The 133,499-nt window shown below is 32.6% G+C and overlaps 2 protein-coding genes and 1 long non-coding RNA gene across 5 annotated transcripts; 1 reads left to right on the top strand and 2 right to left on the bottom strand.

Annotated features, from left to right (window-relative positions):
• Window positions 1–2,193: 2,193 nt before the first annotated feature.
• On the bottom strand, window positions 2,194–2,723 carry LOC148180892 (uncharacterized). Its single transcript, XM_088048035.1, has 3 exons — window positions 2,510–2,723; window positions 2,419–2,458; window positions 2,194–2,369 (listed from the first exon to the last, which is right to left on the bottom strand). Exons 1-3 carry the CDS (start codon window positions 2,714–2,716, stop codon window positions 2,194–2,196), a joined length of 423 nt encoding a protein of 140 aa, XP_087904161.1. The 5' UTR covers window positions 2,717–2,723.
• A 29,818-nt stretch (window positions 2,724–32,541) lies between these two features.
• On the top strand, window positions 32,542–79,817 carry LOC148180891 (homeotic protein distal-less-like). Its single transcript, XM_088035556.1, has 5 exons — window positions 32,542–33,347; window positions 42,724–42,905; window positions 70,486–70,660; window positions 72,406–72,640; window positions 79,003–79,817. The coding sequence occupies exons 1-5, from the start codon at window positions 33,038–33,040 to the stop codon at window positions 79,019–79,021; spliced, it is 921 nt and encodes a 306-aa protein (XP_087891682.1). The 5' UTR covers window positions 32,542–33,037; the 3' UTR covers window positions 79,022–79,817.
• A 5,374-nt stretch (window positions 79,818–85,191) lies between these two features.
• Window positions 85,192–85,991, bottom strand: LOC148180890 (uncharacterized). 3 transcript variants are annotated; one of them, XR_015770851.1, is made up of 4 exons: window positions 85,861–85,991; window positions 85,731–85,801; window positions 85,456–85,656; window positions 85,194–85,302 (listed from the first exon to the last, which is right to left on the bottom strand). It is a non-coding gene; the product is annotated as an uncharacterized LOC148180890 (long non-coding RNA). The 3 variants fall into 3 exon arrangements; XR_015770852.1 differs by having other exon boundaries at window positions 85,192–85,302; window positions 85,456–85,822; XR_015770850.1 differs by having other exon boundaries at window positions 85,193–85,302; window positions 85,456–85,801.
• Between the last annotated feature and the right edge of the window lie 47,508 nt (window positions 85,992–133,499).

Here is a 133,499-nt window from a genome sequence, read left to right as displayed (position 1 = left end):
GTGCATTATTTGGGGCTTGTTAATTTATTTGATTTAGTTAATTAATATGTGTCTTCTCTGCAATAATAATATACTGCGTTGAATAATGCAATAAAAAGAATACTGTAAGAGTGATTAGTTATGCAACACATTATACACACACAAAAGAACTCAACATTTTGTTTAGTTTTCTTATGTCGTCTTATGTTTATTTAATTATTATTAGTAGTTGTTTCGCATTGTTACTTTGATTTTTCAACAAAACTAAACGCTATTTATTTTGAACGTGAAGTCCAAAGTTCAACATGTGTCCAAATTTTGAGTATGAATTATGAAGAAATTATGTATTGGGTTGTACAATTTCGTCCAAAAATAATGCACCATCCTATTGCTTATTTCCAAACAGCATCGGAAAACATTTTGAGGGCCTCGCTGGGGCAGGTATAAGTCCCAGCACATCTGGGTAGTCATAAAAAGGTAATTTTTCAATGTTTGCAAAAACCCTGTTCTAAAATTATTTAGATCTTATTTTGCTGTGCTGTGATGGTAAAAGAAACGTATAAATACTGTGGAGCGTTTATGACTTTAACTTTTTAAACAGTTTCCTCCAAACTTACCGCAAGATCCTATAAACGTAATCACCCTCAAGTGGTGGGTCTTGTCTGATGACCAGATTTGATCCCCAATAAATTACAGCCTTTTCGTTGATTCAAATTTACTGGAATTGGGGAAAAAATATTTGGAAGTAAAGTTTCAGGACATTCAGACAAATTTACTAAACGTGTGAAGTTGAGTTTTGTTTTAATCTAATGTGGACTTGTAATAATAGAGTTGAAGAATGATTAAAATTTAGATTAGCTTAAAAGTGCAGTATGAAATTTTTCAAATTTCGCTTAAATTAAATAAAAATATAATTGTCAAATTTGACATGTCAAATCACTTGCTCTCATTGTTTTGTAACTTTTTCACTTACTAGTTAGTAGAAACATAAGTTAATTACTAGTGACAAAAATGAAGAAAATTTGAGTTTCTTAGGTCTCAAACAATGACAGAAAATGTATTTTTATGTCAAAGTTGAAAAAACAATACTTTTTAGCTAGAGACAAATAATTAAAAAAATTATACACCCGGTTTACAGAAACAAAATTAAATCCTTAATTTTAATCAAAGATTTTTACGAAACCAAATAACGTTATTGGGGTTTATACATCAGAAAAATTAAAACTCGAGAAAATGTATAAATTGATGCTTCAAAAATTATAAATGCTAGTTAGCTATAACTAGTAAAACATGTAAACAACTTGTCAAAATCAAGAGATTGCGAAAAGACGCATTTACCAACACTAGTATTGTTGCCAAATTTTTAACAGCACTAGAATTGTTAAATGTGTCTTTATACAATCTACTGCTAAAGTGATACTGTAACTCTAACAATTTAGAATGAAATGAAATATTCAACATTATGTTAAAGTGACATAAGTAAGTTGCAAGTTTAATTTAATTTCAATTAAATTATTGCGTTAAGCCGACCTATACTTAGTTACTTACTATTGATCACAATTAAAAATCGATTGTTCTAAAATTTACTTTTTTAGCAATGAAAGTGAATTGTATGAAGAAAAATGAACGTTAGAACAATCAATAACTCAGCAATCAAACTTAATTAAATGCGTGATTAATTTAATTGCAATCAACTTATAGTGGCATCGAGGTCATTGATTAAGAATACAAACATTTAGATTCAAAATTTCTTTCAATGTTCTTCATACCATGTTGTTTATTCGACTCAATCTTCAAGAGTTGTCGATTAAGTTGTAAATAATATTTGGATGTCTGGCGCACCCCTGTACTAAAACTGACCGCTCAGATCTCAAGCAGACCAACCCAAAAGTTCTAGGGGTAAAATGTATTGTTGGGTGCATATTCTGTTCATACCATGGTGCATTATTTTTGGACGCAATTGTACTTCCTAGTGATATTTTTTGGTTTGTTAGGTCGGATGCATGCATGAAAGTAGATTTTTTATTTAGAATTTTCTAAAATTTTTGGGAGGAATAGCAATATCAATCATATTAATAAAAAGCAATAATAATTTGTTTTAAATTTTTATTTTATATTAGACTAATAAGCAAAGTAGAGTTAGTTTAATATAATTTGTTATCTAACAATATTTAATTAGATGATTATACATAATACTGTTTGTAATGCTATAGGTTACATTAAGTAGTGAAGCTTCTGGTGTTTTTTATAATTATCTCTTTTGGTCCTAACTTGATCCCAATCATAAGCTGAAGGGTCGTCTCCCATTTCCAACTGCTCCAAAATTTCAGGGGAAGTCATGAAGTCCGGATCATATTCAAAACGATCAGCAATATCAGCCCATATCGGTCCTAGAATAAAATTCTTAGACTTCAAATTTAAAAAACGTTTCCAACAAACCTGGATCTCTTTTTTGAACCGGTTGTCCATATTCAAGATTCTAAAATAACGTAATGAGTTAAAATACTTTTTATGATTTATTGGCATTTACCTCATTGCGACGTCCAATTCTTGGCACCGATTTCGACGCTTTCATAAAGAATTTACCCATTTCATCTATGTTACTATTTTTAGTGTTGCTCCGACCAATTCTTGGAACATTTTTGGCAGCTTTTAGGAAATAATTTCCATCGCCTAACACAATGTGCACCAAAATATTGATGAACACAATCGTTGTAATTATTTTGTAACAGCGCATCGTTGAATTGAACTACACAACTGGTTAAATCGCAGCTTCTAGACGGTTTTATATAGGGGGACCAAAATTAATTAGTATTCTGTAAAGTTTCACCCCTATGGGGTCTGCCTGTTGTTTTTTAAACGGTAAACAAACACCTGGCTTTTATTTGTACAGTGAAGATGCTCTAAATAAAGTCTATCTAAATAAAATTTTTATTCTAAATTTGATAAAGGTGATGGGCTTCAATAAAGTCTGTCGTCTTTTTAGCACAATCGCTATTTATTCATATTTTTGATATTATCAAGTTTTTATACGTTCAATTTTATAAATTTTTGTTTTGATATCGTCTAGTTTCTGTAGGGGAGAGATAATTTCCACAGCTTGGGTTTGGTAAACACAGAGATTGAAACACATTTAAATCTGGACCACTACATTTAGGTATGTTTTTTGTAAGGTGTAAACAACTTTTGTGTGTATTCATCGTCATAAAGATTTTTTCGTTTTCTGTCACAAAAACCTGGGAACACATGGAAAAACTCTAAGATTTCTTATATTTATTTTAAAGCGGTCTGGCAGGTATTTATACCTTATTTCAATTGATAGCGAGGCCCCCATTTTAGTGTCAACGGGTATACATTATGAGTGAGCAGTATACAAGATGTTTCTGAGATGCTTGGCCAAACTTTACCAGCATAATCTATCAGTCATACAAATTTAAAAAAACCAAAAATGTTAAGTTCAAAAATGTTTAATTCTCGAGTTATTAAAATCTTAAAATAGTAGAAAAAATTTCACGGAGTGCACTTTTAAATAAATGGCAAACCAAAATCAGTAACGTATAATGCATTCACGATCTTTTTAGACCGCGGCAAGCCATGGAAATCTAGTAACTTGGTTGGTAGTCAACCTTTGCGAGTTAAAGTTTCCTGAAAATGATTGACATTCGTTCTGTCGATTGGAGTTGTCACCTTTTTTTGGTTATGAATTGTGTCTGAAACCTTTCCTCTGTTGCCAGTTAGAACCGAACATTCAGAACATGAGAATTTTATTGAATTTTTATCTAAAACTTTGAAATTATTTTTCAACAAATGCAATATTAATCATAATGGAAGACATTACTGCTGGTACATTCCATTGGCAAAAAGTTTACCATTCTCAAGAAGCACTTCTGCCAAGTCTTGATTCTAGTCATAAAACCTTAAAAAAGTTTATTTGATCGAATTAGCATTTGACCCAGGGTTTTATGTTATGGAATCTTACACTAAAACCAAACTTTGGCGAATTTCGTTAACTAAAAAGTGCAGCAATTTAGAATTTAAATTGTTTTTGTTTACATAAAGTCTTGTGATCGTTCACTTCTCTGTGTTTGTAACTCATAGACTTAATAATTTTGAAAACTGTTGTTCTCCCGGCATAAAATTCTAATTGTTGCCGCTTATCAGCCAAAAGTTTTCATCTTTGGTGTCCAGAACTTTGGAAACGGTTGCTCGCCGCACCTAAAAATATTTTGAAAACAAACGTCTACGGGACTTTGTACCTTACAAAGAATATATTTGTAACACCTCAGATCATTTGTTCTAGTCTTAAATCAGGCCGATCTTTTCGAAACTGCAAGTAGCACTTTTTAAAGACAAATTTTGTTCGAAAACGAAATCACTTTACTCATTGTATTGCAATATTTTGAAGATAATGCCTTTAAACTGTTACTTCCACGATTAAAAGGAAACACACGATTTTTCCGGTATCAGAAAAGTGGCAAACTAGCATGCATGAAAGACACATGTCAGATGTGACAGTAAAAAAACTACCTCTGTCAGTCATTGTAGCCAACAAAAAGAAAAAAAAACATGGCCTACTCTGGTCTAAAAAGATCGTGAATGCATTATATGATCCCATTTTAATAAATGTTTTATTTGTCATTCACAACTGTCAATGTAACATCAAATTAATCTTACTCCTATAATACTTAAATGCTCAAAATGTCTTCTTTCAGCAACAATACATCCATTGCATCGTCTTATTATTGATTGACGAACACGTTCTAATACTTCAGGAGTGTTTCGAATTGACTGGAAAACCTGTGTGATGGGTTGCTGATGGATCTGACGAGTTGGTATTGGAGTACCATAAACAGTTTCTTTAAGATGTCCCCACAAGTAAAAATCAAGAGGATTGCAGTCTGGAGAACGTGCAGGCCATCGCACTGGTCCTCCACGGCCAATCCAGCGGTGTAATAATTAACATTTAAAAAATTGCGGACATTAATGCTAAAATGCGCAGGGGCTCCATCATGCATTAACCACAACTGTCTGCGTGTCTCCAAAGGTACATCCTGAAGGAGTACCGGCAAGTCATTTTCTAAAAATTGTCGGTATGTTACTCTATTTAATGTTGGCGAAAGAAAAAATAGTCCAATTTAAAAATCTCCAACAATACCTCCCCACACGTTGCACGAAAATTGTTGCTGATGTCGAGATTCAACAATAAAGTGAAGATTTTCGTCTGTCTAACGATGATTGTAGTGAAAATGAACTATGCGGTGTCTCGCTTTAGGACGTTCTTCGATCGCTTCTAGAACAAACTTCCAAAGTAGGTGTTCGAACAGTTCTCTGCACACCTCTATCAGCAGCAGCATAAGCAAAAGATCCTGTTTCTTGAAGTCTGCGGTGAATCTCAGTAAAGTACCTTTGGCGGGTACGTACAACTCTTACGTCGAGTGTTTCCATCAGCTTTTCCGTAAACATAGTGAATATCAGCCATTTCGTGATTTGTGTATTAATTCATTTTGTAATTCTTTTTCACACAATTACAAAATATTAATCCTTCAAAAAATTTAAATTTTTTACTAGAAATGTTGATACTTTTTATAACTAAAAACGCTCCTAGGTAACAAACTGAATCTACTATTGAAGTCATTGTTAAAAAGTACACTCCGCGTATAAACTCCTACTACTTTTAAATGTTAATAACTCAAGAACGAGACCTTTTTAAACTTGACATTATAGGTTTAATTTACTCTGTATGACTTGTAAAAGATGCTGTTAAAGTTTGGCCAAGCATTTCAGAAACACCCTGTATTGTACATTGCTAGGAAATTTTGGAAGAGTTGGTGCCACCTGGAATGTAATGAGGTAGAGGGGGATGACATTGTCAAATCCAGAAATCTGTCAGTTTGTGCGAACGGTGCGAACTTGGCGAAGGGATTTATTTACTTTAACTAGGTGGCCCTCGGAATTCTGTAGATCTCTCTTTTTTCGTGAACCTCGCTTTTCCGTGGCGTTGGATTTGAATTTGAGATTGTTTATTTGTTATACTATCAAACAAAGATGGCCTCGGAAAAATTAGGTTTACAAAAAAACCGAGTTCTAAAGAATTCCGATGGCCACCTAGTTAATTGCATTTTGTCATTTAACATTTAGCAAAGAAAGTGTTAAGATAACTTCATATTTTGTGGTTTTCGTTTTTTGAAACTCTGATAGAAATAATTACGCATGGCAAAATGTAGATTTTCCTGAAAATTTTAGAATCAAAAAAAGAGTAAAAGGTTTTAAGCTCCAACGGGCTTATTAAAAATTTAACTGTACTACGCAGAAAATTCATAAATGAGACAGGCTTCGTCTTTCGTGGTTTCTGAGTCTATTGCAAATTCTATTACTCATACAATAAAAGAAGAAAAAATATAAGACACACGGTGTTGTCTCCCATTTGGGCACCACGTCATAGCAAGAAAAAAATATACAACAGAATCTCGCAAATTTATATAAATTGGTGAGTTTCTATGAATACAGGTGATTTCTGAGTTGGTGTCCTCTAAGCCATAAAATGAGGCTGTTGTAAATCAGTAATAATCATCTCCTAATTACCCAATTGACGATTTTCTTTTGTGAATGTGATGCGGTACGACTCTCGATCTTTGTTCACAACATCTGATGACAGGGGTGGAAAAGAAAAACAACAAATCGACAATAGAGCAGCACTTACAAAACTGGTCCAAAAAAGATTATAAAGAATAACAGAGTTCGCTCTCTTACTAAATTTATATTTAATCAAGGAAATAAAAAAAATATAAATAAATAGAATATTGACGTAGCCATGATGTTAACGGGGATGATTGAAGTTACAAAATTTGTCCAATTTTTTACGGTCGCTTTTGCGTTTGAGAAGCTCTGGTACCTGTCATGGGTCCCAACCATTTTATGACTTAACAGAAATCGCCTGTAAATTCGTTAAATCGCAAATAAACATTGCATTTCAATATTCTCGATAATAAGATAATAAGAATTATTATACACTTTCGAGATTTTCGCTGTCATATTTAAAATGGACATACAGAAAAATGGTCGAGTCAAAAAACTTTAGAACATTTTGAGATGTGAGCAATAATTATAAATGGGCTACAGTAATTTATATTTTGGGATCCATTGTTTGGAAACGACCTGTTTGTTTAAGTTTATTCATTTATAAATTGGTATTGACCAGGGGTTGAGTTCATCTGATTTTGTCGCTGATTGTCTTGTGATTTTGTCTAACTTCCCCTGATTTCCGTGTGATTTCGTCTAACTTCCCCTGATTTTTTTTTATGTCGCGTCTAACTCCTGATTTTTAAGTAATATTATGTGATTTTCTATTGACATCTGATTTTATGATTTTCCCATATTGTCTGTCTGGTGATTTCTTATTGATAAGATGACTTATCAAAGGGTAATACTTGTCAAAAATGGCACACACTTAACTTCCTTTTATTTTCTCGCTAATTTCCCCTGATTTCCTTTTGATTTCGCCTAACTTCCCTGATTTCCTTGTGATTTTGTCTGACAATCCTTGGTTTCCTAATGAATGCCTCTGATGTTCTAATAATTTTCCATCGATTTCGTCTAACTTTCTTTGTTTTTTTGTATTTCGTCAAAGATTCCCTGATTTCGTAATGAATTCCTCTGATTCATAGTGATTTCCTAAGACTAACACACTGATTTTTCAGGAAGATTAATCCTAGAAGTTAATATTTTTCAAAAATGGCATACGACAAACTTCCCTTGATTTCCTTGTGTTTTCGATTAACATTCTCGGATTTTCTTGTAATTTCGTCCAAATTCCCCTGATTTTCTTGGGATTTCGTCTAATTTTCCCTGATTTCCTAGTGATTTTCTCTGATTTTCTAATGATTAGCCCCCGATGTTCTAATATTTTCTCCTGATTTTTAGTGATTTCCTCTAACTGCCCCTGATTTTCTAGTGATTCTCGAGTATTGATAAACATACCCGCTGTTTGCAAAAAAGGTTTATTTGCGCTTTTTCTTAACTCATGCAATCACACAATAGATTCTCAGTTTAAGAAGAAAAAATGCTGTTGATAATTTTTCATGAACTTCTCCAGTTACCTTTCAAAATATCTTTTTTTAGCGAAATAGGGACCTAAAAAACTCATATAGCTCACTCAAAGCAAATACTTGTATCCGAAACATGCGTGAAAAATCGTATTTTTTTGTAAATTGAGCGTACGGATCCGTAATTAATTAATGTCAGATTATGTTTTCTTCACAGCTCGGACTGATTTTAATAAGTGCCGTTTCTCTCGAGGAAAACAATATTTTATGTATTTATTAAACATTGTTTAATTATAGACGTACTTTTTGGGGTATTCAAGGTTCTGATTTTTTTTGTTAAACTACAATAAAACGACCATCATTTTATTCCTTGTGAATTTATTGTTCTCTTCGAATTCATATTTATTTATCGGTTCATTTGTAGTGAACATTAATTTATTTATCGAATCCTTATATGTTGTACCTCCTCCTTATCTCCGCTTGAACAGTTGTCGGCATGACTTTAAGACTTAATTTGAGTACTCACTACACAATAGCACCAAACTACCGAATAGCAGATTTTGTTATTGATGAAAAACATCGGCAAAATGAGCCACCCGACTATCTCTGTCTGATGGTCGTTTTTTTGCTGGTGACAAAGGGTGTGGAGTGGATGTCGATACTCATAAATACTTATAAATAACAAAACGAACTCATCAATGATGGTGTACTGTTTTTGTGTAATAAGTACCCTAATTAAGTCATACACACTTGCATTTTTAGTCTCTCTAATATCTATTATTGACTGCTTTAGAACGATTATAAGTCGGCCGAGTCGTAAATTGTACTTACGTTTTGGGGTATTTATGATGAACGGTTCGTTTTTCATTTTTTGTTAAACTACAATAAAACGACCATCAGGACTTCTTAATCCCTTGTTAATTTATTGTTTTAGTCAAATTCATAGTTGTTTATCGCGACTATCGCTGTGTGATTGTCGTTTTTTTAATTGTGTGAAAGGGGAATGGAGTGACGTCGATTTAGAACTAATAATTAAATTTTGAAGAATATTTTATTTATATCATCAGAACAGAATAAGTTAGGATTTATTTGTAGATATGTTTTTTTGTAACTTGTCCCAGTATCAAAATCACATGCTTGCAATAAAATTTCCATGGGTAACTGTTTCGATAAATATCCCAATATGCAAAAATTATTGAAAAATCATATTGTTTCGATAAGCTATTGTTGTAGTAGGTCGGGAATCGATTAAAATTTAGAAAGTCGAAATTGATAACACGTTCGTTTCTTTGATTATGCTTTAAGTAATAAAGTCTTCGTCACCCGGAAGGGGCAGTTTGTTTAGATACCACTTCAGATCCCAAGAAAAGTGGTAAAAAATACTGGTCATAACACTCGGGCAATATTTGAAGCTCCGCTGTCAAGTTACAGTTGCAGCAGGTACCAAATAGTGATTTTATGGCTTAATTGCAGTACTCACTATACAAAAGCATTAAACCGGTAAATTAGCAGATTCTTAAATTTTCTTATCTTTTACATCTTTTGTGTAATGAGTTCCCGCAATTACGCCTAACACACTTGCATTTTTTGTCTCTCTAATATCCACTGCCGCCGAACGATTGAAAATCGACCGAGTCGTAATAAAATTCGATACTCGTCGCGTCCATTTCATTTATCTGTTCTACTTTTGCATAAGTACCCCTAAAAGGAGCCTGTTAGATACTTGGTATTTATGCAAATTTTCTATACAGAGTATCAACAAATGTTTGTCCATCAAATGATGATCTGTGATTAAACAATGAATTCGCGCTGGAAAAGAGGAGTTTCAAAACATGCTTAAAGATTTTCAAGTGTAAGTTACGCATACATACCCAAAACACATTTTGATGGTCAAAGAGATCCTGTACTAAAAATAAGTCGAACTCGATTAAATAAATCAATCTCCGCTAATGTTTTCTTCGTTGCTCGGACCGATTGAAATAAGTGCCGAGACAAAAAAAAAACCGCTACCGTACATGTTGTGTGTACAAAAAAATCAGACCCTTTTGGATGTTTATGACTGAGTCTCTCGACTTAATGGTCATGGTTTTGTCCCCACGAAACCGACGTACGGCGAGGCTCCAGAAAACACAGGACTCGTACCCAGAGTTTTAAAAATTTATTTCTCGAAAACCAAACGGCCGAAGAGGACGAAAACCGGCCACTTTGTTAGTTTGGAAACTCGTCGATTTTTCTAGCGCGGCAAAAGGAGCGAAAAAAGTACGGTTCGGGAGAAGATAATTTTGAAAGTACGTACACGGTCGAACTCGAACATCTCAACTTTAGAGTGAGGGTTACCCTACACGTTTTAGTATAGAGTTAACCAATTAATTAGAATTGCTAAAGTTGCTGGTTTTTAAAAAGTGGACTGAAAACGGCTTTCATCAACGAAACAACAAATTATGACGTTGCTGTCAAAGTGATTCCAGACAAGGTCGGCAACTTTTGGTTTATAAAAAAATGTCCCTATAAAGTACACTTCTCCACACAATTTTTTGGTGCAGTCCCAAATTTCGGGCCAGGTTTGACATTTGGACCTCGCTAAGGTCTGAAATGAAGTATATATCGGATTGTACTAATTATTAATTACCCAAGCACAATAATTACAATTATTATTATGCTTATTTGTATTACACTAAAACCTCGATCATTCGGGTGCGCATTATCTGTACAAGGGTGGTTGGTTGATTCACAATGCCTCGATTATTCGTACATTTAAAGGATTTAAAGGCATTTTATATATTTTTTAGATTATTATACAGGGTGTCTAAAATTCGCGAATTTCGAGTTCATGGCATTGTAGAGAATCATTTCAGTAGTTCAAATATGAAAAAAAATAAAGATTTCGGACTTCCCCACAAAGATACATTGATCTGAATGTGCACTCTTTGAACTGCATTGTCTTTAAATGCAGGGTAAAAATTCCAGTGTTTATTAGATATTGTTTATGGTGTAGAGGATTGTGGATAATAATAATAATGTAAAACAATTATTTGAGGATTTTAATTTTACAGTTCGGAAGCAGACGACATAATATTATGACTTATGACTTGTTCTCTAGCTAGTATCTAATGCAAAAACTATTGAAATAAAAAACCGTATAAAAATTACGTTGATTTCAAATAAATAGGTATTTACATACATAAGATTTTACATTTTGTGTTTTAAAATTTTCTGTGCTCGGTTTTGTGTCAATTTCACCTAACTTATGATCAAAAGTCCGTTTGAGAAATGGAAAATTCTAACTTGGGTATATTTTTGCAAAAGGATCATAGACAATGAATCGAACTGACAATATTTTTTTTTTTAATACTTATAAATAAAACTTGTATCAATTAAGGAATAAAACATTTTAATAAAATCGTCATTATCAAACGAAAGCTCTTACGAATGCTCTAACACAGCAACAACAAACTTCATGCGTTGCCATATTAAAAGTATGGTATCAGTCTTATACAACCAATAGTAAACATGCTATTAATAATTGTAACCATGACAACTACGCTTGGTGGGAATATAAAGGCGTGGTTTTTGTGCACATGCGCTTAAATCACAATTTTTTTAGTTGATGTATAAACCAGTGGCGCTTATGTAGCCTACGATTGGTAAGTTACTTGTCTAAAGATGTGGCTACCGTCCATCAGATGTCGCAAGCTTGTCATCTCTGAATTTGAATTGTGGATCTAGTGAGCTGCATTTGTTAAAAAATTCAAAATGTTGTCCATTCATAATTTATAACTGTTTTTATTCTGATGCAATATTTATTTGTTAGGTTTAGTATTACAATAACATCTTACATGTGTAGAAAAATGCATATATGTATAGGGTTTACGCTGTGCAATTGCAATTTCATTTAGGGTATTTAAACTTCCAAAGTTTCTTCCTGTCAAGATGTAAGAAAATCTGGTTTTGAATAAATTAATGGGACATTTCGCACACCTCACTGTCCTGGTTTTCGTTTTTCAGGCTTTCAGCTCTTATTTTCTCAATTTTTTTTCGATGGCCTTTATTTTTTACTTCTAGGTAATCATTTGTGTTCTTAGAATTTTTTAAAACTATTTCTTAATATTGAAACTTTGCCTCTTCTTCTCCTTGGTGGTTTCTTTCTTGTTAGCATTCTTTTTGTGAAAAGAAAACTTTAGCAAATATTTTATTTTCAGATACATTTGTTTTTATCGGTTTTTTAAATTTTTAATCACAAAGTTATTGATCTACAATTAATCAATTATAATTGTTTTAAGTTTTTCTGTTGCATTAAGTTATTTTTTATTTTCTCAAAACAAAAATTTGTATTTTTTCTAAGCATACCACAAATGTTTTCGTTTTTAGGTCTATTATGTAACTTACTTCTTCCATTTTTTCTTTTTTGCTTTACTTAGTGTATTGGTTCATCTTATTATTCCAATGTTTGCTCTTTATCTTGATGCTCTTTCCGCCAGTCTTTGTTATTCTTTGTCTTATTAAAATAATATTTTTAGTTGCCAACTTTATTTGTCTTTTTGTTGACATTTCTTATATTTTTGTTATTACAATTTTCTTCTTTGCTTGCATCTTTCCAAATAATTTTTTCTATTGAATACCTATGTTTCGATTTTTATTTGCGTTTTGGTGTCTTTTCGTTTATTTATTTTATTGTTTCTGTGCTTTCGTAGTTATTTTATTTCATGTTGTTTCAGCGACTTTTAAGGGAAGTAAAGAGACAATGCGTTGGTCTTCAAGCACAACCAAATCTGTCATGTTATTTCATGTAATTTCGAACAATTATTTTGATACTCTTAAAAGAAAAAGAGGCTCAAAGTAGCTGAGAAATTTCAACAAACAAGATTTGGCTGAAATACCAATGTAAAAACAAAAGTGAAAAGATCTCACTTTTCAATAAAATGTTTTCTTTTCTTTCTTTGTATCTTTGCTCAGTTCAAAAACCATCGGCAGAATAGTTTCCCTCTAATAAACACCGAACTTGTAGCATTTAACATCAGTTTGCACACATCCCCATATTTCTCGAACCGTCTGATGCTCAAATTCATATAATTAGTCGAACTCCAAATCGTAAAACGAGCCGTTGTAAACCTCGTCGGTGAACCGATCCAAAGACAAAGAGAATCGAACCAAGTGGGAGGAAAATCGGCTGATGTAAATTAGAGACGTTGAAATGTCCGTTTCAGGTAAGTGTAACAAGGACGTCAGTGCCTCTGTTGAACAAATGACCCAAATACAATAACTCAAAGGAAAAGCGCAAATGCAGGGAATCCGAAAATCACCTGTTGGCTGTAAATCAATAAATCAGATTTTGTCGTCGCTTATTATATTCACATCATGAGAGACAAGTCTTAAATTGGCAATATACGTCTTTGAGTATACAATGTTATGGCTTTTGCGAAATGAGTTAGAGAGCAGCTTCGGGTCAATAGCTCGTCGTTAATTTCATCTTTGACTGTACACCCAGAAAGGCGTTGATGCCTCTAAGGATCCTGTTAAAAATGTATTATTTTTTCTTTGGGAGATGCCGACTGGCGCCGTCAAAGAACTAATTTATTAATTAAACCAACTACAAATATCACCGCTCGTATTGTTTTAAACACTCTTTATTTAGCTCGTTTGACCCCTAATTGCTCCAAGTAAAAAAGCTGAACACAAAGAAATTTAAATAAACGTCAGAGTTAATTAAACCATTTTATCTCCCGGTGTTGGAGCCACTAGCTTCCTTCCCACTGTAATTTATCAAAAAAAAAGAAAGCACCCCACATAAAAAATATCAGTTTTATGTCTAACACTTAAATAGGTAACATTCGCCTGCTTTAAATTTATTTTCCTATTTTATTTTCACATATCATTGACGACTACGTTTACTCTTGGAAACACAAGTTATAAACTTTAAAGACCTCGACTATAGCCAATAAAATGGAAATGTTTGAAAAAAATATATTACCATTTTTATGATCTCTTAATAAAGGCCTCGTTATAAAAACCCGCTTAAAAATGACGTCAGGTTCGATATAGTTATTATATAAAATAAAATATCACATTGGCAATTAAAATGTTTTAATTAAAAATTAATATTAACAGCCTCGACTAGACTATAAATTATTGCTCTTTATAGAATTTCTATCTAATGTGGCTTGGTCAATTTACAGTTTTATGTCTCTTATAAATAATTTTAAATTAATAATGGAAATCGAAAGGATCTCAGCTGTACTGCCAGCATATTCTTCCAATTCTTTCTTCTTCAACTGAAATTACTCAATATTTCGAAAAAAATTATAACAGACATTATAATAAATAACCCGCTATTTCAAACTTCAAAGCATTCAATACAATTGATCTACATTTTGAGATTAGATCAATTTAGATAAAACCAGGAGATTTGCTTATCACTATCATTAAACTAATTTAAAATGGCTTTGTTGCTTAAGACAAGTGGTAGCAAAGGTGCAAAAACATTCTCTCTTACATAATTTGGTATCACTTTCTTTTGTAAATCATTAAATTACCCAAATCATTAGTGTGATCTAATTCTAATTTATTGACATAATAATAGAGGTAGTGAGTTCGTCAGTGATTTTTTTATTGAGCGAATTAAAGGCAGAAAAAAAATTGTAATAATTGAAGAGCGGTTAATTTTAATAGAATTAAAAGTGATTGCCAAAATGGATGTATGAAACGGTGAGAATTTTATATATTTAGGTAGCTATATTTTTAAAGGTTAAATTAGAGTAGTTGGCTTTTTATGTTAAGTTTATTTTAATATTTTATTTACTGTAACTTGTCATAAAAAATATAAAAGAAGAATAAGAAAAAATTAATTATTAATACAGTGATTCAAGTTAGTCGTAATTCACCTACCAAAAATGTACGCATGTATAAAAAAGGTTATAGAATAAGTGCGGTTACAAATGCAACAATGAATGGGATATTAATGACCTGAAATAAAAAAATAACTTAGCTATGGGTACCTACCTAATTTTCTATAAAAAAGTTCTGTGTACTTTACTTACATTGATTTATTATGCATGTAGGTACTTATCCACATTTTGTATGCAAGTAGGAAATAGGTATGGGTCTAATATTCAGACAGAAACATTTTAAGTAGTTACAATTAAAATTTAAAAAAACTAGTGTCCGGAAAATCCACTAAAACAAAAAACTAAAAATTTATTGACAAAAATTCCAAGCTGAGTTAATCGAAAATTCACGGAAAAATATAAATCCATTTATTACCATTGTTGATCCGAAAAATTTACTTGATACGCAATAAAACAATTGTAACAACACTTTTAATTTACATTGCGTTTATACTTCATTTTCAGTGCAGTTGGTGGAATTTTTGTCTCTAAATAGTGTATCTATGCTAAATTATCTGTTAAAATGGTACAGTGGCGGCCAAAATAAAGTAGTACAAGTTTTGGATCAACTTTTTCAAAAATTGAGTTGTGTAAAATAGACTTTTAAAGTAGTCATAATGTAAGTTGTAAGTTTAACAATGACTTTAAGAAAACAAAACAAAACAAAATTGACATTGATGCATGCTTACAGTTGTAGAATACTTATACAGTAGTTTGCCTATTTTCTTTAATTTTTAAATGTACCCGCAGTCTAAATTTTTATGCGACTAGTCCTATTGGTAGTTCTAAAAACGTCCTATTAGTAGTGTAACAGTTTACTTTTTAGCTTGGATTACAATGTCGTTTAAGAGCTGTACCGTTTTATTTTGCCCATCACTACAAATTACACATTTCTTGAGTTTGCCGACATGCTTTTAGTTTATAGTGAAATGCACGAAAATTGTTTAGCAGCAAGCAATTCGAGGATATCATGAAAAAATTGCCAAAAGACGGATACCGCATTGCAGCGTATCTAGCATAAACTTCAAAATTTTGGAATAGTTTTAGGGTACATTGAGAACTTGTAATATACCTACACATTTTGTAAGGTTTTGGTTTATTACACTTTTTTTATATCTTCGTTGTTCTCTTTATTCTGCACTTAACAGCAACACTGATCCAATCTTTAATTGTGGCAAATTTTACTTCCAGATTTAAGAAATACTGTTATTTGTTTTATAACTTGATACATGTGTCTTTTAGTACTTTTTAACCCATCACATTGAACAAATAAAACTCTCTTTAGGAAATCTAAAAACCAGAACTCGTGACCCAGAGAAAAAAGGCTTTTAATGGCAACAATTCCGAACCAAAATTTCAAAACAAAAATTTTCTAGCTCAAAAACTAATCGAGTTAAGACAAAAAATCGGTAGCCAATTCGGAAGCTGAACAGAATTTGAAAATCGGTAACTATGGACACATACTATCATCCATTGGTCAGACTCTCGTTTCCTAGGAAATTGGGATGATCTTTTACTCCACCTCTAGAAAAAGCTTTTGGAATTGGTTGTTAATTTTTGATGCTTTGTCTTTTAAATTTAATCAATTTTTGTTTTGAAATTTATCATTTGTATTGCGGTCGGCACCCTCTCTTGCTCTCTGAGTCATGAGTTCTGAGACACCTGTAGATGACCAACTTTTTGTGAAACATTCTTTATTTAGTGCAGAGCTTTAAGTTTATCTGCGACTTATGACACAACTCTAAATTTGGATTTACAATTTTATGCATCTATGATTTGGTTTGCCATCAAATAGAAATATGTGAGTGGACAAGTCGGGAGGTCTACATCTAGAAAAAGTTGGTAAAAGAAGAAGAAGTAAAGGAAGTAGAAGAAGAATAAGAAGAAGAAAAGGAGGTGGAGGAGAAGGAGAAGGAGGAAAGGATAATGTATTTACCAAGAACTTGATAATAGGATAATAGGTCCTACTTTAACACTAATATAATTTTCAGTTGAGAAATCTCTTCAAAAATTAATTTTTTTTAAAATTATGTATTTGAAGTTTGCAAGCTTTATTTAAAACACTTCTTAGATATTACCAAAGGTTTTTTAAAGTTAAACACTGTTTTTAAATTATCCGATTTATTTGTGTCTAAATTAAAAAAACTTTTTTGATAATCTTGTACCTACATAGGGTTGACCAAGGCAAATCGGATCAATGGGGGTTATTGGCATCATAGAAAAAAACATGTTAATTTTTTGCTTATGTACTAGTCGAACCAAAACACTACCAATTGCGGGAGTTGATGGGTAGAGGGACGTAAGACGTCAGTCTCTTGCGTTCTATGTCAATGCGTTATTCAAAATATTAACATATTTCTTATTTTAATCCGATTCGCTTTGGTCTACCCCACTGTGTATTTACAGTCGACTCTCACTAATTCGAAACTCTTGGTTTTTCGAAGCAAAAGCTCAGTCCCTTGAGAATCTCTCACTAAATCGACGTTTTTCAATGCATTTTGGTACACTTGGTAATTCGAGGTTGAAACGGAGGCAAGGCTGACCGGGAACACGCAGTAATTTGAAGTTCCTCCCAAGGAACTCTCAACAATTCGAAGTCACGTGGTCAGCAAATGCATTCATTCGCACTTTTTTTCTTTGTTTGCCTTGTTTGCAGGTTTTATAATTTAATAAGGTATCGCCAGAGTTTGACACGAGCATCATGACTTCAAAAAAATACTGTGTCCAATATGTATATGAACATATTGTACTACGTTGATGTGGGTAGGCTAAATGACGTTGAAATATATTTTTCATACAAATAAATTACAAACGTATATAGCTACATATAATCACAACTCTTGGTAATTCGAATTTGTTTTTTGTTTCTAATAAGTGTTTTTAAATACAGGGTGTCCGGAAAGTAGCTCACTACCTTGAAAGGGGGTAATTGGGTGGTCCACCAGAGTATGAAAAAAATTTTCACACTCTCTGTTTTCGCAGTAGGACCAAAATTATATTAGGAAAATGGAAACATTGCTAAACTATTACCCTAATAATTTAAATTTCCGGTATTGAACGCCATAGTAGTAACGTTGCTGTTGTATTGATGGCGTTAGTCAGGTCGTTTCATAAACGAGTAATGTCACTATGGTTTCATGTGAACGATGCCACACTGATCGAGATTGTTGATTCAAAAATCTTGTTAACATTTTTCAGGCATTTCTTACAAAATTTTTCCGATTTTTATTGGACCATGCCTTTGCGCAAAATGTCCTTTAGGTAACAACTTCATTTGAATCTAAAATTATTGCACAGAAATCGTTAATTTTGACATTAAACTTTTACTCTTTAGTCCATCATATCTCGAAAAATTGAAGACATGGATTTTTCCATTTTTCTGGTGATCTATGGCATTGTTCGATAATACAGTATCAGGGTGGTGCGCGACTTTCCGGACAGTCTGTATGTATTCTTTGTCTGTAGTAGTTACATATTTTAATAATTTTAGTTATTTTGATTATTTTACCTAACAATTAATTTTAGTTTACATAATAATTAGGTATAACAATTACAGTTCTCTATTTTTGCATCAACCTAGAAAATATAAATTGCTGAACTATAAAACGTATAGCATAAATAAGAGTAATTGTAACAAATGAAATAATTGCAATGAAGAAGGTGTAAAATTGTAATGTCTATAAACTTGTTCTCTAAATTATCTTGTCACACTTCTATAAATAAGATACGAAGTTATAAATTGCTATCTGTATCAGCAATTGCATGCGTTGATAGTAATCACTTTATTACACAAAATTAGAATAAATACTTGTAATTGCAGTTATGATTGCGCTTCGAATGAAATTTTGTCTTTACAATTTATTTAAAAAATATATAAAAAGGTGAACTTTTAAGACAATCTTGATAATCGCAAAACTGCATTTGATCCCCATTTCAGTTAATAACCAATAGCGCTTAGTGGCAATTTTTCATAATAGTAGCTTAGTCCATAATTACACCCCACCTGCCTAAAAATAGTAGCACCCTTAAGTTGCGTGTGTTCCCTTATTTTTCACTAATAATGGTATATTGTTAAACTGGCGCGTTATGTGCACTGGATCGCGTCCGACGACGCCAAAAGTTCCTATCTTCAGGCCATATCCGTCTAGTTTTTGTGTGGTCTAATGTTAAAACCCATCAGGAAGACTTTGCGTCCTTCTGTTTTTAAATTTCACCGTTCTAATCAATGTCCCTATTAAACGGTAACAAAATCGTTTAGTTCCTGAATAAATTAAAAACCGGTAGCTTTGAAGTGATATTAAAACTTTGATAAATTAACTTTTTCAGATGTGTTTGCACAGAAAACTAACCTGAACTAAGTTGAGAGCCGACAGGATTATTTATGTAGAACAATATATGGTTAACGCCTACCTACCTGACTGTTTCACAATTTAATGTCTACGAGTTTACCTGAACTCGACGCAGAGGCCTTTTGAGAACTGGGGAAAAGCAATAATGTGAAGCGAGATACATAAAAGTCAACGAAAATGTATAAAAAGAGGAACACATCTAATTGTGTCTTAAATAGCCGACAAAGTCGTGTTTTACACGGACGAGGGTTGTTTGGCCGTTTAGAAGATTTAAAAGCGAAAACTAGAGCCGCTCCAGAAAAGAAACACATCATTGCTACTAATTATCCTAACACAATTCGTGTTCTCGGCGTTAAAACGCTTACTTTTGAGTAGACTCATAATTTATGGTTTTGTATTTAAGAGTAATCAAAGTGTGATAAAAATACTATAATATTATTCTGCATGCAAAAAAATTATGTTCTTTCATCAATTACATTTTTAGTTTCATGTTTGAAAATCAGTTTTTTAATAACTAAATCAGCTTCGCTTTTCTTTCTTCTTTTAATAAATTATGGTTTCAGACATTTTGGGCTTGTTCTTTGTGTTTCTAGAAATTCTTCTGGTTATCATTAGGGTTTGGAAAAGAGCTCCCCATCTCAATCTTCCTCTTCCTCAAAGGATGGCTCGAAGTTGTATCAATAAATGAACTCTTCAAAAGTGCAAAAACGAATTTATTCTCTCTGTGAATCTAGAAATTCTTCCTTCCGGCAAACCGCACAGATATTTGCTCTGTCCAGATTCCATCAGTGCAAGAATGAAAGAAAAGGCGCGTTTTCGACTACACCTGCGGATCAAAGAGGTGCCCTGAGGTGAAGGGAACGATGGAGCGACCCTTATGGCGCCACGGGCGTGCTGCTCCCTTGCTCGTCACGCGACCACAACACGCCACCCTGGCCCAACCCCGACCTCGAGCCCCACGGCACCGTTAACCACTAATAACTCCGAATTCCAAAAGACGCTGTGGTTAGAGGGCTAACCTTCGCTTCCTGCAAATGTAGGGTTCAATTCGAAAATCGAACCGAAAGAGGCGAAGGGTAATTGATTCGATCACGTGTGTTGCCGACAGTCGGAAACTTCTAAGTGTATTCATTATTTATTATTATAATAAGTGTTTTTATCATTGGATGACTACCTCTCTGAAGATTAATTACTAGGTAAAAGGTAAAAGTTTATGCAGCAACAGAGTTTGTTGAATCATAATGAATTATAGATAAAGTAAATCAATCGTAAGAATAATCTTGAAATAAAAAATGAAAGCTAAAGGAAACTGGAAGAGCAGAAGGAAGAATCCTAACATATACCTAATCTTCTTCAAATTCTATAAGCAGATAAAGCTACAAGATGGTAGATCTCTCCGATCTTCAATTTTCAGAAAGCGACAGAAGAACTACCGCTGCAAGTATAAAAAATACCACTGGTACACTGCGAAGGAAAAATGATTTAACACTGACACTCCAGTTCTGTGTTCTGCGAGTAGGAACAAAGCACTGTCGCGCCTCGTGCACTCATCCTTGTTCCCCTCATGTAAATCAGGGCCGTTTTGTTCTTTTTCTACCTGGGCCCGGTACGGCGCCACTTAAACACACCTCTGCATCTTTTAGCGGCACCGACACACGGCTCATCACCTCTTCTGACGGCTCGGTGAAGATGAGGCCGAGGGCTTCCCGATTGCTGCGTCATGGATTGACTATGCATATCCGGATGTCTATGCACAGTTCCTGTGGTTTCAACTCAAAGGTTCTGGGAATGGTAAGGTCGATCAAGGTTTTGTGTCGGTTGGGTAGACACGAAGATTTTTCGTTTTGTTGTTAGATACCTCACGACCAAGAATAATTGTTTTGGAAATAGTGCTCTATTTTCGGAATAAATTCGAGTTTTTTTTTTACATTGGTTGCAGTTAAATTTTAACAAGCTTTTCGGTTTCGTGTCCGAAACCGCATGATGTAATTACAAGTGTCCCCCAATTTGCAAAAATAAGCACGTGCATGGGGCCCTTCGAGGTGGATCCTGATGGGCCACACGCATTTTACAAATTTTCACGGTGCGTTTTGTCTGACCTGGCAGTCACAAGTTTCGGTTCTGTTAATAAGAGATTTGAAATGTTTCCATGTTGAGTTTTTGTTTTCTTTGACACCTGTCAATCTCTTCGAGTGGTAAAGTGCCGCGCCGAAAAAACCTTGATTTTTAATTGTGTTTGTATTATAAAATTTGCTTAATAAGAAAAGTTAATTAACTAATGGAAACCGTAATGGAGAATATTATTAAAAAAAGATGTAGGTTAATATAGCTATGAGTAAAAAATTGGTATGGGTGCTCTCGAAGTGTGAATTGTAAATGGGAAACGTCACGGCCCTGTGCGTTGGCGTAATTTCCATTTTAAATCGTTATTGTTAAAATGTATCTTTATTAATTTATCATAAATGTGCGATAATCTAGAATTGTTCAGAGTTTTGTAATAATTTTCGTGAACCGGGTTTTCGGAATTCATGGTTGAAAACGTTCGACAAACAGGCGGAATATTTCATCGCTGTGATCGTAAAAAAGACATTACATCTTCGATAAATCAATTGTCGGTCATGGCCTGATCCATCCTAATCGAAATCTAACCGGCTTTATCACAAATCAGTCCACGAGTCACTAATTGCCATTTAAGTATAACTTTCCGAAAATCAATTTAAATGCACAGATATCGGATAGCATGCCGTCCTTCTCGATGTTTGATAAATTATTATTTAACAAACCTAATTGCTGTATAATGGGCCATTTGTTGTTTATGATAGGCATGAAACCAACTCGACAACTACTCAAAAAAAGTAAAGTCACTCTCCGATAATTTATCAACTTTAATCCGCCACAACAGCAAGGGTGAACAAACAGCTTCTGCCACACTTTGTTGTGCTAACAGATTTATATAATGAAGACGTCACGGGAGCCGTGACTTTCATTTTTGAATATTGCTCAAATAATGAAGATGTCTTCGAGTATCAAATTGACGCTAACTTTTTATATCTATTCATATTACATTACTATTAAAGCTGTCAAATGAGTTTTTCTCTATTCAATAAAGGTTCTTTGTTTTGCTTATGTTTATCTTTGAGGATATTCAATTCAATTTTATAATTGACGTCAATTTATCAAAAAAAGTTTAATAAAAGTCTCTAGTATCTATTAAAATAAGACACTTTATTATTAGGTATTTCAATTCATTAATCAGGTTTCAGACAGTCTTATTCTTGGTTACTTCGGCGATTTTGCGCCACTAATTTGAAATAACATAATTATGAGAACTTGAATCTTATTTTTTCTTGTCCTCGCAAAACTTCAAGTAAATTTTGATTAAAAGTGGATTTTTCTTTAGCATTGTTATGTTCAAAAAATCCACATTAAAAAGCGTGAAATTTCAAACTTCCCACCCGAAATTTCGAATTCTTTGCTATGTCACTTACTTTGAATCTAAAACAAATCTTACTTTTATAGCTATTAAGACAACTAGTGTTTTATAGAGAGTTTAAAAGTTTTTTTAACTATAAAACACGAGTTGTCTTCAAGATTTTTTCTAACACTAATGTTTGTTTTATGAAAAATCTTCTTTGATTAAAAAATTCTTAGTTGTAACAAAATGTGTCAAAGTGTGGGGGGGTAAAGGGTGGGGTGGTAGGTTTCCTATAGTAACAGTAAACAAATTGTGAAAAAAACAATTTGCATCGGTTAAAATGTGCGAGAGTGTTTCTCAAAAAATTAAGGAAAAAGGTAAGGAATTACGGGGCAATTTGTTACCTGCAAAATCAAAACCCGCCTACGAAAAAGTGTGTCATTCATTTCATGACTGGAAAAATAAGAATGGCATCACGGAAGTAACGGAAGATGTCATTTTGACATTCCTGGATATGAGGGTAAGTGCGTAAATAGAAATGGAACATTTTTGAAAAACTAACACATTCACTTTTTAGTCGCAAAAGTTGTCACCAGCCTCATTGTGGCCAGAGTATTCCATGCTCTAGGCTACACTAAAAGCCAAAGACAACATACGAATTGACAAGTTTGGTGCTGTTATTCCTTTCTTAAAAAATTTAAATGTTGGTTATCGCAGTAAAAAGTCCAAGGTCTTGCCACAAGAGGAAATTAGAACATTTTTACAACAAGCGGATGAAGGGGAATATTTATTTGTCAAAGTAAGGAATAAGTTATACTTAGACATAAATTTTATGAAAATTTTCAGGTTGCACTGATCTTCGGAGTTGCTGGAGCCTGTAGAAAAGCCGAATTGGCCGCTATGGAATTCAGTGACGTACATGATTGTGGTGACACAATAAATGTCATTATTCCGGGTTCTAAAACCCACAAGGAACGACGATTCACCATTGTTAATGAAGGTTTTGGGGTTAATCCCATCGACTTATATAGACGTTATATTGTTTTGCGCCCCAGAAAATCACCTACAAGATTTTTCTTACATTACAATAAGGGAAAGTGCAGCTGCCAATGTGTGGGAATCAACACCTTTGGGGCAATTCCTAAGAAAATCGCAACATATCTTAAACTAGAAAATCCATCGAGTTACACTGGGCATTGTTTTCGCCGCATTTCGGCGACTCTTTTTGTTAATGCTGGTGAGTAGTCAGTTTATTATTCAGAACATATAATAAAATTTACAATGTAGGGGGAGATATTACGTCCTTGAAGAGACATGGATGATGGGAATCTGCGCAAAAGTAGCAGAATCTTATATTGAAGAGTCGCTGGAAGAAAGATTAAAGATAGCTAGACAAGTTTTTGGGAATGGAACATCTAATACTACCAGCGCCATTGGGAATGAAGTAGTCGAAGTAGAAGAATATGCTGGAAGAGAGTTTAAGAATGAAACGGCTATTACAAGAGCAACTGTGAATGAAATATTTGCAGAAGAAGCTGAAAACACATTAACGATGTTACGGGAGAAATGTGGTAGTTCTAACAACGTCGGTCAAAATTTCAATTACTGTACTTTTAACTTTTATGAAAAATGTAAGCAAAATGAATAACGTGAATTTTTGAATCGTATTTTATAACTCTATAAGATACGTTGCCATTGACGACGTACTTTATAAAAAAAAGCGTATTTTAAGAGCAATATAAAGGGTGAGTTCTTATGCACCATAGAAACAGTATAACATATTAGTGTTAGAAAAATTAAGATAAGTGCTAAAAGCAAACTTAAAATTGATTTTGAAGAGGATCATACTTTTCGTATTGTGACTAAAACAAGTTATTCCTTTCGAACGAGAAATTTGAAATTTTAGGTTTGTTTATTCGATTTTTTCAATAATGTCGTAATGACATTAAATCCCAAAAAAACACTTAATTATTCTATTAAAGCACAACCTAACCCAAACTTTAATTGGAGGTTTAAGAAGACAGGAAAAAATAGAATTGAAATTTTCATGTTGTTTGTCTATGTTCAGTAATCCGTGGAGCACCCGGTACGTTTGATGGAAAGCATGAGTAGGAGTTTTAATTAATTTCGCATAAAATAACTTTTTGAAAGACTTTTCAAACAAAACCTTTTATTTAAACTTTCGCAAAATTCAATATTTATAATTTTTCCCTGGGTCACAAGTTCTGGGACACCTGTATTTAAATATTCACTAAGAACCCTAACATAAATATGCTTATTTAATAATATCTTTATAGATATAAAATACACAGGGTAATTTTTTAAAATTGATTTAAAAAAAATATTAAAAATATTTATTTTATTAATTATCTATCTACATTATTAATAGTGCTATCTCGCATTTGTTTTCAATGCATTAACAAACACATCGGATGCGTTAATAGCTTCGCAACGTAGAAAAAAATTGTAAAAAAAATATTCAATATGTAAACTATGAAAAATAGCATAAAAGCTCGTTTTATGACATATCTACTACATATTTCAATGGATTTAAATCGATTTTCTCTTAGTCTTGTAATTACTGTAGGTACCTATATTGTAGTTAATTGAATTTTTTGTGAAATAACTGATTTAGTCTAAAAGAAGCAAATAAACAAAAACGTATAAAATATTCGAAACATAAATGATACAAAGTACAGAAAAAAATTATGACATTAAAAAAAATCCGAAACTTTATGTAATTTGTGTTCTTACTCTAAACAATATAATTTTTTTTTAAAAACAAATCCAAAAAAAAATCCGAAACTTTATGTAATTCATGTTCTTACTCTAAACTATATAAATTTTTTTTAGCATTCAAAGAATCAATGAATACAAACTTCTAAAATATTTATGTACCTAGAGGATCTCGAGGACATTGTTAAAAAGTAAGTAAGAATTATGAATTGCATTAGGTTTTGTGACGAAAATAATCTAAAGTTTAAAAATACACCCAAAAATAGGGGTGGTTCAAATTTAACGGAAAATTTTGTTGTAATAATTAATAATAATAAATGTTGTGGTTGATAATTTTGCGAATACGATTTAATTTTTCAGGTATTATTTTTCTAACTTTATGTAGTTTTGCCATCTATAGTTGACTACCTCTTACTTTGTCTTTACTAAAAGGTTTTTACGTAAAATTTGTATTCTCATAAATTTCAAATCAAATGCTTTTCAATTTTTTTTAGTGATCTCAAATAGAGGAAATTTAAGGATGCCAAATCTGGATTTTAAGGATGTGGAAAAGTTTTCAAGTTAATTAGGATGGAAATTTACGCTAACTATTGAACGATTCCTTTGATTTCAAAAAATGTTAGTTTAGCTTAGTCATCCTAGAGTATTAATAATTCTATTTAAAATCCTTGTATATTCTTGTAATTAACCGGTTAATCATTGAGTTGAGTTTGTGGACACCTGTATATTAGGTAAGTAGGTATAACATAATTTAACTCCGATTTATTTTTTTTAAAGATTGAATAGAACTGTAATATCTTTTTCAAAGTTTCTTCACTAAACTGTTTTCAAAATGTGGTAAAAATGTCACCCAATTTGTCGTTTTCCTTACAAGGAAATTTGACAATAACGAGTATATGTGTAACAGGTGTGATGACAATAATTATTAGGTATGTACTAAAACGAAATAATCGAAATAACTTTGATGGTGCACAGAGCTTCGAAATAAGATGCCAAAGCAACATGAAAACCAAAAATACATACATAAATGCGGATAAAATGAAGTAAAAGTGAAAAAGGGATATAAAAAGCAAAACATTTTAGTACCAAAAAAACACTTTAAAATAAGGCTTAAAATTTAATTACCACCAACTCAAATAAACGTTAATTGTTAAATAACACCCTTTCTCTTTACAGCGCACATGAATGAACCTCCACTTCAGCTTCACATCTCTTTATCGTTTTTGCAATCTCTCCACTACCCAATCATCATCTCCCAGCACCTGTACAGGCGGTGTCAAAATCTCTTCTAAAAAACTCATTCACTGTGCATCAATTCACGTGGATTATGCAGCAGAAATAAAGAGTAGAAAGGCAAAGCAGCGGTCGATCGAAATGATTAGACAGCGCGCAGATGATGAGTGATCGGCAGAGTGCCGCCGCCGCCGCCACATCCTCCGTTTCTGCATCGACCGTCTCTCAAACAGGTCTCGCTTCTTGCTGGCGTCGAATCTATTATATTAAATAGATAAGTAAAGTAGCTACCGGGCTTACTGCCGCGTCATCTTCAGATGGAGGATCATTAAACAGCATGACGTTGTACAATGTGCATGTCACCGGGTTCCACTCTGGTCTACCTGTCGACACCTCCACCACGGGAGAGAAGAACTGCTTGCTGTTTTGGCAGTGGCAGGTGATTAATGGAGAAGAAAAAGTTTAGATGGTATTGTGTGTGGTAGTTTCGCCACTTCGAAGACAAATTTGTACTAACAATTAGATCAGAAGAAATTCTTATTTATTTAAACTTGTATACGTTTATCAAATTTATCTTCACGTGCCGTGAGACGCAATAATAACGGATGGTATTAATAACAATTATCGTAAACTGGTTTTATACCTATATAAAGTCACCATTATCATAATATTGCAAATAAAACCTGGTGAACATATAAAAGCACTGACTAGGCAGGCTTTTATACCTAATTTAATAAGATATTAATTGCACTGGTTTGCAAAATTCAACTTTTTTTTATGTGCTGACTTATTGGCATATTTCACAATGTTAAATGGCTCTGAAAGTTGGTGCTTTGAACTAAAATAAAAGTCACACGTGCGATGTGAATATATCCGCACAGATTTGTCAAAACTAATTGGATATAAATTCAAGTGTATTTAGACAAGCTTTAATATGAGATAATTTCATTTTATAATCGAACTTTAATAGAGATCTGTTATTTTCACCAAAAAGAAGCCAAGTCTGGGTTTAGATAAATGGTCAGTTTATAGGTGAACTTTTATTAAGAAATGAATTGGTTGGGTCATCAATTTGGACAGGTCTGTGCAGATGTATTCATAACGCACGTGTAATTTTTAATTTCATAAATAGAAGTAGGTATGAAGGTACGGAAACATGAAACATCAATCATTTCACTGTTTGGAATATGTCACTTTCATATGAGGTCGTAAAAAAATAACATTTAGAATAAATAAAAAAATGAATTATTGTCGAGACTTCGGTATTGTTTAGATGAAAAGTCGTTCTAAAACTAGTGTAGGTACATAACATTTGGTAAGTATCCTATTTATATCGTGTGGATAGGTAATTTGCACTCGGCTGGCGCCTCTACATTCACACTTGTTTAGCACTTTTCGCACTTGTTATAAGATTTCAATAATCCGGATCAATTAAAACGGGAGTATCTGGATTATTTTCAATAAAAAACTACGTAAACACAGTAATCAACTCAAAACTAGGTAATGATAGTAATTAATACAATTTTATTGTCTGTAGGTTTAAAAATACAATTTAATATGTCAAACAGGAAGTAACTGAAAATTAATTACAATACAAGAAAGAAACTTTAGTTACTTCTAAAAAATTCTGTAATTTTAGTTTGTCTTTGCTTTTAATTTCTTAAAACAAAAACTTGTTTGCACATTTTTTTTAATTAAAATTTTTTAAAAGTTAATTCTGTTCTACAGAGCTACCATAGAGAAAGAAGTCACTCCGGATTACCGAGATATTTGGATTATTGTGGTTCAGATTGTAAAGTTTTTACTGTATCTATATCAAGCCTAAAATGTAATAATTTAATTGCTACAGCTTTTTTTGTTTTACCATTTTTGAAAATTGTTTATAGGGATGTATCAAGATTGCTTTTTGGGCTATTGTTTAGTAGTATTAAAGTTTAAAAAAATATATTATTTTACTATATTTATAACCCTCGATATACAGTATGTCTCCGGATTGAGTTCACAAGAAGAAAAAAAACGATATTTTTCATTTTACAAAAAAATTACATAGGAATAATATTTTTTGTTTAATTTAAAATAAATAAATCTTTAATTAAAACTTTAATATTATCAAGCTGTGTTCTTAAAATCGGAAAAAATAAAATATAACGAAGAACTTTTTTATTTTTAATTTTGCAAAAAATGTCAAAGGAATGAAATTTGTTCCTTAACTCAAACCAATTTCCACTATTTGATTGACCCATTACCTGTTTTAGCTCATAGTTCAATTCTAACTCGTAATTCTTTAAGACTGGACTGTTTCGAATTTGTTCAATTATTGATAAGGATGCAATTGCATTTTTTCCAATTTTTTTAATGCTTACACTTTATTGGGTAATTTTTTTTTTAATCTTTAACGCATTATTTGATATTGTGAATCCACAGCCTGCTATTATTTAAACACGATTACAAAATGTAATAAATAAAAATAATGAAAAAAATTATTTTAAGAGTAGAAACTAATAATTTTGAAATTTTAATTGCAGATTTATCTGTTTTGAAATAAGCAAAAAATGTTATTCCTTTGTCATTTTTTTGTAAAATGGAAAATTTTTTCTTTTTCCTCTTGTGAACTCAATCCGGGGACATACTGTATATTTAAAAATAAAAAAAGTTGTGTTTTAAATACAGAGTGAAATTTCATTTCAAAAGAGATGTCACATGTACTTTAGGTACCTCTGATTTTTTTAGCCTGTAGTGCCTCTAGCGACATCTATAATATTTTAATTATAACATTTATGTCAAAATGTTATATACCTATGCCTGTATGTACAAATTATACCATTTTACCTACCTTGAGATTTTTTAAAAATACAAAACTTACCATAGAAAAAACATTAGATAAAGGAGATTGTATCATTTTTGACATTTAAAAAAATCAGAATTTGGACACATAATTTAATATAAATTCGTCATATTTGATCGTAGGGTTGTTTTTTTTTATTTTATTTCCTTAAGAAATAATTTTTATTTTTTATTAAATATTTCCACCAAAGTCAGACGTGATAAATTTTGTCTGTTTTCGAATTAGAATTTCTTAAAAAAAGTTTTTGAGATGCAACTAATTTGTAAAGTACTATTATTTGAAGAGTTAGTAAACTAATTACATACCTATTTGATGTATAATGACTCATGACATTAAGATAATTTTTTTTCTTATGATAGGTAGGTAATCTATGACTTTCTTGACTATTAATGAACATAGGTACCTACCTAGGTATTAACACTACGTATAATTACAACATAAAAATTCTTTCATAATTATCTAAATGTATTTAAAATTTGAAATAATTATTTTGCTTCATTGTTAGGATCTCATTATCATTATCAATAGCAAGTGAGTCGCTTGGTTTCAATAGCGGCCATCTCCATATCAACCTGATTTTTGGAAAATGCAAAATGAGTCGTACCGCAAAAACTAATGAGATTTTTGTTGTAATTTTTTACAGTACCTACATAGAGAATTGAATGAAAGGACTAATTTCATACAAAAAATAAATTTTTGAGTAGATATTTGGCAGAAAAAGTCAAGAAGATGGCTAGATTTGAGAGTCAACTCTTTTGTGAAGCTTTTAAATCTATATGTAAAAACAAAATATATTTTTATTGATTATATTAAGAAAATCGATTTACAACACCAAACAAAAATGTCAAAAATAATAGATTTTGTTTGATAACATTTAAATTTAAATTCAAACGTTTAATTCTTCAGGTATAATTTGAGCAATTTCTTCATTCTCTATTGCTTTATAGATCAGGGCGACATACATTAGAAGCACAATAATAAGTACATATTGTGGCTTTGTTTTAAACGTTTGTAATATATAGAAAATGTCGATTTTTGCCAAAAATGGAGATGGCCTCTTTTGAAACCAAGCGACTCAAAAGTGTAAACTGTAATATATTAGGCGTACCTACATTCACTTCCGACAAACGCAAGAAAGTAGTAAGATAAAAGTGATGTTGGAATTCTATAACAGTTTTGTTATATTTACACAGATAAATAGATAGGTGAATTAATTTCTAGATAAATTTCAGATAATGAAGCATCCTATCGACATAAATCAAAAGTTCTGCAGTGTCAGTACTATCTAATAATAAATACACGTAATAAACGCAGTGAGAAGTTACCGTTAACTGTCTTCATCTTCTTTTTCTGCTTGATTTTCTTGACATTAGAAATTTACCTATATAATATTACACAACGCTAAGCTGTTTACCTCTAGGTGAAAATACCTCAGCAATGTGTTAAAAATATTTAAACATTACCTACCTCCACATACCTAACTACCATGTATACCCATTCTTGTAAAGTAGTCTTATTTCGCCACAAAAACCTTTCTTGATTGATTATCCACATGTTCCGCGTTTAATCTCATGCAAAAGAAATGTAGGTAGATGCCGTTCTAATTCCACGTTTATGCCGGATATTAATCGACTTCTTATTGTAGAAATCCAAGTTCCAACCTACCACTTTAGAGTACCATCGAGACATCCGTCATTTGAAACGGAAGACTAACGTAATCGCAAATTAGAGGAAGTTTTCATCGACAACTTATCTCGGTTATCAATTTGAATTTTTTGACGAACAACACAAATTTATGCAAAAGTTAATCATAGTCCTGAGCCGAGATCAGCATAAATTTGTTTAATAAAATTATTAAACATGCTCAAGTTTGGAAAAAAAATCGTGTAATAGGAGCAAACGTCTAACATTATTTTGTTATTCAAAACAGCTCATTTATTATGCAAGCCATAAAAATTTTTCGATAACACGAGTTTAGGAATTCTTCCTTTTTTTCACCTAGAAAATATAATGGATCTACTATACAAAAAAAGTAGATTTAAATTTTAGGCTCTAAACATGATTTAGATCTTTTTAAACCGTGTAAATTAGAGTAATTGAATATTATGAGCTAAAGAGGAATAAAGAGAAAAGTAACCGTTGTTTTTTATTTCCTTCATCATCGTTGCACTGTTAACAATAATAATAACAATGAAGAACAGATCGTTTCACTCAAGCGTCCAAGGATAATATGACGAAATTGACAGTCGTTTCATTTATTGTTACGCTCAACAAGCAACGTTTGTAACAATGTTGTTATTGTCATCTCTTGATTGCCTTATTTTAATAGAGTGCATCATGCATACAAGTTTGACATGCGAATACTAACGACTTTCCCGAAAAAATCGCTAGATCCAGCTCAGCGACGCGAACCAAACACGACTTCCCAAAATATCAATAAAACCGTATAACAGTGTGAATAAGTGATGATCTACATTTAGTCTAATTGCACTTTTATCGGCAATAATTATTTAATGTTTTAATTTTGATTAAACAAAGCCAGTGTTATTACTAATTCATCGTTTAAATGACGAAATGAATTTTTAATGGGCGCCAACAAGGTTCGTTAGCATATCGTTCACAGATAAACACCAAATTTACCCCGAAAAATGCGCCCTCCGTCAAAAATCAATAAACGTATGAACCGGTGAGAAAATAAGCATCGTTTTGGTTTAATCGTCGGAGCCCAATTTACACCGTCAAATTATAATGAATTGTCACCCAAAAGCACAATATTTAAAGAGATTGATCATAATGTGTCTGTAATAAAGCACTTGGTTGTGTTAACAACACCTCAACCTAACCTAAAATTGAAGCGCCTGGAAGTCTAGAGAGGCGGGGCGATGGCTAGCGATGACGCCCTTTTGGCGCAGCTCCGGCCAGAAACGGGTTTATACCACGCCTTGGACGGTTTCGAGGCCAATGGAGAGGCAATCGGGCGGTGTTTGGCGCGCGTAACGCTGAACGGTAGCGAAATCTGCCGGTTGAAAGGTGCAACTAAGCGGCAAAGCCGACTATTATATGATTATTCTTCATTATAGTCCCTACAGTCGTAGGAAGTAGATGGTTGGTTTAGAGAGAGCAATTTTCGACGTAAAAAAACGACATATGCGCTCAATTTCGTGTAATTTGGTTTCGGGTTAATCTTCAAATAGTTTTTACTCAATTATAGTGTGAATTACACGTATTATCGCAGTTGAGTACCGTAAATTGCCCCACCGGTTCCGATCAACGTCGTTAACCGATTAACCGGATCCAGTGGCGGTTTTCGGGGGATTTTTCGGGATTTTCGCGGTGTTTCGAGTGATAGAAACCTAGTGAGAGTGTACGTCGCTGACCCAAACTGTGCTTCCTAGTGCTCAATGTGTTTTTTCTCTTGAATCCGGCATCATAAACTGTCCAAGACGCCTCCGCTGCTCTTCAAAGTGGATAACAAACCTTTCACGACGTTGAATTTCACGGATCTGGGTTCCCCTTTTGGGGGGCCTAACGAGGATCCTCCCGGGACTCCTAACACAATGTCGGGGGAGGCACATATCGGGCCCCCGACGCCCCATGAATCCAACAATTCGACGCCGGTGTCCAAAAGCGCCTTCATCGAATTACAACAACATGGGTATGGACCTTTGAGGACTTCGTACCAACATCATTTTAATTCGCCGGCGGGAAATGCGCACACGGGACCGACGGGAACACACGACGCTGGCTTCCCAAGCCCTAGGGGGGCTTTGGGGGCCTATCCGTTCCCCCCTATGCACCAGAACTCCTATGGAGGATACCATTTAGGATCTTACGCCTCCAATTGTCCTCCTTCGCCCAAAGATGATGGTAAGTGCATGAGGGGTGCCGGTGCGGACCGACGCACAGTGTAAATACACCACAAATTTACACATTACCCCAAAAATAAACGGCAATTAAACAAACATATTTTTACAAATTTATTCCAAGACTGCACTGACAGACAATTTTTGAAAAATTTATTAATATTGTCCATGTCGTTGTGGTGACTAGTTTGATTGACCAACTATCTACTAATTGTCAGTGGGATTGATAAAGAAAGCACCTTTATTAGTTTGAATACCTAAAACACGCAAATGAAAATTTTAGCTAAACAGGCAGACCGTAATCTAAAAAGCTTCCATTAATTAAAACAGTTCAATTTTTCGATAAAATGCACGTACATGTTCAAGGAAATAAATTTGGCACGGAACTTCTGAACAATACTAAGTACACCTTTTTCATTCATTTTTATGTTATCTACCTGATAAAATTTAGCGATCATTAGACGTTTATTAAAATTGTATCTACCTGCCTAACTATCCTACAAAAGTTTCGACTAACGTCTAAAAAATATAATGTCTTTTGTAAGTCAGTGGTTTTACTAAACATGAATACAGAGAGGGCAAACTAGAATAGTTAAAAGTAATTACCTGAAGTGTGCAATGGTTTTGTTGGGCGAAATAAAACTAAACAGTAGAAATGGGAATAAAAATAAAAATTTCATTATTTTTCATGTTTGAGAAAATGTCATGAAAAGTGTCTTGATAACAAATATCCGGCAAACTTCACACATATCGATTATGATTATTAATTTTTAATTCGAAGTAGAGATACTTGCACCACGTCCCCTTTTATCATATTGCAACAAATTCTTTCTTACATATGTTGGCGTCCGTTCCTAGAACAATCTCAATCTCGACTCTTCTACCACAATTAATGGCTTCCATGAAACATTAAGATACCACAACAAGTATCTCTTCTGTAGATCAAACCGCCTCACGTTGGACCCTCTCATATCAGATTTAGCCAAAGTAGTTTTTTTCTCAATCGCTACAGGTATTTTATTAGTTCACATAATCTGGAAAAAATTTCGAAGTGTAGTTAGTTTTTTACGTCCAATATTGGAGGTGTGTTTTATATAAAAACTTAATTCAAAAGTCAAACCACTAACGCTGATTGAGGTTTTTCAAAGCTTTCTCATAGTTTGTTGGACGAGTTTTTAGCTCGAAAAATCCGAAAAAAGTGGTGATGGAGGTGTTTTCTGTTTTTCTGATTTAACATTTAATTAGGGTTAAATAATTAATATTAAATATAAGGGAGTAGTTCAGAATTTCGTTTCAAAGTTTGTGAAGTTGGAAGCAATAACACTGTTAAAAAATGTGCTAAACAAAAATTTTTTGTTTTTACTTGTAATAAATTTTGTTGGAACGCGCAGCGCACTCTCTACGACAGTTATTTCAAACGTTTGACTAAAAAAGTTATATTTTTGCAAATTTTCCCTGACACATTGTTACTCAGAATATTGATAACACTCAAAATCGTTCTAAAAATTCTAAAACTGCACACAAGACTGTTTTCAGAAATAGTAGAAACGGTTTTTATAGTTTTATGCAGAACTACATTTTTAACATATTTGTATCACATTAAAATGTTAGATTTTAGAAAACAAGGAATTTTCTTGTCCTTTGTACAATATAGTCAGAAATGTTAAAAAGTAGCAACTTTGATAAATTTAAGTGTGTTTTAAATATTAATAACATAATAACTATTTTAATATTTATAGAAATGTTATTAGAAGCGCCCCGGTTAGTACCTAATATTTTAAGTGGAAACAAAATTTGTTTTGTATTTTGATAACGTTGTGGCTGAAATTATAAGCTGTAAAACTAAAAAATCAGCAGAAATTTGAGTAGATGAAAATTTGATAGGAAAAGTTTAATCTAGTTGAGTTTTTAATTCCTAAGAAATATTTTTAGTTTTAATAGATTTTCAACTACATACTTACTCTGTAAAAGAACTTGTGGCAATTCTATAAAATTTACACAAAATTAAGAATCACAGAAAGGAACTTAGTATTACCAATTAATCGTTAAGGAATTTTTCAGATATTGAGAGCTAATTACTCATTTTTCAAGCTTTTTCAGTCTTGTTAATTTCCTCGGTTAATTTATATCGCCTGTTATCTAACAAAAATGTCTTGTCTAATAAACTACGATTTTCCCCGTTCTGTTCTTATGTAAGCACACTGTCTATTGTATAATCTTTTGTTCAAAAGCTGCGTCAAAGCATCGAGTCGAGTTCGTCGCCATTAATTGTATTTACCGGAATTAATATAGATTTACTGCAGGTCTGGCGTAAAGCAATTAACCAATTAGATAATTACAAATTGATGAATTAATTGCAGTAGTTTTTTAATTCTAGTGTGAGCTATTTGTGTCAAATTTCACATGTAATCTGCCTTGTCTGTTTCTCAAATAACATCATTTTCAGCATTCGTAGCATTTAAATCTTGTTCTAAGCGACTTGTTTTACCATAGATGTGACTGCTGTGTTAAGGAATAACAAATTGAGTTGTGCAATAATTAGCCATTTTAATCCACCGCAGGAATGAAACATTCGATTGCTTGCAAAGGAGCCGCTCGTATTTTAAATAATTAGGAGAAAAAGAAAAATGGCATTAACGTTGCGGTTGTGTCTCTGGAAACTATTGATTTACAACCACAACATTCCCACGAGAGTTATGGATTTTTAATTTTACAACAGAAAATAAAATGTGAAAGCGGGAATTTTTGATACGGACACGAAGACTTGGAATTGAAATTCTTGCATAAAATTACTCTGGATTGTGTCCTCACAGTGTCAAACTCCGATCTTTGAATCCTCGTGCGTTATTTTTTTCTAAGAAATGTGTGACATAAACTTTTCTCTTAATTAGTCCTTTGCGGTTAATTAAAGCGAATATTTTCTTACATGGAAATTTAATGATATTGGCCAATTTGAGTCGCTGTTACTTCATGTCAAATAACGATCTTTGACCGGGATTGACGCGTAATTAATAACATTTTTTACGAGCAGTAATTGCAATAAATAATTGCAAAAACAACTCCAGTTCTAGTTGCGGGTCATTAATAATAGCACTCGAAAAGTCCTTCGATGGATACTAGGTAATATGTCTTGCAGTTTTTACGACGTGATCACCGTATAACTATTAAAAAATGGTTAGTTTATTGTTACTTTCTAATTCAACACCAATTTAAAAGATAATCTGTTAAATTAACCAGGAGAAATGAAAAATTGACCAGAAAACGAAGAAGAAATCGTTGCTGTTGCAGCGCGAGTTTTTGTAAAATTTTTAAACGAAAGATTTTAATCTTTTTCCTCACGTCTCGCAATATGTTTTTTCTGACATTTTCCTACTAGGAATTATAAAGCTTCTTGCAGAAACGTGTTGAAGCATTCAAGTGTCTAAACATTTAATAAAGTTGTGTTTAACAGCGCAAATTGTCATTGCAATGACATTGCTGTTTACTTCAGTAGCATTGAAAAGTGATAAATTTATTATCAAAGTATGTGGGTATGAGTGGTTTCGTGCAAAAAACCATTTTAATGTTTTATCGGGTTAGGTTAGAAAGACTTGGCTTGTTTTCGTAGTTTAAACATTTCATATTTCTAATTGCAAGGAGTGTGACAAGTTGACGTTTTACGAAATAAACGCCAAATTATGCTAAAACTAGTGAGGGATAAACAAATTATTAAAATAAATTATTATAAAAAATAAAACAGAACCATATATTTTACATAATGTTATTGACTGTCTTTTCTCATTATATAAAAATTTAGATTACTATTGTACTGTAAACCCAGTTGACATACACCTAGTAAATTTTATGGCCACATGAGAGGACCGGGCAGTACCAATCCTTGCGGTTGGGAACAATAAATAAGCACGAAATGAGTCCGGGCCTGTTCAACCATCGGTCAACCCTCTACCTAGAAATTTTTACTAGGTACATGTAAAGATATTTGCGTGAACAAACCAATTATTACCGATATATTTATTTTATTACCTAAATTTTATATTTACGCGAATTGTATCTGAGTACATTATTTTTTTAGAATGTCATTTAACAGAAATATTCCAAAGTCCCTACAGTTGAATTTTCTTTTGTCTAAAATTAGTTTGTTGTTTTTTGACGTTTTGAAGTTAAAATAATATGCATCCTTACCTAACTTCAGTTTTAAAACTAAATATGTAGACAAATAAATGTTTATTTACAGCTGTGAAAATAGATATAATTACATTAATTATTAGTTTCTTTAAAACATTGTAAAATTTATGGTCTGTCATAATGTAGATAAAAGTGTATAAACAGCATATTTATATTAAATAAACTAATTCATTTAAATGTCTGTACAAATAATACATAAATAAGTAATTGTCTTTGAAAACTAAAAATAAAATTGTTAAATATTTAAATATGTCTGTCTTCACAACAAAGCCTCGATCAAGAAATAAATAGATAAACCTACCTCATCAAACAAAAAGATTGTTACTATATGTTTACGAACAATAATACACAACTGTTTTGATGTATTTTCACATTTATGTAATTTATTTATTAATATTTACAGCTTTATTAGCTACTTGTTTAAACTCAAAACCACATGAATGAATTTTGCTTATTTTAATTTTCGTTCTAAATAAGTAGGTATACATAGATATAATCCCAAAACTTGACATTTTAACCACAAATTCTTGCATTTGGAGAGTGTATTTAAAAAAAATTGTTAGATTTTAAATTAGAACAATTTAAAGTTAGTTAAAGGGAAATCAGTTAGAGAAAGATTGATTTGGCATTACAGACGACACTTAAATAAGTTTATTTGTTTTTATATAAATTTAAATCATTTAAAACTAATATTGTTTTATAAGGCGGCAATAACAACAGGCGTTTGTTGAAAAATAACGACTAGCAGGTCTAGTTTCCAAGAAAAAAAGGCATAAAATCAGCTAACATGTTCAAAAGCAACAAAATCATTTTCGGCTACGAACCTTGACAATTTTGGACATCTCTGACGTTTGTTTTAATCTGTCGTTTTTGAGATTTCTGATTTGAATTTAATTTGAGTATTATTTTGAGATTTGATTAGGTATGATTAATTTTAATCTCTAGAGGCTGATTCCAGCTCTATTATGGTTTGTTTTGTCAATTTTTTGGAAATAATCGCAATGCATTGACACAAACGACTAATTTTTTTACACGGAAGCTCAATGTTTTGAATGTAATTTTTTATACTTTATTTACTTACTCATCAGAAAGGCGACTGAAATTGCATTTTTAACGTTTAAGTAATGTCAAATTAAGCCTCACGTGTTCAATAATCTTCGTTTTAAATTTTGTTAAAATCTGTTCACAAATAACGAAGATATTAGGTTCGGTTTTAAATGGGCTTCCTTGTAACAAGTAATCAAAAAGTTTTCAGATTAGGGTAGGCGATGGAATGATTTTACTGGATTTTACTGGTTTAATTGTGAAACTTCATAGTTGTCAAATTAGATTAACTTTTATGAAAGTTTAGACACTGCCATTGAGTTTTAAAATTGTTAATATTATTTAACTACAGTTGGGAAATATTGTTCCATAGCCTACTCTAATCTGCAAACTCTTTGATCACCCGTTATTTGAATATTAATTTATAAAACATTTGTAATTGGTTAATTTAAATTGTTAGCAAGGTTAAAATATTTTTTTACTCTCAAATGCAAAATATGTGCTCAACGCTTTTAAACACAAAACGAATGGTTTCTAATTTGAATGTTCTTTCTTGATTATTTATAAGTGATGTGGGAGCTTTTTCTCAAGGTACCTAAACCAGATCCACAAAGAACAGGAAGATGACAATCTAAGTACTTTTTAATGTGCAGTTATTTTAAAATGTGACTGTTTATTACGCCACAAGGTAATTCACATAGAAAATAATCCGTTGTAGTTACATAAAATGGACTTGGATTTTAAGTGTTTTAGTTTCCAGCATTAAAAATTCAAAACGATAAATAAACTTCTAAAGGTTGTTGAAAATATAGACTAATTAGGTAGCCTGGCATATCTTCTTTCAACTGCTAATAAGAGCGCAGTTAATTTGTAAAAACCAGCAAATTGCAGCAGTAGAATAGTGCTTTATGAATAGCGTTTACGTCGGCCACTGATTACACATCGATGTAATGATGTAAATTAGCCATAGCGCCATATCCCGACAATTGTCACAAGATATCCATCAATAAACACCTTGTTAATGGCATCGTTCTATTATGTTTCGGTCCCATTGAGCGATCTTATCGACTTATATCATTCTATAAACTCATCGAATATTCCGACTTATAATACAATTTATTTTCGGCGGCTTATCGTCGATTTTGATTGATGTATGTTCGGTAAATTCAATTTTTACAACACATCGACTAATTCCAGCGGAACGTGTGGGAATTGTTGAATATTTTATCAAGTCGGACGTGCTGGTACAGCTCGATTTATCCATCGAGGGCTTTCAGTGCACGTCACTTCAAAACCGTATTAAAAAAAAGCAGCGATTAATAGAACAATGTCCCCACAATGACACTGGGCGGATTTATAACACACGGACACCTAAAAATAATAGAAAGAATCACAACAGAAATGACAGCATCGATCCGGCATGAATTATTTAAACAATTCGCATTAGCGTAAATTTATTTAAAAATATTTCACTAGAAAGGATAGCGCTTCGCGTGTTATTAAAATTAGCGACCATAACGGCGATATGATTGAACAAGGAGATTTTTTGCAGAAAAGTGAGTTTTGACGAGTATTTATTATTTGCGGAAACGTTGATTAATTCGCACATAAAATTTTACACCGTATTTAATCTAGAAACGGAATTGCCGCATATATTTTCGTTGAAACAAGTTTATAACGAATAGATAAAAATTTGATTTATTTTAGGAGTGGAACTGCTGTTTGTGTTCTAGATAGTTAATTGTCCATTGTGATTTACGGTCGCGAAATATGAGTTATTGGAGAAGCACGAACTTCTGAAGGAACACGCAAAATTTCGACCGGTCATATGGCTGTATTTCATTTCCTTACAGAATATTTCCAATCTTAATTAAACACTTTTGCACTAACATAAAGGGAGCATATTAATAACCCACTCAAGTCTGTTTTATAAAGTTTTTTATTCTCAGTACAAAGTTTTGTTCCAGATTTAATCACACTCGTTTAATATTTAAGAAAACGGCAGGCCCATAACGGAATTCTAAATTTGAATTTTTCCTATCGACTTTTACAAACTTGCCCGTTATTTGCTTATCCTTCATTAATTAATAACAGAACAGAATATTTCAATTGTGTCAAGATTTGATCGCTTCATTAAGTAGCAAAAAATTCTTGCAAGCGCTGACTTATTATTTGTCCTACTTTTAATTCGCCCGTTACAAGAAGGCAAGAGGCGGTGGCACCAATAAATTAATTATCATTGTTAAATTCTTTTATTGCAATTTGCATTTCTAATAAACACTTCGGCTTAAACCTCAAAAGTTATCAATAAATCAATGCTTCACAAATATTACATGATTTAGACAACATTGATTTATTTTAATGAAAAATTAATAGCTCGGTTATAAATACCTCATTGTATGAACCGTGAATCTTTTACAACATAAACGTATGAAAAAAGGAGGGCAACATAAGAAAAATTGGCTTTTCTCATAAGTTTATCGACTGTTATAAAATATTGGAATTTGTGGAATTCAGATTTGAACCAATTCTCGTATTATAATAAACAGAAAATGAAAACTATCTATATATAAAAGTTAAGGTAAAATGTTTAATAACTTAATAAAAATACATCTTTTATTAATAATAATTATCTAAATTAGTACCCACTTTAATACTTAATTTGTAATTAAAACGTGTACTTATTAATTTTACTAATAATTCCTAATAATTACATAATTAAAGTATATCATTTATATGTAAATACCGGTCTAAAGTGTTAAAACAATTTAAATTACAAGATTACCAACATCTGCCTACAATAGGGCCATAATTAACCATAAACGAATAACGTTTTAGTACCATAATGTATAATACATATTTGGTCGTTTGTTTATTTATTTTGTACATGCATCAGATGCTGTGTTATTAAATAAATTGTCATTTTGATATTTATTACATTTTCTGCAAATCCTATTTTTGTCCCTTTATATTTAATTGGTTGATATTAATTGTTATTTATTGTTAATAATTTTAGTTATAATTGATAGGTATAACTTTTTTTTATATAAAAATGCATGAAAAATTTGCGAAGGTTGTCAACTGCTCGGGGTTAGAACTACCTAAAAAATTTGTTATTTTACATAATATTGCAATCTTTTTTCAATTACAAGCAGCAATGTGTTCTTTAGTGCTTTCTATTGCGAAAATAAATACATAATTGTTAATTGAACACAAACTTATATAATTATACAAGGTGTTTTTGAAATATATCTACAAAAGGAGTGGTAATTCCTTGTCACAAGTTGACCTATTATGAGGAAAAAGTTTTAGTAAGTCTTTATTTAAATTACACAAAAATTTCAATAAATTTGCTTGTACGCCACTGATTTAAAAGTTAAGTCGATTTGCGGAAACACGGTATATTCCAGGTGCGTTTTTTGCCAGTGGTGTAGAAAGTTCGTGGACTGAGGATAATTTTACCTTGTCAGTTCTTGGTTTAAAAATTGGTTTTTTATACTTTATAAGTACATTTCTAGAACAGCGCATAACTGTTTTGTACATGCATTTTAAAAACACTTTGTATATTCAATTTTTGTTAAAAGCCGGATTCGTTTGTTTAGTTTTCAGTTTCAATTTTGCTTTTGCTCTGAACTTCACGTCGCCCTTTAAAAAAAAAAATCTAAACGAAATCCGCCAAATTTTATTATTGCGGTTCTAATTATAAATTAAAACAAATTATAAGCAAATCAGTGGTCGTAGATAAAAATTTTCTACATCCTCGAGTTTTTTTTTTGTCACACAAAATTAATCAACGCTTTGAGTCGACATTTTTTAACAATTTTCTTTTGAAAATATGCATTTGATTTGTTTGACTTTTTGTACTTAAAATGAGTAGAAAAACCAAATAATTTCGGTATTGAAGTATTGTACTACTACTAAATAATTCCAAATTTTGATTTTAATTTGTTTAACTAATGCAAAAATGTATGTTTGAATCCAGCTGCACAGCCGCACAAAACAAGCAAAAGTTCTGCGACCACAAAATTTCATTTAAATGTTGTTTAAGAGCCTCGAAAGTTCATTAAGTTCCCGATTTTAATCGCCGTGATGGGCGTAACGCGTTTTGAAACTTTTTCTTTCCACTGTTCAAACAAACAATTTTGTTGCAGAAAAGTGTTTATCGTTGGAGAGGCCGTCGGGCGGTGGTAAGGGCAAGAAGATGAGGAAACCAAGAACAATCTATTCAAGTCTTCAGCTTCAACAGTTGAATCGGCGATTTCAAAGGACGCAGTACCTGGCCTTGCCCGAAAGGGCCGAATTAGCCGCCAGTTTAGGTTTAACGCAAACACAGGTAAGTGGGCAGATTTGGAGGATATTGGTTATTATGAATTCACTAAGAAAAACGATAGTAATTGCTAAGCGCCCTGGCGTCATCGCGATGCATGCGAATGCAGCTTAATGTTCAACGGCGCTTAATTTATCTGGCTTTAATGAAGAACAAAGCTTTATAATGCGAAGTTAATATCGCTGTGAAGTTTTAATAACGTATAAAATATTTATGGGCAGTGTTCTTGAGTCGACACAATTCGTTCGCGAGTAATTTGAGCTTATTATTAATCAGATGCGCTTTCGAAAAAGCTCACGTCTTCGTTCGAAAACCTCTCTTTGACTTTCGCCGATTTTACCTGAATTTTGTCGGTAATTAGAATGACAGTAAAGATAAGTCGAATAATAAAATTGGGCCTTATCGAATTATAATTAGTAGTTTTACGACAGATAACGAATTTTACAACTACCGGTCGTACGGGAGTACATATAACGAAAAATTTCGATAAAATTAATATAGTGATAAAAATACTTTTGGCGAGATAGTGGGAGGAAGTCGTTTTGTTGAATTTTTGACAAATTACTTCTTCACTACTTAGCGTATGCTAATGGACGGAAGAAATATGCATGGCTCAGGATATGTTCAGTTTTTAAATTATACAACAGCAGTGTTTGAAAATTTTTAAAATAGAATGCTCGGGAAATAATGAGCAATAAATGTTTTTATTGGATGTTATTATTCCATGTTTGTGGGAAACGTAACTACACGCGAATTTGCTTTTTGCATGAGGTATTTTTATTACTCTGAATCAATTCTGAAGTTGATACTGAAACAATAAGGAAAGTGTTTATGTTATGACGGTGGGGCCGATTTGGCGCCTATACAGTGGTGACTAAAGCCATATCTAATTTCTGATTTCATTTGTACTACCAATAGAGCGGAAAAAATCCGTACTTACTGGTCTTTTCATTCCTTTCTTAGCTTCAGTTTTTTTCTTTTTTTGGTTCTTATTCTAAGAATGTTCTTTCTGAACAGCTGAACAGTTAACGTTCAAATTTGGTAGAAAGAGTTGATGCATTGAGAAAAACAAATGATTAGATTTTTAAGAAAATTTAACAATATTTACTTAAAAATAAATTAAAAATGCGTAATATCTTTTCGTACTCGTATACATTCAACATCCCTCCTGGGCATACTGGAAATAAGATGGTTCATTGCATTTTGAGGCATCACGTTTTAGGCTATCTGAAGATACGTAGCTCTTCCAAAGTGTTCGGTGGGTTCTGTAACCGATCCATCATGTTCCAGACATGTTCTATAGGTTTTAAATCCGGTAATATGGATACTCAAAGTAAAAGATCGGTGTCATTTACTACCATAAACCTCGAAGAAACGCAGGCAGAATGAAACCGCGCTTTATCTTGTTGGAACGTGTTCTTGGAAGGCTCTGGATCAACAGGTTTCAACACTGTCGGAATGATCAATAGAGGTTATCTTCCTCCGTGGTATATTGTTCACCACACCATTACACCCGAAGTTATACTCATATGGCAATGTTAAGCAAACTGTAAATTTTGTCTCTGACTTCTAGATCTTCTGACCCTCAGTCATAGTGCCAGAAGCAAAATTTGAATTTGGCGCTAAAGAGGATATATACTATTCCAGAGGCTACTGCTGTCTCTTTTGGCACCAGTGCAGTTTATTCGCCTATTGTTCTTTTGTGTAAAGAATGCAAAAATGAAGACGATAAGTTTGAAGTCCAAATGAAAATTTTCGGCGATAAATTGTATACATGGTTATACTGTGGTCAATTGCTTTTTCCAATTTATACCAACAGCGTGTGTTGGTTCTGATGGGCCCTCAAGTCCACTTTTTGTCATGAGGCGTTCTTTGCGATTACCAGTCACTCTAGGACGTCTACTGCCTCTACTAAAGGTTTCTAAGTTTTCCTTTTGCCAGTCTCTCCACATGAGTCTGACTGGTGCATGTGGTCAACCAACACGTCTACCAATTTTTTGGAATGTTAAACTGTCCTCGAACATGCCAATATTTCAACCTCGTTTAAAAGGCTACAAACGGTATACAAAAATCAAGTTTACAGGTGAAAATGAAGGTGAAATTTCTTTCAGAGATGACGGATTGCCTTTAAAATTTAATCATTTACTTTGCGCCGTTTGCGCCAAATTTGAACGTTTACTTCTTTAGGGTGGTTAATTTTTTTTTAACTCAGTGTTTTTGGTACCCTATCCAACATTTTAAGCACTAAAACGTGGTTTGTAACATCCATTTCACACGAGTAGGAAACAAGATTTTTTCTACAATCGCAGCAAAATAGAAAATTTAACGATAAGTACAATCGCGATAAAAAAAACTAAGACAACATGTTTCTTTTTTTGAGCGCGATAGTAGTTGAATTGACAGTTCTGGCAAGTATTTACAATTGACACTTTACTTGACAGTTTTTGCGCAGATTCAACGATTGGAATTTGAGAAATAGGCGCGAATATGCGTGAACTCCAACAAAAGTCGATAAATCATTTCTAAATGAGAGTATAAAACGATTGCTTACTTTTAATTTCAATTTGTGTCAAAGTAGCATAAGTTTTACGCACTCGCCGGATCACTTTTACGCACTATTTGTGATTTTTACGCACTTGAGTTTAAAGGAATGTCATTTCGAAATTAAAATGACAATTACATCGTCAACTTTATATAGCGATTGTAAAATTTTAAAAGCTTTGAACTTTTTTTGTTATTTTTTTCAACATTTTAACCACACTACATTTTAACTTACCTCAGTTCTTTATTTGATGTTGTACATACCTAATTGAAAATTTGATACATTTCGGAAACTTTTTATTCCCAGTACTAATTTCACCAGTGATTTATGATTTGTTTAAGTTCACATAGAATTAAAAAACCGTGAAGCTACAAAAGAACAAACTGTTGATTTGTAGTAGACATTTATATGGTTTTTACATTGCTGATTCACCACTGGCTCTATCATTTTTACCTGTAATTATACCACGTAAATATTATAAATTTTCCACAATTGTGGAAACTTGTTCGTGCTTGGAAGCAGACGACACGTCTATCAAACAATTTATTCGTTTTATCTTCATTCGACTGGCATTTTTCGATGAACAACTTCCGATTTTCAAAATCATAAAATTAAAAAATGCAGATTTTAATGCAACTTTGTCGATGTAATGACTCTAAACTTGACAAAACGGTGATAACGGTGGTAACTTATCAGAGATCTGAGTTCATTAAGCAAACTTCATAAATTAGGTACGTCAGTTTCGCCAGGTGAACTTCAAAAAATTGAATCCCTTTTGATCTCTTATCAAAATTTGCATTCCGATCTCAATCTTGCAGTTCCAGCTGAATCAAAGCCATTAATTGTCGATAAAAATGCGTACCATGACCCTTATAAATAAATAATGGGAACATGAATGGCAATATGAATATGGCGCAACATGCTGGTAGTACCTTCTAAATAGTGACGCACAGCCGCTGCAATTAATCTAACACGTAATTCTGCGTAAAAATGTTAGCAACGTTCGTCGATGATGGATGTTTGTGTACATTTCCGTTGACTCCTGGCAGGATCTAAGAAGGTACAATTAATTATCTATGATACAAAGGGAAATTGAGGCCCGGTGGAGAGATCAATCGATCGTGGAAGCCCAGTGGGAAGCAATTTTTTCCCTCCTTTGTCCAAGTCTTCTTAATAATAATAAAAAGAAAGGCCACAATAATAATATGTATCGAATTAATAATTGTAAGCATGAAATTTGAAATTGCGCTCGCTCCGTTGCCCAGGCAAATCTTCGCTATCATTAATTATTGTTTTATTTATTAAGATAATCCGAAACGCGCTTGGTCTACTGCATTTTACAGTATGCTGCCAGGTGAATTAATGATCGGAAGAACAGTAGCTGAGTTAATAAAAGAATGACTGCAGATGAATGGAATCTCAAGTCTTCATTTGATTTCAATTTCCTTTTTTTACGCTTTTGTTAGAGAACTCATTCTGAGATTCTCAAATCGGATTTTTGTTTAAATCAAGACGGTAAAACAAGACATCTTGCCCCGCATTGAGAAAATTCAGTTTAAATGTTAAATAGCATCCGGGTTTTTAGTTTAATGATCCTTCTTACATAATGACTCGGTACTCTTAGATTTTATAGCGGAGCAATTAAGATTTTTTTTATTTATTTACTGTTTATGTTAGCAAATCGTAATTAGATCCATATTTTATAAAATTAAAAGAAAAATTCCAAGTGCCGCTATCTTCCTTTAATCATCGACTTTGTATGTACAAGTGCATAATAATGTCATTATTCACTCGAGAGCTCTGTTTGCTTTATTATGCAGCGAACTCGATAGTCAAGACAACTTTTTTAAATTGTCTCAGTTAGAAATTATGCTCAAAAAATTCAATTAAATCTTCATTACGATGAGGACCGTATTGAAGTTAAGTAAACAAGACACTTTTCTGGCCCGCACGTTATTGTTAGGAAATTAGAAAACGAGAGCCAGAAAAGTCTTTTCTCTCATGGTTTATACGCTGTGGTCCGCGAGTGATAATGAGCCTGACCAAATTCAACTACTTGAAAAATTGTCAACTTTAAGTTTTCAAACACGAGCGCGACTGTCTACTTTCTATATCGATTGTAGAAAAGACAGAAGCCATTTCACATGCGATTTTAAACTATCTTGAGTAAAAAGATTTGTCGAAACTCTGACAGCTGTTTTGTTGTAAATTTAAATTTGGCAACGAAAGCTATGAAAATGTATTTTGGGTTGCAGTTTGAATTTGGTTAAAATACGCTTTTCTTTATCTACTTGCAGGAAAGAAATTTAATGTTACAGTTTGATCCAGACGACGTAATGATATGTTCTCTAGCTAGTAGTTTTTTACAAATAAATAAATAAATAAATAATAAATAAAATATAACATTAAAAAAAAATGTTTCACTTTATATTTGTGGAATTACAAAATCTGATAGACAACAATATCTGCGAAAAAATTGAATTAGGTGCACGTCGATGCAGATGGCGACTATTTATTTTATTAGTCTCATTAAACAACTTGTTGCAAAATAATAATAATTTATTTCATCTAAATCCAGTTAAATAGGTTCTTATTTCTGTATTGAAATATTAATAAGCCTAATAAAGCATTTCACCTTCTGACCACGCTAATCCGTAATCGGCATGGCAAAACACGTAATTTATTGTGATCTTGTCATGCATAGTAAAATTAGAAATCATTAAGTTCATAATTGATTTCTTTAATTACGCATTTTAACGTTGATTTAGTGAGTAAGTATTACTATTTATATGAGCACAGAGCGCTAAATAAATTATCCCCAAGTTCTTTTCGCTTAATTTATAAGTAATGAAGTATAAAAGGAAGCGGTATTTGTCCAGGAGCTAATTATATACAGTCGTAATAATCAATTCGGATAAACATACCATCATTTAATTATGCATAACTCACTAAAGGACGGATTAAAAACAGTTTAACATCAACAATGATTTAATCGTTCTGCTTCTAATCGATTATCATCAAAAGTCGATTAGTTTACGGGGAAATCGCTCGTCATTTCGATTCGGCGACGCTTTCCATAAGGAAAAAATCGTGTTAACAAGCCGCAATTAGCTTACGTAATTGAATTAATTTAAGTTGCAATTAAACTGTAATTGCTCCAGACGCGGCACCTTTTCCCCGTGTTGGTTGTCGCGCGACTTCTGCGCCAGCCTGTACTAATTAGAAACACAATTTATGAACCATGGAGCCCTAGTTGTACAGTAATGGTCAATTAGGAAAACGCTAATCTTACTTCTTTATGAACGCCACCCCGACGACGGCGTCCATAAATTATGAATGGCGACGGACATATGAGGGATAGTGTAACAGGCATTATTTTTTTTTATATTTCCATAGAGATATTTATGTCACTTTCATGACATCAACTTGGAAATTTGTCATAATTTATCAAGCTGAGTTTGAAGAAATATCAAGTGGAAAAAATAAGAAGAAATCGAGAACATTTTTAATCGATATGACTCAGGAAGTTTCATGCATTAATATGAGAGGAGAGTTATGAACGCATACAAAATTAATGGGAAATGATAGGTTTGGGCTGAGGTTTTGAAATTGGCTTGCTTGTATTTTAAAACGTTTTAAATTTATAGTGAAAGAACGTTATTTTGATGAGCACAGAAATATCCCAGTTTATATCTACGTAAAGAAAATCGGTTTGAGGTGGATAATTTTCACCAGAATTTATGCAAAGACTTTATTAAAACGTGTCAATTTTCCTATGTACACCACAGAAAAAAATTAATTTAAATCATAACATATTTCCAATAAGTATTGCCATTTGCGATTGATTGAGTTTCCAACTGGTCGACATTCGAATACTTTTGCAAAAATTCCAACCCTTCGAAACTTTTATAGAAAGTGTAAGTTCGTAGTTTGGTTGAAACCCATTAAAACTTCATCAAAAGGTTTCTTTCGAAGTCTAGTTGCATCTGATTCTATGACCCAAAATACGGTTTCGTGTAAAAATCTCAGATATTTTTTGTTGTTTGTCAGGAGAAACTAAATTTATTTATGCCAAGGCTCGCATAGTAAATTTTCCATATTGATATCGATAATTTAGATTTGTCGGTTGAAGCCTTTGAAGACCCATTTCTGGTGTGCATGTTACTGAAAATAAACATTTAAAAATAGTATTTAGTTCTTATGAGAATGTGATCTTGTTAAAGATTCATTCAAGTAATAATTTATTTAGTGAATAATTAAAAACACTTGTTCTGTTGCTTGCCTTCATTCCTTATTTATCATGAAGTGTGTATTAAAACATGTGTTACCTTTGTGTACAGAAGAAAAGTCTTAATGTGGTACAAGATTGATGAGATGGTTTTGTAGAATTGTAATTACCTAATTTTTGACATTGAATGTGATTGATATTGATGCAGTGGTTTAATTAATGTAAAAGAGATTTTGTTTCACCAGCAATGCAAAGTATGCAAATCAAAGAGGAAATCATTCGATGAAGTCGTATATTGAACGCCGGAAGATATTAATTTGTATTTCTACAGAAAATGTTTGCACTGTGTTATTTATTATACATATCTGTTATTTTTACTAAATAATGCAAATGTATAGGACTTAATAGTCACATACTATCCTAGATCGGTATGCTTAAAACTTCCGCATGCAATTGTATGTTCGCGGATTAAAATAACAGTTTTTTAGATAGAAAATCTTCAGGATATTCAACAAGTTAGATTTTGTCGTTTTCTACAGCTACTGGAATGTTAATTTAAACTGTATTTGCGAAGTATGTCATTAAAATAAAGGAACTAAGTGTCTTTAAGGTCAGAGGAATTGATGATAAAAGATACAGTTTTATCGACTGGGTACTGGGATCCTCTTTATCATTTACCCTTTCTACTGTTCGAAGTTAACAAGGTCTTTCTCTGAAACGCACATACGCACTCATAGTTAAGCAATTCTGGTAACAAAACGCCCGTCGATAGCTCGTTAGTGGATCAGGTCAGATGTCAAAGGTTTTCAGTTCCCTATAATTAGTACATCGCGTTGCCACGAGCGCCGCTGCTGAATACCCCAACCATGGGATGGTGTTGGAACCCTCCGTATGCACGTTGACTCATTTAATTGATAGCATCGTCTCTTATCCCAAAAACGCAAAAACCTTAAGGAGTTCACTGACACCGTATTCGGTTAATCACAGGTTAATCATAGACCCCTATCTCATTTTTGGATCAACTGTGACATTTTTACAATAGATAATCACTGGTTAAAGTTGAATTCGACGATGCGATATCTTTACGGCTTCCACTGACATCTGTTGTTGACTTTTTAAAATATTGTAGCTTCTAACACACAATACTTAAGTCGGAATGGCAAATGGCGTGCTTCACTTAACACAGCTTACTAATAATAGCTTTTGCGTTTGATCTGTTATGACTTTTAGAGCCACTGGCCACTGGTGTCGGTGCGAGGAATAATTATACTGCGCTAATGGTTGGTTTGTAGAAGAAATCAAAGGATCGGCACTGAAAGCTGCGACGCCATTTTCAGTTTTCAGTTTAGATGAATAAACGCTAGAAAAAAAGAAGAGGTCATTAAATATGGCAGGTGCTCTCAAATCGGAAGTAGAGCCGATGCTTTTTGGTCACGAGATGCAAAATGTTGTGCTGTCAAACATACTAAAGAAAGAAAAACGAATAATGTAATAGACCAAGACTGGTCATTTTATATTCATTTGAATTTTTTGATTAATGTCTGCTTCCAAAGCGCTTCGTTCATTAAAGTAAATTAAAATTTGCCCCTACTAACATTTCTTGCATAAAGAAATTGACCTTGTCATATGTCGGAAGCCCGGATCAAATTCAAAGCACCTGTTTGTTAAACGCATTCCCTTCAATTATTCCAAGACACGATCGACGATGTAACTGGGGCATCGACGACGAAAATTGCTTCCATATCGTGATGTCGTGAAACTTTTTGCCAAGTTTTGTCAAGCCTCAGAGGTACCTATCTACATCTTGAATCTTGATAGCCACACCAAATTGTGATAGAGAGTAAAATTTGTCACCGAATGCTTTGTTTATCTTTCATCGACTTTGTTAGAAAGTATTGTTTTGTACAAGTGGATTTTTTCCCCTGTTTTGAAAAGTGATCGATGTGAATCGTTGCGTGCTCCCTTGTAAAACCCTAATGACATCGAATTGTGTCAGTTTAACTTTAAACCCAACCCAACCTCAACTTTTAAGCAACATCCCCAAGTCATGTAAATAATTCCGGCACTAATTGAATGATTGATGACCGTATGTGTTGGGGCCGAATCGATTCAGCTTACCTGCACGAGACCACACAAAATTCTGTCTCTAAGTCAAGATTTCTTTATTAAACTTGTATTAATAGTAATAATAATAACAGAGCACGAACAGACAACATCAAGGAAATCTTAACAAGGAGCAACGCCGTTCGATAATTACAAAGACAAAAAGAACGGGGTAGATTCAGTGGAGGAAAACATAGAATTTATCATATTTTAGCTTTAAATAATTTATATTTCACGCTGCTTTCTTATGAACCGCCGTTTCGGTATCGATTAAGCTATAATTTATAAAGTATTAGGGCGAACGCATGTTTCCTTTCGATAAATATAAAATTGAAATAAATGCGTAAAGAAGGAGGAGTTGAATATATCATGCGTCTCAAGAGTATTCATTATTTAATAATTATTGCCTGCAACTCGCAATTTATTGGAAGCTCTAGCTTGGTGAAAGGGGGTGGATTTTTCTGCTTTCCACACTAGGACGACCTGATTAGTGAAGCAAAATACTCGTATTTCAAAGTAAATTCTGAAGTTACAAACAAATAACACGCATATTGTTTCTTACTTTATTATTTATTAAAGCAAAACAGAAACATAAATATATCGCAATTGTCAAAAGTAACTTAAGTTTTTTAAATAAACGACTTGGCAATTGGTAAATACATAATTTCAACGTGTTAAAAGAACGCGATAATGTTACATTGTTGCTAATACCCAATTATGCGCAGTTTATGTTTGTGTCTACTTCTACTAATTTATCTATGGTCGGTATTTTATTTTCGCAACACTTCAGACTGTTAATCGTTGATGAGTCTTGTCCTTTTTAAGCTTTCCTTCAATTTCCTGTCGCATTTTTGTTAGAACATCTTCACCTGTTCAGGCTTTCTTCAATTAGTGAATGTTACGGTTCCGCAGTCGGTAATTAAGAACACAGAATTTGAAAGAGAATGTCAGTTGTGAAGCGAAGGCGCATTGACATTTCGAATTAAAAGAATACATTTTGCTTAATTTAATTTTCAGAAAACACGATTGCTCAATTTTGAGCGAAAACTTTGCTAGCATCTGGATAGTGAAACTTGGAAAAAATGACAACAATCCAAGTAAAAGCGTTGTGAAGTGAAAGATCATGCACGTTTATGTAAGAGGGATTTGTGCTTTTTCTCCGTCAGTTACGAATCATTAAATTCTTTAACAATGCGACTAATTTTATTGGTTAATGTTTTTAGTGCAAACCATGATAGGAAAATATCGAAGTAATCGACGACTAATTGGGTGTAAACCGTGGGACTTAACTCGCTCATGGATTTTTTTTGGACGTTTTCTTTGATTAAGCTTGCGGTTAGTGTCGGCTGAAATGTAACTGATCTCTATCGAAACTAAGATGCCCTTGCTCGAACACTTTGTATCAGTAAACTTAATGAGTAGACAACGGTCCAGTTACAGGATGCTGGTAAATCCGTTACAAGAAGTTTTAGATAAAATAGTTGTTTTATTACTCCACAGATCATGCCTAAAAAAGAAAAATTCTTTTATGCCTTTTTAATTGCAACAAAACAAGTTTCCAGTCGACCAGCTGGGTCTTCGGAGCATCCTCGACCATTAATCTCCCGACCGGCTGCGATTCAAATCTGATATATCCCAGGACGAAATTACACGTTACTAAAGAAAATATAATAATAAATTCCGATAATTATCGTTATTAAACGCTGAAAATACGTTTTATTATGTTTGCTCGTAATTTTTCACGAGCAAAATATGCAATTTTCCGGTAGTCGGCACTGTCATGACGTATTAATCAATCGCCCGATTGATTCCACAACAAAAAGCTCGTCACCCGAAAAAAAAATGATTACGCGGTTTGTCAGAATTTCGCTCGCCAACAGCGATAGGGAAAAAAGGTTCTCTAAGTATCAGTGATAAAACAGAAAGCATAAAAGCACTATTGCTATTACAGCAATTTTGATAATGCAGTCGATAGGTAGGCATACCTTTTAAAATTTAAGTGCATGAATGAGAAAACATATCCATGAAAATATGGAAATCTTTCCAGGTATCGATTTGAAATGTGATATGAAATTGGCTGTGGTCGCATTTACGTGTTTTTGGTTTGTATCGTTGCGTAAAGTGGGTCGTGGGAGACATCTAGGGAAGGTGGTCGCAGTTATCGAGAATCGATGGGTTTTTGCCCCATTCTGTGCCGCTCGGACAAAAACTAGCCCAGAAGGCCGATGCGCCGCGAATTGCAAATGAGTCATTGGTGCAACATTTGTATTCGACATTTGTAGTGGCAGCACTGGCACCTCATTTGTCAATATAAATTATTCTCGATACAGCGACGTCTTAATCCTGCGACTGGGAAAGCTCCATTATTCATGGGGGAAATATCGACACTCTCCAGCATTAAATTTTCAGATTTTCGCGGGAAAGACATTGTATCTTCCGCTAATTAGAACCAATTAATCCAGGATGATGATAGTATTCCGTTTTAGAACAACTTCAATAAAACGAAATGACGGAAGTATGGTGGTTTTTATTGTTTTATAGGACAGGTGTTGGGAAGATTTCCATGGTAATTTATGGTGGTTTTTGAAAGTTTTTACAGTTTGGCGTAAGATCGACGTGTAATAAAAGATGGGCCGCGACGGTTACATCGATCGAAAAACAAATTAACTAAAATTAATGAGAAGATATATAAAACCATTACAAGAGCCAGTCCGCCTTCCAGTTAATCATGTTACCAACTTAGCGAGTTTCCCACCATCGATTGAAATATTCGTGGCCCAAATGAGTTCCCAGTTTAATTATTTTCCGCGTTTTTGGGGCCACGACTAATCACTAAACCCTTGAAAAAATAAGCGCGATTCGGAGCTTAAAGCACCTGCCAACTGCAAACTGGGAAAGCTTTTTTCTCCGGGTCAACGCCGTCTTTGTCAGCGAGTGTACGCCGAATTTTATCGTGGTCCGGGTGGCATCTCGTTTCTTTTCCCCAGACTTGTAGGCAGTGTTTGCCCAAAAGCAATTTCAAAACCTCAAAATATAAACGTAAACGGTCTCGTGCGTGAAATCCGTCTGGATTCGAATCCGGCCCCAACTTGTCCGGATTTTAAAGTGTATTTTTGCCTGTTATAAATCGATGCGAGGTATACATGTCCAATGGGCGTTCCTGAATTATTCTTTTCTCTTCCAACTCGTGAGGTTATGCAAGCAATATGGGCGGTGAAGTACACTCAACACGAAAAACGTACAATCGACTCCAACAACGTCGGCTTTCGTGCAGAAGCCTCGAATTATAATATCACAGATAAAACTTTAGTGTTTCTCAGAAAAATCGACAGCGTGGTGCCCCCGGACCACCAAGGTCTTCTGCATTACAATGGTCCTTGTAAAAAAAGAGAGAATAATAGAAAATGTGTTTTGAAACACGAAGCTTTGTCGTCACTTCCTCGCGATTGAAAAAACATTTTATTGTCATTTTATCATCCACCGTAAAAAATGAAATGATTTGTTATTCGGTACGTAATTAAGTGATACACTTTGCTGAACATGGGGACTAAACTAGTGTTTATGGTATGTGGAAATTGGGTTTTAAAATACTCCATTGCCGCTCGGCTATTGAAATGTTTGCTAATGCGATTTTTGTATAAATTATACGTTGCGTCATATCAATGTTACAACGTCAATTCCAATGCATTATCACCTCAACTATTCCATATGCATTAAGCGTTTTAATGTCCATGCCGATAACTCAATTATACAATATGGAACTTCGAAAAATCCCCGACGTTATTTCGGAATTTATTAACGGCTATCGGCGACTTGAACGGTGACAAATTGTATTTTCATTATTTCATTGCGTTATCGTCGACAAAAAACTTTTCGCCCTCGGCTAAATTTAAATGCTAAAACAGATCCGCTTAGATAATAACTAATTTACACCAGAATTACCTAAAGCTGCATTCACAACAACCAACTTACTTTTTTTATTTCACTTGCAGTTTTCTACTCTCTATAAAATGTACAATTATTGGCACTATAAATAAAATAACAAGCATATTGCGAAGAACGGAACAAATTTACTGATATTCACTATAGTTGATAAATATAATAATTGTTAATGAATTAATAAAGTTTGTGTTGTTGAAAACGATGTAATATTATAATTTTGTAATGGCTACTCATGTCTCTACTTACTGAAATAATTATGATAGTTAATGGGAAAGTTATGTTTTATTGCCAATATCAAAGTGTTTTTGTATAAAATTCTAATATCACAAATAGTTTTCCTAATGCTTGCAGAAACTGAGTTACGAAGTAAATTGCAAATACTCTTCCTACGCAGCCATTACAAATATAAATTTATTAATGAATGTGTGGTTCTATTAAACTTCTCATCAAAGAGGTAAATAATGAAAATATCACTTTTATTTTAAAAACCAATAACTGTTAATTTGTTAGTAGTCTTTTAATAACCACCCTATAGTTAGATTATGCAAGCCGTTACTTATTTAACTATGTAATAAACGGTAATATAGATATCTAATCGCTAATAATTCCACTTTGTTGTAGTCGTTAGTTCTATGCAGATGAAAACTCATTTTATTCCATGTCAACACCTCTCAATATAGAGAATGCGTGCACCTAACTGTACTTGCAATGATTAACGACAAAAGTAAAAGTTTGAGCCAATGCATGATCAAATTCGCATTATGCAAGTGTTTGCACTCTGACAAAATATTTTAATGGATTTTGAGCAAAACCGCTCGAATTTCTGTTCCTTCTTGCGTATCAAATTAACAGTGCAGTTAGTGCATAATCTGGTAAAAAATGCAAAACAGCTACTTCTACTACGTACCTACCTACCTACCTAGTCATCGCGTGTTGCAACCATATAACTCGTTCAAACTGTAATATATTATGTTGATGAGATGACCGAACATAAGAGTTAGCACTAGGAGTTCTAACGCTTTTTATCGAGTACATATTAATCGGTACCAGAAAGTCTTTACGGCGAGTAGAAGATAAATCATTGCAACACTGCGCCGAGACAATAGGGTCCGGACTGTTCGTCTATTAAATCAATACATTTTACATAAAACTTGCTTTTACGAGCGGGATAAATGAGTACTTGGCAAAAGAAATAAAAATTCATGAGTCTGGGTGGTGACGATTTTAAGCTTTTTGAAATTGTAGGATTCTCATTGTAATTTGCCTGTCTAATTGTTTAACAAATTTCACCTTTGATAAAGTAATAATTATAAACGTCAGCGGGCATTTTATCTACTATCTGTCTAATTTATTGTTTTGTTCTTGTAATGGTGAATAAAAACGTCGACGACGTCGGATTTTAGGCGATGTTTTCGGAAGATCGTAAATCTTGAAGAATTCCGACGAGCTACACCTGCGTGGAAATTTTACGTTGAGGAGGAACCGCTTTTACCGAGAAAAAGACAAATAAGTGTACGGTGCTACTCCAACAACTACAAAGAAAGGAGATATTTTGAAACAACGTGTAATTTATTACAAGTTTTACTGTTTTTGTGTGTTGCCACTTAAAACATATCGATTGTAATTAGTTCAAATAAACAAATAGTACCTAGATACAACGTGGAGTCGTGGCAAATAAATAGGTAGGAATTACAATAATTGCTGTCATAACTTAAAGTTCCATGTGTGGTTAAGTAAAATGGAACAAAGCATCTTTTTTCCTAATACGTCGCGTCGGTAGAAATTTTAAATTGGCCGAACACCGACTCTTTAAAAACAAAACCTACAGTGTGTTTTTTTTTATTTTACCCATTGGGAAAACCCAAACTGATCTATGTCACCAAATTAGCATTAACACGAGCCTTTAAGCCGTTTTGTCGTCCTGATTTAAGTACGTAATGTTATTGGTGTTCCAACTTAATGTAGCATTACTTTAGGATGTGTTTTAAGGAAATGTAGTTGTTTCGTTACAATGGTTTTCAACATGTTGTACCTGGCGAAATGCTAATGAAGCCGAAGACAAGCGTTAATTAATCGCTCAATCTGCTTCGAAACGAGTCTCGCTTGTTCCTGATGGTCACAACAAAACATTAATTTGGGAAAATCGCTGATTAATAGAGCAAAGCCGTCGTTCATTAATTCAGCAGAGGAAGCGACCGAGTTCCGTCTTTGTACTTTCATCCTAGTCCATATATAAAATATGAGGTTTTTTCTTTACAATTACCATAAAATCACGTATTAATCACAAGCAAAAACGGTTTTTAAACATCATCCAAGGTAATTAAAACTCGTTTATGACGTAGGCACACACATGCAGATTTCTACCACACTCCTAATATCCACTCTTTCCAGCGGCTCGTGATCATTAATTACGCCAATTAATGTAATTTGGCATAAATAGAGAATAAACACAGGTGACAGCTGCATGCTTTGCTTTTATGTCTGAATGATTCATGTTTTAAGGAATTCCTTCCTTTTTTTCTCGGTCGATTTGTTTATATAAATCAGCGTAATTAGATTTATAACGCCGTGCTGCTGTTTAATGACTGTTTCCATGATTGTTGTACTACAACGGGTTAATTATTAACGCGGTAATGGTCGCTTTTCCGCTGCAATTTTCAGAGATTTCAACGCCAGATTAGGGAGTGAACTGGGGGCAAGATTTATAACTATCATGTCCTTCAAAGAAAAAGACGGAAAACATGTGGCGGACAATCGTTGAGTTGGCAGACATGTGAATGGGTAGAAAGTTGCGGACTCTACGCACATCAATAATAATAATGTTGTGGAAAACACACTTCCTCAGCTTTGTTGCGCTGATCTAGGACACTAAGAAGAGCACTGACACGACAAAACAACATTTTTTATTATTAAATTTCAAACAGTACAGTTGCTAATTTTTCGAAGTGCAATTTAGAATGGCAGACGCTCTTCTTTGTCCAATAACCTTAATTGCTACTGATTTCCACGTTTCTTTTCCTGCGCTCTCCAGCTAGCTGGCAGTTAGGGCATCAGCAGCGGCGTAGGTACAAATTGGTCTGGCATGTGACTGCGCCTAATGGCATCGTCCCTGCATAAAAAGCAAAATAAATTCAAATGGTATTTATATTAACCGCGTTGCAATCTGTCGCTGTTTCCGCTTTATTAAGCAGGATATAGGCGGCAGCAGGCTCTTCCGGTACGTCATGCCCGTATATTCCATCAATTCGTTGAAGCGGAGTTACATGGGTGCGGGTTTTGTGCTTCCAGAACCGTCGAATTGACATGTGTAAAGATCGACGATCTGACTTTGGTGATATCGGACAGAGCTCGGCGTTGTAATGTGAGAAATCCACAGTAAATTTAATCAGACGTCGATGAAATCGAGATAAAAGTGTCAGAGGCCACGTACCGTTAATTTTTTCAAAATTACCGCGTTCTTTTATTATTAAAAGATTATTATAAGTGCATTAAAAAGCGATTAATTGATCAGAGGAAATTTGTAAGGAAATTGCTCTGCAAACAGTAAAATCCGGTATGAAATATTTATTATTTTCATGGTTGGGAGTCGATACGAGTTATGTAAGTTTGATAATTACAGGAGAACATGACGCAAAATATTTTATTATGATGTTTTTATAGTTTCTCACACGAATGACATCTCAAGATAGATGTGCATGGACTTCCGGTTTACAGCCTTGGTCACAGTTCTTGATTCGAAACGTTAATTTTCTGAAAAAAAGGTCGTTACAGCTTGGGGACAATCGTGCACAAACCGAACTCAATTTGCAAGGTGACGCGTACCTATTTTTGCGACAAGAATATTTCAGAAGCAGAAACAGGCATTTTCCGGATGCAAAAATCCCTGTAACGGATTTGCTTTTTAGCAATGTCTTTGAAAAAGCGAATAAAGACAACTCATTCGCAGTGACTAATTGTTGGCGTATTGCATAATTCTCATTCCTAATAAATGCACATTTATGCACTTTTTCATATCTCTTGATCTTGGTGGTGACCTTCGCAGCCAGTAGCTGGAGTTAATGTTGTTTTGTCCATTGTTTGCATGTAAAAAATACTATCAAAGAGATTTTTTCTAAGTATAACAAGGCTTAAGCAGGGACACACATCCCAGAATCTTATCTGCCTTTCGTGTTGATTCTCATAACCTAAAATCAGCGAAAGCTCCACTTGCGAGCTACCTGAATTTAATGTTACCACGTGCGGACATTACCAATATTTTTTATGAATACATTTATAGCTACTGCGCCGCACGAGTCAAAGGTTTAAATACATAATCGTAAAATGCGCCATTGGTAAAGGTAATACACTGAAAGACGAGACTTTTTGCTGTCTGGATAGTAAGTCTGAATAATTTGTAGGATATGCGTCAATTTTACGATATTGTAACAATTAGTTGTGTAATTTAACCAAATCTAAATAAATTTAATAAAAATGGTTTTATTTTATTCATGATTAAAAAAAGACGACCGCCGGTTTTTCCCGTTTATGTTAGTATTACCTCACTGAAGCACAACAAACGTAGTTGCATATAAAAGTCTGATGACCTCCGCTTCGAGTTCGGAAAGTAATAAATTAGATTTTATCTAGTTCATCATGTTATTTTCCGGCGAAAGAATTCTACAAAAGAAATAATTTTAAGGACAGACTACCAAATTTTATCATCACCTTAATCCTGGTTGGTTGCTTATACCTAAATTTATTAACAGGAATATTTTTGTCTTTTATAATTTATTGTTCTGTGATTTATATTGAAGTTATTCAAGTATTTTGTAAATAACCTTGGTATTTTAAATAGAAATTTATTTATACAATTATCAAACCTAATAGTTCACCTTTTTGTCTGAATTGTTTAATTGTGTTATTTGTTATTTTAGTATCTACTTATTTGTGTGAAAATAAAATCTGCTGATCACCAGATAAAAAGTAAACAAAGTACAAAATCTGGTCTAAAGTTAACACGAATTTGCATATATGCATTTTAAAGTCGTAATTTATGGTTCCCCACAAAGGGAGCACTTAAATAAATTAAAATCTAAAATAAACCAAAACTGGCTTTTAATAAATAAGTAGAAATTTTCTTAACCACATATCTAGCTTCTTATTTATAAGCAAACTCGGAAACAAAGTGTCAATTATTCATTTTTGCAAGGAGAAAAAAACGAAAAGTGCATTTATTTAATATTTATGCAAAAGTATTGCTTCCATTAGCCGGCCTCTTCATCAAAAATCATAATTCACACTTTGTTGCCTAGAATACGTACCGACATGAATTGCAAATTGTATAAAAAGTTAAAAGCTCTATTTTTTACCATAACAAAAATGAAAGTGTTTTAAGAATCGTGCAGATGACGCACCAGCTGACCACAAAAAGCATGCATTCATTGCAATGATTTATATCTAATGATTGTGCATTTTTTTATTGCAATAATTTGCGAAATTAGTGTGGTCATTAAATTTATCAAAATTGCGGTAATTAGAAGTTGTTACATAATTATTTTTTTAATTAAATGAGTTTCTTGACACGTTTTCGTACACAGAAGAGTATAAAAAATAAATTAAACGAACTGCAGCTATTACGGTTAAATGTCAAATCTGATTTGTTTGGAGAGCCAGTTGGCACTTCTGGGTGGAGCGAAATATGTATCACAACTTCATTTCGACAGATTTATTTTTCGTCATTAAAATAAATTCAAGGTAATCTAAATTTTGATCATTAATTTTCTCGGAGTTATTTAACAAATGTACGAAGGAATCGTTGTTAATCGTCAAGGTTCCTGTACAAACAGCGTGTCTGTCTTAATTTGTTAATCTTGTAGGTACAAACAACGTCAATATATTCGACGGCGGCTTTTTATGAGAATGTAACACATCGCTCGAAACGTCTCCAGACTCGTAGTAAATCATTAACATAATCATTGTGAAAGTGACTCCCATGTTTTACAACAGCATTGTTTTTTCGTCTGACGTTATTTCAGGAAAAAGAACAAAAACTCCGGTCTCGACACTGACTTTTCCGAACACATCAATTCCGTTTGATGTTATAATTGCGCACTCGAAGCGTTCAGCGCATTTTAACACGACGAACACTTTTCATTGGTATGAACACAAATGTTTACCTACAGGGAAAATATTGACATTTTTAGATCGATCGATTTTTTTAAAGGAAGAAGTCGTCCGCGGCTGCATTCCGCGTTTTATTTCTCGTTTTATCAAACAATAAAATTTCGATTAGGATCTTCATTGTTTCAGAATAGTTGGTAAAAACATACAGCATTCTCTGATTAAAAACAATAAACGAATTCTCGGAAAAAATGCTTCACTTTGAACAAATGCGGCAAAAGCACTGAAAAAACTACAGCGTTAATTAAAAATTATGATCAAACCGCCTTGGGCGGCCCTCAACAAAACACGGACTACGTTACTCACTTTTAGCATTTCCAAGATGATGACGAAACTGATGATTGATTGCACCGGCGGCGGCGAGATTTCCTGTAATTTTGCCCGTTTGGGCCACCTTGCTCTACCAAGACAAGACGATGACAGTCGGTAGGGGAAAGTCGACCCATTATCTACATTTCTCTATAGTAAAAGAAAATTTTCATTTGGTACGATCCAACAAACTGGTTTCGCAAATCGAACTGAATCCTGCAGAAGCAACCTAAAAAATCAACCTTGACATTACACTACAATTCCGTTTGGTGTGCAGTTGCAATCGTTGTTTTCATTACCGGAATCAACTCTCCTCTATCTTCGCATTTTTGAGCCACTCCGTATATTCTTTCTATGACGCAACGCTAGACTGAGCCAAGCTGGGTCCACCATATATTATTACAATGCGACGTGAAGTATGTTTTTCCGTTAAAAAGCAAGAGCCACGTAGCGTGAATTGACGTTTTATGACAGTAACAGGAAATTTCAGAGTTGCCCGTCTCTGTATTAGTTGCATTTTTACAGTTGCACACATGTTGAACGCGTCGTTGACCATCAGATTCTGAAAGAAAAGTATCCTGCTAGAAACCTAGGAAAAAATCCGCTCTTGATCTGACAGTTAATTAGTTTAGTGGTGAATAGAAGTTAATTAATTCTTTTAGAACATCACGCGTTGATTGTGTAGGACGCACGCAATTCGCTCATCTCTACTTGTTTGAAATTCGCGGGCACGCGCACTTCCGCTTAGGAATCGATGGATTGTTGTGCGTTTTTATAATCAGCACACTATCGCCGGAAGTTGGTTGCTCTTCATGGCTGGCTGAGGGTGATGTCGTGGCGGTGATGGGCCCAAAATGGAAGGCTGTGGGAAAAGAGAGGACCCAAAAGTGTGAGAAATTTTGCTTCAGAAAAGTTTTTCGAGCCGTGCAGAAAAATTTGAAAACGTAAAACGATGATAAATGAACACTGTCAAAGCGTCAATAAGCGTTGTAATATGCTTGAAAAGTCTTCTCACAGGATTAACAAAACAACGTTATTTATTTGCTTGCTACTATTGGAATAAGAACGAAGTTTTGTTGGAATAAAATTAAAAATCGTGGAAGCTTGAAACCAAAGCAAATAAAAGATCAAAGCGCGGTCGTTAGACTTTTCGTTTATTTTATTATTTTCCTAATTGAGAGTGATGCCTGAAGATTGTATCTACATCTTTGCCTACGTTATCTGCATGTTAATCTTTTTTTCAAAGTGTTACGTTGGCTTTATGGTCGTGAGCAATTCAGACCACCTGTAAGTACCTTTCAGAATAATTGTTTTATCTTGCTAAACGGCCCATTAATAATACATCAGTGGTAAAGTTAATAAATCACTGTTCAAGTTACAGACCATTGGGTCTTATAAGATTTATTCCAGCGATACCCAACTTACCTATCCCGACACTGAATGACAACAGGATATTATCACACAGCATAATTCCATATCGTGACGACTCTTTTGCAAGAAACTGTTGAAAAGTATAGAAAGGGTTGCGCAATTACGCCTTGATCCACTTAATGAAGTCATTGAAGGGCGCTTAAGGGTTGCTGATCGGTTGTTACGACATGCAGCACGTGTTGCTTGTTGCGGAATAAGGGCGGTTTGCACCCTCTGCTGAGAAAATGGCCCTATTACAATCATAGCGGGTTATTATATGCGACAACCCCCACAACTAACTATCTTTATTCAATCAGACGGGCATTGTGACGGAGTACGGCCCTGCGTCGTTATTATTGCTCCATTGTGTCTAGGCCACCGCGGTTTTCTTGATAAGGATGAAGAAAAAACGTGTCTGCACCTTGATCCTGGATGAATTACGACGAGTTTATTCAATTAATTATCGGAGTTGTGCGAATAGGAATTGGTAAAATGTTATTGAGTTATCGGTTGCTTTGCTAATTGCGTTTTTATGCTTGCTGTAAAATTAATAAAACATTACAGAGATGGACAAACAAGGAGTTACGACTCGATACGCTGATAAGGAAAAACCACTGAGCAAGAAGGAAGAATGTAAAAGAACTCAATTGAGAACAATGGTGCAAAAAAAACAGGGAATTTTGATAATAATTTAATACAAAGTTTAGTTCCTTGCCATTCATTTATTTGCACAATAATGATTTGTCAACAAAATTAATACATTGAAGAAAACACATACAAATGAAGAAGGAAATAAAAGCATATAAAAAGACCTGCTGATGGTTTTAAAATGAAACTACCTTTCTGGGCGCTATGGTTGAAACCTTTTTTGCCATTTTTTGTAACGTGTGAGACTGACTGATGTTTGAAGGTTTTCAATTACAAGTGGGTCTACAGTTATTCTTATAATTTATGACCTTAATATTTTTTACTTGATTTAAAAGTTAATGACCTCATCGAAATTTAATTTATTATTAAATTCTACGTAATATTTTGATTTAGTAAAAGTTTAATGTCACGTTAGATTAAGCCCCCGCTTCACTTGCAATTAGCACAGCACAAATAGATAAAATCTTGTAGAAGCTGCCATTAATATAATAACCACGTGACTCCGATAGTATCAAAAGCAGTGTTTGTAAATTTTCAAATTAAACTCAGTGCTCTGTGATTCGTGGAATTCCTTCGTAACCATTATTAACCTCAAGTGATTTACACTAATTTTCCTGTTACACTTTGCTCTAATTAATTAATGAAAAGCGCCATTAGCAGCGCTTCGCCATAAATCACTCGCAGTGACACGAGGCCTTACAGATTCGAAGCCACTCGATCTGCCAAATCCGTCAATCATTAGCGACAGGAACTGCGAGAAAGTTGGCGTTTTTTCTGCACAGCAAGGCTGAGAAGCAGAAAAAGGCGCGATGACCTAATAAATGTTAATTAAGGCGGTTTCAGGATGCTGCGGCGGAAATTCGTCACAACTCACTTAGGACCATTAATTCATTAATTGTGTTGCACGTCTTCTTCAAGGACTTTACCACACACCTGACCTAGACACGCTTGTCCATGCTGTGTACGTTTTTATTAAAAAATTGTGCAACAATAGTTGTGAGAATAATCTTGATCGATGGGAGAAAAATCGTGCGAATTGTTGCTTTAGATTTAGTCTTGATTCATGCGAAATTGTTGTTGACTTAGTTCGCGTGTCATGCAAATGGGCTTTCTTTGCCTAGGTTTTTCTAATTTCATATATAGGTAAACACCAGGTATATATCAAGGAAGTTGCCCACAAAGGCTCGGAAACCTTGAAACCCATTAATTATGAAACTTTATTTTTGCGTTGGTACCTACACAATTAACGTTTCATAAGTATCAGTACCGGGTGATTACGTCCGTCGTGTTAGTGTTGCACCTATCAAAAACGATAAGTGTAACAAACGGTTTTAATGCAACCAGTGGCGTAGCGGGATAACGGACCCTCATTTATGCTATGCTGCACAAAATGTTCACTTACTATAATAAACTTCTTCGTTTTACTTAAAAAGTCACCTTGATGTAGACATGCATAATACAGAAGATAATTTGCAATTGTGACACTCTAAACAGGGACTGTATGCACCAACGGTGTCGCCGTTGGGAAAGGACAAGGTTCATTATTATTATGACATTTATGTGAGTTTTATTTCAAATAATTAGTTTTATGGACTTTTAGAAGCTCAGTTTCGAAACAGATAAAATAAATTATCTGCGACTGTTTGTTTTCACGAGCTCTATTTGACGAGGAAGTCGCTGCTACTTGTTTGTACATACGTTTATTAGAAAAAATCCATGGTCAGGAATTAATTAGTAGTATCAACGACAAAAAATGGCAATGAAAAGGTTCAGTACATAATGTTAGTAATTTCCTTATGTTTGCATATTCCTGCCAAAGACTACTTTTTTTTATTCAACCATGCTATAGTTAACTTCGTACTTCCTGCATACTACTCTTTTTGGTGGCTAATAATCTTCTAACTAAAGCACAAAAGATTTTATTTGGTATTGTCAGAACGTATTAAAATTTCTTCTAGTGGTATTTTACTAAACGTGAAATTTATGGTTTGCGGTTTTAATTAAGAAATATTTATTCCGAACTCATTTAAATTAATTCTCAATAAATGTCGGTATTTATAATTTTCTACGTAACTTTGTGAATACAAGACAAATAGGTACAACTTTTAGTGCGTTTTTTTGAAAGAAGGCGTTAACATAATTGAAAGCCGACAAAAAAATTTAGATTTTTTTCGAAATGGAATGATTTGCTTGGAATTTTTTGCATTCTTAATTAGAGGATAATAACATAATCTACTTAAACGTTGGAGTTAATTAATAGCAGTATCATGTCCTGATACTCTATATCTATCTGCAAATGAAATAATTACCCGCATGCATCCACAAAGGTTTAGTTGCGATTGAATTTTTATCAAAAATGCATTTATTTATCATTAAACATAATATAATCATCAAGCGTTGAAAATGTTTTTCGGTGAATTTATAGAAATTTCCGATTATAAAAAGACACGCTAGTATGCAGAATTCGAATCAAATATTCATTTTCCGGTACATTTCTCGCATAAAATCACTCCACCTACAATTTGTAAGTTAAATCTATTACGACCATCTTGGACAATCTGTAGGTAGTATCGTACTTTTGTTTTCACAACAATTCAGCTCATGGGAAACATAAATTATGGTGGATTTAGAAGTAGTAGACGCCGCCACTGACCGCCGCCTTAAGCCCCGTTCACACACCAACCCACACTCGTATCCCATGAGAACAGCCCCATTTCCCTTTCATATAAACCATCATCTAAATGAATCATGTCATCATTTGTAAAACAATTGAATTAATTTTCAACATGGGTAAGCTTAGACATCCAGTAACCGTTTAACCATCACAAAAGTCAACCGTTCCGCTCCGAGTGACTTCATATTTACGATTCGAATTTAGGGTAAAATTATCTGTCTGAATGTTTTATTATTGAATATAAAAATCGGTCGGTCGACAATTTATTGTTTTATAACAGTTGCTCGATAACGTTACATAATCGTGGGAGACCGTTTGCCGCTCCCTAGCGATTTGACACGACGTTAACATTTGTAATGTGTGTTCTGCCATGTGTAAAGCGGAAACGGAATAAGGCCTAAGGCGTAGTTGTACAGTCGAATGAAAAAATTTTGTACATTTTTCTGCCTAGATTGAGGATACTGTTAATCGGATTCTTGATGTGGGACGCCTATCGACATTTATCATTCATTCTATTCACAACGATTCAAATTAGAGCCGAAAAAGAAGTACGCAAGTTCTTGATTGCTTTTTAATTGCTTTACGCAGCAATTGCAAAAGTTTTTTCAGTTTCTCCACACATGTAATTTAGACGACTAATTGATTCACATTCGTGGCGTAAAAAGACTTCGATAAATCGATCTTATCGGTGGTGAGTGTATCATTTATTTTGTTCTATAATAATGTAGGGTCACGCTTCTTAAATTATCGCAACACATGGAAGAAACACATAGTCAAAACTCAATGAAGATGTTACACAAGTGAAGAAAAAGTCAAAGTCATCGTATCATTAATCATTTTTCAAGGTAGAATACGGACTGTTTCTGCAGTTTGGCCTTAACTGGAATTACAAAAATGAATAGAAAAATTGCATTGAAACTGAAATTAACTTGATAAAACGCACGCTGCTTTGCGTACAATTTACATAAAATTGCATTAAAATAAGCTTCAAAAGTTTGCGAACTGTTTTCCTTTTTGCAAATACAAAATACGTGAAAATGAATAGAGATGTTGCACAACTGAGAAAAATCCCATCATTAATCATTTTCCAAGGTGGTACCACGCAAGCATTTCTCCTTTCTTCATGTTTAATTCTAGAAAAAGTTGATTTAAAAACTAGATAGATGTCTGTTATGTCGAGATTTTTGATAAAGTTGTTTGGAGTGTGCTGGACAAGACATACAGGCACGAATTCCTTACATTTTTCGGTCTCCATAATCATTTAGACCAATTAATTAGGGACACTAATTAACTAATTAAAGCGGCTTCCTCTTGTCGAAGGTTTGAGATGATTTTATTGATACTGGGTGTTCCAAGCCCGCTCCTAAAACAGTCGTTATCAAGAATTTATTCTTAATTTTGATGGAAATTTTATGGCAGACTTTTACGTCTGCGTTTTTGAGCATATTGATTTTTTTTAATTAAGAATGTGGTGACACGAAGTTTTGTTTTTACTCGATTAGTTTAGTTTTTTAATGAATATTTGCACCTGGAACATCCAGTTTTAAATTAGCGCCGCTTCTCCCATTTCCAGCACTTTTAATTATTCTCGAAAACATTAAAAACCGCTTTTATCGTCTCCGTTCCGACATAGTCCGTCCTTATCAACGAAGACATGTAATTAAATTAATTAATTCCCTCAACGAAATCCCACGTGAACGAGTAAAAACGTTAGACAATTGAACCGATACAACACGAAATTCCTGCTACCGGGCAAAAACCCACTCCCTGACACCAAGTTTAATAAACAAGGGTGATGTGAAAGCGGCTTTAACTTATTCATGGTTTCTGGTGAGCCTGCAGCGTCGAACTGTCACTCACATGAAGTCTTCAACTCGAACGTTTTATTTTTACTCATTATAAAATAATAATTAAAAAACAGTGAACGAGAGAGAGACAGTGATTACAAAACGCCACAATCTCCGCGATAATCTTGAAGACCTTGTAACATTTCCTTTGCTTCAACCTTTGGCTGCTCGAGGGCATCGCGGACTCACGACTTGGGAAAAAATGGGCGATTTAGCGGGATTTTTGTGGGACGAAGATTCCGAATTTACCGTTATTTGTCAAAACGGTTTGAAGAGACGAGATTTATTATGTGCGTGGTTTGAGGCTTCAAGCTTCGGTTCCCATCATATTCTGCATTAATTAATTACGACTAATCGGTGTTTGACGTCGCAGAAGAAAATCGTAAAGAAAAGACACACTAGAGCAGAGGTCAAATCTTACACCTATTGAATTCATTTACAGGTGACTTGAAGATTGAAGCTGCGGTCAAATTTTATAGGAACTCGAAAAATTAGTTCAACACCTTGCCGTCAAAGCGAATTACTGGGTCTCCCCTTGTTAATAAAAAGTCGTTTGACCCACAATTCCACGAAACATTTTATCTCTCGGTCTTGATTCTTATCTTTGTTCCGCCTCTTCTGAATCATTTCTCCAAATGCCACAAACGCCATTTTCGTTCAATGAAAATCCTCGGGAAATTGTTATTAGCAAGTATTTTTTCCCCATTTATTATTAACAGCGCGGGGAAAGTAGACCAATAAAATTTAATGGGAAATAAATAATAAATTGTGCAGTAATTCCAATTTATGACAATAATGAGCTTTTGAACTTTACAAAGTATGAAACAAGACGTAGTTCATAAAGCGGATATTGTGGAATTTAGATTAAGTGAGAAAATTTTCGCTTCGGGCTAAAATTTTGGTTACGGTCCTGTCTAATACCAACTACTGGTGGTGGTTTCGAAAACGCCGATGTCAGTCACGAAATGACGAGGTAATAATAATTATTATCAAAATCTCTGTAGCTTCTAGTTGGGAAAATTGGTTTTAATAATGGGTTTTATTAGTATTGGGATTATTATGTTACTTTCTGAGCTGCAGAAAGTTTTCGACAAGGTCTTGAAACATTACTGGGTTGTGCCGGGGGCGGGGTATTGTTTTATAACGATTTTGTGGTGGAGAGTTGAGCAAGGGATTAACGGTGATCTAATCTACTAGAAAAAATTTGTTTTCAATTTGTTAAATCGTTCAACAAATAATAAAAAAAAGTCTGTGTCTAAGTCTACATTAATCTAGATCCATATCGGTGTGTTAATGACAGAAATATTTTAAAACGTTGTGTTTTAGAAATATTATTCATGTTCTGACTTATTTATGAAGTCATCGCATTGTCATTGTCTCCTGCCTCGGCAGAAAAACGCTCTCCTTGTGCGCTGTCTATATTTTTAAATATTGCCGTCAGCTTTCTCAGGCTTGTTCCTGCAGTTGTGTGATCTAATCAATTTTCATTCCCATTTTTTCGGAAAATCGTGAACAAAGCTCGGATCATTTAAGTCATGTGAACGTCATCACCTGGTAAACCGGAATGCATCGGAATTATGCGCGCCTCGCTTGCCTTTATGAAAATGACAAAAATAAAGAAAGAATAAAATGTCAATTACGGCTAATAATGATTAAATTTATTGCCGATGCTTGTCAAGCGAACGTCAATTAAATCTTCAATCAAGTTCTGTTTTTTCTTCCAGGTCAAAATATGGTTTCAAAATAGGCGAAGCAAATACAAGAAGATGATGAAGGCAGCGCAAGTGTCGGGTGGGAATAACAATAATGGAACTCCCGGAGGACATTCCGGACTTTTAGGACCCAATTCGAATCTACCATCTACGAGTCCGGGGCCCCAAAGCCAAAATATGATGCCAGGTGAGAAAATCGATTTTTTCGGGAATTAGTACGGGTTTATATCGGCAGGTGGGTCTGTCAAATAGCTCTCTTTCATGCCATGAAAGTTCCTGTAATTAGCGTTTTAGATTGTTGTTTAATGCTCGTTGATCTTAATCCGCGATAGCGAATAAATTTTATTGGATCGCTGTTTCTTTATAAATTTCATAAGGAATATTCATAGAACGAAAATCTTATCTTTGTGATATTATCGACCAGCATTTCCTGTTAGTAATAATACGATTTAAATAATAGAGAGACCGTTATGTAATTTTAATTATATTTTTGCTGACTTTGCTACCGCAAAATAAAATCTCAAGAAATCGTGCACTTCAGGGCAAGACCAAATTGACGTCCTCCAATCAAATTAGATTATGAGATAATAAAGACTTAATTTCTTTCGTGACAGCTGCAAGAAGCTAATTTGTTAAAATTCGGCGCGGTTTGTACTTATAATAACATTATTTCTGTTTAACCAGATTATCATTAATTCTCAAAGCGACAGCATGATAAAGGAAAAGAAAAATTAAAGAGAAAATAAGCACTCGAGATGAAAGTACGAGAAACCAAAAGTGGAACATCAAAAATTCTAGTGGGAATAATAAAAACCGGATGCGGTTTACTATTTTTTATTTTAATTCTAACTCTGCCATGATCTAGCAGCGATTGCGTGTGATACCATAGTAGAAAAATTTTGTTTTTACGCTGTTGAATTCGCATGTTGGTGGTGTCACGCATTCTTGTTATCAAACGAAAAATTGAGAAAATTCTTGCCCGAAAGTAATTCAATGAGTGAATGAAAAATGCATGCATATTACGTGCAGCAACGACTTTTTATCAAAATTTTGTATTGGATGGTTTTAACGAGGACACTTTTACTGTTTTTGCGAAAAAAACAGATGTAATAACTACTTGGTGTAATAAATTTATCGTGCGATCTGCAATCACTAATTACATATTACTGCAATAAAATCTTATGCACGATCTTGTTTTTTTCGCTTTTTAGAACTTTACTGAGTCGAGGAGAGTTGTTTATAGTGGGCAAGTGTCCTCATTCGTAAGAATAATCAAATTTGCAAGAATTGTAGAAGTTGAAAGTCATTTCCGTAGTGATCACTTGTCAACTACTGAAAAAAAAAGTCAGAGTACAATTAAAATAGTAAATTCTCGTGTATTTTATCTATTTTTTCATTACCATATGTACAATAATGCATGTATAATTAAGCAAATTAAGAATTACAATTACGGTTTCATTGTATATCGGCAATAAAAAAATAACAGCATTTCTGAGAAAATTATATATTCAGTCTTATATACGTTTTAAATGAAATGCTACCCAACGATTATTTTCTTTTCTCTGAAAACATGAGAAATGACGATAAATTTTTCAATATCGCGATCAGAAACATCAATCACAAGTCCAAAGAATTTTTAATGTTCTGATCACTTGTCAACCACTTAATAAACAACTACATCCTCTCATACTTTCCATATTCATTGGAAAAACGTCTACGAATCGTCACAATTCGTTTCCCCTGAAGCATTTCTACGAATAAAATTTAAAACACGTCGACGGCGTCCACACCCTCAACATCATTTGAATTTTATAACATGGCAGTCTGTTCCGTATTGCGTTATGTATTACGTAGGGCGACATCTCTGTATAAGTACGATCGCCCACATGATAAAATTTTAATGGATGACATACATAACGTTTGATATTTCAGGGGGCGGTTCGTCGAGTGGTTCCCCAGCGACAGGATACATGCAGCATTCGTCGCCGGCCCCCAGTTCTACCCCAGGTTCTGACATGTCGGGTCAACCGGCAGCTAGTCCCGGCTGGGATGTTAAACCCCAGCAACCTATACACCCGCCACCTCATCCAGCGCCGCACCCACACCCGCCACACAACTACCTCCCACAATATTCGTGGTACCCCACGGACAACCCCGGCCTCCTCACGTAAGTAAAATTTATAGTAGAGGTTTAAGATGCGGGATAATGCATTGACTGCCAGAGTCACAGATTTTTTACAAAAACGTGGATAAAAATGATAAATGCAATTTGTACAGCTAAGAAACTGTGCAAAAGAACAGAGATATTGTAACCTATCATTTGGTCAATCTTAAATAAATAAATAAAGTTTATCTACAACTAAATTTTAAGTCTTTTTTAAGACTTTATTTCACACTTATCAACTGTTTTAACTAACATTTTTTTCACTAGTTGAATGGATTGACCTTAGTTTATTCCTCGGTTTTATCTACATTACAAAAGTCATTGTGTGATATGTCACTTCTTCTTTTTTATTTCGAATAATTTGAGTAATTGTGGATAAAACGTTATAGTGCATACATGTTTTAGTCACCTTTTATCCATTTATTAATATTAAACACTCTAAAACACATTCTCTAATCCACTAAATAAATAACGATATCTTTTTTCGTTTTAAAATTATTCATAAAATTTCGTGTTGCATTTGACTACCAGAATCTCGGTTCTTCTTAAACAAGAACACCTGAATGATAAATTACATTTATCTGTTACGTTTAGTCGTGTAATTATTTAATTTGTTCTTTAAAGGATGTGACTAATGAATGCTGTTACAGAAGTTGTCTCCTGATTTATGAACTAACGTCTTGACACTTCTGTATTGTTTTAAATTAAAAATTTCATGTTCTTACATTCATAATTATTGTTCATGAAAAATGAAAGTAAGAAACATGCTGTTTATCATATAACATTATTTTGAATAAATTAATGTTGAGAGAAGTGAAGGCAAGAGGCAACGAAGTATAACGTTGAATTTTGTTGTACAAAAATAAAAATTTTAAATAGTAGCTTATTTGGGTCAATAATAGATATTAGTCGGACAGTAGAATGTACATTAGATTTTAAAAATTTATGTTCAAAAAGTAGATAAGTTTTAATTACACTTATCAGCATGAGTTTTTATCTTTGAATCTAATACCATCTTGTGGAGTTTTTGGTGTTTCTGAAAACAACAACATTTTTTTTTTAATAATTTGTTTTATTGGCAGCCAAGCATATTTTATATGAACATACATATTTTTGATTCCCACATTCATCACTCTTATTTTTAGAATTTCTGCAGATTATTGATTATCTTTTTGGTATTTGAAGGTTTTATAACTGAATGGAAGTTAAACGTGAACCAATAGATCATTTAATTAAAAAAAACAACTTTTCACATTTTGTATTTGTTTATTTTTTTTCAAAAATCTGACGTGTTGAGAGTAAATTAGTTTGACTATTCTATGCACTTACAATAAAAAAGGTTTTTAATTCAGATGCGTTTTGCAAGCTATATTTTTTTTTCAAGTTTGAGTCTTGGTGGAAATGCAATTCTATTTTCAAAATAACATTGAAGTTCTTAAATGTTATAATGTCATTTTATTACATATTTATGGTCAATTTTAAATTAAAAGTGGCTACATTAAAATGTGATATTTTGATCAATAGAAGTAAATTAAATAAAGAAAAGTAATCGCATTAAAAAATTGCTAACTTTTGAAAATTAATTTTTTTAAGACGTATGGTATAACAACTCAAAATAAACTGTTTGTGAGTAAATAAACATAAAAAAGTCAACATTTTGAACGTACAGTTGACTCGCTATGTTGTGAACTAATTAAGGAAAGCCTTGTTCACATTTACGAATTGTTTATGAGGGCATGTAAAAAATATGTGTTTCTAAGAACTTTTATTAAACAAAAAACGTAAACTAATAATATGAATTTATTTTGAAAAATAACTTGAAGGTATTGTCTGTTTTAGCTTCTTTTAAGACTTTAAGCAAATAACGTCTCTTTTACAGTCGGTTGAATTGCAAATTAAAGGATTAATAGTAAAAAGACTTGGCACAGCCTGAAAGGCCGTTATATGTAATCAAATTGTCAATTAGACAACTAACCTATTTAATTTTATAACCAGAAAATCAAAATCGACGACGTTGTCGATTGTAAATTGGGAGGAGAATGCTGCAAAAAACAAACATTAGGTTTACTAACCTTTATAGTTTTTTATTTTTCTGAACCACCGATTATATGAACAACGTTTTTGAAAATTTTAGCTCTCTGCTGTTTAATTTTACAAACTGTAGATTTAGCAATATTTTACTTGTGCATTTCCACTAAAACTTAAAAATTTTGCTTTTGAATGAGCCATGCTTGATATGTACATGTTTTCTATGAATAACATAAAAAATCGCCAACGCATCTTTGCTGTTTAGGTTATCGAGGTAACGTTGTTCAAGTTACCGAGGTTTTGCACTAAAATTATGGTGTTCACGTTAGCCGATATTCACGGTATCGCGAGTCTACTGTATTTTCGTTACTAAATTTTATTTTTACTGGTGAAATTTTACTGATTTACAAAGGAAAAATTTCTAAAGTCAGCAGGATTTAAATGGTATAAGTTAAAAATCAGCATTGTGCAACTTTATCTGCTGAACGACCAATAACAGAGCTGTATTTAAAATTTATTGTCTACAAAACTCTGTTGAGTTTAGTTACAAAAAACTGTTTGTCAAAAAGAAATGTCGAATAATTATTTAAATAAGTTTTCATTGTTAAATTAGAAAAAGTTTTATATGAATCACGTGCTCGATCATAAGACAGAAATTTATTTATCACACGAACCGTTGTCTCGAAACAAAAGCACGTCTAGTGATAAAATGAGTCAGTTTTACCTCTAGTTTCATAAACAGCAATTTTTAAGTTAATTTATTTAACTATATGTTATTTAATAATATAATAACAATAAAGACTGTGTTAATTAAAATGGGGATTAAATAAAAATGATATTAGGTCCGTTTACAGAAGCTAAATTAAATCTTTAATTTGGATCAAATAGGTACTTAACATCATGTTAAAGTGACATCCGATCGTTTTTTGCCAATCAAATATTAGCAATCGCCAAATTAGTTGCGAGATTAACTTAATTTCAATTAATTATTGTGCAGACGGGTTTAATAAGTCGCGACCTGAGAACTATAAGGTTCTAACTAACATTTGCATTAAATTGATCAGTGTTTACGTTATCAGTGATATCCCTTTAATTTATTAAGAATTTATTTAAAAAAATGATAGGATCTATTAATATCATTTTGGTTTGTTAAAATATTAAATTAGTTCATTTTTATACTTGATAGAAAAATGTTTAAAAAAAATCGTAAAACAAACAATTTGAATTTTCACTAAAATCACTTCGAACCTTATATAATTCTCACGTCGCGAAGTATTGTGTGATTCATTAAATTTCCATTCTAGGTAGGCCGTGTATTTTGGACGTGCGTTGACTTCTTGTTCGATAACTAGCAAATCTCGCAAATATCAAGTCGAAACTACTGTAATGGTGTTAGTTACGACATGAATTTTTTTCTCAAAGCCTACTGCGAATGGAAATTTAATGAATCACACAATATTAGCTTTTTTACATATACAAGAAGGTATTTTAATGTAATGTTTTATGATTGGCAGTTGTCAATTTTATTAGTTAAGCACAAATTTTTTTATGGGATGAATTAAAAAAAAACAGAGCGTCTACAATTTTAAGTTTATAAAGCAAAGAATTTTTCATACTTTACTTATACTTTGACAATTAATGAGACCCTTTAAGAAATAATAGGTCTATCAACAGATAAATTAATAAATTAATGTAATTTCTAAATAAACAGTGGTACTTATCTTCTAATGAATTCGAACAGGTGATAATAAATTTTACCACTAAAGATACATAAAGTGGCTGGAAAGATGAATATAAATTGCAATTATATCAATCCAATTTTTGAATTGAATGAATACTTTATTTGCATTAAGTAGGTAATTAAATATTTCAATGTCAGTTAATAAAACCCACTGAATCTTTCGTTCTGTCTAATTTATATGTATAACAGTTTGATTACGTCATAATGATAAACTTTAAATACGGCTACAGAGAACATCATAATATTCATAATCCTCACACTCTTCAGCTTTCAAGCTTGTTTACAAATGTTTTCTTATTTAATCGAAATATTTCAATCGAAATTTCCAGTAGCCGAAACATCAAATTATGCAAATGTCTCTAAAAAAACCAAACAGTTTATGATAATGACTTGAATAACGTCGTCGTAACGGCATAAACAAATTACCGACGTGTTAATAATCTCGATCAAGCACTTACTAGATAAGAACAACTAATTGGTCATCGTTCATGCGTTTTTCTCGGACCGCTCTGTATGATGCTCTCGCCGCCAACTTGATGAATGCGTTTTTAATTAAACGGGGAAATTGTGGCCGGTGGTCGGTATGCAAACTCTATAAAATAAGAAAGAAAAATAAATCGCTCAAAGATCGTGACGTCTGTTATGACGTTAATTGCTAGTTTAAATGTTTCAATATTAACGTTGATGTAATGAAATTCTTCAAGGGGTGGACTGGTGTGGAGGCTCGTTTTCCTGGTTACATCCTGTAGAAATTACCGAGGTGTCAATGAGTTCATTGAACGTGGAATTTGTTTATTACTGGAAAAATAGTAATTGGAGTAATTAATGTAAATACCCGCTGGGCGCTAATTGCTCTCCATTTTTTTCTAATTTCGGCCATTGCCGGTTAAAAAAATACAGTGACGGATGTAGTGAAAGGAAAGAGTTCTTCAAATAATGAAACGTAAATAGAGAAGCAATTTTTTTAATGCACTATCTGTAATGAGTTGAGTGTCTTCGACCATAATTTACCGCAACAGAACGAATTTTAAAGTAAACAATAGTGCAATTCTATGCAATAAAACAATAGCGCTATTTTATAAGATATTTAATTTGTTTTGAAATGAGTATACTATGTTTATCTCATACTCTTGTTTTTTATGATAACTTAATTAAAATTAACGGCTGGTTAATTAGTGGTTAGGATATCGTAAATACGTTTTGTTGGTTTTTAAATTAACGTGCATAATGATTACTTCTTTTTTATTTGACAAGTAAACGAGTTGAAAGTGCTGGGCTTGATGGAGTAAGTACCTAGATATTACCTAGGTTTATCACGATTTGCGAGAAAGATATCTGAGATATTTACTATAAACAAAAAGATAACTCCTTGTTGGTGGGAGAAAGTTATGACAATGCAGATTTTATTTATTTTTTTTATTTTAAAGTTTATGTTTTTACAAAGTTGGCAGTTCCTAACCTTAAAATTGTAGACAAGAAAAGACGTCAATTTCAGTCAAACCTGATTAGACAACAAATTAAAATAAACACACCGAACATAGCTACAATTTTACGCAGTATTCTCGTGTCAAAAATCAATTGTTATTTATCTGTCATAAAGTGATCCTGGAAGTCTCCATAAGGTTGTAAAGTTGACCAATTAGAGTTAGAAAATTATTAAAAATCTGACTGAAAACATAGTGTTTTGGTTACCTATGTTACGACATGATTAGTCAGTGTCGGCTCAAATAATAAAACATAATTATATGTAATTAAAAAAACATTGAAATTGTCTTTTATTCACATCTAAGCAAAGATATAAACGCTGCAACAAAATATGATTTACTTTTATCTCAGGCGCATTGCAAAACTGTTCAGCACAACTTGACAGATACCTGACGACAAAATGTCAGATGAGACATTTTGTTCTAGGAAATTACTTGATTTATTGATTTTTACAAATATCTGATCTGAGACATAATTGTTACTTTACACTGCTGGTACAGTTTGGTGCTTTACTTACTTACCAGCCTGTATATACACATCTGTTTTAATCGAATTTTTGTACTTAAAAAGTAAAGTAAATTATCGATGTAATAATTAAAACAGATGAAACAAGATAGACTGACGTCATTTTTAAAGATGATTGCAAGATTAATATTTACAACCGCTGAGAACAATAAAAACAACAAAACTGCAGCATCCATCGGCAAAAGTGATGTGGAAAACATAAAATAAATCAAATGTGCAATTATAAATCAAATATTAATCAATAAAAATGTCGACAAGACAGCAGTTATTATGAAATGTAGTAGTAAATGTTTATTTTTCCGTACACGGTCGAAACCTATGTTTAGGAGAAAATAATAACTCTAATATTTTACCGAGTAAAAATAATAGCTTAAAACAATAGACCAATTTAACGACCATTTTGTAAACAATTGCTTTTGTTAATTTTAGCCTATAATTACCAAGCGACCTTGGAATTAATCACAGAAACAACCTAATTTCCAAAAAAGTGATCGACCGTAATAGCGTTATTTTTCAAAAACATGGCAGCAATATATCTAAATTTTTGTGAGAAAATTTTCTAATTATTGTCTTCTGTTTGTTTCAGGGTGTGGCCAGCTGTTTAATAAAGAAGAAAGTGATTAGTTACTAATTAGGTCTATGAAATTTTAATAAAAGGACAACCTCTGAGCAGTGAGTGTGCGAATTAACGTTTCAATAAAAATCGTTGTTGAGTTATGTTTGGATTGTGTCTACGGTTACGATCTCAACTAAGCAAGATTCATTCCATCCTGTTAATAAAACATGAGTTCGGTGCAATATTGTCAATGAAGTAAAACGACTCGATCAACAATGTTCTGCGTCATCTGTTTAATTTATTTTCCTTTCGATGGATTGTTGGTTCGGTCGTTTCGCTTTTAATGTCAAAAATGTAAAATAGTGATACGTACTAACAGAGTGTGTTGACTCGGTTTAATTCATGGTATAAAAGTGATTGGCATTTTGAGGTTTCCCTCATATAATTTTATAATATTGTTTTAAACCTTTCACGACTTGAGAAACGCTCGTTTTTATACCATGCTTTTCGTTTGATTGTTGGTGCGTTTTTGTTAATATGTAAAATACGGTAAATGAGGGAAATGTGGGCAAGCGATTGGAAGGGTTTCGCGAGAACTTAACAACTTACTAATTGCGCGACGTGTCACTGTCGGTCTATAAAGTTTTTAGTGATTCCTTGTATAGTATATTGTAAACTATATTAGTTGTTGATGATTGTGGTGAGTGTGAGACAGAAGATGTACCTTATCATGTAAAGTAGTGTTTATTGAAAACTGTCTATAATTTTAGGACGAAATTATTATAATTATTAAATGAAAAAATATTTCTAAATGTGTAAAATATATATAAATAACGAACTTTTAAGCGTTCTTTCTGTTCTAACCTCGATGCTTGATGATTCCGGAAGTTGGACAACGGTACACTCTGTGCCTACAAAAACTTATTTATGACGCAAAAATTAATATTTCAATCATTTTTCATCGACTCTGTGACTGAATGATGGATTGATAGAAAGCCAACTGAGACAACTGACCTTGTTCGTTATATTACGGGAGGCCTAAATGTGTAGTCAGTGTTTGTTGTTTACGTCTTTTATTCCAGTTTTTTTTGTCTGCCGAATGAAACTTTGGATTTAAGTTGAGATCATAATAAAAAAAGAAATGAATATTCAGAAATTTCCATCACGTTGTTATAAAGTCACCGAAGTCTAGCGATGATATTATGTAATCATGTGTTTAAAATATTTACAATCAGATAAGAATACAGGATACAGGTAAGTAGAATTGATGCATTAGTTAAATCAAGAACAAGGAGAATTATTGCTCGACTTTTGTAATAAATGTATGTTATTGCTAATAAGAAACAAATGGTTTCTAATTGACTAAGATTTATCTTATTTTACAGTAGGTCATCTTATTTTCTGCTTATTAGAATGATATATGTACATATACCTAACATTTCCAATATATTGTCGTTTTTCTTTTCTATTCTATTCAAGTATAGGAAGTTACCTTTTACAATCTTTGAGATTAATTTAAGTAGACTGCCTTGAACAAAATGCATTATTAAAGAACTCAGAAAAGGTGCTAATTTTCTTTAATTATAATTTAACTTCAAGTTTGATTATTTTCTACTGTAGTTAGATAAGTACTTTTATTTATTTCAAGTAGAAAAAAATTTGATTCCAAGACAATTTAAAAAAATTATTTTGTATACTATTGATCGATTAAGAATAAAAAGTTACTTTTTGTTGGCCGTATAGTAGGTACAATCATTTTGGTTAAGGTAACTTTTTCACACACTAAAGTCAAAACTCATTAATTTTGTCGTACAAAAAAGTGAGGTTAAGTTATCTATATTCTTAGACATACATAACTACATCAAAATGTTTATAAAAAAGCAACTCCAGTTTTAGGATTTTTCCAATTGGGCACCTGATATGTTTATTTGAGATTTACTGTTTTTTTCTTCTCCTTTTCTTAGATTGTTCAAATGCCTACGTACATACCTAGGTATAGCAGCCTCCAAGATAATGTAGCGCTGACCTGCTCAGATGACTTGACTTTTAAGGGTTTTTACAACGGTGCGGTTGGGGGGCCATAAATTTCGGCTCTGAGGCCTGGGTTGTCACTCAAACACTGCTTAGGGGTTCGCAATTTTATAAATACTATTGATTTTCTAATAAGAAAACGCGTTTTCGTCGTCTTGTTATTATGAATCTTTTGAGTTAGTTAATAAATTGTATATATTTAATTAGTTAATAAATTATCTCGTAATTTGTTGTTGATTTTTACATATTTTTTATTGGTACAAAAAATAAAATTAATCTGATATGAATCCTCTTAATTTTAAATTTAGCAAATGCGATCCTAACAATTTAATGTAGGTTTGACAGCTTAAACCAGTAGAAATAAATACCTAAATTTATGGGCCCCCAACCGCACCGGCGTAAAAACCCTTAAAAGTCAAGTCATCTGAGCAGGTCACCGCTACATTATCTTGGAGGCTGCTATACATACATATTTTCAAACGAAAATATTTTTTTTTATAAATTGGTCGCGTTTTCTCTTTCAATTATTATCTTTCGCAAAACTTAATCTCCTTTCAACATTCTTTCACACAAGCTTGTTTGAACCAAACGGCAATTAATGAATTGGAACCACGCGGAAATTAAAACCATTTTCTTAAAACATTCTTAGCGTTTTCTTTTCCTTATTATTCTTTAAAAATTTGAGATAAAATGCCTAAGGAAAATTTGTTCGTGTGTTTCAATCAAAATACATTCGATTAAATTAACACTTTACGCTTTCCAAGAATTGTACGGCATTAATATGTGAGATAAGTTGGTTCTGTGTCAACAATAATTATGCTGAATTTACGTCTGTCATAAAAATTGAGTACTTTACATAATAATTATTTTGAACAGAATAACTCTTATAAATATTTTTTATTCAAAATGTAGGATAAATAAAGCGTAATAAGAATGTTTCTAGAGTAGGCAATGATTGAGAGAGACGGACATAATGAAACTAACTCATGTCGAAAATACATAGTCAACTATAAAGTGTTGAATTCGTATTTAGGTAAATTCTAACTACATACCTCAACCATCGAAGATTTTGAGTTGCTGAATTTGAATACGTCTATACCTCACACGTCAAAAATTTCATGTTGTTTTAGTGTAGGAAATAAAATGTCATCTTTTTTCAAATTTTGACCAATTTTCATGGGATTCATTCCGAGGTGCGGTTGTCAGCACAGAACTTCCCATTGCTAAGAAGTTTAACCAAGTTGTAACACTTTAATGGTGCATTTTTAAGATTTGTAGCAATTGGACGGTTCCAAAAGTGTTTCCCTTTACAAACGTGATCACTTTTTTAACGATTATTGCAAATGTACACCAAACAGACTTTGCAATAACCAAACTATCAAATAGAAAGAAATTTAATATGGCCAGAAATACACCAATCATTAGGTCTACCTTTCTTGAATGGTGAAACTTAGCGAACAGTGAAGTTCATGGTGGCCAGACAATAGTCCTTTGTAACTAGACTCTTGTCTATAGTTTATGCATTAAAATTTTAAACAAAATAATGACCCTTATATGAAATCTTAAATGTCAACTTACACATTGGTGCAGAGCAAATAAAGACCGAAATTGCTTTTTTAGGCGACTTTAACTAAAAATGTAATTTTTAGGCCTTAAAAGCGGTCTAAAAGTGCGTCTTTTCTGGCCGCAAACATTTTCGGCCGATCTATGGTGGCGTTATCTATCCATAGTTTTGCATATTACATCAAGATACCGATATTACGCTCAATTTTATACTTATTTGGGTAAAATCAAATCTTCAAACTGCTGTAAAGTGCAACAAAGACGTGTTGAATTATTGAAAATGAACATGTCTAGCAGTGCTCCTGCAACAACATTAAAAAACACATTAAACCTAATTCATACGAATTGTGAAGCTACACGTGCTGAAACTGCAAATGTAAATAAAGAAAATATGAACTTTTCTGAAGGATTCATAAATATTTACAATTATTTAGTTGTTATAATTGATTAAATCAATAAATCATAAATAAAAATTAATTAACTTGTAAATTTAATAATGTCGCCTAAAAAATCTTGTGTGTAACACGGCCAAAAAGTGCCATTTTGCCCTCGCCTTCTTTCTGGCCTCGGCCATTAAAAAAAGGCTCGGCCAAAAAAGAACCACTTTGTGGTCTTGGTACACAAATAGCTATTTCTAACGGTGGCGCAAGCATTTTCATCCGCTTACAGTCCACTTTTTGAAAACCAGAAAATGTCAACAATTAAAACTTCATTACATTGCAAGTAATACCACCTTTTCTAAAATTTCCTAGCATAGTACAATACACTGCTTAACAAGTCTACCTATAATTCGACCTATAATTTAATATTACTTCATTTAAATCAAAATAGAACTCAATGTTTGAATCAATTTTTATAAAGCAGATACTGCAAACTGATTTTAATAAAACTATGCATACATTTTATGATTGATGATTGTTCGTTTTCAATACAATTAATTATTCTCCATGGTTTTAGTAACCATTTTTTTAAAAATTGTATTTTACATGATTAGTGCGGGAATACAATTTTTGCAGATAAGTGCGACTCTTTCAACACGAGTGCGCCCCGCGCACGAGTGAAGGAATGTCGCACGAATCAGGCAAAATTATTCCCGCACGTCTCTTGTATAACATTTTTTGCACGAAGTTTGTAACAAATTTTCGCCAACATATACAGGGTCCGGCAACACTTGTGTCCACCCCCAAAATCGTCTTTAATTTTAAAGATAAAATTTTGAAAATTTACATACGCTCACAGTTGACAAAGCTCTAGAAGCTGACGCAAAAATTTGTTTTTTATCACTGATAGTTTTGGCGTCGCGACGCCTTAAAAATGTAATTTTTAGTTAATTGTGAGGGTTTGTAATATCAACCCTTAATTTAATTTTTTTTTAATATAAATGTGTTAAAAATATCTTAGTTGTTATTTTAGATTCAATGCAAATTGTCTTCAAAATTTGAGAAAAAAATGCTGTTTTATCAAGTTAGTTTCCAATTTCATTACGTCAAAATTGGGAACTACGTTTACACCCATCTGTCAACATCTTGTGTCACAAATGACATCTATCCTTTGGCTCGCTTTAGATTGCAACAAAAGTTTTACTTGGTAAAAATTGTCGCTTTGTCGATGTTAATTAACGTTCTCTGGGGTCCATAAAGTGCAACATGCCCGTGTTAATCAAAATTAACCTTTATAAGAGTGAATGAAGTGACTTGTGAAATTTTGGTTTGAAAACTAACTTGATAAAACAGCGTTTTTTTCGCAAATTTTAAACACAATTTGCATTAGATTTAAAATAAAAACTCAGATATTTGTATCACAGTTATGTTGAAAAAAATTGAATTCGCGAATATTTCCGCAAAAACTTAAAAATCGTTTTAAATTATACTTCTTAGGCGTCGCGACGCCAACCAAACCGTGATAAAAAACAAATTTTTTCGTCAGCTTCTAGAGCTTTGTCAACTATGAGATTATGCAAATTTTCAAAATTGTAACTTTAAAATTAAAGACGATTTTGGGGGTGGACACAAGTGTTGACGGACCCTGTATAGTTCGCATTTGTTGGTTTAAAAATCAAGTCGCTGAAGTCGGTAATTGCTTTTCCAGTTGACAGTTGTCAATTCTATCAAGCAAAAAGTTCAAAAATAAAGATTTGTATTGATTTGTACCATGTCTTCGGAAGAAGAGTTTGAATTCGAGTGTACACCACCCGAAGTGAAAAGTGCGGCAACTGCTGCAATAAACAATTTATTGCCGACAAAATCACGCCCCAGATACTTATGAGAGTACGTTTTCTCAGTTTGTCAAATGGTGCGAAGATAAAAAGATCAAAAATTACTCTGAAAACGTCTTGGTAGCCTATTTTAAAGAAATAGGTTCTACTAAAAAAACATTGTGGCCAATTTATAGCATAGTACGATCTTGCTTGAATATTAGAAGGATATAGATATCTCGAAATATCCAAAATTGCTTGCCCTTCTTAAAAGGAAAACGGAACATCACATTCCAAAAAAGTCCCAAATACTTGAAGGAGAACATATTACAAAATTTTTGACAGAGGCCCCTAACAAAGAATATTTTTTGATAAAAGTGAGTGGTTTGTCTTTATTCAGAAGTTTACATTCAAAAATTTAACATTTATATTTTTTACAATTTTGATTATGGGAATTTCTGGAGCCTGCCGCCGAGAAGAAATTTGTAAGATGATGATTGGTGATGTTATCTTTAAAGATAACATAATTTTGGTTTCTATTCCTGAAACAAAAACTAAGGTTAAACGGGAATTTGCTATAACCAAACGGGAATAGGTCGAAGTAATAAAGCAATTTGTGAAATTAAGACCACAAGTTGTGACTGACAACAGGAGACTATTTCTAACTTATCGTGCAGGAAAATGTATAGATTTACCTATAGTTATAAACACCATGGGGAAAATTCCATCATTGATCGCCAAATATCTTGAACTTCCAAACCCTCATCAATATACTGGCCATTGTTTTCGTAGGAGCAGTGCTACTTTATTAGCAAACAAGGGACTTGACTTTCTAGCCGTTAAAAGACATGGTGGTTGGAAATCTTCCGCAGTAGCGGAGGAATATATCCAAGATTCTTTAAAAAATAAAATAGAAGTACACACTTTGACAAACACGGAACCTGTAAGAACCAATTCCAACAATTCGTACAATATTAGTAACGCCGTGAGAACTGAAAACACTGCTGGCGTTTCTGGTGTGTCGTTTGCTTCGTGCAGCAACTGCACATTCAACATAAACATCTATAATAATAAAAATTAAAAGTAGTCAGTATATTTACTTGATGACCAACATCGATTACTTGAGTATTTGTAAAATAAAACGTTTCACAAAAGCTTAATTTTATTAATCGTTAAAATCATAAAACTTGTTAATGTTATTTTGAGGTTATGTTTTTACAAAAGAGCAACAATGATTAAGTTGCTAATAGATGGCGCTGATGGAATTTTTCTCAAAAAATATTAATTTTCTTGTAATTTGTTAACTTATTTAAATAAATATTAGGGGAAGAGGGTCCCAGTGCGTGTTTCTTTAAATATGTAGTAACCGATATTTTCTATATGGCTTCTATAGCAAAATTTTTGCGTGCATGTTCCCGCACTAGGGCTCGAAAGCCTTAGTTACCGGTGATGGTTGCTATGTGCGAAATCGTTGTTCCTGATCTATGAGTGAAAAATATCCATTTCGATACGGAATGTTAGAATAGCTTTGTTTCCATAGCAACTTGGGAATGTTTAAAATACAAATTAGGAAATAGTATATTAAAACACCGAGTTTCATAAAGCAATTTTTTAGGCACGAATCCAAGTTTATAAAACGAGCGGCAAAGCCGCAAGTTTTATAATGGATGAGTGCCTAAATGGCCTTATGAACGAGGTTTTTATATTATTTTTCCTAATTTGTTCTTGTAACAGAGCTATTTTCGCTATTTTACAATTCGTTTTCAGTGCTAGAATATCCATTTCGATACGGAATGTTAGAATAGCTTTGTTTCCATAGCAACTTGGGAATATTTAAGATACAAATTAGGAAAAGAATATTTTAAATTCTCTGTTAGACGCGAAGCAACTAGAATTTCAAACATGTGGTGGTTGAAACATAAATGGGATTTGCTAACATATTTTGTGATATATATCACCTGTTTCTACTTACTCTTTTTTACCGAAGAAAACCGAATTAACATTCTTTAAATTTCGAAATGCTTAGGTAACTGTCTTGTATACATGAGGCGAAATCAGCTTTTGCCGAACATTCTAACTTTTTTCGTATTAACTCATTATTGCACACTTTACAGTAATCATTTAATTTTGGGAAAATTTACATACTTTAAGCTTCAGTCTTCTAAGTCTCCTTTTCCAAAGTTACCAATCTTTCAATTAAGCTCAGTTTATTCGTGAGTAACTAGACAATAATACCTACTGAAGTTGATGATATATTCGAGCTAAATTTTCAAGTGCATTTGACAAGGTTCAAGTATTCGTAAGTAAACTTAGTAGATTTTGTATGGCTCATTCCTTCCTGAAGTTGTTTCAATCATACTTATCTAATCGCAATAACTGTTTTCTATGTGTAAATGACTATTTTTGACGATTCAGTCTTCAAACTACAATCGTGCACAATTCAATTTGTTAGACCAGTCAAGCTTCTAATCAATTTTTGTATCTTTAATTTTTGATTGCAATAAAAAAAATTCTCATCTATAGTCTTAAGCGTTTCTAACAAACTGATCTTGCCTCACCTGTTCAAAAACTTCCCGGATAGAGAGATATCTGCTTTCCACGTAGCTAGTTGATCAATTTTCTTTTCTGAATGGGTTGCTTTATTGGTTAACGTGTGAGACTGATAGAAATATCTATTTGAAAATATATTAAATTAAGCGCATAAGATTTTGCAGTCAGTCACTATAAACTCGATGGTCATGCGTTTCACCACTATAAAAATGTAATCGTGACAACTAAGAATACCGCAAGATACCTAACTTTTTAAATATCCAAACTGTGATGTGATTAGTTACTTTTACGACTTTCCACTGCTTACAGTTGTTGCAAAAAAAATTGTTGAGATTTTAATTTCTACCACCTTTATAACATTTACTTACCAAACACCTGTATATTAAATAAAAAGAAAAAATTTAATGCCAAAATTATTAATTTCTCTACTGTTACTTCACATTCCGGTGCATTTGCGATGAAAAAAATGAGACGCAACAAAAATCTCTTAAAATTGCTAACAAAATTTTGTTTTGGTAGTGCCCAGTCGCTATTTTTTAAGATAGTGTGCGATTGTCCGAACACCTACCACGTCTAACTGGGAGCTCTCACGATAAATCTCTCGTAACTGTAAGATGGACTTAATTTAATTAAATACTTAAATTAATTAATTAAATTCCTCAATTATCCAAAGCATTAAAAACGTGAAGTTGTCGGTTATGTAATGAAAAACCTGTACGCACTTAGTGACTCCTTTTTCAGAAAGATTATAATAGTTTGTTTAGCGAGCTCAGCGAGTTAATTCTACCAACGGAATGAAGTCGAGGTTATTTACCAAATTTCAAAGTTTCCTCTAGCAAAATAATAATCGTAATTTTGCACTGATTCGTAAAGATCGACTTAGTTCAAATTGTTTATCTGAAAAACGACAACTATAACTTGGTTGAATAACTATATTTACAACTTGTCAAAAAATATTGCAAAATTTTAAACCATCTTTTTAAGTATGGGCATACTTCTAAAGAAACTCCAAGGAAAAATTTATTGTTATTTTAAGTGATGTTGATTGAAATAGCTTGTAGATATCAATCAATAGTCTTTGGAATGTTGTATATATCTTTAATTGCACTTGTTATTCGCTATTCTTGTACAATATTGCGTTATTAGTCTTACAAGAAAATAAATTAGTAGACAACGACAATGTGTTTATAACTGCAAAAACATTCGTTCAAAACTAGAATAGGGACTGTTTAAGTTATTTAAATGATCATTATTACAAGAAAAGCCAATTTATAATTAAAATTGACTTACAATCAATTTATTAAATTAACTGTTTTGAACAAAGAGCAAAGTTAAATATTTAAAACTTCTATTGAATAAATGGAAATCTCTGGCTGCAATTGGAGACAGCCCTCTACAATACAAGACAAATTAGCGTCGCGACGGCGTCGTCGTCATGCCAACGCGTCAAAGACTTCCTCAGATGAGTCAATCGGCTGGAACCAGGCTACGGATAATTCGTAGAAGAGGTTTTTCATTTGAGCTTGACGCAAGTGCATGCTTGTTGTACCAATAAATTACTACAGCTAATTCTTCAATTAATCTGATAGTTGAATATATGGTCATAAATAGCAGAACGAGATTAACTGTGGTTTCCTAAGGTATGATAAAATATTCAGTAGTGCTGAAAAAGTATGATGAAAAAAGGAATGCTGTCAGGGCCTTTCACTTTTCAATCAAAACTGATTAAACTTCATGATGTTGGATTTACACAGATTTAGAAAGTCGCTTTATGAGGGAGTATATAAAAATATAAATAATAAACGAAATACCAAAAAGAAAAAGTAAATGGACGACTGTTCATTATAGTCTCGAAGATTTTAAGTCACTCTAGTGGTGATGTTAATGAGCCTGCACTTATTTATTTAGATTTATTTATTAAGTGTTTGGAACAAATTTTTACTTTTAAATCAAACAAAAACGAGCTTTAGAAAAATTTGTGTTATTATCGATAGTCTAATTGGATAATTTATTTTAAAGACCATTATTTTAATTTCTATTGATTTTATGTTATCATGATGCTGTTAAACTACTATAAATTTGTTGTATCGAATATGAGAAGCGTAATCATAAAAAATTAAACTCTGCAAGATACATTATTCCAATTTTAACGGTCAATTTATCACTTAGGTGCAGTGAAGAATTAGTTAATGTCAGCGCAATAATTGCGAGGATTTTAATTAATTAATTTAAACCATTAATTATTATTGTTTAATAAGAGTTAATTATTCTTGTGTTTAAATATATTCATTAGTCTGACAAGACACCTGTCTCGTAATTTTTATCCTTATGCTTAATTCGTAAATTATTTAAATCTATCAGATACTTGAGGGTCGTTTTTGTGCTATCACAAAAAATGTTTTGTAGAGGAATTAATTATTTAATAAAAGTATGATATCATTCCAAATAACAAGAAAGCATTTTTAGAGATGTAATAAAGGCACAATTGAATCCCATTTTTTTCCTTTATTTTCTTGTATAGGTACATATTTTAAATTTTTTATGCCTTGAGTTTAATCAATTTTGTATGGTTCATATTCTGCACAAGTAGATGGTTTTCCCTACAAGCGCACAATAGTCATTCTAAACAGTCTACATATACGTTTTTTTCTTAGATAATTTTGGGAGTCTTTTTGTATTATGTATTTGAAATTTTTTTTTTTCATATTTCTATTTTGAGAATTTCTTTAATTTTTCTCGCTACTTTTCTATTTCTAAATCTTCTCAATTTTCAATATTCTATTCATGTTTAATAGAAATTCTCAAAATTTTAAATTCCTAATAATAATATGATAAATAGTTTGGTCTATATTTATTAGCTTTTCTTCAACTTTCAAATACTTATTTTTTTAGATTTTGTATTTAGTGTTCTATTTTTTTCTTCTTTTTATTGTTTCAACTTTTGGTGCCGTTGCAATTTTTATATCTTTCTTATTATGCATATTTTTTTTAATTGTTTAATTTTATAAAAACGTTAGTTTTTATTTAAATTTGTATTCGACATCCTATTATGTTTTTTTACATTCAGTTGTCCTTGTTGTTTCTTGAAAGTTTCTGATTTGGAACTTATTAAAAATACATTACTTCTCATTTTTTATTAGAGATTATTCAAATCAGCACTTTCAGTAAATAAAAGACGTCGGAGCTTTGTTTTTGCGTCTTAGTGCGATATAATTAATCAGAGTAAGTCGCTGTCACGCTATATGCTCTATTAATATATTTAAATAAATCCCTTTGGCATTTTAGTTTTTTGTCTGTTTTGTTACATCATATGTCTTATTAAAACCTTGTTAAGAACAATGTGCAAACAGTGTAAATTCTACAGCTTTTTACACTTTATAAAGGACGTAGTTTTAATGTCCTGCCTGAGGACAAATTACTGCCTGAAACCGACTCTGTCTACAGTAGCACTACCTAACCATTTTCATATCTTGTAAACGTCATTAACACTACAAAGCAGTAGTTAACTTTTCTACATTTAAATAAACATAAACCTGTATGAATATGGAAACTTTAATAAGAAACTGCCACTTTAATAGCACGAACATATTTCTTTTGCAAGTGGCGTCCTTCCTTCAATATCATATTCAGAATTCAAAATCTTTATCTATGGTTAGATATCTATCAAAGATATCGGCGGTGAGCTTACACAACTAATGCAACAGCCAGAATGCGATTGTTTCCTTTTCCCAGAATGTGTAGTAAAAACAGGCAGTAAAAGAACTCATTAACGACTGTCTTAGTTTATCAAAGCAGTTTCCTGCCATATCAACCCACATTCTCTTAGCATGTGTAATTTACGCTACCGTGCGGTTTTAATGCCGCATATCTCATGTTTTAAAATTTTAATATTATGCCATTTTATAAACGCTTCACCGGCAAACTGCTAGCGGGAGCTTGTGAAATAACAGCGGTCTCTTTTATTACCCGATGGCGGTTATAACAAATTTATTGATACTATAAAATAGATGAATGTTCAGTTTAACACCTTGACGCATTTTATAACTTGAAAGATTTTGAAATTTTTTTCTTACTAAACCAAGATTGTAAATAGTCTTCAATAACTAGATGCGGGTTTATTATCCTGAAGGATAACGGATTTACGACGTCTTGTTTTTGAAGCGGCTTAAAAATTTAGAGGTCCCAATTAAGATACAGGATGGCGTAAAAATGAAATTCTTGATTAAATGGAGTCAGTGACGGATTTCCCGACTCTAACATTAGGTGGCGCCAGTACAAATTGGATTCGCAAGTAGGTGGACAATTTTATGTAATTCATTTTATCGCTAATTAGCATCACGTTTTGCATCCTCTTTGAGAATTTTGAAGGCTTTAGGTCATGGTCGTGAATGATCGATATAGAGTCATAAGTTTGGGATGATCATTTTTTTATTTATAACGGTAATTGGGGAAGAATAGAAATTTATATTGTTCCATTTTTAGACAGACAAAGTAGGTATCTGCTTTATAATAATGAGGCTTATGGATTTCGCAAGATTAGACAAAATTACATACATGGTAATGACCAAGTATCACATAAAGGTTCAATTTAATAACTGGCTTAAATATGTGTAAATACGTTTTATTATTAGTTCATTATCAATTTTTTGTTAGGAAAAGTGTAAATTTTATTTTTGATAACATCATAAATGTTTTGGAGCTTGGTTATAATACATAATTCAGTTTTTGAAATAGTTTTAATGCAGATGGATTTCAACCAGATATTTTCTGTAAGGTATCTTAAAACTGAATGTGGTAGAATTTTATAGTAATACCATATTAGACTGAGACCTACCATAAATATCACAAGTGTTGACCATAGATATTCTTTAAGCTTTGCGCGCTTGTAGTTGAAATTCACAACATCCAACAGTTTGGTTCTATTTCCTAATCGGTCTAAATTCTGTGAAACTCTTAAATCCGTTGAATCGATGAAATTCATTTTCCGAGTTTTAGTTTCTGCTATTTTCTTTTGTAAACTTTTAATTTTTGGCCTTTTAAAATTATTTGTCAACATGATTCTGATGCAGTGAGCAAAACATGCTGTATGTGGGTTGTAACTCCTCCTCGAATGATTTTTTTTTGGTTTTTTCGACCCGAACTTTTGAAATACAGTTTCGCCTAAAAGCCGTTTTATTGTTTTGTCTACTTCGGACTTTTTGCCTCTGCGTGAGAGACGAAGCTTTCTAGTTTGAGTTGTCCTTGTTCTAATTCAATTTTATGGCCGCGCTGATGACGTGTCTACGCCACTTAATATTTGGGATAGAAACGGACAATTGAACAAATTTCGACTTCAAAACCGAAAAAAAAAGATGGATTTTAACAGTGTACAGGGTGTTAGGTAACGTAGCGACCATAGCAAAATGGAGGCTGGCGTAAAAAGTAATTATTCGAAGTTTTTTGAGATTTTCTTCAACCGTTTAAAAGGGCTAAAAGTTTTTATTTTGAACGAATTTTAGGTCAATTTGCCAAGAACCACCTAATTTTTATTCAAAGTCATCCTAGTTTTTTTTTTTATTAAAATAATTAAAACTAATAAATATTATTTTATACCAGTGGCGTAATTAGTTCGTAATTGTGAAAATAAACTTATTTGTCGTTTTATAAAGCCATCGGTATTATGGTGATTTTGATCAAAATGATGATCACTTTGAACATTCATTAACAATTTGTTTTTTCTGATTTCTGATTTCGGTGACAAATTATTCATTTGAATGAAAGACTACTTAGATTTCCGCAAAATTTGAAACTGGATCGAATAAATCTAATTTTACGACTTTTTACCGTAACGTGTGATCCATAAAATTTTTATTTAGGTTAGTTAGACTTTAAAAAAATTTACGTAAGTCGAGAAAAAAAATGACATTATTGATCCTTTATTGATTCTGAGGTTATGACGACACTTTTTCTCTTGCTTGCCCATTCGCAACAAAAGAATTAAAGTTACATCAAACAAAATTTCACTCGGACATGATTTCTATTTTTGTCTCTCTTTTATGGTGTACCTTAAATAAAAATTTTGTGGCTGACATAAACGAATTTTGTTATGATGAAAATTATTTTACAAGAGTTGGAAAGTATACAAGTTCTTTTTTTAATTTTTTATTTATTTATATAGGCTGTTAGGTAACGTTACCGCCATAAAGTAAAGGCTAAGGTAGGTAAACAATCTTAGAATTCTTCATTATTTTAACTTTTTTTTTGTGTTGTTAAAAAAATACAAGGCTTTAAAATCGTCCAATTCATTTCATTCAATTTTGAATTTTGCAAAAATCCAGCCTAATTGTGTTGCAAATAAGTTTATTTTCACAATTATTGAATTGATTCAAAATTCGGTGGTCTTTTACAAATTGATTTCTGATTGATGAAAGAAAACCCGAATAAAACTTCGAAATGTTACTTTTCACGGCTAATGCCTCCATCACTTCTTTTCTATGGTTGTAGCTTTACTTAACACCCTGCATTTTAAAAATTATTATCCATTTAAAATTTTAAATTGTTGAACTTAATTATTTAAAAAAAGCCGTTTGCTAGAATTCTGATTATTCATATTATGATTTTCTCTTTTTACTTCAAAAGAAAGTTTTCTTGTTTTTTGTAAATTCTAGAGCAAAGCACCCAATTCTGAATTTTTAATATTACAAAATCGAAACTTTAGGAAAACTATTTATTTCATTTAATGGTTATTTTTTTTTGCTCTTGCACTTGTGTAAATTTCCAGACATTGATGCATACATTTTTTAAAGTTAAGACTTATTATCAGTTTACAAGACTAATATTTTAATTAAATAGGCAATGGTTCTTTTTTTCTAAACATATTTTTTTACACTTGCTTAACACGCTAATTAAGACATCATACCTATACCTATTATGAATGCTGATTACAAGTGTATGAGCTTGGGGAGCAAAAAAAGTTATTAAATCATTCACCTACTGGTATAATAAAGAAATCTTAATTAAATCTGTCACTCCAGTTTTCTTTATATTGATTTGCAGGATCTTTGGTTTTAATAAATTTTATATGAATGTAGATATTAATTTACAAACTGTCAACTATCAACTAACGGAAGTTAATTTTCATTTCTAAGAACTTCCTTGCAATTTTTTGCTGTTACAGTTACTTGCCTTTAGTGACATTCTACTTGTTTTAATTCTAATCAACACAGCGAAAATATTTTTATAAAAAAAATTATCTGTTGCAAAAGGATTTTGACTTTAAAGGATTTTGACCGTCTTTGTACGATCTTATGATAGATATAATAATGGTGCAAAAAGAGCCACAAAAAAATACAAAATAAAAATAAAATCCTTTTCTTAACCTTCCCTGACATCGACCTAGAAACTTTTCAAATAAGCGCCGTACGTAGGTATTTTAATGGTCGTTCGCAAATTGCTTTTGCACTTATAAGTTTATTCTAGCTGTTAAAACAAATCTTAATTTAATTTGATGAACCTGCAAAAGTAAAGAAAGTAGTGATGAAATGCATTTACATTTCGCTAATTTACCATTAGCAAACAATTCTGTCATATTGTGTCAAATATCAAAGCCCGTAAAGGATGCATTCGTCGAAGAGGGGCGTTCTATTTTGTCTCTGAGTAGAAATTATAGACCGGGGAATTTTTGAATTAGAACGCTGCCGTTCCACGTTTCTGGTTTATTCATGTAGAAGAAGTCGAAGTTGTGCGTTGAATTCTCGATGCCAAAAATCGTTAACAACCGTTGAAATAAAGATTTTACCTTGAGATAAATCTTAGAAATCAGGAGTCAACGAAGAAAAATTTAAAGGATACATTACATGTGCGAAACAAAAGTGACGAATGTCCTTCGGACTAAACCTAATTCGTCGATGTTGGTCGACGTGCATGCACTCTAAACAACGTTATCATTTAAACAAAGATTAAACATTACAAATGATATGACCTCTGCAACAATTAGACTGACCTGCTAAGTCACATTAAGCCTTCGTTCACCGTTTATTGAATACAATTACATTGTCTGTACGCTCCGCACCAAAATAGTTCTTAAGTAGCACTCGCTTACAAGTCGCGTTTTGCTTCCTCCAGCCTCATCTCCTCAATTAAAAATGACGAAAGATGAAGAAAGATAGTGTATAGACGTGTACAAAAAATCTACGATGCAGCTAATCCACAATATTAGGATGGCATTTAAATACTGAGTTCAAGGGGTCAATAAGCAAAATCAACTTATCACTACTGATTCTATTAAGTGATTTACATCTCATTTAATTATAGAGCCGTTGGTGGATTGCTTCACACTCAAACTTATTGACCGTTTACAAAAAAATTAGTAATATTTTATTATATACGGGTACATAATAAATACTTCATTATATTTTTTTTTGTCTTACTTATGTACTTTTTTATAACTATCACAGATTATCCAGGATGCTGTAATAAGTTTTTAAAGATAAACATGTGTGGAACAGTCATTACTAAAGCACCTGTGTCCTTTTTCTGTATGCAAATTTTTAAACACTTAACAAGGAGCAAGGATGCATGTAGGTATGACTCAATCTGACTTTACAAAAAATGCACCAACATCACCAATTATTTAAAGTTGACAACAAACATTACACTAGTCAACAAATTTTGAAAAAAAAATTGTTCTAGTTAAACAAGTGGCAAGTCATTTCTGAAAGTCTTCAAAAGTGTCAAAAAAGTAATAAAACCGTTTGTTTTCCATATTTTTATCAGTTTTTCTCAAATATCTTGACAAAAGTAATCTCCCAGCGACTTCTAAAATTTGATAAAAAATGTATTTAATTACGTTTATGATTTAATGATGATGGAGCAAAACCGCCTTCAGATTCAGAATCAGAAGATAATTCTGCTTTAGAAATGACTTTTCACTGCTTGTGTACAAATTTCATCAAAAGTTTGTTGACTAGTGTTGTTATTTGATTTTTTAAAATGCGAAAACAATTCTGTAGATCAAATATTTTATAAATGGACCTGAAAGACTGTTAGATTAGATTTCAAATAAGCATAAAATTCAAATCATTCCATCACAATTGTAATAAAATAAACTAATAAATCATCTTTCCATTATCAAGTTTTACGGGGAAATCCATAGGAGCATGTCGATTGTTGGATAAAATCTTAATTCTGAGTTCCAATAATGATAAAAAAAAATAACATTATAAATATTGAACCTAGTTCCTCTTTTTACGTGACAGCTGCTTCTAAACACAAGAAAATCTATGTGTATATCTAATTAACTAGCGCTAAGTATTAACTGTAAATTGTTCACGGATCTCCGATAAAACGGCAGCTGAACAAAGACTTATCTCATTTTCGATTATAAGAATGTTGTGTAATATATATTTAAGCCAAAGTTTTATTTGCAGAAAAACTAAAACTTAATAACTTCACGAACAAAATAACTGCATAATCGACAAAAACTTGGAATACCGAGAAGGAAAAGATTTAAATAACAAACAAAACTAGTTTTACAACTGACAAAAACGAAAAGTTAATGTGTAATTTTAATTACTTCGAGAATAAGTAAAACCAGTGAAAAACAGTGATACAACAGAGATATAGGTACAGAATTAAATATCCAGGAATCTCATATCACTGGGTTCGCATAATACTGATCCTTTTTTACTGACCGAGAAGAAAGATAAGAAAAGTTATTATTAATTTTTCCAGTCAGGATCAATTAACTTATTGCAATCGCGGCATATTTTTTTTGGTTTTGAGAACCACTGTTAAGATCTGAAAATTATGCAAAATGAATGACTGTAATTTTTTAATTGGGGTAATTTGTCTTTCTGCAAACTATAACTGTAAGACTTTTTGTGTGCAACGTGTGCGAATGTGTAGGTACAGAAATAAATTAAAGGTAAAAACAAAGATGCAAATAAAAATTAATTCAGCTCACGAATTTCAATGGTTATTACATCTCTCAAGAATGTTGCATTTAAATGAAGCCTAACAAATAGACACATCACCTTGTGTTCTAAACACGAATAAAAGATCAATTATTCGTAATTTAATTAAAATGAAAATGGAGATGTGGGGTGCACTTTTTTCCGGTCATTAACCACGATGATGATGGTGGTAGTAAAAAAATATACCACGTACAGTGTGTTTCTAATTTTAATAAAATATACCAAGTGTCAATGTAACTGTAGTCATCAATCATCTGCATTTTTCTCATTATTGTTATGGTTTATTAGCGCTACGAACCCGTTGTACGACACACGATTCAATCAATTTTCACTTCACATTTAACGGGAAATAAAATCGATGAATTAATTTTTCTGCGGCTAACCCACATTTATTAGTGGGTATTTTGCTAAATTTAATGGTTTCCTGCTGCTCTCGTTTGTGCGGCAAAATTTTAATAAGGCGGAACGCGAAAAGATTTACAACAATTGGAAGACACTACAATTTAAAAGATTAATTAAGTGAGGAGCAACCAGCCGTGCGAGAAGTAAAAAGTTGTGTCACAATAAATATAAATGATGTTTACAAATTACTACTAGCTGCTTTCTTAATGGGTACTTATTTTTAAAAAATTCCAATTTTGATACCGAGTTGTAGGTACACGAAGAGTTTATAAAAATTTGCTTTGCAGCTGCGCTCGATTTAATTATTACCTACATATGTATTTATTTTATTTTTTCAATGTTTTTGTAATTTAGATACAATTTTTTTTCAATTTATTGACTTTATTGGCTACATCTTTGATTTTTTTTGTTCATAATTTTCTTCCTCTGTGCTTTTAAGTTCGTCACTTTAACCAAAGTTTCCTAATGTGTTTGTTTTCCCTAATCTCTTGACGTATCTTTCACTTCATTTATTCTTCATCAGTTGTTTAAACGGTTTTTGCACGTAGGAAATTTTTCTCCCATTTTATTCAAATAAGCAAAATTGCCTTGTTCAGGTAAGCAATATTTTGTTTTATTCTTTTAAATAAAGAATTGAAAAACTTTTTTTAAAATCTGCACATTCGTTCACTGAAATTTTTTTCTTTAATTCCTTCTCGCAGTCATTCGTTTTCGGTTGCAGTATGATGATACTCTACATTTAAGATTTATTCCAATCTTATTTCCTTTTAAATTTATTTTTATCTTATATCAATAGTAATAAGAACTTTCGAAAATGTCAGTTTTTAAGCCTAGGAGCGATATAGATGTTTACATAACAAAGCGGAAAGTGACAAATTTTTCACGAGTGAGAACGTAGATGCACGCGATACCAACCGAGTGCAGATTTCACACGAGTGTAAGAAAATACTTTCCGACGAGTTATGTATAGTATTTTTTCTACGATCCCATATGAAAGTGACATATTTCAAATAATAAATGGCTTCAAAAGGGGTTATTTTCAATTTTGATGATGGTGTATAACTGGTATAATAGTATATTATGAGGAGTGTCATAAAGTAGTAAGTGCGGCAAAATTCATTATGATCAAGTATCATACGCTATTTTTTCTATTTCGCCTCATTTTAAACGAAAAAACTTGATTTAGAAATCTAGGGAATTTTAGGGTAGTTGGCATTTGCAAAATGTTCGGGAAAAAAAATCGAAGTAGCCAAATCCAATTTCACTTAGTTTGACAGGTGTGACGTTTTGAGGTTACCGGAGCGCAAAAGAGCCAAGAGAGCAAAAATGTTGATCATGATCATAATGATTCTCTTGCATCCAAAGAGTTTTTCTCCGATGAATTATTAAGCCAAGTACAACAAGAAATGATAGTGTGTTGATCGATTTATCATGGTTTATCAAAACCAAAATCTAAATTGTCAACGTTGACGGCAGGTTGACGGTTTGTCTGCTGCAAACCCAAGAAAATATAAGTTCCTGGAAATATTGGCACGGGATTGGTCCATTACGATACCGAAATAAGCTCAAACGCGTATCGAAATACAGGGTGATTTTTAAAAAACGGCAGGCGTTGTAGAATTTTTGTTTATAAGCCGATTTCAAAAATTAAGAAAACAAATTAAATGGTTTTTAATTTACTATAAACTAATAATTTTAGAATTTTTCTAAACGTCTTAGTAGAAACGTAGAAAAGTAGAACATACTACACATTTCTGAATCAAGAAAATTAATATCTTCCAAATTATGAAAGAAAAATATGGGTGCCAATTTAAAATAAGAAAGTTGAATATCGCCCAAAAGATACTAAGACATTTAGAAAAATTCTAAAATCATCAGTTTATAGTAAATTAAAAACCATTTAATTTGGGTTTTAAATTTTTGAAATCGATTCATAAATAAAAAATAAAAATTCTACAACGCCTGCCGTTTTTTAAAAATCACCCTGTATCTTCATTATGAACGCGAAATGGAAAAAGTTTTTTTTAGCTCTAAAATAGCATTTACCTACGTAGGTATACAAACTACTATTTATTGTTTATCGTTTTATAATAATTTACGATTTTTTCTTTTTTAGTTTTTCTGCAAAACTCGATAAAAAAACATGAAAAAATAAGGTTGTTAATAAAAGTTGGTAATAACAAATTTATGCATAAACATTCTTTTTCTATCGAATTGCATTGCAAGTGGAACAACATTATTCTTTGCTTAATTGCAGATTTTCTGTATAATTGTAATGTTTAAAGGGATCAAAAGAAAGACTTATCAACCTTGAGAACATTTTTTTACAAGATGAGGGGTGAAAGAAAAGACATTTTAGTTGAAGGTTTCAGTTTATTGCAAAAAATTATATCTAACAACAAGGTGGTGGAGTCTGACAAATAAAAGAACATGCTTTAATATATATTTGTTGCAATTGTGTTAAATTTGATAATTCAGTCATACCATCTCATTCCGTGTAAGAATTTTTTATTTTGTACTAACATATTTTAACAGGTCGAAGTTTTACCATTTTGAAAATGAGTATACCTAAATCTTAATATTAACCTAAGTTTGATCAAAATTTGTGTGCTGCCTCACTCAAACTTTAGCTCAATTTTAACGTACGATTAAAAAATAAATGAGAATTAGGTACAAAATTCTATCGTCGGTGAAATATGTATTAAAAATCTCACTAAAACTTGTTAATTACATTGTACCATAAAAAATTCAATCATCTCCTTTTTATTAACAAAAACCTGTTTCTTATTATTATTTACGACGCATATTATATTTAATTTAATCTCTTGAGACATAATAAAGTAGATGGCTTTGTCACTCTAGATTTATTTAACCGAAAAAATTTACGATACGTCTACATTAATTTTTGATGCAGTGATTTACATTAGCTTCGAACAGGATTTTTATTAGACATTGATGTGCATGTAATAAAGTTAAGTTACGACACTCGAATAATAAGTAAACATTTTTATTATGATGTGAGTCACACAATCATGAATCAATTCGTAATTAGCCGCGTAAACAAAAATTACAGGTGGTGAAACAGAAAAATGATGTCTCGGAATTCGATATCGCGTGCAAAAATCTCAATGTCTAACAGTTTTTTTCCAAAGAAATAATTGCCCGGCTGTTCTAACCATCGCAGCAGTAATGAGCACCTTCGGATTTTGCCCAAGAGAGCCCAAAAAAATCTGCTATTGTCTTTAGAAGCTGCAAGCGACAAGTCGTTTTTTCAAGATGTTAATTAAGTTTTTTTGATATTGCATATGAGTGATCGGAGAGAAAATGACAAGAGGAATCGCTAAAGTCAATTAAGTTTGCGGTAAGAAAATGACATCACAGCAGTGGAAGAAGAGTCATCGAACAAGACGTGGGTACAAACGGTAGCGACAACTAACAAGCGAATAATATTTGGAATTTCGCGCAATTTTTAACGCGGCACTTCAAAGACATCGCTACTGTCTAAAAAACCGCTCCAGTTACATATCGATCCGGACTCCGGCTGCAAAAAATACACAAGCGGCGAATGCCACAAGTGCATGCGTACGTGTACGAGTTGCTTTTTACCAAAAGGAATGAGGCATGCTGGATTGTACGGCGAACCTATGTATGTATGCAGCCAGGTCGGCGGAAGCCCCCCGAGGGGTGGTGGTTCAAGCACCGGCAACTGGAGAAAGACAGGCCGCCGGCAAGGAGCTTCCAGAACTTCAGAGAAGGATTTCTGACATTCCTGGAAAGAAAGAAGCAAATTAGCGTCAAACTGTGATTTACAAAATTGACGGAAAATTAATGTTTTGTCAATGTGTACACGTTTTGTAAAGTTTGGTTCAATTCAGGACAACTCAAAAATTGGTTGAAGTGGATGGTCAACACTTTAGCTTTTGCTTTAAAGGACTCGTCAACAATCATTTTCCACCTTACTTTAATTTAAGAGTCCACACATCAACGTTTCGAGTACTGCATGCACTTTCATTAAATTTTTTTTGTTTTATTAAAACCATATTAAATCAATGAAAAAACTTCACTCTGCATATTGTAGAAATAAAAATATATGTTGTATTTCCGCCTCGTCTTTTTATGACACGTTTAACTTTTTATTGATTAAAGCACCTCTTCAAAGCAAGCGCATCTCATCAGCCCTTAATCTCCTTGTTGCAAATAATGGTCTTTTGAGTCTAATCTCCACGTCAACCTTTCGACATTTCGAACAAAACCCATGTCCCTTTTTGCCCATCCACCGGCCCAAACAACATTATTCCGGAACGATGAGCAACATCCACAAACCTCGTCTCCATTCCACCAGGTCAAAACAATCCTATTGTCGTCGAATAAAGCGCATCGTCGGCATTATCCTTTTCCAGGATTACACAGATCGAACAATCGCTCACTTCTGACCCATATAGGAGCATAGCTAGACGTCCAAAGTCTGTTGGTCGAGAGAATGCGGATGGGAAACTAATTGCATTTTATTCAAAGTTTTTGCAGGTATTGCTTCATTAGGCCATTCTCTGTGCACAATTAATAATGAATCTTGACTCACAGGTCACTTTTCTGTGTTACCATCTGTCGTTGGTATTTTAGAGGAAGTTAAAACGCTAATTAGGTTCGATGGGGCACTAATCCTTATCGAGAGATCTGCGAGGGTAATCTGAACGCATTCATGGGTCACGTGGCGGGATAACACCCTCTGAGGCATGTGCCACTCGTTAAGACCATTGAAGACTTTACTAAATACAACAGTGGAGCTACTAGCACGTGAAAATTCTTATAAATCTGAATTATATTTATTCCGCATCGGATGCAGAAGGGGTAAATTGTGAGACAAAAGCAGATCAGGGCATACCTTGGAGGAGTCTGCACTCTCAGGAATAAATCAATAGTTTATTAAACAGTCATGTTAACGTATCATTAATTTATTTATTCATTGCCACGTAATGATAGTTGCAATAATGTAATTATGGTTAGAGACACGTACACAGGAACACGACTGACAGCTTAAAGTGGTTGTTTCTGAAATAAAATGCCGACAACTACACCTTTTCAGTGTTACACAATATCGAATGGATTTGATCAAGGAATCGGCACAGATCTCTGCTGGTGAGAAGTTTTTGTTGGTTTGCTACCGGAATACAAAGTCCATAACTAATTTCTTTATTAGTTTACATGACGTGAATGGTATCCTGCCGGCGAATCAAATTTTATTCTTTTATTCCATTGTATGGTGCCATCATTAATTATGGTATTGGAGCTCGGTGATTTGTTACAGGTTTAACCGTTGGATTTTTTGCAAAGGGATAATAGGAGCAGCGTTGCAATTCTATAGTTTGATGATTATTGAATTTATATGTAAAATAAATTGAAAATAGCTACATATAAAAAATGTCTTCAGTATTCGCATAAATTACGCTTCCGTTTATTTATAGAAAATCGATCAAATTTAAAATTAAAATTACAACCATATTTGATTTATGCATTAGAAATCTGTCAGGATTAGACAAATTACAATGAAGATTAATTGTTACTTGATCCATTTAAACAAATTTAAAAAAAAAATAATTGAAGTACTAGCAGTGTCAATTTTATATTCAAGCTTTTTTAATATTGATGTCTTGGATTACTAATTAGCTTTTTATTTTTGGTTCGTTCCAAGCTTTTTTTAGTTTCGTTTCCTCTTTCAAAATTTTGTAATTTTTCAGTTTCTTTTAAATGTCTTAAAAAATAATACCACAAATCATCGTTTAGTATGAGAAAAGCAGCAACAAATTATTGCATGTACCTACTGTAAGATAAAATTGAAAATTTTGACTTCGTTAAAAATTAAAATTTTTTGTTTCAAAATTTTGTAATTTATTACAGAAAATAAATATTTTTAAAAATGTAAGTAAACATACATTTTATTGTTCTAGCGTTAAACCATCATACATGGTGTCTTATAATTCGCGCCTTAGAGAGCAATACAGATGGTAAATTTCAAAACAAAAATTGACTTTACAGTACGACCTCAATTATCAAGACAGAACAACAATTCCTGTCTTGTAATGTACTTTGCGGTCAAAAAAAAAAAAAACTGAAAGTATAAAATGTGTATTTACTATCGGCGACACCGAAATGTGAACGACTTTTTCGTTGTCATGGATTTTTTTCTGAATTTCCATAATGTAAATCAGACTTTGACCAGTGGCGTTCTTTTTGATTTTTCTCTAAACATTTTATTTTACCTATACAACTCTTACTAATCAGCAGCCACTACTCTTAGCGACCGATTTTCATCAAATTTTGGAATAGTTCTTGGTTTTTCGACTACAGTTCAACGTTTATCCAATTTTAACTACTGTCATCAATTGTCATACATGACAATTAGAAGTGCGTCTATGATTTTAAGTGAAGCTTTCGCTAGATAATTTTGCCGTACACATTTCGGTGTCGTCGATAGTACATAATAACATTTGGAAAAAATTACATTTATAATAAAATTAACTAGTTCAATCTTGTCGCCATGTATATGTATTATAGCACTTATAATGTAGGGCGTAAAGAGTTTTTTGTACAAATTTTTGCCATTTTAAACGGTATATACATGGCGACAAGGTTGAACAAGTTAATTTTATTATAAATGTAATTTTTTCCAAATGTTGTTTTGTAAATGCACATTTTGTACTTTCAGTTTTATTTTTTTCAATAAAACAATAATTTTTTTAGACACGACAATTCAAGGTAATTGGATAAACGAATAATTGACGTTGTTCTCTGACAGATAATTCCGCTGCCTTGTTAATCTGCGGCCGGATAATCGAGATCCTACTGTATGCACTTGTAATTTGGTCTAGCTAATAAATGCCAGTAATTTTTTTTCTTTAAACTCCTAGAGGTTAGAAAATTTAATAAAAAACAACTTAAATGCATTAATCAATATTTTTATACATAATTTTTTTAGATAATTAAATCATGACATAAATAAAGAAATAGAATTATTTTTACTCTTTTATTCACTGTGATACATTTGCAAAAACGAAGAAAGACGAGTATATAATGCGTTTTTAATACTGACTACAAAGATGGCGTAGAAATTTTATTTTATTTTTTTTCCGCAAAATACGAGTTTATTAAGTTTTTCTTTAAACTTTGTAACTTTGCACATATTAAACGAAAGTTCTATATGTAGAAGAGAAATCTTCAGAAACAGAAAAAATATGATAAGTTTTTTAATTTTTCTTTAGTATTAAAATGATTTTGTCGTGCCAACTTTATTTTTTTCCAAAACACGTAAACATTACAAAGATTGTAGATATTTGTAAATTAAATGTTGACACATGTGTAAGATGAAAAGACCCACCAGTGCGAAGTTCTCCACTATGTTCATACGATTTAGCTGAAAAACCAAAGAATGCTTTAATAATTATTCAGAATTTATTCAGACTCCTAGTTAGTTACATTGAAATGTACCCTTTTTATGAATTATTCAAGTTTCCACCATGTCATCTTTTTGCACTAGAAGAAAAACTGTCATTTCACACATCGTACCACATAAATTTTTGAAGCACGTTTCTTTCAACACATCCGACTCGTAATTACCCTCCACAACCGAGTTATTCATACACATTAATTTTTTCATCACATTAGTTGTAAAGTTGTACCCCGTATAAACGAGTTCACCCTGTCCTGGTGTTACAGCCATCGGCGCACGTTGTCCGGAAGAAGCTGGTAACACCCACTCGGCCGGTAACAAAACCCTGCTAAAAAATCGCGCATTCACCAGATTGTCATCCGATACTGGGCCAAGGAACGCATTGAAAAATATTCATTCACCGCCCCGGATCTTTTCAAATCGCTTTTTTTGTGTGTTAAAAACCGTTATGTTACCTTCTGCATACGTCGCGTTGCCACTGCTAAACGTGTAATTTCGGCTGATTGCTATAATTTAACGATTTGTACGGAGATATTTTAATTTTTGGCGCGTGCCACTGCTTGCCGTATGCGCCAATTGTCAATTTAAAATTTCGGTTTGTGTTGGGGGAACCAATGGGGAAAGTGACGTCATTGATGGTATGTTTGCAGAACTTTTGACGTAATTTTTGATTGGGTATTGTTTTATTATGCCCACGCATGTAATGAATTTTGTGTGTGGAAGAGTAGGACACAACATAATGCAATCAGCTGACTGTAGATTAACTTTGATTGCTCCTAATTCGAACTTCCGGTCCACGAATGGAGTTAGATCTCTAGATGCTGCGTTCGAATGGAGAGTAGCAAATTCACACCACAGAATAAGAAAACAACAAAACTATTACAATGGAAAAACCACAGCAAAATTCAAACAAAAACACAAGATAATTTAGTAAGACTAAAAAGATAAATTAATGAAAAGCTCTTATGTATTGTGTAACAAATTTGCCAATTACGACTCAATTTCTGCGATTATGTTTGCATCAAACTTTCACCTTTTATCCCTTTTAAGCTTTACTTCTTTGATATTTTCCACTGTCAAATTCGAATCTACTTTAGCAAAACTAGCCAAATCGGTTTAGCATGCGGAAACGCACCCTTTGAGATGCTGCGGTCTGTAAAAAGTAACTGCCGCTGTCTGTCTCCAACCTACCCCTCATTGTGTCTGGGCAGTCCGCCCAAAATGTCAACCAAATATTGGCATGCCCATTTGAATGCCCATCTAAACAAGCAAACAGGGATTAGCTGGATAGTCTATAATGCACGCTCTTCACTCTGTGATGGGAAACAGGAAAATGAGGATAATGGAATCTAATACCTTTATGTAGGTTAGGGGTCCGGAGGTAGATGCATATGACGAGTGTCAGAGCTGAACTTGCACTCAATTCGTTTCAAGCTGTGACATGCGTGAAATTTTAAGGTCACTGCTCAAAGTATTTGGAATAGTTTTGTAAAGATTAGTGGAATTATCATTCATCAAATGAAATTTATTTTATTCGGAGAAGTTATTTAATTAGAGTAAATTCCAAAACACAGAGATCTTTTGTAATTATTTATTAAAATTTTATTCCACCTACATGCATTTTTATGAATTTTTCATGTCGGTGTTCATTGTAGATAAAAATATAAGAAGAATTAGAAGAATGTGTCTTATAGTTCAGCCACGTTCGTCTGAGCCACCATAAAATCATAAACATTTGCGGGCGACCGCAACGGGACAGCTCGTGGTATTTTTAGATTTACGATGACGACCAGACAGCTGGCCTGTTTGGGGATGATTCTTATATTGCAGGGTGCTTTGGTAAATAAAGATCAGGTAGATATTTTAAATATTTGCAGATTGGGTTGTAATAAAAATTCTGTATTATACAAATGAAAATTTAATCCTCCACCTCGTTTTCGCTATCGTCACTTTCATCGTTTACATGTACAATAATTTCAGGAAATTGTGCTTCTGACAGATAACTATTTTCTATATTAACAATATGGTTGACGCAACTTTTCCAAAGTAAACTATCTAATTTTTTACATTTGGCCCTAATTAGGTCAACGAACTAAGTAAAGTTGTAACGCAAAGATACGAAAATGTAAAAGTTTAGTGGGGGATAGCACCCCGAATTAATTTGAATGTAACGAGCATTTCCACCACTGATTTAACTTTCATTCCCTAGTATTTTTTTAAATGACATTTAACGGTCCTTAATTATCTACTTTGGGTTTATGTATGTACCTGAACATCTCGGTACCTTATAAGCATAAGAGTCAATCTCAAATTTTTGTCAAAAATGAGTTAAATAACGTTATTTATTACTCTTTACGTTTTCTTTAAGACAGAGAAAAATAATCCCCATTAGATAAAAAACAAACGATTTTAGGTTTCTATAATAAAGGAACTAAGCTACCGCATCATGTTAGAAGCTTAAAGCCAACTCTTTGGAGTTTTTTTTACTCAACTGCTCCAAATTTATTCAAGGTAATGCAACCATGTTGTTAATATAAAAAATAGTTATCTGTCAGAAGCACAATTTCCTGAAATTATTGTACATGTAAACGATGAAAGTGACGATAGCGAAAGCGAGGTGGAGGATTAAATTTTCATTTGTATAATACAGAATTTTTATTACAACCCAATCTGCAAATATTTAAAATATCTACCTGATCTTTATTTACCAAAGCACCCTGCAATATAAGAATCCTCCCCAAACAGGCCAGCTGTCTGGTCGTCATCGTAAATCTGAAAATACCACGAGCTGTCCCGTTGCGGTCGCCCGCAAATGTTTATGATTTTATGGTGGCTCAGACGAACGTGGCTGAACTATAACACACTTTTAATTGTAGTCGGAAAATGAATAATAAACCATTTAGTTTCATGTAACAATTTTCTTATTTCTTGTATTATTTAATGATTTAATACAATTTTTTCAACTTCTGTATTGAGCAGTTACTTTGTATTTGACACAATTAGCTCCGAACGAAAATACTTCTGAATTGTCATAAAATCGTTAAAACCATAAGTCCACCGCTATAACTGGTTCCAAGCTCTATTCTCTATGCAAATTACTTTAATTTGGTATTATTTACTCTTCTTCCAACTGACAATCGAAAACATTATCCTTCGAAAACTGTCCCGTGTAGGCTTCAAACGACCATAATTCCCCCTGTTGACGTGGATTATTATAATTTCCAATTCAAGCTCGTCCATATTAGAATATACAAGCAATTAAACGTAGCTTCTACTCCAATCTCATAAACTTTTCAAGAATTATCATGAGATGCACTTCCGGAGACAATTAAACCGTTGCTTGTTACATTAATTACTCCATTATGCTAACGCGGATTCCAATCATTTTTCCACATTTGTGACAAGTTTCGAAAAGGGGCATTCCTTGTCATTTTGCTTATACAGTTAACGCATCAGAGTCACTTGACCACCATGTATGCCAAGTTTCGGATCTGAGCTTTTTACGTTTTTTTTACATTTTTTTTTAATTTTATATGCATGCTTCTAAAAAACTTATACCTGTCAGCTTTTATTAATAACAATGAAAAATTACGCAAGACCGCCTGGAACAATGAGTTTCTTATGGCATGTATAGGTGGCCAGGGCATTTCCTTACAACGTTGAGAGACGGTCACACTTGATTATTTGATAGTTGCCGGGACAGGAGCAATCAAACGGAAGCCGGCGGCCTCCTCAGGCGGTGTCATTAATCTTCAGACAATACAGATAATTATATCACACTTCACACCTTACTATAGTTTGATGTTCGCTCTGCAGGCTGCTATACGTGTGAACACTGCATCGATTCATTTTTCCATGCCGATGGATATTAGATAAAGCTGGGCGAAATCAGCTGAAAAGATTAGTTGATCAAGATTCACGTATTTTCAAAGAAATTTAGATCTTTTAACATCGATGTCGGTCGAAAAAAATACTAGTAGGTCATTTGACTGCTCCTCCGCCATCGTTCGTGATTCTACTTTTTGCACAACTTTTTACAGTGTCAATTTATCTAGTAGTTTCTCTGAAAAGCAAGAAAAGAAAATGGATGGTGGTGTCAGATAGACACGAAAGCTTGAGGAAATAGACTGCGGATGCTGAAAAAGGAAATTCGTTCTTTGCAATTTTCGATTGCACGAATAAAGAAAAAGCGTGAGAAAGCTTGAGAAAGTGAGGAATTGACATCAGCAGAGAAAACATTAAAATGAAGAAATCAGAAGTCAATGAGAAAATAGCGAAAGGGAAAAGAAAGGAAGTGATTCAAATAAATTTAAAATAAATTCGGCAAGTAAATCTTCCACAGTAGCAACATAATGTAGAATTGATATGCAACTAAAAAAAAAATAGACGTATGACTATATGAACATCATTATTACTTGGCGCTGATGTCTGCACTTACATGCAGGGTGTTTTTGAATGAATGTACATAACAGTTCTGCGCTATTTCAGAAGAAGCATAGAGTATGAAAAACCAAGTTTTAAATCAAAAACTGACAAGGTAAAATTAACCCTAATCTCCGTACTTTCTACACCACTGACAAGAAACGCACCTAAAATGACAGACAATCAAGCAATAGTAAAACAGTTCAAATGACGTATAATTTTTGAAACTACGTTTGTAGCGATGCGAAGTGCCGTTGCACAAACTAAAACAAAACCGCGAGACTTTTAAAAGATCTAGGTAAAGGATGTTTTATGGTTTTTAAATTTTTGTAGTTCATTAATAGATGCAATATTTCAAAGAAAAAAATAATTTATTTTTAAATACAACATAAAAAGTAAAAACTTAATTTAGATGAGATTCAAAATCTGTTGGCCTAATCACAGCTTGACCTAAGTGCACTCTAATTAGTATCGTGAGGACAGTAATTTGTAATTAGGTAATTAATGTTAGAATAAAATTGATATCAATCAAAACATCGAAAGCGAACAACAATTTTCTAGCAACTGATAACTTTCCTAAAAGTACAGCTTCCGAATTTTTATATGAATCCAAATTTAACCTGGTATCCAGGTCCTAATTATCATCATCAAGATGCCATTTGGGGTACTACGGTCAAGCTACAAGCGATCTTGAATATACTCATAAAAATCTTAAAAGTTTGTTTGATCAAATTAGCTTACAATCCAGAGGTGAATGTCATGCGATCGCGGACTAAAAAAGCTTCTTTGTTTGTTCTTCATTTTACACAGAAAGCGGAGTATCCAGGAACTTTTCCTCTGTTTTTTATTTGTTGAATTTGATAGGTTGCCCGAATTTTTAGGGCGACATTATCAATTTTTAAGTCAAGGGGAACAACCAGCAACTCGATTTTTAGTTCACTTTTAAATCAGTAGCGCTCAAGCAAATTTATTGGAATTTTTGTGTAATTCTATCTCGAATACAAAAAAAACCTTTACTACAACTTTTTTCTCTTAATAGGTTCAAATTGTGACAACAAATTACCCACACTCTTTTTGTACATGCATTTCATAAACAGTCTGTATAAGGCCGCTGATGAACAGCAGTAAGTAGTATATGTACAGGTGTTCAAAACAAGCAGTCAAAACTTTTTTATTGTTATTTAGTGCAACCTTGAAAAGCAACAGCCTCATATATTTAAAGTTATTTTGCTTTTACGTGAAGCAATTACAATTTCGATTCGCGGTGATCTAACGTTTTTCAAACTTTTCAGTTGGTTCGCAATTTTTTGAATACCTGTAATACAAGGTAGCCCATCGAAAACTTTTGAGCCTAATATCTTTAGTATTAGTAAACGGATTTTAATAAAATATAAAACAAATATTATATTGGATACGTGAGATTTAATTTAACATTAAACTACATATTTCGACGATACAATTGCAATTTTAGTAATTTTTAATAAATATATTTATTCAGAATGTTTACCATTACGTTAAGTATAACAAATTACATTATTAAGCCAAAAATTGGCTAGATCCATGCATTCGTTTTAGAGGAATAGTAGATTTAACCATTAAAATATATATATATATATATATATATATATATATATATATATATTTTTAAACGATAATAGGAGGCGGGGAATTTTTTGATAACAAATAAAAGCATTAATTTTGGCTCTGCTTTTCAACAAGTTTGAATTTCTGCCCTTTCTAAGGGTTTGTGTATCAATGCATTGCAATAATTTCTAAAATATCCAAATATGAAATCAAAATAGAGCCGAAATAGGTAAGTGTCTGTAGGCTAAAATTAATTATAATCAGACTATAACCTCGATAAAAAATGTCAAATTTGACAGATTTAAACAAATTTTCTTGATTTTATAGCCGGAGATGATTTTGAAGTTTTGAAAATGTTAGCTTAACTTTAATTTTTTTTTAGACACTGAACTTGTTAGACGATTGATTTTCAGTAAACGCCTGTTATTATTCCGCTTTATAAGATAAGATTAATTTTAAATAACTTACATTTAAATTAAAACATAAAATAAATAAGTAATTTTTTTTTAAGAAAAGGGTGTTTGTTCAGTTATTTTGTTTTAATCTTTCAATATAAACCGTTAACAAGATATTCAACTAGAAAATCATAGGTGTCACCTTGTATAAACGAATTTTTCTGCAGCTCTCGCCGCCTCTCCGTCCCCAATTTCTATTTTTTCTTACAAATTTTTTCACTCGCATCATCAAAATCTATTTCATTTTCCTTGTGGGTCATTTTTTTGTTTTCTTGGGGTGAACCCTTTCTAATATCTTCCGGGGCCAACTGTCATCCTTTATATTTTTTACATGTCCAAACCCTATCAGCTGTCGTTTTTTAATGTTTTGTTTTATATTCATCTTGTTTCTAATTTGTTCATTCTGACAATTCAAGTACAGTGGACCCTCAACATTCGCGGTGGTTCCGTTTCGCTTTTAAGACGCGAATGGCAAATTTGCGTCTGTTATCTGTGGGAAGTCAACGAAAAATACTAGAAAAATGACAGAAAACAAAATTGCATTTTGGTCAATATTTCATAGTATTGTTTCGAAAACACATAAAAGCGGTATGACATTTCCGTTTCAGAATTTTATTTATCGTTTCAAAGAAACCGCGAATGTTGAATTCGCGAATGTTTGAGGGTCTACTGTATTGATCTTCTATAGAAGATTGTTATTTTATTCTTATGTTTTTGAAATACCCACACTAATTGGACGATTTTATAGATTTCTTAATTAGCCATGCAATTTTATTTAATTGCTGCACATGGAACTTAAAACTTTCGTTAAACCAATCATTATTATTCTATAGAATACGTTTTTTACAACTTTTGATTACCTGATACTGAAAAATTCAAGTATGTCAGTAGAATAAAATGAGAACTTGAGTAACACCAAACTTTATTTTTGAGTTATCAACTATTCATCTATTTATATCTTGTTTGTTTTCTACTTTTACAACACTAATTTTTATAGCTTGACCTGTTTTTCTTTCAATACTAACAACCTTGCTGTAGCAAATCTTATATAATTTTCATTTTTTTCAGATAGTTCGTCAGATTGGAATTTTATTATGGTGTGGAATATGAAGGTATTAGCATATTCGATTAAGTTTTATTACAGCAATCAGAACGCCAAGCAGTCTAAAGCAAAAATACTTAATAATCAGTATTTATCACCTGAAGGAATAGCATTTGTACCGAAGTCAAATCACTGATTGAAATGTGTGAAATTAACAACTTGTATAATATATTCGTATTAAAATGTACTCATGAATTCCAAAACTAGCTTGATATCTTAATGCTCAATGGTTTTTGCGGAAATTATGAGTTAGAATACATTACCATATAACTTAATGCTTTGTTACTACTTGTTCACTTTTTAGCAAATAGTGCCTCTAATTACAATTTCATTAAGAGTTGTAAGTATTTTCAATGTTGAATTTAGTCCAATTTTATTCATGATTTTATCGACATTTATTAAAATATAAATACCCAGTAGTTTATTACTTATAATTTCATGTAAAGGTGCACCTGAGACATCTTAATTCTTTTCAAAAAATGAGGACTGCCTGATTACTATGAGTTTATGCTTATTTTATTAATTTATTTCTTCGCTGAAGTTTATTTCCCCAAAACGTTATCTTGAGCAAATAACACATATTACTCCCCGAAGACACCCAGCAATTTTCAAATTACGTCCAGAGTCATAAAGAAAATGACTTTATATTTATTATTAAAAATATTTCTTGCCGACACCGCATACTTACTCGTTTCTTTTTCTGAATCTAATTGAATGAGTTTAATAGGTAATGGGACAGGACTGTAGAGTTCAGTAATTACTGGTAATGACTGGTAATTCTGATTTCTATATTTTAGCTATTAACTATAACTAAACTAACTAGAAATTACACCATCAGACATATTCCACACGAATATTCATTTTATTATAAATGAAGAGATAATATCGACGAGGTATTGCAATTTGCGTCTCGAAAAAGGATTTTATTGTCAGCTAATAAAAATCCATTCGGTTTCCAATAATGTTAGTTTTTAGTTGAAATGGAAATTTAATGAGTCGCTCGTCATTACGGAAAAACGCCGCGCGCGTTACGACCAACATCAATCCTGACGGTTAGGCAACACAAAAAACACGTTAAGTGCTTTATGAATTTATAACAGCGTCACTTTCATCGACTTAATGATCGGCTAATTATTATAATATAATTGAGAATTACCTCAAATTTCTCACAATATTGGCGTGATTTATTAGTAGTTAAATTAATTTTAATAACAGTGTAACTAATACCGAGTTTTAAACAAGATTTACAGGTAATTAGAAATTTGAAATGTATTGTAATTATCAATAGCCGGCCGAGTCAAACCTGAGTAATTAACACACTTGATGAATTATTTATATTGATTATTGTTAAAGAGGTTCAAGTGTGAGTTTCTCGTTTGTTTATCAACACCTGCGTCGGACAAAGTGTTCTAATTCTGACCAAATTACATAGAAGTAGCACCTGTTTTGGGATTTTTTTGCGTCTGAATTGGGTATTTAGGATTTTTTGTTATGGTTGTTAATAAACTGAGTTGGAAGTTTTACTGGCCTTTGATTATTCTTATAACTAAATTTGGTTCTAAACACATATTAAAACTTAAAAATTAAGCATAAAAACATTTTTATTATTTTTTTTACATTCAATTTTTTGTTATATCTACTTCTTTAACTTTCTCAAATCGCGTACCTTCTCCTTCGTGTCGACTTCTCTTCGAACCGTCTGGTGTGACGGAATTTCAACTTTCCAGCCATAGGGTTAAGTTCCTTTTAGTATTGCCGCGAAAAAATTCGCAACTATGTGTTCACTACACTCCAACAGAAAATTCTACTAGTGCAACCGCATTTCTGGCTTTCTTCCTGCCACCGACATGGGAAACATACGTTACAATTATTTTATACACTCCAATTAACGTCTTCGAAGACATTAGAGCTACTGTTTTCGTTTAAAATAAATTTCAGCATACTTACGTCGTCTTCGCGGCGCAAAGATTTCATTAATGATGGTCCAGTCTTGTGAATATTTAGCATTGCCTAAATTTTTCCGACGACCCGCCTTTTGGCGAATAATTTGTAAAATTAGTAGGTAGAAGTTGTGGACAATGAAAGTGATAATAGGATGTGCGTGTTTGACTAAGATCTAATTCTTGGTAAAAAATGCAGTTAATGATGCAATCAATCATCAATTCATCTGCTTATTAACCATCGATTTTTGCCTCACAGTTAAAAACTCTATTCCATTACTACTGTTAGTGGAAACAAAGAGACAATCTTTCCTAGAATCCTACATAGCTTTATACTGGACCATGATTTGTTCCATGGTATCGTGGTATCAGAGAAACGTATTCGCCAAGCGTACAGTAAAAATCATAGCGTGCTTCGTTACCATCATACCATTACCATGAAATTGTTATTATCAAATGTACGCGTAATAATAGAGTTTCCAAAAGCAAAATGTTGAAAGCTTCTGGAACGAGTCCACCGTACGTATTAATATTTGACAAACTTGTACTCTTGCACTCACTTAATAAGTTTAATTTCAGACTTCGAAAGTGACTCATTTAACATTTATCACCATCAAAATTAATTAGTGCGTTAATTGAAGAGACTATATGGGAAATAGGTGAATGAGGCGACGATCAGTGGCGCCAAAACGGCACATGCTATGTAATTAAATAGTAAAAATTGATTCTCGGTATTAATTAACGGTCGGAAATGTAGTTAAAAGCACCGTAAGTAACTTCTTATTTCAACTCAAATAAAACAATTTCGCTTCAGAACAAATATGTTATTTGAAACGATAAAAGTTCTGATTAGTGGGCAGAATACTTTAAGTCTAGCTATAAAAGCGTGCTTAAGTAAGCATGTGTTTAATAACTTTTTTAAAATATCTTGTTTGTGAAGCTGATTTTAATCGTATTTATCTGTTAAAAACGCGATTTCCGACTTGGCTGCACAGAGACGTGTGGTCTGGACGATTTGACTGGCTAATTAAATGTTAATAATTACATATTTTAAATGTTTTCTTTAGATAATTAAGTGAGGCGATAATCGTAAATTCAGTTCAAACTTGAGTATAGACGAGTCAGAAAGTCTGAAAATGTCCTGTGCAAGTTCATACCGCCGATCACAATGTTAATGAACTACAAAATGTCTCATTTATTTCATTAAGAACTAGTTATTTATTACCCAAAGCATTGATGTTTTATACTATTTACTGCAAATTTGAAGCTTAATCGCCGAGGCTTGCCAAATGGAGGTACCTATGCAACTTATAAATAGATATTTAAAAGAGAATTAATTGCCGATAAGCATAATAACTTTTTTACTAAATTAGAAAGTTTTAAGTAATACATACAGAGCTGTCCAAAAAGTCGCGCACCATCGTATACGGTATCATCGGACAATGCCATAGATATCCGGAAAAATGTTATAAAAATCCATGTCTTCAATTTTTCGACATATAATGGATTGAAGAGTAAAACTTTAATGCCAAAATTACCGATGTCTGTGCAATAATTTTGCGTTCAAATAAATTTGTTAACTAAAGGACATTTTGCGCAAAGCCATTGTGCAAAAAAAATCGGAAAAATCTTATGAGAAATGCCTTAAAACTGTTAACAAGATTTTGAAATCAACAATGTCGATCAGTGTGGCATCGTTTTTTGGTACTCTGGGGGACCACCCTCTTTCAAAGTAGTGCGCTACTTTCCGGACACCGGTAATATGCTTATTAATCACGACTAGAACTACTTGTTAGTGTCTGGAAAAATAGTAACAAACAGATGTGTAAGATCTAGTTTAAATTTTTCTGGTTTTATTTGCAATTTTGTTTGATCTAAAGTGTAAAAAAATCATTGTTTAGTATGTTATATTTCACAAAATTTGCTTTCTTTGAGATGCTTTTAACCGCTATTTTCGAATTTATTTCTTCTGTGCTAAAACAATCAAAATTTTAAAAATTATGCAGTAAATTAGGTACCGTTTTAAAAAAATGAAATATTTTTTCTACAAGTCGAGGTTTTGATTGTCATTTAATTTTGAAAGGAGTCGTTGTTAGGTATGTACAACTGTATGTCGAGTGCGTAGAAGTGACATAAAAGCACAGCATAGCAGTGCGTAAAAGTATTCGTCATTTTCGTAAGCATTGAAATTATAAGTAAACAATCGTTTTGTAAGTGTAGCTCTATTTATTTATCAACTTTTGTAAGATTTCACGCATATTCGTGCTGGTTGCTTGAATTCTAACCGCATTAAACTTAGAAATTAATCCACAAGTGTTAATTTTTGAAAAATTTTAGAACAACTTTTTCTAGGTATTTATCTTAAAATTTGGTTCTATTTTGCTGCGATTGTACAAATAAACATTGTTTTCTACTCGTGCGAAGTAAATATTACGCACCCCACGACTAGTGCGTAAATCAGTACCATTTTGCCACTTCTTAAAATTTTAGATTTTATTTTTTTTTTGTTTCTCAATATTTCAGGTTTTTAAGCTTTTAACGTTTATTTAAAGCTTTCAATTGAGGTTCATTCAGGTTTTTAGATCACTTTTCTTCCAGGTTCCCAAATTTTCAGTTTGCAAATAAGAAATTTATACGTATTTTCCTCGGCTCCTAAAAATTGTATTCTCTATATACGTACAGTCGGACCTCGCCGCTTGCGGATTTGTCCTTTGCTGATTTGATTTTACACGGTGTACTGTTGTGTTATCTTTTTTTGCCATTCGCGGACAGAATTGCTGATGTCAAGTGTTTATATTCCACACGATATCGATAAGTAATTCAAGCAGAGAAGTATTTTTTCACCTTTTGTCTAAACTAAAAAGAAAGCAACATTAGAAATTATAACAGATTTTTTTAAGAGTGAGAAATAATAGTCAATTCGATTCGTTAAGGCTGCCAAAGACAGTGTTTAATTTTTGGTAATGTATTTTAAAAACACTCTGTATATGAAATCTAACCACGTTTTTACCATGATGTTGTACTTGCTCATCGCGGTTTTTGCGGTTCGCAGATTTCTTGTGGAACCTAAACCCTGCGAAAGGCGAGTTCTAACTGTACACTAGTTAAATTATGAAATTTTTGAGTATTAGATTTACAGAAATGTTAAACGGAACCTAAAGTCTTCACTTTTGTTTTAATTTTGAAACAGTTAGGTATCTCGTTTCTCTTTTTATGCTCTAAAATTTTCAGTTTTTCTGTTGAGTTTTGGCGCTCTCAGGATCAGATTTTCAGAGATTTGAAATTCAAAAGTTTTAAGCAAATGAAACTCAAAAAGCGTTATTTTAAACAGTTAAAATTTTTGTTATTTCTAACCGTATTTATTATTGAGAGATCAAATAAAAACTCATCTTCAGTCGGCTTTCAAGTAATGTCTTTGATTGAAGAAACAGTCCTTTGTTTCTATAAAGTAAATCTGACGTTGTCAAACTAAAAATTTTGTGAAAATTTTAATGAACGATTTTGACAATGCTATCATGTTTGATTCATTCAATTAGTTTAGAAGTATAGGTAAATTATAACCAAGCACCTATTTAATTGTAAGCAGGTACATTATCGTTGATTAATTTGAGTCCACCTTAATTTTAATAATTTTTCAATACCACAATCGCTTTTTTAATTAGTTATTGTTAGTATTGGAGTTTTAATTAACTGAACTAAATTAATTTAATATCTGACAATTTTCACCACCTCTTGAGGACTTATTAAAGTTAGATTAAGCAAAATCGGTCTAAATTATAAAAGGAATTGCAAAAAGAGTGGACAATAATTGTTTAAAGGGGTGCAATTGACAAGTTATTAGTTATTAGTCAGAATTCTCAATACATTTGTAAAGTAGCTATGATAGCTAATTTGCAAAAAAAATAGTTGCAAACATGCTTTTATTTAATACTTCTAGGTGTTTAATTAATTTATTTCCTTTTTTGTTTTTCTTTGTAACGAAGAATTTGTTTTTTAGGAAGCTGAAACTCATCTTATTCCGTAAATTTCCCACTAAACTTTATTAATTATTACAGTTTTTGAGTAGCGATGTCAAGAATATGCAATTATGAAGTTTAAGCTTCTTTTTTCCTTTACGAGTCGAGTTTATAGTTAGATAATATTGGTCTTCATTATTTTAACGAAGTAAGAAAGGTGACATTAGCGTGATGCAGCTGTACACCCCGTGGCCCCGTGAATATGTCTTTTATATTACTTTTTATGACTGTTTGTAACACTTGGAAAATAGCAATAAAATTATTCTGGGCAATTGTTTATAAGCACTAATTAAACAGTAGACTACAGTACAAGGACGAGAAAAGCTTTGTATCAAGTCGAAACAAATCCAAATTCAAAAAGATAGTTTTGGTGACATTTTTACTTTCAAAAACAATTGATTGCGAATTTGCCGACTATGCTGTATTTAGTTTAAAAGTAGTTAAATCTATCTTATACCTTCAATATTTTCATCATTAGAGCTTTGATTAATTTAGTGTTTATTGTTACCAAAGTGTTAATTAAAACACTCTATTAAAAGTGCATAGTTCTACGTTATTACGGTAATAATGTCTAACGTCTATTTAATTGAATTTTCCAATGTTTCCGCAGAATTTAAAAGCAGTTTAACCTGAAGCATTTTTACAATGTTTGAAAGGTAATTTATACTTGTATATATCAAGGTAACATTGACAAATTATAATTTCACGATTTCCACTTCAGCCGCTGTAAAACCCATAACCTTCCACCCACTTTTGTACATATTTGCTTCCAATAATCTATCTGATAAAACAAAGAGTGTTAATGTATAGATATGTATTGTTTGTAAAATAATAAAGGTTATGGGAACCGGCAGCATTAGTTAATGATTAATAAATTAAAACAACACTACATATATCAATCATCGTGTCAGTAGTGCACGCAAAATTCAAATTATACACAACAATACGTCATATTTCTAACTCATGTGTACATATTCTGAATAACACCCTTTATTCCAATTTTCCGACATTTTTCGCATGATTACCACGTCATCTGATAATCATTATATTCATTAATATCACGTCGCTGTACCGATTTTTCCCCGTCAAGTTGAAGCTTTGAGAGGACTTGAAGCTCGCTGTAAATTCAAAGGCTACCTTTAATGCGATTTTGTAACAGTTGGTACGCTTGTAATTTCAAGTGCTGTTCACTTACACTTGTCACTGGCTTTGTTCAGGGTTTTACTGCAACTGTGTGCAGTTGGCAGCATGTCAGGTTGCATGTACATTTGTTTCATTTAGATTTGATTTCGAGTGGAATTTAATTGAGGGAACGAAATGGAAAGCTTCGTTAAATAGAAAAAAAAATGGGAAATTTACACGTTAGTATGAAATTGCTGCTGTGCAAACGGATACAAACAGACTACCGTTATCTACATTACCGACGTCTCTCGATTAGTTCCGCTGGATAAATTAGATGAATGAAAATTTATGTCATGGGAACTTGGTGTGGGTGTCCCATCCAACATCTCAATCCTAATTTGCCAAAAATTAATTATCTCAAAAATTGCATGGTTCGACTTAACCAAATCATGTATTTTGAAGGATGCAATCTTCAAGTATTTCCCTCGTTTTTTACACGTACAATTTTGAATTTTTTCGCTTTTGGAGTTGGCTTGTTTGTTAATTGAGAAAACAAGAAATCACATGTTGTGTGTCTGAGGCACCTTCGTGCAAGGTTTCGAAGAACGAGACCTTCACAGAACTTAAATCTTTTTTAATTTTTATGGTTGCGTCAGCGGAAGGCTATCATTAAATGACAGATTGTCGTAAGATGTAGTGGTTTTTTCTTTGTTCCTTGCATGCTCCTCCACGACATTTCGTGTCAATGCTTTACGTAATCATTGTTTGATGTAAACAATGCCGTTTTGCTTCGTAGACTAAACGAAAAATAAGCTGCGTTCACAAAGTTGTAGTAAATACAACAAAACATTTTGCTATTATTATGGTAAAAAATATGTGAGAAAATACACACGCTCGTGTGTGTTTAGAAGCCTTGGGCACAATTTGCGAGCCCGATCGTGGAAAGGTGGGTTCTTTTATGGATTTAGGTTTTTTTTGTTAGAATTCGTTTTTGGTTTTGTTGTTTATTTGTACGATTGTGAAGCTACACGCAAAACGCAAAAGAAGCAATTTTGATATTCTAGTTCCATTTTGAAACGTTATTTTCTTTGCATTTGGCCGTTTATATTTATTTAAAGGAATTTTGCTATGTAACTTCCGACCCACGTACCGTTCCAAAGTCCATACATAAAAAATACCCAAGCTAGTGTGTCTATTCAAATTTTACCTCAAGTTATTGTTATTGTTTTAAATGTAGAATCAATTTACCCAATGATTTAATTGAAATAATGTAAATTTTGCAACTTAATTGATGATTGCTAATATTTGATTGGGAGAAAAACATTAACATGGGATTAAAATAACATGCGATCGAGAAAAAACAATTTGAGGTCGCTTTAGCCGACAATTTGTTGTAACCTTCGACACTTCCTAAATCTGTCCGAATTTGAGAGATAACAGATTATAATGACAGAAAAGATTTTATTTCAGATTATTTTAAAGAAAATTTCCCCACAAATAAATGTTGAAAGTGGGTAAGTACCTTCTTTAGCCAAGCATATTTGAACATACCGTTTTAACTCCTTAAGAAGGTATCAATCAAACTGCTACATTTATCAAAGGCTACTCCAACTGTTTTTTTCTCGATCAAACGTTAATTAATAAATTGAACATTTAATTTAGCGTCTGATCTTGTAAGTTTACTCATTTTGATTCATACACCGTAGTTCAAAAAGATTTCCATCTAGTCACCTCTTCTTGCAGAGAATTTTCTGTAGGCGCCGAATTTAAAATGCAGCTCTGTGATTGGTCGCTCAGCAGAACGAGTTACAAATGCTGATTTTTTAAACTTCTGCAATTCTTGTGAAATGTCAAACGAAAACTGTTACATTTGTCAAGCTGTCACCAAATTGTAATTAACAATAAAATGCTTTTGCTATTTTTCAATGCAGGTTAGCAAGTATTTTATTATAACTTTATGAATTTTCACCACTTGTAAATCGGTAAATTTTCTGCAAGAAAAATAATGTATATAAAAAAAAATTTAACGTCGTGTTTTTTGGAATATCATATTAGAATTTTCTACAAAATTAAAAATAAAGGTTTTGAAAGTTTTAAAAGAAAAATGTACAGGGTCCGGCAACACTTGTGTCCACCCCTAAAATCGTCTTTAATTTTAAAGATAAAATTTTGAAAATTTGCATACGCTTATAGTTGACAAAGCTCTAGAAGCTGACACAAAAATTTGTTTTGATATCATAGTTTGTTAGGCGTCGCGACGCCTAAAAAGTATAATTTTGAGTTTTTGCGGTAATATTAGCGAATTCAATTTTTTTTCAACATAACTGTAATACAAATATTTGAGTTTTTATTTTAAATCTACTGCAAATGGTGTTTAAAATTTGCGAATAAAACGCTGTTTTATCAAGTTAGTTTTCAACATTTTGACGGTGCAGTGACAAACTACGTTTACACCAAAATTTCACAAGTCACTTCATTCACTCATATGAAGGTGAATTTTGATTAACTCGGGCATGTTGCACTTTATGGACACCAGAAATCGTTAATTAACATCGACGAAGCGACAATTTCACCAAGTAAGACTTTTGTTACCATCTAAAACGAACCAAAGGATAGATGTCATTTGTGACACAAGATGTTGACAGACCGGTGTAATCGTAGTTCCCAATTTTGACGTAACGAAATTGGAAACTAACTTGATAAAACACAGTTTTTCCTCACATTTTGAATACAATTCACATTAAATCTAAAATATCAACTGAGATATTTTTAACACACTTATATTAAAAAAAAATTAAATTAGGGGTTGATTTCACAAACCTTCACAATTAGCTAAAAAATACATTTTAAGGCGTTGCGACGCCAAAACTATAAGTGATAAAATAAATTTTTAGGTCGGCTTCTAGAGCTTTGTTAACTATGAGCGTATGCAAATTTTCCAAATTTTGTTTTTAAAATTAAAGACGATTTTGGGGGTGGACACAAGTGTTGCCGGACCTGTATAATATCTACAACCTATACTACAACCTATATTTTTCCTTAAAACTTTGTTTTGATTAGTTTCTTGTGATCCTTATATGGTTGAACTCGTTACAATTTTACCAACAGTGGTCCGGCCATGATGTTGGTAATCTAACTTTGGGACCGTAATAAAAGAGTTTAAATTATATTTGAAAACACCCATTAAACTCAAAACACTAGTAAACATAATGTAGCTCGGTTAAATTAAATATTTTAACGCCAAGTTAAAGTGACTGCTGGTTCGCCATGTCAGCAATCATCAAATTAGATGCGCGATTAACTTAATTTCTATTAAATTATTGTGTAAACTAACTAGCTCAATGCCTATGTAATTGCATAGCTAACAAATGACAACACTTTCTTCAGCTAGACAATTTCAGTCTAACTATGTTAGTCGAAATTGTTTTATTTGTCTTATTTCTATATTTTTGCATTTTGTTTTCAACCTGTCGCAACGTTGTGTTGCAATAAAAGCAGACAGAAGCTTCGAACAATTTATTTAATCTCATTTTAATCGAAACTTTATTTTTTCTGCTGCGGATTTTTTATAGGCGACAAATATAAAATGCAGCTGTGGCGTCCTTTAGCGGTCGGATTCACACAATGCATTTTTTTTATATTTTATTCAATTCCTGCGGCTTCTTATATTTGTCAAATAGTCTCCAATTTGTGGGAGTGTAAGAAATAAATTTTATTTTATTTTATCAGTAGCAATTTTTGATACAGATTTTATACGTATTTTATATTTTTAATAATTGAGACTTCGAGTTGGCTCGTCAGAACACGAATTATAATAAAGTGTTTATTGTCACATTACAATTCGCTTCAATGAAAATGCTTCAAGATTTTCAGTAAATATGGGCATAAAGTTACACTTTCTCTAGTCATCTAGATAGATTTTCTGAGAATCTAGGAAATTATAGTGATGGACAAGGAAAGAGCTTCCACCATTCTAAAAGTGATGAAAGAATGGTATCAGGGTAGATGGGATTGTCACTTGATGGCAGATTACTGCGGATCTTTAAAAAAAGATTTTTCTCAAAAAATATAAAAGACGCGCTTATAAAAAGCGTTTTTTTTAAGTTTAACATAAGTTTTATAACTTTTTTTCTTTTTTAACTTCTATGAACATTAATTAACCACTCAAACGAAACAATTTTAATGATTTAAAAAAAAAGATATTTAAAAATATACATGTTATTTCTTTCTCAATTTTACCGATTTTTAGTAAAATATGAAAATCAGGAGGCAATCTTCCAAAACCATCCATAGTTTTGTAAATTGTTGGCATAGAAGTATTCGAAACCACTCTTACATTAAAGGCAACAAAATCATTGTTGACCAGTGTTATCTACGCAAAACGTGTTTTGTTATTTAAGATAAATTTTTTACCTTAAAAGTTAAAATAAAAATTAATTTTTTTGGTGGCATCATCTATTAGTAGGTAGATTCAAAAATTGCAACTGACCGTGCATAAATTGTCAGATGTGTCAGATCAACATTTTAAATTTAGTTTTAGATAGTTTATTGACCAAAAACCTTTTTATAAATTATAACATTTTTTTCCAGGGAATGCAAGGCCTACATACTTGTTACAAGGATTATGTTATTAGCAAAAATCACTAAAAATAGTTAAATCGGTTTCAAATTACATTTGAAAACATAAAAATGAAAATTTGGCGAGATTAATTGTTTTCATTATTAAAAAAACTATGCCAAACAATAATTTTGTTTAGTAGAATGTTGGCAAATTCATCATTCAAAACAATCAAAGGAAATTGTCTAAAGATGTTCAATTTTAAATCCATGAAATGCTTTGACTCTATAAATTTATAATTCTAAGAATCGAATAAACTTTAAACTGTTTTTCTCTACTTGTACAAGATAGCACTTAAATACAAATTAGTTATGTCGTCGTCGTTAAATGGCTCGAGAAATGTTAATCAGTGCAATTAGACACGTACAAAGTAGATTTGCATACATAAGTAGATATAATACATATTTAACACTAAATATTTATTTTCCTAAATTCTTACTACTTAGTACTTAGCTATTGCAGCGTAATGCCATATTATTACAGCAAGTTCACCTGTAGTAAGCGAATCTATTTTTAATGATAATATAAAACAACTTTTAATATTTATTTTCCGTTTCAAAGGAAATACTTCCTACTGAGAAGAAATGTCGATATTACCATTTAATATTCTAAGCCTCTTTAAAATTAAATTTCTATTCAATTTGAATAGCGATTTTGTTTTTAAAATAGCCAATTAAAGCATCTGTTCTCTTTCATTCTCACTCAACTTTTCGCTTTAAATCCAACCCTGCCTCCTCTCATCCGTCCGGACCACAATAAATCCAAAAAAGCAAAACCGTCCACCTCGATGAATCTTCTTCCATTTTAGCGGAAGCACTAAAGTCTGAAAGCTCGCAGCACTTCCGGTCTGTAGCTTTTCCACCCTTGCGGAATGAGTCCTATTGGATCAGTAAACGCAGGCGCAGGGGATACCGGGACATAGGGGCCGACCACCCTATCGCAGTTTACCTAATCAATAATGTAATTCATGCGCCTTCATGGAACTGAAATTCATGAAGACCGTACATACAAAGACGCTAAAAGGAAAAACCCCCAAAACGTTTACTTAACGTATTATTGTCCGTCAATAATTTACGGAATTGAAATGTTGAGGTAATTCTAATTTTTATCGACACAGGAACTTGTCAAATGTCGATGTCGGCGGTGTAATTTTCAAGACATTACATCTTTGTAATTAGTATTGTGTTGCATTCGCATTCGCCAGGTGACATTTTTCAATTATTGCATGTGAGGGTAATTTGAGGCACGCGAAAAGTGCTGAAAAAATTGCTGAAGCACATGGCAAATATGCCAAAATTACTGTCATCTTCTGGATACTGCCAACCTACAATCTTTTTCCTATTACTATATTTTGTCTTCGGTTTTGTTAACCGGTATTATACACACATCAAAACCTCGTTGATACACTTTTTTCAGACACGAATTTGATAAAATCGACATTTTGTTGACTTATGCTACTACATCGATTTCTGTTTGCTCGCTGTAAATCATTTATAGGAAAACTCGCCCACATCTGTCCAATTTTTATCAGATTATATTTCCTAGAAAAAAATATTTTTATTATGGATGTATCTTGTGGTCTTGTAATAACATATTCAAAATTAATTTTATTTGTATCTGTTGTATGTAACGCATAATTTGGAATTTGGACTTTTTAGTTTGCTTCGTTTGGTTTACATGTTAATGTTAATAAATTAATGAATCATAACTAAGACCAAAGTAAAGTGTTACAGCCTAACAATTTGAAATTTGTGGTAATAATACATCGTCTAAAGCTCTATTCACATGCTCAAATCATTTGAACAAATGAACGGAATGTTTATGGACTGTGTGGTCTTAATTTACAATATTGTGAGAAATCAAAAGAAAATATAAAAACACAAGATAAATATTACATATGAATCACTTTTAGCACCCGAACGTTGTGTAGGTGAATTAGGTATACCTAATGACAATTTTTTGTAGATATTTTGTTCAAGTCAAGTTTGGTTGTTTGCTGAAATTTTGCGTAAACTTTTCTAGAATTTAAAAAAAATTTTTTAGAATTTTTGTAGTGTTGGCAAAATGAAAGTGAAAGTTTTAGCAAATTTGCCTTTGTGTTTACAATGAATTTTGACAATTGAAGACTTGACATAAATAACGGGCTAAGCGCCATTTGAAAAATCACACTCCCGCATGAGTTTATTAATCATTTTCTTTTATACTAGACTTTGCCATATTAACCTGAAAGCAAAAATTATACAGGGTCCGGCAACACTTGTGTCCACCCCCAAAATCGTCTTTAATTTTAAAGTTACAATTTTGAAAATTTGCATACGCTCATAGTTGACAAAGCTCTAGAAGCTGACGCAAAAATTTGTTTTTTATCACGGTTTGGTTGGCGTCGCGACGCCTAAGAAGTATAATTTAAAACGATTTTTAAGTTTTTGCGAAAATATTCGCGAATTCAATTTTTTTTCAACGTAACTGTGATACAAATATCTGAGTTTTTATTTTAAATCTAATGCAAATTGTGTTTAAAACTTGCGAAAAAAACGCTGTTTTATCAAGTTAGTTTTCAAAATTATGACAGCGCAGCGGCAAACAACGTTTACACCAAAATTTCACAAGCTTCATTCACTCTTATAAAGGTTAATTTTGATTAACACGGGCATGTTGCACTTTATGGACCCCAGAAAACGTTAATTAACATCGACAAAGCGACAATTTTTACCAAGTAAGACTTGTGTTACAATCTAAAGCGAGCCAAAGGATAGATGTCATTTGTGACACAAGATGGGTGTAAACGTAGTTCCCAATTTTGACGTAATGAAATTGGAAACTATAACTTGATAAAACAGCATTTTTTTCTCAAATTTTGAAGACCATTTGCATTGAATCTAAAATAACAACTAAGATATTTTTAACACATTTATATTGAAAAAAAATTAAATTAAGGGTTGATATTACAAACCCTCACAATTAACTAAAAATTACATTTTTAAGGCGTCGCGACGCCAAAACTATCAGTGGTAAAAAAACAATTTTTTACGTCAGCTTCTATAGCTTTGTCAACTGTGAGCGTATGTAAATTTTCAAAATTTTATCTTTAAAATTAAAGACGATTTTAAGGGTGGACACAAGTGTTGCCGGACCCTGTATTATTAGACTGTAGATAATAGGCTTGCAATAATTTTTTTGTCGTCAGGTTAATAGGACAATGCCTAGTTAAAACGAAAATGTTCATTAATTTCAAAATTTGAAATGGCGCTTAGCCCGTTATTTATGTCAAGTTTTCAATTATTATAAGTTGAGCTACAATGGTTGTTCTTTTATCTGAATAATTTGTTGAAAGAAAACGATCGCAATAATTCTAATAATGAGCAGAACCTTCAGATGTATTTTATTATAAAAACTATGATATAGATATTTACATAACAAGTGCGGAAAGTGACCAATTTTGCACGAGTGTGAATGTAGACGCTCGAGGCGCCAGTCGAGTGCAGATATTACACGAGTGCAAGAAAGACACTTTCCGACGAGTTATGTACACTATTTTTCCTACGACCTACTATCATCAGGAAAAAACCACAATAGTTCATTTCTTATCTATTCTACACATATGTCATGTTTCTACGAACTCATATATAAGTGACAGACCTGTCAAAACTGTCTTGTGAGAAACAACCTAACCTATTTATTTTTACCATTATGCATGTTGTTAGACGATTCACTGGTCTAGATATTTAAGTTACATTTGTATTTCGAAATAACTGTCAATTTTGACAGGTCTGTGCGGATATATTCATATCACACTAGTGACTTTTACTTTCGTAAATATTTACAAAATCATCAACTTTCGAAATCATTTAACCGTGTGGAAAACGCCACTTATATCTGTATAACGGATGCCGCCTTCACTTGATTTCTTCGAATCGTAAAGTTCTAAATGCAGTTGCGTAGACAAAAATAGAACAACTTTAACAAAAATAAAATTTTTTTACATTTTTGGATTACATATTAATTTTTTTACATACTGTTAGCGGCAATTTTTTTTTCATCTTCGCTTTTATAGTTGTTTAAATAAGTACTTTATAATGCCTTCGATTTTAGGTTGTTTATATTATTACAACAATTATGTCATTTTACTGCTACTATCACGTTTTCATATTTTTTTAAAGTTTTATAAGCTCTTAATTTTTTCATGTATTTCAATTTTTTTTGAATTACTTCGTAATGTTTGCCTTTTTTACCAAATTTTTATTAGGAATTCTTGACTCATCTTAACCTACTTCATTGAATTTTTGTAAATTTACTGCATTTTTCATGTCGGTTTTATTTTCAACAGCTTTTTACCAAGATTTTTCATTACCTTTGTAAATTTTTAAATACAGGTGTCTCAGAACGCTCGCACTTTCTCGTAATGGGAAATTCTCTATCAAAATCTGAATTGATTGCCGTATCGCACAATGTTCAGGCATTTAGAGTATTCAAGTTACAAGCATTTAAATTTGACCATTCACAGCGCATTTCGTGCAATTTAAGGAATTTTTTTCACAGGTAACGTAGCAAAGAATGTTATCTAGCGATTAATGAACTATGATTGGCAAATTTAAAGTGATTGTAACTCAAAAACTGAACAATGTGCAATACGACAATCAACTCAAATTTTGATAGAGAATTTTGTTAAAAGGGTTCTGAGACATCCTGCATAGGTAAACAGGTACATATCTAATTATTTCGAAATATTTTTCTAATCGGATGTCTCGATTTGTTGATCGTTGTCTTTGCGCTTTTACACTTTTAACATGTCGATTTTATACCTCAAAAATTTTTTCGTAAACGTTAGATACCACTTTTATTAATCTAAAAGTTGTTTGTTTCAAATTTTGGACTTTTCGAAATTGTAGATACAACTCTTCATCGAATTAAGACGAAATAAAACTAACTAAATCAAGGAAGTGGAACAGAATTGTACCATTCATTTAAAATTTGACCCTTGCGCTATTCTCAATTAAAACAGTCTTATATAATTATTGTTATTACATTGAAAACTCCATTAAAAACCTTGGTTTTGCATTACCAATCTCATTTCGCATTCACAGCAAGAGTCATTACCGCCAAAAAAACATTCCTCCCATTCTATCTCTCATAACAGGATTTGCAGGAGTTCCAGTTATTTTAATCCTCACGTCTGAAAAGACATCAAATTACTCTTCATTTAAAAATAGTTGATTTGATACAATTTTGATCAATTGTCTCATCCATCACCGTCGTAACTCCACTTTTGATTAGGCAGAAAACGGTGTCTAATTATGACTGATTCGTATCCAAGCTAAATCTGTAAATGAAAATGAAAGACAATGGCTGAAACTGTTTGGGAAGGAACTGCTTGTTCAGGTCCAACTTCCTCGACTTTATTATTGCATTCACTTAGTTCAAAGTAATGTTTATTGTCTCATTATGACGATCTTTACTTCCTAATAACATTAAATTGTGCAGTAATGAGAGTGAGTCTTCTGTTTCTTGGGTCTCGAAGGTGGTGCTCCAAGAGGATTATCTATGGAATTACACAGCAAGTAATTGTAAATGCTTAGCAGTAGTTTATCTATCTAAGTGGGATTAGAACGACTGAATAATTGAAGCTTTTATGACTGTCGTGAATTTAAATTTGTTAGCTGAAACATGTCTGCGGTAACAAACTGTTTTACTTCTCATTCAAGATTAAGCACCCTAAAATTTTCAACGTTGAGCTGTTTATGAAAAAATATTATCCCCTCAGTGTGGTCGGCCATTTTCAGTTGAAGTCACGTATTGACATAACCACATCAAACGAATAAAAATGGATCAAACGAACAGCAATGGCAGGCAGCTCCCCTAAAAAGCGACGTCCCAAATCAATTAAAAATTAACGTCCAGAAGGCGCTTCGGATTAAACTGTCCAATCACGCAATTCCATCATGCTGCCACCTTAAAATTAAACTTTCATATGCAAACGCTTCCAAGATCTCTTGTTTTATTAAGGCTAGATTGCTCACTTCGAAATTGGGCGAAGTAAATCAGTTTAGATAATAATTTTGAGCTTCAAATTGCAGGAGCTGAATGTGAAGTTTTATTTCCATAGATCTTTGCTCAATATCTCATCGCTCCATAGAGCTTTCATATTGCTGTTAAACATAAATTAGTAAAGTAGTGGTAATTTAAGTGATAGAAGTGTCCTTGACTAATTAAGCCGTGCTTTTAAGTATTTTTCCGTCTCCCGGTGCTTTTGTCCCCTCGCAGCTTTAATGACTTACCTCTAGACAATGTTCGAAAAGCCGCCTCCTAATGGCCCCCAGCCCTAGAACAAATGTCGTGCAGGTTCTAATTTGGGCCAGAAACAAACGAAAAGAATCGTCCTAATAACAATGTTTGGCCGGCGGAGGCAGTGTCATTAGAAAAAGTGGAAGGTAGTCGTCATATTAAAATGAGAAAAAAAAGTTATATCCGTGTATCAGTGCGGCATGGACTGTGCATTCGTCAAAATGATTATAATTAACGTTACCCAAGTTGGGCAGACGCCCGCCTATGGCGCCGCGTGCTTTCGAATGCCGATGAGTGTCGCAGAGACCCTGTTTTCTTCAATGGACCTTTGTCGGGCCCTTCGTCGATGATTTTGAATGAACTCAAATTGGCTGAAGGGACGGACGTGTGCAGAGCGTCGTTAACTTTTATTGTTGCGAGAGGCGGATTTAAGCGATTTTTTAAAGCTTGGAGATCTAACGAAGTATTAGAGGTTGGCTGAATGTATTCTGAGTTCATGGTAAATGAGTTCTAAACGACTCGTCAAGTTTTTAGACCTATATTTATAAACTATTTTTAAATTGATGTCAGTCGATGATGTCTAGGTAATCATTTGTAATCCTCTTATAACAAAATATTATTTATAAGAAAATTATATTCGCTAAGATTTGCTTAAATACCACTTAAACCTATCAATTTAAATAAAGCCGCGAGAATTTTTAAATGGGAATTAAATTAATGTATTATCTAAACGCTAATTGCATAGGTAGGACCAATTAGATAGGTGCATAAAAGAACCAGTTTGCATTAATTGAAAGTAAGTATTTGGTATAAACAAGTAGTAAAAATTTGTTGATGGAAAACATTTTTCCAACTATGAATTAATGCAAAATGTTCCAATAAAAGGTCTAATGGCTGTACCCTTAGATGTAATAAAAAAAGTGCATGTTTTGTTAAATAAATTATACAGTTGCACCAACTGTTTCTATTAAAATGTACCTATTGCATAAATTGACTTTTAATGAACGATTATTTTGCTAAGACTATTACATTACCTGTTATAAAAACCATGTACCTGTGTAGTATGTGTACTTAATAGAGTAGACTGAAATTATGCAAAAAGCAGATAATGTAAATTAATAGGTAGGTGTACTCCATATCTCCATCTGATAGAAATTACAGATTTTTTAGAAATGATTTTATTTCGCTAATTCATGAAAATCATCAGCTATATAATTACTTATATTTATACATTAATTATGTTTTTTATTTATCCATTTCTCCAAATTTAGATTTCATTTATTTTTAATTGTGGTATGGTATTTATTTTTTTGGGACTGAGTAATGGAAGCAGAATTACAGAACTAAAGTATTTTTTTTTATTTTGGTTTAAGCCCGTCCATACTTGCCAGTTAACGGTTCGTAAGCAATTGTCATAAATCTTATTAAGATTAAAATCATTTTTAAGAATTATTAAATGTCTCGATACCACATCTTTTAATTCCCATTTTTATATAATTTTCATGCTTTTTTCAATAAAAGGAACATAACAGATTAAAAACGTAGTTTTTTGGCGTTTATAAATCACTTATACCCGGTGTCCCAGAACTCGCGTCCCAGAGAGCAAGGAGGGTGCCGACAGCAATGCAGATGGTAAATTTCAAAACAAAAATTGCCTAAGTTTAATAGTATTCGAGAACTGATAAAAAGTTAACAACCAATCCCAAAAGCTTATTCGCGAAGTGGAGTAAATGGCCATCCCAATTTCCTAGGCAACGAGAGTCTAATGTTTAACTGACCAATGGACAATAGTATGTGCTCATAGTTATCAATTTCCAAATTCTGTTCAGCTTCGAGATTGGTTTCAGTTTTTTTGTCTTATCTCGGTTATTTTTTGAGTTAAAAAATTATGGTTTCAAAATTTTGGTTTCGAATTGTTGCCTCCATAAGCCGTTTTTCTCTGGGGCGCGAGTTCTGGGACACCTATTTAGTTAGCACTATATTAAAACTGATTACGTCAATTAAAGCGCTCCGTTTCCTCTACATGTACAAAAAAAATAATTTTTGTAGCTTTATAAGTAATAGCGATTTTGAGCCGGGATACTTGTGATGGCAGACCCTGTATAAGTTATAAAGACGGTCTACACAATAATTTAACTGAAATTAAACTAATCTCACAATTAGTCTTAAAATGCTGACATTTAATTGGCGAAAAAACGGTCCAAATTAGGGATTTAATTTTGTTTCTGTAAACTAGGTGCTAGTGACATAAGATTTGCAATTTGCAAAAGTTTAATAATTAATAGTAGGATTTTAATTTTGGATAGATTTCTAAAACAGTATCGGCAAAATATCAAAATATCAAGTTTGTTATTATTCTCAAAATATCATCATGAAAACATAAAGTTATAACAAAATATTGGTTAATTTGCACTGAAATTAACAAAAACAAGTTTGTTAGAGATGCTCTCACAATTTGGTGACAATTTGAGAAATGTGACAATATTGTTTTGCAGAAGTTTTAAATAATCAGCAATGTATAACTTGCTCTGCTGGTCGACCAATCATAAAGTCGTATTTTAAATTTTAAATTCTCTTAAGGAAAAATTAAGTTTAAAAAGTTAAGTTTAGAAAATGTATTTTTTTCCATCTTTGGCTACATTTTATCTTTTTTTTTGTATGTGCCTACCTAGATTTTCTTAATTTTTTATTGATTAAATTTACAGGTGTCCCAGAACTCGCGCCTAGCCGAAAAGGGCAATCAGGACACCAAAAATGCAATATGTTTTGTCCTGATGTGCATTAAAATTGAGAAATTGCTTAACGAACATGACCAATCTCAGAAACTCAAGCACAAATAATATTATTGT

The sequence above is a fragment of the Gnatocerus cornutus genome, chromosome 1 (assembly GCF_029298725.1).
Source record: "Gnatocerus cornutus isolate USDA-ARS CGAHR chromosome 1, icGnaCorn1.1, whole genome shotgun sequence".
Lineage (NCBI taxonomy): Eukaryota > Metazoa > Arthropoda > Insecta > Coleoptera > Tenebrionidae > Gnatocerus > Gnatocerus cornutus.
The sequence above is the reverse complement of the archived record's forward strand: the minus strand, read 5'-3'. Positions and strand labels throughout refer to the sequence as shown.

What these genes read in the sequence shown, in the direction of transcription:
- LOC148180892 (XM_088048035.1), bottom strand. Translation starts at nt 2,716, where the DNA reads ATGCGCTGTTACAAAATAATTACAACGATTGTGTTCATCAATATTTTG. An exon ending in GAATTGGACGTCGCAATGAG is followed by an intron (nt 2,459 to 2,509) that starts GTAAATGCCAAT and finishes ACGTTATTTTAG; the next exon opens with AATCTTGAATATGGACAACC. An exon ending in GGTTCAAAAAAGAGATCCAG is followed by an intron (nt 2,370 to 2,418) that starts GTTTGTTGGAAA and finishes ATTTTATTCTAG; the next exon opens with GACCGATATGGGCTGATATT.
- LOC148180891 (XM_088035556.1), top strand. Translation starts at nt 33,038, where the DNA reads ATGTCGGGGGAGGCACATATCGGGCCCCCGACGCCCCATGAATCCAAC. An exon ending in TCCTTCGCCCAAAGATGATG is followed by an intron (nt 33,348 to 42,723) that starts GTAAGTGCATGA and finishes ATTTTGTTGCAG; the next exon opens with AAAAGTGTTTATCGTTGGAG. An exon ending in AAGCCAAAATATGATGCCAG is followed by an intron (nt 70,661 to 72,405) that starts GTGAGAAAATCG and finishes TTGATATTTCAG; the next exon opens with GGGGCGGTTCGTCGAGTGGT.